We start from the raw sequence: 144,179 nt of genomic DNA, 5'->3' as shown, positions 1-144,179 counted from the left end.
TGGGGCTCAACACCTCACTGTGCAACTGGCTGTTGGATTTCCTCACCGGAAGACCTCAAGCAGTACGGGTCGGCAGTAATACATCCAGCACCATCATTTTAAACACGGGGGCCCCGCAGGGATGTGTGCTGAGCCCCCTCCTCTTCACTCTGCTGACCCATGACTGCACTCCATCACACAGCTCCAACCTCTTCATCAAGTTTGCGGACGACACAACGGTGGTGGGTCTCATTAGCAACAGGGATGAGACCGACTACAGAAGTGAGGTGAGACGCCTGGCCACGTGGTGTGCTGACAACAATCTCTCTCTGAATGTGGAGAAGACGAAGGAGATTGTTGTGGACTTCAGGAGAATGCACACCCAACATGCTCCTCTGACCATTGACGGAGCGTCTGTGGAGAGAGTGAGCAGCACCAAGTTCTTGGGTGTGCACATCACAGAGGATCTCTCCTGGACGTACAACACCACAGCACTGGCCAAGAAATCACAGCAGCGTCTCTTCTTTCTCCGCAAACTGAGAAGAGCAGGAGCTCCAGCCCCCATCATGTACACTTTCTACAGAGGCACCATCGAGAGCATCCTGTCGAGCTGCATCACTGTGTGGTTTGGAGCCTGCAATGCGTCCTGCCATAGAACCCTCCAACGCATAGTGAGAGCTGCAGAGAGGATCATTGGTGTCTCTCTCCCCTCCCTCCAGGACATTTACAGCACCCGTCTCACTAAAAAAGCCCTTTGCATAGCGGCTGATCCCACGCACCGAATGCAAAGCTTCTTCAAGCTGCTGCCGTCAGGGAGGAGACTGCGGAGTCTCCAGGCCAGGACCAGCAGACTGAAGGACAGCTTCATCCATCAGGCTGTCAGGAAGCTAAACTCCCTCCCGATTCTGCCCCCCTCTCCCCTCTTCTCCACCACGGTCTCACTGAACTCTGTCACACACACACACACACACTCACTCTCTGACGCACTCACTGGCCTGCTCCAGTCACTTTGTGGAGCATTGGACTGCTTAAGCATTGGACCTCATAAGCCTTTGTTGTTACACTATCTCTTACCGTACACTACTAAATCCCCATTTGCACTATTTGCCTATTTTGCACCACTATGCCTTCTTACTTGAATATTGTATATTGTATATTGCATAGCTTTTTTTTGTTATACGTAAAATTGTATTGTATTTATTTAAATTTATTTAAATTTTTACTTTTTAATTATTTTATTTGCATTTTTCTAATCACTAGGGTTTGAGAGTAACGCAATTTCTATTCTGTGTATGTCCTGTACATGTGGCAGAATTGACAAATAAAGTTGACTTGACTTGACTTGACTTGACTTGGTCTAGTAAACCCCATCTTGTGCTTAGCGCTTGTTCCTGTGCTGCCATGATTACTGCCTCTGTGCTTTCAGTCCAACTTTGTCCAGCCATTGGAGGATTTTTCAATATCAGCCACTTCTTTTATCTCCCAGTTGTACCTGCCGGCAGTCCACAATGGTTCCTGTTCTTGCTCCTCTTCTTTATTGGGTTTCTGCTGCCGAGGGTATTCACTAAGTACACAGCCAGTTGTGGCCATCTTCCTGATGTACCCATGGATATTTGTTCTGACACTCACACTCACTGGTACTTGGCCTCCTCCCTTATGCTTAGCATGTAGTCTCAGCGTGCTGTATTTGGGGAGAAACCCCTTTATGTATGTTAAGGAGCTTTCTTGTCTTGATGTCAATGGCTTCTATTTCCTCCTTTTGTCAGCTTATTATTGCAGCAAGGTATCTGATGACTGGCAGGGAGTAGGTGCTGATTGCCTGTGTCTTGTTCTTCCAGTACAGCTGACTCCTCAAGACTTGCCTTATTCTCTGCAGGTATTTCTTGACATTCCCTTTTGATTTAGTATCTAATGATTTCACCGTATTTATTTCTAAATCTGTAATGGTTGTTAGTTCTAAATGAAGAAGAATTAACGTATATGGCAATTAGACAAAGATTACCTGTCAAGACAGAATGTGATCTCAGCAGTGATAGGATTTAGGACAGGAACCACTGGATTCTAGATTTTGATAAGATAAGATAAGATAAGATAGAACTTTATTAATCCCTCGGGTGGGTTCCTCTGGGAAATTCGACTTCCAAAAAAAAGCACAGCAACGACCGAAGTTACAGTTACAGAATTGTTATATATATATATATATATATATATACACACACACACACACACACACACACACACACACACACACACACACACACACACACATATATAAATACAGAGACAAATATAAATAAAATATACAAAGGGGATAAATAGAATAAATAGGAATAAAAAATAAAAATACAAGTGAATTGCACATTTCAAGTATTGAGTCTATTGCACTGTTGACTATTTACAAAAAGTATTGCACAAGGTATTGTACAGTGAGGTGAAGAGGCACTACAGCTTAGTTGTTCCCCCCTCCTTTGTCCTCCTGTTTCCTGTTTCCCCTCCCTCTCCCCTCCAGAGAGGAGTTAAACAGTCTGATGGCGTGTGGGACAAAGGAGTTTTTAAGTCTGTTAGTTCTTGTCTTGGGGAGAAGCAACCTGTCACCGAACAGACTCTTCTGATTGTTTATGGCCGTGTGCAGAGGATGCCCAGCATTGTTCATAATGTCCAGCAGTTTCTTTAATGTCCTTTTCTCTGCCACTGTCACCACAGTGTCCAGCTTCATGCCGACCACAGAGCCAGCCTTCCTGATCAGTTTCTCCAGCCTGCATGAGTCCTTCTTTGCTGTGCTGCTCCCCCAGCACACCACAGCATAGAAAAGTACTCCAGCAACCACCGACTGGTAAAACATCCTCAGGAGCTTCCTGCAGATGTTAAAAGACCTCAGCCTCCTGAGGAAGTACAGTCGGCTTTGGGCTTTTTTATACAGGTGCTCTGTGTTGCATGACCAGTCCAGTTTATTGTCCACCCACAGCCCGAGGTACTTGTACTTGTTGACCACCTCCACCTCCTCCCCCTCTATCTGAACCGGCAGTGGACCTTCTCTGGACCTCCCGAAGTCCACAACCAGTTCCTTAGTCTTTGAGGTGTTGAGTTGCAGGTGGTTTGTGTGACTCCATGCGACAAAGTTCCTCACCAGACTTCTGTACTCCTCTTCCTGATCATCCCAGATACACCCCATGATGGCCGTGTCATCTGCAAACTTCTGAATGTGGCATAATTCAGAGTTGTAGCAGAAGTCAGAGGTGTACAGGGTGAAGAGAAGAGGGGACAGCACAGTTCCCTGTGGTGCTCCTGTGCTGCTGACCACAGTGTCAGACGTGATGGTGGTGAAGATAATGCAGAGGCTGATTGGCTCAAAAAAGGCAGGCGAGAAGATGATTGGACTAGAGTAATGATGTCAGTATTGACACTGAGCGTGTGAGAAAACGGCAGTCACGCAAAGAACAGGAAAGCAGCTGAACATCCGGGAAAGCAGGCAGAGGGATGATTACAGATTTTCCATACTGAACTTACCCATAAGCTTAATTTAATTATATTCTGCTTGGAAAATTATAAATAGGTTAATCAAGTTATAGAAATCAATATTTGGTGTGACTGCAGCACAGTCTGAATTCTCCTCAGCAAGTTCTTCAATTAGTTTTCTGTGATTGTTCTCAAGGCTTCTTGAAGCACTCTTCTTTGAAGCCCTTCTTTGACATATGCTTTTATGAAACAGGTGTTTATTGATGATGTGACTAGTGATAGAACCATCAATCACAGTGAATTGTGAGATGCATAGGTGTCAGACTGCAGCAAAGGCATTTACTGCAGCTACACACCTGTATGTGTGTAATTTCATTGTTTACAAATGATAAGAATGACACGAATATAATGAAGATAACCTTTATAACATCCTATGGTTTAATTTTCATAAAGCTTAAAGTTAATTATGAACTTAAATTTGAATGAATGAAGAGGTTGACAGGTGTTTTTTAACAGGCCAGTGTGAGCTTCTTTTTGCCCCACACCTTTAGAGCCACCCCTGTGGTTTTTGCAAGTTGCTCTGTCAGCATCAAGCAACAGCCACAGACAGGCGAGAGTAAAACACTGTACTGGTCTGATAAGCTGCTCAGAAAAATGTAAGCTGCAGTCTGAGGCCTTTCATTATGCTCACATGCACTCTGTTGTAAATGGTTAGGTCTATCTTCAGATTTCAGTCCCTCATACAGGAAAGCTCCATGGATTAAAGTAATCTTCGATCCAGCAGGTTATGCTGACCTGCCTTGGTTGTAGATGAGGAAAGCTTTCTGTAGTCATGACAATATAAGCTGAGCCAATGACTAAACTGAAATACTATCATGTGCTCCAATATTAAAGTAAGGAAAGGCATTAGTGAACTTTACAAACGATTTACTTCTGGCCTCTGAGAGTGAACTCATCTCTGTGCTTGTCCTGCTAGACCTCAATGCAGCACTCTGTACTGTTGACCATAATATTTTTTGCAGTAATTAGAGTTATGCTATAGCAGGGGTGCCCAATCCCAGTCCTCGAGAGCTACCGTCCTGCAGCTTTTAGACGCATCCTTCTTCTGACACACCTGAATCAACTGAATGGCTTGTTATCAGGCCTTTGCCAAACTTGATGGCATGCTGAAGAGGTAATCACACCATTTGATTCAGCTGTGTTGGAGTAGGGATGCATCTAAAAGCTGCAGGATAGTAGATCTCGAGGACTGGGATTGGGCACCCCTGTGCTATAGGTATTAAAAGTTACTGCGTTGAGTGGTTTGATCTATCTATCTAATAGCCTGCAATTTGTTTGTGTAAATCTTGAATTTCTACCAGAAGTTCTACCAGATTCGGTGCTGGTAACATTTCTGTTTCCATTATACATAAATGGATGGCATTACCCTCGCCTCCAGTAATACTGTGAGGTTTGTTTTTGACCAGGATATTTCCTTTGGTTTGTACAGTAAAGAAATATGTAGGAGCCTTTTCTTCAAATATCTCTAAAATTAGAAATATCCTGTCTCAGAGTGACACTGGAAAAATAGTTCAGCATTTATTACTTCTAGGCCAGAGTAATTCATTATCAGCATGTCCTAAAAACTCCCCGAAAAGCCTTCAGTTGATCCAAAACGCTACAGTTAGAAGACTAACAGGGACTAGAAAGCGAGCATATTTTGCACATACAGGCTTCTTTTCTTTGGCTCCCTGTTAAATACAGAATTGAAATGAAAATCCTTCTCTTAACATGCAAGGTCTTGAATAATCAGGGCGCATCTGTTTGTACTCCACTCTGCTTTAATCATTAGTTGTTATTAATCTTTGGCTCTCTGCCACAGCATGTCTTTGTTCTGTGGTCCTCCCCTCACCCCCAACTGCTCATGGAAGATGGCCACCGTTACCTGAGCCTGGCTCTGCCGGAGGTTTCTTCCTGTCAGAAGGGAATTTTTCCTTCTCACTGTCACCATAGCACTTGCTCATATGGGGTCATCTAAATGTTGGGTTTTCTCTGCTTTCTTTAAATCATTGTAGGGTCTTTACAGTGTAAAGTGCTTTAAGGCAAGTGTTGTGATTTTGTGCTATTTTAATAAAATTGACTTGAACCGAACTGCTGTTCTGCATAGGCCTGAAACCCGTCAGCAAGATCATTAACAAGACTGGCTACAGATACCGACTATGGAATGGAGCAATCGTTTCTCACTTCCTTTACATGGATTGCAAGAATTTACAAGGATCTACAGCAACGACATCTTAAAGCAAAATGCCATTCAGACAGGAGAAGTGTATCGAGTGGTAACAAAGAGAGGGAAGGTAGTCAGAACTGAGGAGATTGTGCTCCCAGAAGCCAAGATTGTAGACACTAAGAGTAGATACAAGTACCTTGGCATCTCACAGGAAAATTGACACCATGAAGAGACCATAAGGAAAGCTGCAACTAGCAAATAAACATTTCATTTCAAATGCCATTTTCTATAGGTGCTGGTTCAGCCAGGGATGAGGGTGGTGGGTGCCTAAACAAGGCTGAAGAAAGATGGTAAATGGGAGAAATAGATGTTTGCATCACTGACATTTATATCTTGTACCGCTATTATGCCCACTTGGTCCATTAAAAAATCTTTCACTGACATCCTCATTAATTCACAATCCTCAGTAATCATGGTGATGAATGGCAATGGTGAATATATCTACACACACACACACACACACACACACATATATATATATATATATATATATATACATACATAGTTTATCCTGCAGAGTAAAATAAGAGGGGACTGTTTAATCATTTTTTTCATCTTTCAGTGCACATAGTTCCAATCCATTTGTTTTTGATGACTTGCAACTTAATGATAGACTTCTAACATCTTTAAATTGCCATTAACCCTATCATTTATTTTTTTCGAACATGGTTGTGTTCAGAAGTTTCTGCACTTCTGCAGCCCAGTGCTAAAACTCCATGGGTCATTGAACAGAATCCCCACTGTGACATTTAAGTGAGTTCAGCTGTGTTGCTTTTTTGTGCGTGTCTGACGCAGGGTGCATCAAATCTATACATATGAAATCAGATTATTGATATGTCTGTAGTAAAATGTCTATGGTGTGTCAGAGTAATCTCTGTTTTAGGTTCAGGCTTTCCTAATTTAGAATCACTCAAATTATCAACAGTATCTTAAAGAATGGATGCCATGAGTTCTAATTTTATTAAAGTAGATGGAAAGATTGTAAAAAGACTGGTATGACTGGCACTTTTCTAATCCTACTCACTACTCTAAGTACTTCATAGTAGCTTCATAGAATGGTTTGTTCTATACTCTTTGAAGCACTGTCTTTGGAGTTCAGTATCTTACCCAAGAACATATGGAGACCGGGTGAGCAAACCATCAATCCTCAGCCCATGATTCACACTTTCTCCTGAGCCACAGCTGCCCCAAAGACATAAAAAATGTATGTGGCAGAAGGCACAGAGAGGAAATCATTAAAACTACTAACAAATAAAAAACATGTAAAACATGGAGGATGGCACAACAAGAAATATTTATGTCAAAGGTCAAAAACCGAATAAAAAAAAATACACTGGTTAATGTTTAACAATAATATATGCAGTAAGTTTTACATTAAAAACTTGCATACCATATTTTTCGGGCCATAAGGCGCACTGCATTATAAGGCGCATTAAGAAACAAAATGGTCATATAAGTCAAACTTTACTCAACTCATTCTTCTTACTTCCTCCACTTCCTTACCATTGATCCATTGATGACGAATTCTCTCGCAGCTGCTCTATTCCCATGTTGTTGCAGTATATTAATAACTAACCTCGTATTGTGGATGGATTATCTCAGTTGTTCTCCTGACTGAAGTTTGGTCAGTTTCCACATCCTGCCATGCGATTGCATTTGTCCCTAACCATCGGGAACCCTCACGTTAACTTTTATCAAGGGGAAAAAAGTTAGCGTTCATCCTCCAGCTTCACTATGTTTATGTTATGCTAACATAGCTGTGTCGCTAGCGATCACGTAGCACATCATTATATACCAACTACCCGAACTTCAGTAACCCCACAAAAGTCACTGCTGTTAGTTTTCTGTCTTCATTTATGTTGGAAGGGATAGCAGAGGTGTACGTTTCAATTTTTTCAGAAATCACTCAGAACATGGTATATTATGTTTAGGTGGAATGTAGCAAGCTAACTTCCTGCTAACTAAAAACCTAAATTAATTAATTCTAAAATTTATTAAATTTAACAACTTCTATTTTCATGGATGCCTGGATGTTAAACTTAATTGTTAAACCTGGTAAAGCATAAATGCTGATCATTTTATTAAAGATGAAAGAATTTAGACAGTTCTTAACTCTCAGTGATGCCACAGTGTTTGTTTGGCTTTCGGACCTGAAGGAGACGGAGTTTTGGACCCAGATCACTCCGCGAGGCTCCTGACTATGGCAGCCGTAATGCTCCGACAATCCATCGGCTTTGCAGCTTAGAAAAGTTGTACTAAAACATTTTTAGACAGATTTTTGAGCGCCGTGTACCACATAAAATCGGTTCGAGGTCAGTAAGCACAACCAGAATTCATACATAAGGTGCACCGGATTTCAAGGCATGCTGTCGATTTTTGAGAAAATTAAAGAATTAGAAGTGCGCCTTATTGTGCAAAAATACAGTACATGCATCTACCATTTATTTTATTTTATGTATCAAACTTATCAGATACACCACTTAAAAAATATTAAAACATATATAATAAATATACACATGAAAAAGGTTTAAATCAACAACAAAAATATAATACAAGATATTACAAGGCCCAAATGACAAAAAACAAGTAACAGCAGATCGTTCATGATGACCGATTCCTCTTAAAACTGTTTGTTTGAGATTAAAATGATCAGTCTCTTCACGATGGACTCATAGACTGATTTTCCCCCACTTTTCTGTCTCATATATGTGTCAGCCTCGAGCTGCTAACTGAATCATACAAAAATATTACATTGGAAACCAAGCCTATAATATTACCAAAACTCATAATTATGATGATGCATGGTCCTTAGTTATTGGTGCACACACCCAGGTGCACTGGGAGACTACTTTTCCCTTTCGCATTTCTCTGCATGAGATTTTGTGAATATTTTAAATTCACTTATTTTTATCACTATCATTCTATCATTATCACACTGACTGTAAAATGATGAGTTTTAGTGATCTAATCTGTACCATCATACATAACCGATTAAAATTATTTTGTTCCCAAATTGTTGCAGTAAAACACAATTTAATTTCTGTTTCTCATTTCTTTCTATTGATTATTATTCCTTAAAATGCTCCAAATGTCCCTCCCCCCTCCTACAACAAGTTTGACAGAAATTTTAAACATAAACTCCAAGTTTCCTGTTCCAGAAAATTGTAGTTAGTTCACTAAAAATTTGTATGTGTGAATGTGGATAATGGAGGAAAGAAAGAAAGTCATCAAAATGGAGCTTTGACACAAGGATTCACCATGGTAACAGGTAACGAGCAAAGCCTCTATGTCTATTCAGCAGTGAAAGAAATATAAATGCAATTCAACATGCACCAAAAAAACACCCATGACCCATGTCATCATTCAGCTAGACTGAATTTTCCTTAAAAGCTAAAGCTAGAATCTCGTTAGACTTTATAAATGAATTATTTGGTTGTAAACTGAATAGAAAATTATGAATCCAATGGATAAGATACAGTTTAGTTTTGGGCTTGAGATATTATTAAAATCCAGTAAATGATTTTGGGGTGATATACTTCATAGTATGGCTCATCAGCTTTATCCTACTGTAGTTACAACAGTTCTGTAAATTAACATTAGTCTTCTTCATTCCTCAGGTGTCCCCTTACTCTGCAAAATTGTGTTAAAGTCTAGTCAAAAGATCCACCGCACTTTGCACATCCTTTTCAGCTCAATCTGTCTGCCTAGCAAGTCAATCAATCAATCAATATAAAAGCTAGTATAAGCCTTTTCATTTGCCACTTTTCTCTGTTTTATGGCCATCTGGAAACTCTTTCTTGCCACCCAAAGCCTGCTTCCTCTATGTATCATTTTTTCCTCTTCAACTTCCACCATTTGATCATGTCTCTGCTTTAACTCACTTCGTCTTCTTAATGTCCAAAACCATCAGACTACCGTCTGAAGCTGCCTATCTACATGTCCCCCTGCCACCTACTTAAGTCTCCTGTCTTTGAGATTACACCTTCTGCATAAGATGTAGTGCACCTTCCTAAACTCTTATGTAACTATACATTTCTCCCTCTTAAATTATGTGTTCAGCACAGCCATTTCCATCCTTTTTGTGGAAAAATCTCCCTTGGGGACACTACTATTTTATCCAGCTTATTCCACAATTCCTCTTTCACTTCTGATATCAAAATCTAGGGCATGTCAGGGCATAGGCAATGACAACATTTAGCACCATGCCTTTTTGTTATAACCCAAGGTCATGTGGGTTATATGTGTGTGTGTTTATGTGTGTGACTCCTCTCACCAGATGACGGTTGTAGGTTTTTTCTCTCTTTTCTCTCTCATAGGTGTGGGCATGGGCGTGTCTTGATGGAGACCAGTGCCTGCTGAGTGGTTGGATTGACTTCATTCCTGGTCCAGGATTGGATAATTGGTTAACCAGCAAGTTTGTAACCACTAGACAACAGCCACATTGCCCCTGTGGCCTCCACCACCCAACAAACAGACTGTACCTCTGATCATTGCTTTGAGTGTGATTCTCTGAAAATCTTTGCAGAATAATGTGTTAGTAAGTATAAGTTGATTTGTGTGTCTGGCACAAAAATATTATTATTATTATTTGTGAATTGGGTAACTTGTAGCCTTTTCACTGTATATATTGTCCACTGCAGCAGCCTCGTAATAGTGAGAAGTCCTGTTGAAATCAGTTTCCTCCTGTTTTTCAAAATAGAAGTTTAGGTAAGCAAATTGTTTTTTGGTTTACTTTGTTTGATAGGGGACCTTTAGAGATTTTTTTCTTGGTTATTTTGGCATTGCTTACGCTCTGAGTCAAGAAAAAATGCTTGCATAGCATTAAGAAATTGCTCAGTTTTGGCTCTTTCTTGGATGGTGTTGGAGCCGGGGGGTCACATTTGTTACATTCAATTTACTTCTAGGCCAAGAACGTAACACTTTGATTTCCTACTTCAAATTCACAACTCTGCCTGATACTCTCTTCACTTCTATAACACTATTCATATATGCTTCCTTCAAGATTATCTCTACAGGGTGGGCCATTTATATGGATACACCGTAATAAAATGGGAATGGTTGGTGATATTAAAGTCCTGTTTGTGGCACATTAGTATATGTGAGGGGGCAAACTCCTCAAGATGGGTGGTGACCATGGTGGCCATTTAGAAGTCGGCCATCTTGGATACAACTTTTGTTTTTTCAATAGTTTTTCCTCTTCTTGCCACAAACAGGACATTAATATCACCAACCATTCCCATTTTATTATGGTGTATCCATATAAATGGCCCACCCTGTACTTGGTTTTACTTCCTATCTTTGTATTGGTAAAGCAGCTTAAATCCAACTCCAATGCCGGGCCTTACTTCCCTTTTATCTGGTCTACTGCACACACATTATATCTAACTTTAACTTTCTTCCTTTACCATAGTCCCTACATTTAAAGGCCCTATTCTCACCTCCACGCTGCTTGGATTCCTTTTTTTTTTCTCTGCCTTCTAACACACCTTCCCCCTTTTTTCTTCATCTTTGCCCAACAGTAGCATAGTTTCCACCAGCACCCTGGAGTGTCATTTGTTTCAGCATTTTATTTCGGGTGAAAAAACAAAAATCTGATATGGGAGTAGTGTAAAACCAAACAAATTTAATTTTGTTTTAGAATTTTAAGTGCAAATTCATAAGTTGACAAATTAAAAAATTAGAATGTAAAATTTAGCTAACAAAAAAAATATGTACAAATTTAAAATTATGTGCAAATAAAGTTATGTACAACAAATTACATTAAAATACAGAAAAAACACTGTATTTCTTGTAACTATTTACAAAAATGACCATTGCAGCTGTAATTTACAGTATTTAAGGGTAAATCTACTTACCAAACATGACAGAACATATAAGACCTCAAAATAAGACACATAGAACATCATAAAAACATAAAACCTAGTACAAAATAACCACATTATGTTTTCAATATAAATGGAAGTGTAACAAAAGGAAAAAATCCTGGCTATACAAATCAAAGAGGCAGCGAGGTAAGAGTGGGGCAATATTGTTGGTGTCCATGTGGCTGATCAATAAAGACCTCACTGACTCTGTCACTTTTGCTTCTTGTTTATGTTATTTTCATACATGTAATATAATACATGCACTGCATTATACATTTAATAGATTGTTTATTCAAAGGTCTCTGCCTGAAAAGTCTTATACATCTATTCAACCTCGGCACTGGCTGTCCTGATTATTCTATTAAACCATCAAATAAGACAACTCAATGGATCCCTTATAAAGACAAAGACAAATGAGATAGCAGTTAATAAATGCAGTGAGTCTAGTTTGCCTCATTATGTTTCACTTTGCTATGATCAAATTCAAACAAGCTTGCGTTTGTGATTTTTGTGGTGGTAGGATAACTGTGTGTGTGTGTGTGTGTGTGTGTGTGTGTGTACACGTGTGTACATGTGTGTGTGAGTCAAATGGTTTAACGGTAAACTAATGGGAGAGCAGCAAACAAGGAAGCTGCCAGGTACTCTACTTTCAGTATACTGACTTTAGTTTGTTTGCATTTTGTGTAGATGGCATTAGCAAATAAATGAGCTTCAGTGATTTATCATCGTAATTGTCATGATCCTGGTTCTGTAACCCAGGGTTTTTAGTTTGGGGAACGTTTAGTTTTCAAGTTTGTTATTCTTATATTATTTGTTGCTGTTCAGCTTTTTTGTTATTATATAGTTTATGATTTTCAGGTCTTTGTTTTGTTATCTAGGCTTTAGGCTACTGTTATCATGCCTCCTCTGTGTTCCACATCACATGTTTAGTCTGTCTTGTTTTCATGTGTTTCTCTCCGGTCCCTGTGTCAAGCTCACACGTCTGACTCTCAGTTTGTGTTACTTCTTGTTTTACTTTGATAGCCTCCTACCTCGTACGCATCATCTCCACTTTTGCTTCCCTTGACTCATTAACCTGGATTTGTGTCAGCTGTGTTTCCACCTGTGGCCTGTTCCTATGTTATCCTATATTGTCTGAGTTTCCCTTGAGCTGAGTTAGTGACCAAGTTCAATTGTGTTTAGTATTTTGTACTTTTGGAAAAGCTCAAAAATAAAGCTGTTTTTGGACTTACCTCTGTGTAGTCATGGCAAAATTAAGCCTCATGAATCCTTGAATTTTTCCGTCCATTTGGTTCAAAAAATTGTTCATTTCCTTAAGGGTTCATGTGCACACAAACTACCAAAATCTTATGGTTCTTGTTCTTATTGTCCTGAACAGTTTGCCAGACGGCAGCGGTTAAAAACAGTCAATGACCGGAGTGTGTACTGTCCTTATTGATGTTGTCTGCCTTCTTCTTCATTTTGAATAGTCCTATAGGAGTTTACCAGCAGTTACTGTGGAGGTTTAGCCTGTTTTAACCGTTCTGAGAAAGAAAAATGTCTGTTGTGCCTTTTTACCAGCTGGAAAGTATAAGTGACCATGTCAGCTATGGGGAGAGGGTGCTCCCAGTTACTTAAGGCAGCGGTCCCCACCACGAACAGGTTTATGTCCGACAATATTTTCACAGACTGGTGTTGTGGATGATTACAACAAAATAAAACCAGTACCGGTACCAAAATAAAGTTTAACATTTATTCGTAACACAGAGACCCAGAGAAACTGAGTTAACGATTAAAAAAAAAATAATGCTAAAGACCGATAAAAACCCTGAAAACCATGAATTTCAAACCCGAGCCTCAACTCAGCAGGTGGATGTTTACTAGAATGGGAGGCGAGGCCCACGTGAGTCCATGAGGGAGTTGGTCCTGATGGTGTGACAGGGAGGCAGGCAGGTGGAAGACAGTGGCGAATCTGTACCTGAGCTGTGGTGGAATTGACTGCTGGAGCGACCAGACGGAGGTTGACTGCAGACAGACTGAGAATGTGATCCGTGGACTTGTCTGGAGCCAGAGAAACAAGGTTAGTACGAATATTAGCAAGAGCAATAAACATGAGTGCCCAACACTAACCGGGGTTTGCTGACGCTCTGGGAAGGGGCAGTTGTGATTGCTGGTCTTAAGTACTGCCGTGATCATCAGCCTCAGGTGCGGCTCCCGTGAGGAACGAATAATCTCCGCTCATCAGAGGAGGAGACATGAAGCACAGCAAGAAAACACATTGCCACTCACATTGTGAAAAGTGCACTGCTGTCTCATAATGGGTCACCATGTTTCTTACTGACATCTTAGTACAAACAGTGCACATACTCGGAGGGCTGTGAAGGGCAGGTTACTATAGTTGATAAAAAAAGTCCAGTGACCTCTCCTTATGTCATGCAGTTATACATCTCTCTGCATGACATTTCTGAAGTGTTGTCCAGTTAAAACTGGACAATGGTTTTAACTGCTAACATGTTAGCAGCTAGCAGTTATGTTAGCAGTTACTGCTAGCTGCTAACCCCCTGGGCGCCTCCTGGGTGAGGTGTTCCAGGCATGTCCCACCGGGAGGAGGCCCTGGGGCAGACCCAGGACACGCTGGAGAGATTATATCTCTCGGCTGGCCTGGGAACGCCTTGGTATTCCCCCGGATAAGCTGGAGGAGGTGGCTGGGGAGAGGGAGGTCTGGGCCTCTTTGCTTAGGCTGTTGCCCCCGCGACCCGGCCCCGGATAAAGCGGATGAAGATGGATGGATGGATGGATGTTAGCAGCTAAAAAGTTAAAATTGGACAACTGGAGATTTTGCATACCAGTAGGAAAGGAAAACATTTCCTTATTCATTTTCTTGAGGCCTGAGAATACCACAGTGGGCTCCTCATAGGCTCATCGATCCAACAACAAAATATGTTACTATTGGAACAATTCAGAAACTCTGACTGCTCTGCTTGAAATTCTGAGAGGAAATTTCCTCTTGCCATCTTGACAGAGAGTAGCAGTCAAAGTTGATCTTTTTGAGCTGCCAGGTGTCAAAGACATAGAACAAGCTCTTTTTGAATTAGAAACTAGTATTTCAAAGGTAACAATGATAAATGTTTTTTGGAGAAGTACAAGCTGTGGTTAGGAGAGTAGGTTTGTATAGTTGGTAGGTTTGTATAGAGTTTTCTTGAAGAAATTGATGGTTTGATAATGAGTTGTTGACATGGTTAACTGTAACTTTTTAGGATCATGGATTGCAGAAAAACTTCTTATGCAAAAAAATAATGCAAAGGCTCTCTCTCTCTGGGTAAGTGCAAATGGTTGTCTGTCTCTCTGTGTTAGCCCTGCATCACTATGGGGACCTGTCCAGGGTGTAGCCCCGCCTCTCGTCCTATGGTAGCTGGGATAGGCTCCAGTCCCTGTGACCCTGATAAGAATAAGTGGAAGAGGATGGGTGGTCATCCAGATGGAGGATTTAGAAAGCTTCTTACAGGTGTACAGAATGAAACTGTGAATAAGATAAAAATTGAAATGATTAAAAACTTCCTGTTGGGCAAGATGTTTACACCTTACATAGAGCCACTATAATATCTGTCCCCAGAAACAGGTTTTTTGTTTTTGTCTGTTATCCTGAGGTCCACCCGATTTTGGCTATGACCAACAGGGGATCCTTGGATTTTTTCATGCCTGGTAACACTATTTGGACTTGAATGACACTTTGAGTTTAAGGTTTAAAAAAAACAATGGTAAAGGTTCTGATCTGGCCATTGACGCTCCTGTAGCTGTTATCAGTTATCCCCTTGATACAATTTTTGCACAGTTTGCCACCACTCTAAGTGGCGGATTAATACACAGGCTAGCACAAATAATTCCTATAGAGCCATTATCGAGCCTACATTGACCAGGTCTTTCAAATGCCACAGCAGCTGGAAGGTAGCTGTGAAGGGGACAGTCTAGCCTCCAGATTTGCATATCGAGCTGTTCCATCTTTTACCAATTTTCACCATCGGTGCAATCACGCAACAACGGACATAGAGATTTTGCTTGCTTCTTTTCTCTACTAATGAAGAGCTACAGCAGCTCTACAGCCTCTGTAGATCGATAATTTATCTCCCACAGAGTGGTAATCATGTTCGGGTACACTGAAAAATAGAAGTGCCAGGTTTGCCCCTTGGTACATTTGCACATTATCATAACTGATCTGAAAAAATGATTTTATATGGTGTACATAGCTGAAAAACTATGTGAATAACATGAGTATTTGCAATTTTTATTTACACAGTGGAATGAAACCTTTATGTATTGTTTTTTCGGTGTACAAAACCATCCAAACAACAAAAAGGTAACTTTAATTCAATAAGGAGAGATCATTTGAATGAACTGGACATAGACAAGTAATGTCTTGTTGCATGCTCAATCATCCAGGTAAGGAAATCCTAAAAAAGACTGGAGAAGTCACTTGGATGAGTGACGAAACGTTTCTCCCACTGAAAACGCTGCATCCAGATCAACAGAATCAATTTTTTGGGATAGAGAAGTAATTTATCTGATGGTCCATCGTGGTAGGATGAAGAGTAAGGCTCGGTTGGGTCCAGCTAACATGTCTCTGAGGTGGAGATGAGGAGGAGTTTGTTTTTTTTTGCACTAATGCGATTCTGAGAGGAGAATAACAGAGACCACAGATTTAAACCATGCAGAGTGGTGGCTGATTGGCTTAAAATGGCAGGCAAGAAGGTGATTGGACTAGAGTAATGATGACAGCATGGCAAACAGTGAAGTAGAAAATAGACTAGCAGCCGAACAACCAGGAAAACCTCCAACCGGATTGAGCAGTGGAGCCGCCAAGGGAAAGCACACATTAAAAACTGTATAATTAAAATATAATTTATTATATTTAAATAGTTAAAAATGTAAAATGAATTAAAACAACCTTGGCCAAGGGGTAACACAATAAAAATCAATAAAACACAACATTAAAAGTCCAGTGGCCTGCGCCACGACCTAAAAGTCCCAGGGAGCTAAGAAATCCGGCGAAGTAGTATAAAAAGGGAAACCCAGCGGAGTCCTCTCCTTCCTTTCCGCATTCGCGTCCCGATATGCTGGAGAAAGGGAGGAGCGGCAGTCACTATTCTTCTAGACAGTTTTATTTCAATGAAAGGGATAAGTCAGAGACTTACCCCGGGTGGGCAGAGCTCTCAACTCCGCCCGCCGCTTCTTTAAAACTGCAAATCGGCACAGCCGTCTCGTGCCTTCCGCTGGTGCTGTCTCCACTCTCCCCGCTGGTGTTGTCACTCCCCGCTGGCGATGTGCGCGCTAGCCCTCTGTGCACTGGCACTCTGTGCGCTGGTCCTCTTCGCGCTGGTGCCCTTCCCGGTCTCATCCGTCTCGAGCCTCCAGCCTGAAGCCGAGGCCCTCAGCCTCTAGCCTTCAAGCGCAGCCGTCAATCACAGCTCTACAGCCCAAGCCTTCTCTCCATATCTCTGGCTCGGCTTCTCAGTCACTCCGGTCACTCTCTTTCGTCCCTTCCGCTTCGAGCCTCCAGCCCGAAGCCAAGGCGCTCAGCCTCTAGCCTTCAAGCGCAGCCGTCAATCACAGCTCTACAGCCCAAGCCTTCTCTCCATATCTCTGGCTCGGCTTCTCAGTCACTCCGGTCACTCTCTTTCGTCCCTTCCGCTTCGAGCCTCCAGCCCGAAGCCGAGGCGCTCAGCCTCTAGCCTTCAAGCGCAGCCGTCAATCACAGCTCTACAGCCCAAGCCTTCTCTCCATATCTCTGGCTCGGCTTCTCAGTCACTCCGGTCACTCTCTTTCGTCCCTTCCGCTTCGAGCCTCCAGCCCGAAGCCGAGGCGCTCAGCCTCTAGCCTTCGAGCGCAACTCCTCAAAGCCAAGCTTTCCTTCCTCACTCGTCCTCAAAAAGCGCTCCTTTCTGTCGTCTACCCAGCCCTCTTATTGGCCTCTCTGGTACCTCTCAGGTGAAATCAAGTTAGTAATCAGATAGGGGTGGAGTCTTTACAGGACAGTTGTTCAATTAAATAAGATAAAAACATGCAATAGAACTCATACAAACAAACCCGATATACAATATTAAAATATTAAACAGATAAAACATCGCAAAACATGCACAGTAAAAACTCCAAATAACTTGTCCCGTTTCACCCCGTGACATGTTGCCAGAGTGTTTAAGATCCATAATGTCCTGACCAGTGGCCACGTTACTCATTTTGGAAAGTGGAATTTTTAAATCCGATAGGGTTTTCAAAAATCATCTCCATCCTGTAGGTCTCAGGCTTTCTTTAGACTTGTGAGGGCTTGCTAAAAACTTGGATATGGCTACCTGACAGAGTAAACTAGGGGCGATCGTGGCTCAAAGAGTTGGCAGTTTGTCTTGTAACCGGAAGGTTGCCGGTTCGGCTATTAGACCTGGTCAGGTCCCAGACAGGTTTTCTTTAAATCCATCAAAAGTGATGTGAAGTAAGAGCAAATCTGCCCCAACCTGAAGGCCTGATCTGGCAGTTCTGTTGTATGAGCAGAAACCCTCTCATTCAATCATCTAAGCTGTACAATGCCTAGTTATATTCAATTCAATTTTATTTATACAGCACCATATCACAACTGGTATGTTGGGGTTTCCCTTCACCTTCAGGTCAGGGAACGGGTCCTGACTGTCATCTGTGCTTTTGCACCGAGTGGCAGTTCAGAGTGCAACGACACTGAGACCTGGAAGGGCGTGACTTCCAGGTCTGAACCCGAGAGGTGTTTTTTTTTTTTTATTGGACTTCTGTGCAAACCGCAGTTTGGCCATAACGAACACCATGTTCGAACATAAGAGTGTCCATAAGTGCATGTGACACCAGGACACTCTAGGCCACAGGTCAATGATCGATTTTGTAATCGTATCACCAGACCTGAGGCCATATGTTTTGGACACTCGGGTAAAGAGAGGGGCTGAGCTGTCAACTGGTGAGTTGGATCAGGTGGTGAGGGAGGACGCTGGACAGAACTGGCACGCTCAAACGTACAGTGAGAGTGTGCTGGGAACGTCTAGCAGAGGCCCTGGTCCGCGAGATCTTCAATTCACACCTCCGGCAGAGCTTCAACAGCATTCCGAGGGAGACTGGGGACATTGAGGCTACGTCCACACGTACCCGGGTATTTTTGAAAACGCTGATTTTTCTATGCGTTTGCACCTTTCGTCCACACGTAAACAGTGTTTTTGGTCACTGAAAACAGAGATTTTTAAAAACTCCAGCCAGGGTGGATATTTTTGAAAACTCTGTTTTTGCGTTTATGTGTGGACGAGAAAAACAGAGAAAACGCAGTGTCAAAGGTGTGCACATTTTTTGACGTCACACTGTGCGCCACGTTATTGTGTCGGTGAAATTAATTTCTACAATACTCCATCCATCCATCCATCCATCTTCATCCGCTTTGTCCGGGGCCGGGTCGCGGGGGCAGCAGCCTAAGCAAAGAGGCCCAGACCTCCCTCTCCCCAGCCACCTCCTCCAGCTTATCCGGGGGAATACCAAGGCGTTCCCAGGCCAGCCGAGAGATATAATCTCTCCAGCATGTCCTGGGTCTGCCCCGGGGCCTCCTCCCGGTGGGACATGCCTGGAACACCTCACCCAGGAGGCGCCCAGGGGGCATCCTTGTCAGATGCCCGAACCACCTCAGCTGGCTCCTTTCGATGTGGAGCAGCAGCTGCTCTACTCTGAGCCCCTCCCGGATGGCCGAACTTCTCACCCTATCTCTAAGGGAGAGGCCAGCCACCCTTCTGCCGCTTGTATCCGCGATCTCGTTCTTTCGGTCACTACCCACAGCTCGTGGCCATAGGTGAGGGTAGGGACTATTACTATTACAATACTATTACTGTTAATTCTACTCTCTGCAGTGTTTAAATGCTTACATATACACACACAGTTACTGTCCCTCCACACATACGACTCGGTTCTGCTTCAATGCCCCAGCTTTGTTTACTTTTTCCCACCGAGGCTTCTAGACTTCTGATTGGCCAACATTTCTGCACGGTTAGGAATATATCGCCACCTGTTGCTTTGGTATGTTCCTAGCAGCGTTTTCCTTCATTTCTGCCTTTACGTGTGGACAGGATTATACCCGTGTACGTGTGGACGTAGCCTGAGTCCGAATGGACCATGTTCAGCACCTCCGTTGCCGAAGCCACTGCACTGAGCTGCAGTCGCAAGGTACTTGGTGCCTGTCCTGGTGGTAATCCCCGAACCAAATGGTGGACACCAGAGGTGAGGGGAGCCACCAAGCTGAAGGAGTCCTACCGGGCTTGGTTAGCCTGTGGGACTCCAGAGGCAGCTGATAGGTACTGACAGACCATGTGGAATGCGGTGCGGGCAGTGGCGGAAGCAAAAACTCGGGTGTGGGAGGAGTTGGAGAGGCCATGGAAAAAGACTTTCGGATTGCGTCGAAGAGATTCTGGCAAACCGTCAGGTGACTCAGGAGGGGAAAGCGGTGTTCTACCTTCACTGTGTATAGTGCGGGTGGTGTGCTGTTGACTTTGACTGAGAAAATTGTCAGGCAGTGGAAGGAATACTTCAAGGATCTCCTCAGTCCCACTGGCATGTCTTCCGTGGCAGAAGCAGAGTCTGGGGGCGAAGGGGATGAACCGCCAATCTCTGGGGGCGAGGTCACTGAGGCAGTTAAACAACTCCGTGGTGGCAGAGCCCCTTGGGTGGACAAGGTCCGCCCCGAGTTCTGGATGTTGTAGGGCTATCTTGGTTGACACGTCTGCAATGTTGCATGGAGATCAGGGGCAATACCCCTGGACTGGCAGACCGGGGTGGTGGTCCCCATCTTTAAGAAAGGGGACTAGAAGGTGTCTTCCAACTACAGGGGAACCACACTCCTCAGCCTCCCTGGGAAAGTCTATGCCAGGGTGCTGGAGAGGAGAGTCCGTCCATTAGTCGAACCTCGGATACAGGAGGAACAATGCGGTTTTCGTCCTGGTCGTGGAACACTGGACCAGCTCTTTATCCTCTCGAGGATACTTGAGGGTGCATGGGAGTTTGCCCAACCAGTCTACATGGGCTTTGTGGACTTGGAGAAAGCATTCGACCGTGTCCCTCAGGGCGTCCTGTGGGGAGTGCTCCGGGAGTATGTGGTGTCTGGCCCATTGCTACGGGCCATTTAGTCCTTGTACGACCATTGCAAGACCTTGTTCTGCATAGCCAGCAATAAGTCTGACTTGTTCCTGGTGGGTGATGGGCTCCGCCAGGGCAGCCCTTTGTCACCGAGAGAGAGCTGAGTGTAAAAGCGAAGCTCTCAGTTTACCGGTCGATCTACGCCCCTACCCTCACCTATGGTCACAAGCTGTGGGTAGTGACCGAAAGAACGAGATGACTGTAACCTTATGGAGTCACTGCTTTTGACTTTACCTTAAAAATAAGAGAAACACTTTGACCTCTTTTGGTATGACTGAAATAAATGACTGAAGTTTTTTTTTTTTCTCATTTTCACATATTATGAAAAGATATTGGCAAAACAAACGAAAAAATAGCAAAAAACAAACAAAAAAGAAACCCACACAAAACAAATCCAAGTAGGAAACAAAAATTTACCTTCTTCGACCAATTTCCTTACATTACTGTATGATTTTGATTGGCTGACATAGTGGATTCTTTGGATTCTTCTACCTATAGAAATAAGGGTGGCTTATACTTGCAGAAACCTTCTGCTTGCAAGTATTGCTAATACCAAAACTTATACCGATACTTTTAACCTATAAAGGGAGCTTATGTAGGGCAGAACAGTGTATCATGATTTATGAGCTGAATCATAATACACTTGCCAAATTCTGAATATATATTAATGAGTGCCAACTCAAAGGTGTTGTGAGTTTAACTACTCACAATAATCAGTTAACACACTTTAGTTAACACAGTATTCTTATATATCCATACTTTATTCTTTTAGAGACCTGGAATGTAAATGTGTCTGTCTCTGAAGGACTTTGAGTCAGCTTCAGTTGTTTAAATGTGCTATAGGCTATAAAGAATTGACGTAATGATATTTTTTCATTAAAAACAGATTTTAAAATGTATTTAACACAGTTCAGTGGGATACAGAGGGGTTAGGTTAGTTTGTGATTCTAAATTGCCCATAGGTGTGAATGTGATTGTAAATTATTGTCCATCTCTCTACATTAGCCCTGTGACAGACTGGTGACTTGTCCAGGGTGGTTACCCTAAGACAGCTGGGATAGGCTCCAGCCTAGAGGAGAGGATTATGTTCCATCCCAGTGATCCTTTGTTTTTAGGCTTAGTGAAGAAAGAGCAGCCATCAATGACCCTGAAGTTATGTTTCCTTTGCCTACAACAAATGTTGTCCTGCTGCCCATAGTTTCTCCCATAGCATAGCGATCTCTGCTTGAAATTTTTCTTATGCTTGCATCAGCCAAAAGTGATCTGCCGTTTTTTTCCTCCCTCTGATGTTTAAACGAAGGTGAGTGAGTTATCGTCCCCTCTCTGTATTTTCTTTTTTGCCTGGCACGGCTGCTACTTTAAACACTAGTTTGCGCCTAAATTGACCTTCCCTGATAAGCGCAGTGACTTGTTATCTCGCAGTTGCCTCTCGAGTGGCGGTACTATTCTCGGCATTTGCTTGTTATTACAGCTTGTGCATTGCTTCTCCACAGATCCAGTCAGACTGGCTGTGTGACAATATTCACATTCAGAAGCATATCCTTTTTAACTAGATCCTCTGGTCTTCTCTGTTCCTCTCTGTATTGAGTACTTTGTCAGGGTGATTGATGTTGGACCTTTTTGATGGGCATACTTCCTCCTTGGAGAGGCAACTCTCTTCCTTCTCTGCTCCTCACCATGAACAGCATGTAAACTCACTTGACTTCTTCACACTTCTCTCCTCCAGCCTTTGTCGCATCAAAGAGAATGCGTTTATGTAGATGTGTTTGTGCTCAAGACACCCGACAGTCCCAGTGAAGGACTTGCTTTGATGTTGGTTATAAAGTTATGTTCAGAGCCTGACAGGCACTTAACAAACAAAAAAAGAAAGAAAAAAAGATGCTTAGAAGCCAATTATCCAACCTCCACCTGATTAAAACCACGGTGAAGCCTACAGCAGATGGGTCTTAAAAGGGTGCATTTTTTTAGTTCTGTTTTTGTGTGCAAGAGAAAAAATCCACTGGGGTTACAGCTCAACCATTTCATTTACAGAGCTGCAAACATATCAACAGCACCCATCATCAGCCACTTCCTAATACCAAATATTTGTCACGGTCTGGGTGGCAGACCGTGGGGGATGTTGGAGAAAAGGACCCAAATGCTGGACTTAGTGCAATGAACAGTGCATTTATTTACAGTGGGGGTAAATGTACACCACGCAATAAGTCTCCAGAGTGCTCCCTCAACTCCTGTGTTGTGCCTTCTCCCAAGTGCTGGTATTCCGTGCTCTCTGCCCCTGTGCCTACGCACACCCTGTGCGTCCTGCAGTCCCGTGTTCCGCTCTCCTGAGGAAAAAACAACAGACGCAGCCGTTATGGCACCAACTCCAGCAGGCATACACTTAACAGTACTTGAGACACTGACATGGAGTCTAACTCAACGATCCTGCGCCGGAGGAAGCTCCATCGCTCTGTTAAGTAGCTCCCCCGACGAGCCCGATCAGAAGCAGGTGTGTGAGAACCTAGGCGTGACCGGCAGCCCGCAGGGCCACGCCCATCAGGCCTGCAGGTGGCTGTCCTTCATCCTTCAGTCACACCCGCAGACACCCACACCCACACACCAGCATGGAACACAAGAGCACAGTGCAGCAAACATACATCCAATACACTAATAACAATAATAATAACAATAACAACAATAACAATAATGGTCCATACTGTTCACGAACCCCGAGTCCCCGGAACCGGGTCTGTGACAATATTCTTCAATGTTATTTACTTAAGCACACATTCTGGTGACTCAGTATACATTTACTGACTGGGTTGGGTCTCTCATTCCCTGTTGAGTAAAATCAAAGAAAACAGACTCAAATTACAATCAAATGAGCTTCTATGCTTTTCAGCAGCAGAAATGTGGCGGCCTGGAGAGTTCTTCAGATTTAAGAGCTAAGATTATACTATTCATTGTGGCCATTTTTATTGGAAGTTAATTTACCGGCAAGGTAAGTGATAAATGTATCAATCATTTTCCATTAATGCCTAAGTGGTTCTCATGTGCTACTAAGTTTTATAAAATATCTAGATTTAGAGAAATAAGGATACTGCACTAAGATATTTAAATTCCCAATGAAGTCCTAACCTAACAAATACTGTAGATTAGAACTTGTTTGATACCATGTTTGGTTTCAAAGATGATACTGTGCATTTTGGCCAAAAATCTCCACTTTGGTCTTGCCTGTCAAAAGGACATTGGACTCTGTTTATAAAAGTGCGTGCCCACAAATCCATCTTAATTCAAATTTGTCTTTAACAATTTGTGTGTGTAAAATTTTTACTTTGGAGAGTGCGATTGTTATTAATGTTGTGTACTTTTCAATTGTTGGAAGATCCCTCAACTTAAATTCAGCTGATCAGTATGTAGACTATGTATTTTGAATAGGTTTTGATGGATGATTGTATTGAATTAAACTACTAATTTTGAAATTGAAGCAGCAGAAAATGACAAAGTTGACCCTACTTAATCTAACTTAACTTTGTCCATTTACATTTTATTCTTGGTTGAACGAGATAGAGCTCCATGTAATCACTGATGACCAAATGGAGAAGTTGGTTCTTCCATCAGGGATCCCACCAACAGTAGAGGAGCTGCAAAGTGTTGTGAAGGATACCTTTGGGATTTCAAACGACCTAAGTCTTCGGTATTTTAAACCAAAATTTCAGGACTACTTCACTATTCGCAGAAGTGACCAGATAAAAGACAAAGACATTGTGAAGGTTGTTGGCATCACCCTGGTCATCCTGCCAGTTTTCGGCAGCCCCTCTGATCAACTGTCAACTGACTATGACTCATTATCCAATCCAGTTGTATCCAATGCAGACTCTGCTGAAACCACATCTTCTCAGGACACCATTATTCTCAAAAGGCAGAAGTTCACAGAACGTTGTGAGCCCTGGCCAAAGCTGTTCCCCATTCCACAGTCTGCACATGAAACTGAAATGTAACTGGAAAGAGCCACCGAGGAGTATAAAAAGAATGGAAATCTTCTGCCCACCTCCAAAGTAAAGACTGACATTCTCGAGAAGTTGGCTGAAACTGTATTTTCAATTATGGCCTATTCTTCCTATTATTTTGGGCCAAGCACTAGTGAAGAATTTCAGTGCATACAATCTAAATTAATCAGAAAAATGTTATATTATAAATTTTGTATATGTTTTATATTCCACAATAAAAACAATTACTGTTTGAATGTTGTCTTTGTGAAATTGATTCATTTTACTCAGAAAAGAAGTTAAATTAATTTGATTTTCTCTTACTATTCAGTCATTAATTATAAAGTTTAATTGGAAAATTAGTGAATCCAATTTGAGTTTTAATTAAAAACAAAAAGTTTACATTTTTTTGTAATGGATATTTTAGTCATTTTTACTAAACCTTTGCCAGATCGTTAGTAAATTCAAAGTAATTTTTCTCAGAGATTCATTTCAAATTAACTAATTTTTTGTTGCAATTAGGCAATTTTAACCTTCAATTTGAGATTTTGTCCCTAAATTCAACACATATTTACAAGCCAATGTCAATAATATCTATTATTGTTTTTTGTTGAAATTAAATTAACATTTTATCTAAATTTTACATAAATCACTTGAAATTAAAATCTACTTAAGTAAATTAAGTGTCACTTTGTTGCCATAGGTTTTTTTAAGTAACCTCTAGTCACAGTTTTTACAGTGTACAGACACTTCATATACAAATCCATGGTTTATTAGCATTCTTGTGCCCGAATGTGTTCGTACTTGAAGAAATGTAGAAGTCTCTGACCATACTAATGAACAAAAGGTGGCCTTGCTTTCTTGTGAAATTTAAACACAGGTTTAAATAAATACAAGTTATAACTGCCCTCATTAAAAATAAAAAAATAAAAGAATAACTGCTAAAACATTAGATGTATGTACTTTATAAATGAATTTGCATTAAAGTATTTAAACTCTCAAAAGTGAGTATCTCATCGAAATAAAAAATGTTTTCTTTCCAAATCCAGTTTGCCGTACTACAGAATTACACATTAAACAGTGGACAGCTGGTTCATTAGTAGAAATTGAACAGACATTCCGACTACTTAGTGTTAAGCAGGTAATGAAATGGCAGATTTAGCATTGCTTGAATGTGTTGCCATCTTCAGAGACAGAGTTAATATGTTCTAACCTCCTAAGACCCGAACTCTTCCATCGCATGCATTTTTAATTTCTCTCTGATATTTGGGCTGATTGGCACCTGATAAATGTAAAAACAAAGAATTATCAGATTTTTTTTTTTACCTAATTTTTGTTTCTGAGAAAAATGAGATCCAGATATGAGCATATTTGTTTAAAATTTCAATAGAACAGTGGCAGTATGATGTCCTCGTAAGTGGATATCAGGCCCTTGTAGAGCAAAATGTAGTATTTTGGTCTAGACAACCCAAAATGTGATGTCCACATTTGTGGACGCCAGGTCCTAGGAGGTTAAAGAGAGTGATGAATGGCTTATCAGTTGTTTCTGAGTGTCAAGAGATGAATGGAAGGCCAAACACTATTGAAGCAATAGTCAGATACTCAACATTGTGGCTCAGTTGCCAGGAGTTAGCCACCAACCCATTTTAAATAGCACAGTAAGAATATGTTTAGACGCAGGAGCAGTGAGAATAGGATGGTTTGGTGGCGGTCCTTCTGTATATGCAAGTTATTAAATTGAAACACTTGGTTTCATTTGTGCTGATACTGAAGAGAAGATCTAAAACGTGGCTGATGACCCCATCTCTCTTGAAGAGGTGCGCTACAACTACATGCATGTGTACACATACTGAAGATGCACAACCAATCACGGAACCTCCTGAGGGTGGCCGCTATTTAGGCTCAGCAGGGCTTAATTCTGTGTCTCTAATGATGGGTAGTTCAGTACCTAATGTGAAAATGTCAAAGTTGATTTGTTAGAAAGTCTCATGTTGTACATTACAATTATTCTCTTTAATACCCCTGATGCATACAAGTACCAAATACTCTACAGTGGTATGCAAAAGTGTGGGCACCTCTGATAATTTTCATGATTTTCCTTCATTAATCATTGGTTGTTTGGATCAGCAATTTCATTTCATCATATAGCAGATGAACACCATGATATCTGAGAAGTGAAATTAAGTTTATAGGATTTACAGAAAGTGTGCAATAGTTACTTAAACTAAATTAGGCAGGGCAGCAAGTGTTTTTCTTGGAATGCTGTTGTTTCCGCCATGCATACCACCTCTTGTTATGTCCAAATAATTCAATTTTAGTTTTAATCAGTCCACAGCACCTTATTCCAAAATGAAGCTGGCTTGTCCAAATGTGCTGTAGCATACCTTAAGCGACTCTGTTTGTGGCAAGTACACAGAAAACTGTCAGGGTCCCTGTGCCTACCCGGTCGGCTCAGTATGGCTACATATGTTTTTATTTTCTTTTTTTGTTCCTGCTCTCTCCCCTGTGTTACCTGAGTGATTGGAGTGTGAAGAGGAGCATGAGGAGTGGACGGAGTGTGTGTGTGACTTTCGGTGTCTTTCCCGTTCATGTGTGGACCCCCGGAGCCCGGCTTTTCTCTCACCTTTGTAAATAGATCACCTGGTGTATTGTAATACAGACTCTTGTGCTTTCAAGACCTAGAGCCTGCGCGTGAGTCCATTCAGTCCCATTGTGACAAAAAGACTTCTTCTGCATTACTGTCCCATACAGCATCTTCCTTGTGCAAAATGCGCTGAATAGTTGAACGATGCACAGTGACATCATCTACAGCAAGATAATGTTGCAGGTCTTTGGAGCTGGTCTGTGGCTACTATGGCCACGTTCACACTGCAGGTCTTAATGCTCAATTCTGATTTTTTGATCAAAGCCGATTTTTTTTGTCTGCCTGTTCACACTACAAATAAAATGTGACAGCAAATGCGTTCGCATGCGCAAAAGAAGACGTCACACACAACGCACTGTCAATGCACTCAAACACAACCCGGTTACGATACGACCGTTCAAGTTTAGCTTGAATAAAATTGTCTCCCCATATGCTAATCAAGTCCAAAACCTCAGTTTCTGTCCATTGAGTCGCTCTGTCTCCAGTTTCCGCCGCCATGCTTTCTCGTTTGGCTTCTCCGGCGCTGATAATTAGCGTCTGCCTTGTGTCAGTGACGTAAAAGACGGATTTAATGCAACATGACCATTCAAACTGCAGTCGCTTTCTAAAACATCAGATATGTATTGAAATCAGTACCACATACGAAAGTGAGCTAGGTCGGATTTGAAAATATCAGATCTGTGCTGTTCGAACTGTCATACCATGATTGGATATGGGTCGCATAGGGTCAGAAAAGTTGGATTTGATGCAGTTTCGCCTGCAGTGTGAACGTAGCATAAGACTGTTCTCACCATCCTTCTCCTCTGCTTATCTAAGATTTTTCTTGACCTTACACTTCGGGCCTTAACTAGAACTGCGCCTGTGGTCTTCCATTTCCTCTCTATATTCCTCACAGTGGAAACTGACAGCTGAAATCTCTGAGATAGCTTTTTGTATTCTTCCCCTAAACCATGATGTTGAAAAATCTTTGTTTTCAGGTCATTTGAGAGTTGTTTTTGTTGTTGACAGTTTTTTGTTTCCAACTGTGATACAAAAACAACATTTCAATGGAAGCAAGTAGAGGAATCTACAGTGACAGTTTTTGTTTTAATGCATTTCAACAGTTTAAATAATTTGATGTATTTTAAAAGCTGACAAACTGAAAATCGAGTAACAATGAGTAACTTCTTATTTCTTCGAAAGGTGTCAACACACCCATTTACAACACAGCTGTGAAGATCTGCTGGCATCTTGTAGGCTACAGGGCTCAGGTAAGACCCAGAGCCATCCAAACAAAAACTGACATAAAATATCAGGTAATATATGAGGACCTGAGTGTGCTGGTGATTGTCTCCTTTTATTTTGATGATGGCGCGCCTTAGACAAAACAAAATCCTATCACACATCGCTGCTTAAGATCTGAGAGATTTTTTGGTGGAGAAGAGCACAGAGACACTCAGAGAGCAGTGATTTACTGTGACACCTACAGACTATCACACCTGAGAGTGTTAGTGAAGAAGTGTAAATGCTGAGAGAAAAACCTCTGTTTTGGTTTCTTTTGAGGGCTTTGGGAGTTTGAATTGGAGGATTTTTAAGAAAAAAACCCAAACCTCTTCTAAAACTGGTAAGACTAGAAAACTCACAAGTGTTTTATAACATCAGGTTCACATAACATTGAAACAAAAATGCATTGTAAATGTGTTTTCTGTTTCAGGTGTAGGCATTTCCAGAGGCCATACGTCCTAAATTTCAGTCGGTCACACATGGCATACATTTATTAGTAGTCCAGCTACAGTGTTTCAATATTTCTGTGATGTTTTAAATATATATAAAATAGGGCTGAACGATATATCGCATTTGCGATAATATCGCGACATGATCAAGTGCAATTTTCTAACCGCAAAGGCTGCGATTATACTCTGGACATGTCCAAATTCATGGGCTGCATCCTCCTGAGGCCGCATTTGTAGACCGATTACGTCACAGCGACGCGCCGAAGGCTGTCCAAATTACTACCATATCCCAGAATTCATAGCGCGGCCCAGCCAAACTCCAGTTTCCAGCAATGGCGGCCGCTACTGAGTTTTAAAATTACTCATACTAATCTTTCTGGGTCACAAAATAAACTTTTAACATATTTTCAGGCGAGAAAGTAGTTGTGTAAACATCAAATATCTGCTCGGTTTATCAAGATATCCCATATTTGCAAAAGTGCTTCGACGTTTTCAGAGGCATCAACAACTTTAATTTACTGGGGAAGCAAGATGGCGCCAGCAGTATGCACGGCGACACGTCCGCTAACCCTGCTAACTTTGCTTTGGCTTTGGCTAGCCTTATCCTTCTCCTTTCTATCCCAAAATGCTCTCGCTCTGCGTGTGTATAATCGCCAGTTACTCCTTGAAATCAAAGCTTCATATGACCTCGCTCTTAAACAATCGGTGGTAGGAAATGCTTATGGGCCTCCTCCACCACTCCTAGAGCCCTGTATCCCGGCCTACTTGTGTCAACACACCTTCACAACGTCCTGGAAAAAGCGTCCGAGGAAACGAGGAAAGCGGGCTGGTACACTCATCAAACTCCGAGCTGTTCTCCGCGCTTCTCGCGGAACTACTGGACCAGCAGAGTGCATCTCGAGATGGATCCTGCCTATTGTCCCTGGAACTTCCACGTCACTTGATCCCTCGTCCTCAGCTTTTTATTTTCCTAAGCGGCCTCGGACCCGTGGATGCGGTGTGGACCACAGAAATCTTCGCACACTTAACCGAGCTGGAGCGTCCGATGCTAGGATCTACACATTCCAAATGGCTTTGCTAAATGTAAGATCATTAGCAAACAAGACGTTTGTATTAAACGACTTCATAAAGTCACAACAGTTGGACTTTCTATTTCTGACGGAAACATGGCTCCAACCCGGTGAGTCTGTAGCGTTTTCGGAACTGGTTCCTCCCAATTTCTCATTCTTCAGCCTCCCTCGGTCCTCTGGCAGGGGGGGAGGCCTAGCCACTGTGTTCAATCCTCGATTTCATTGCCATCAAATATTACAGCATGACTCATTTTCTAGTTTTGAACTCCAGCTGTTTGAGTTACACCTTAATCCTGCTGCGCCTCTGCTGTGTGCCCTTATATATCGCCCTCCCAAGTTTAATAAGGATTTTATCAAAGAGTTTTCTGATTTTATGGCTGGAATCGCTCTTAAATACGACAGCTTTTTGATCCTTGGCGATTTTAATATTCATGTCTGTTGTGATTCGAAATTTTTGGTCAAGGACTTTTTAAATATTATTGATTCCTTTAACTTGACCCAGTGGGTTTCTGGTCCCACGCACGAAAAAGGTCACACACTGGACTTGGTGCTTTCCCACGGGTTGGAAGTGTGCATTACGGATATATCCGAATTACGCATTTCCGATCATCTTCCTGTGTTGTTCACTCTAACACTGCGCTGCTCGATGGACAAGTCGAACGCAAAAAGCGAGCGCTTAATGTACTAACAGCACCTGCCTTTTCTGCTGCCTTTATGGACTCTGGAATATTGAACTCCAATTGTAAAAATGTTGAGGACCTTTCGGCTATTCTTCATTCTACTTGCACTTATATCTTGGACTCTATTGCACCATTCAGAACTGTGCGCGCTAAGAATTCATCAGAACCGTGGTTGAACGATTACACCCGCTCCCTCAGACGCGACTACAGACGCGCTGAAAGGAGATGGAAAAAGGACAGATTGTATGTTTCCTTACAGATTTTAAGGACTTGTCTCTCTGCTTATCAAGAAGCTGTAAAAACTGCAAAAACACAATTTGTCTCAAACTTAGTATCAGCAAACGGTCATAGGCCTCAGGTACTTTTTAACATTCTTAATCGCTTTTTTAGTTTATGTGATAATCCTGGAATTACTTCTTCACCAAGTATGTGCGATGATTTTTTAGCATTTTTCAATAACAAGATCTTATCAATTAGGGCCCTTGTTTCGTTGTCTGTTGTCTCAGTTCAAAGCCCTCCACCTGTGTGTTCAGCTGTCTTAGAGCAGTTTGATCCCGTCTCCCTTAAGGACCTGACCGCGATAGTTAGTGGCCTAAGATCATCACACTGCCCCTCTGATTCTCTTCCCCCGAGTCTGCTCAAAAACACTTTTAATATTGTTGGCCCTTTTATTCTGAAATTGATTAATACGTCCCTTACTACAGGCTGCGTCCCACTATGCTTCAAACAAGCTGTAGTTCAGCCTCTTCTTAAAAAACAAAACCTGGACCCAACTGTTCTGTCCAATTACAGGCCCATCTCTAAGCTTCCTTTTCTATCTAAAGTTTTGGAGAAAGTGGTCTATCTACAGTTGCAGGCACACCTCGATTTTAATATGATCTCAGAAAAATTTCAATCTGGTTTTAAATCATTACATAGCACTGAGACAGCACTTTTAAGGATTTTTAACGATATTCTCTTAACTATGGATTCTGGCAGCCCTGCTGCCCTTTTACTGTTGGACTTGTCAGCAGCTTTTGACACAGTTGACCACGACATCCTGTTATCACGGCTAGAATCGCATGCTGGCCTAAAAGGATCTGCCCTTCAGTGGTTTCGCTCCTACTTGACAGAAAGGTTCTTTTATGTCAATATGGGCCCCCACAACTCCAAATTAGCTCCTCTTAAATACGGCGTTCCTCAAGGCTCTATTTTGGGTCCCGCCCTCTTCGCACTCTATTTGCTGCCATTGGGCTCCATCTTCTCGCGGTACAGCATTTCATTTCATTGCTTTGCGGATGATCTACAGATTTATCTACCTTTAAAATCAGGATCAGATCAACCGCAGCTCTTATTACGCTGCCTTGACGACGTTAAACAGTGGTTATCATTAAATTTTTTACAGCTAAACGAAAACAAAACTGAGGTTGTCATTTTTGGCAATTTCAATCATATCGACAGCACGTTGGGTACCCTCTCCTCGTATTGTAAAACACATGTAAAAAACCTCGGAGTTTACATTGATGGTTCTTTTAAATTGAATAAGCAGGTGAGTGCAGTAGTTCAGTCTTGTTTTTTTCAGCTAAGACAGCTAGCCAGGATAAAGCCATACCTTCCGGCTGACGTCTTCGAGCGTATCATCCACCTTTTTCTTACTTGCAGATTGGACTACTGCAATTCATTGTACTGCAATTCATTGTATTATGGCCTAGATCATGCCACCATCCATCGCCTTCAGATGGTTCAAAATGCTGCTGCTCGCCTGCTAACTGGTACCAAACGGAGAGAGCATATAACCCCAATTTTAGCCTCTTTACACTGGCTCCCTGTCCCCTACAGGATCCAATTTAAACTCTTACTTTTTGTTTTTAAGTCACTCAACGCCCGAGCCCCCCCCTACCTGTCAGAGCTCCTCTCTGCCTATGCTCCAGGAAAACCCACGAGATCTAGTTCAAAACTATTGTTGTCCATTCCACGGACTAACCTCAAATCTCGTGGTGATAGATCCTTCTCTGTGGCAGGTCCCAGACTTTGGAATAGTCTCCCCTTTAATATTAGATCTGCTCAAACTCTTGAGCAATTTAAATCTTTACTAAAGACACACTTTTACGCTCTGGCTTTTAACACATTATGACCCAAGCATTTTGGATTTATCTGAATTAGTTAGTATTGTTTTAATTCTTCTATTTTATTGTTTCTATTGTTATTATTGTATTACACTGTAGTTTTTAATTTTATTGTTATTGTTAAGCACTTTGTGCAGCATCGGCTGTTGGAAATGTGCTATATAAATAAATCTGACCTTGACCTTGACCCACCAGCTCGACAGCTAGCCGGGAGCTCGAGGGTTACTGATGCGGCCGAGAACGGCACAACTCCCGGCACATCATTTTCAGATCACCGCGGAGTTTCGCTGCTCGGGTTAAACGTAATATATAAGTCACTTAGACAACCTAAAAATGTTATTGTTGGGCTTTTTTCAGTGTTTTGTTTGTTCGTGAGTAAATCGGTTTGGCTGAGATTAAAGTTATTAGATTAGATAAAATAAAACTTTATTAATCCCCCGGGTGGGTTCCTCCTTGGTTTTCACACAGCTGACTAAACGTCAAACAGAAAACTTATTAAACAGAAGTATGAGACAGTCGAGAATTTACACCAGTGTCTGGTTATATTTTAGATAGCAAGAAGCAGACGGCCGAGTTTATTAAAACTCCACCGAGACAGCGGTGACGCTAATCAGAAGGCTAGACCGTCCAATTTCACGCCTTTAAATTTTAAAGGCGTGTTTGTGTGTGTGTTTATACAATTGCTATTATGTTTGCACTTTATGTGTAATGTTACTGACTGCAGAGATCAGTAAGATGTGTGTATTTTTTATTTATTAGTTTTATTTATTTAATATTATTTTTTAATTTAATGACTGTCTAGTAGTTCACAGATGTCGAAAAACTGAGTGTGGTAAAGCCACTGATTTTTTTTTATGTATATTTCTGCAATCTGCACATTGTACTGACTTTCATTTTAATGTTTACACCAGGGTTCCTTGTCAGCACTTTATGCTCAGATGTTTGTAAGCTAAAAATAAACTATTGTGTATGTTCAAATATACTGTTGTGATTGAAGAAGTTAAATAAAAATGTCAGTCATCAATTCATGCATCACCTCATGTCATCATAACAGAGGTCTGTCTTCCAGGAAAGAACAGTTTAAAATTAATGTAATATAGTATTGGCCATACTATATGATGTATTGCTTGTCTTTGTTTAATAATACAGAAGACAAAGACCTTAAAAAATAATCGCATATCGCATCGCAATCGCAATATTGGGGCAAAAAAAATCGCAATTAGATTATTTTCCATAATCGTTCAGCCCTAATATAAAATATCATTCTTCTAACTTTATTACAGAACACCTTAACTCCTCAGCATAGTGAGAAATTATGTTCAGATCCTTAAAGAGAAGCAGCAGGTAGAGCATAGCTCCAAACTGCTCAGGAAGTGGTGATAGAGGTAGTTCCCTGCATCCTGCAGGGCTTCTGGGAGCTTCCTCCTCACCCTCTCTTGAACATGGCCTCCCAAAGTCTGATACTCTCCACCAGTGCCACAAAGGCCACTTTGGGTTCTGTCACCAAAGCTCTTATAGCAGTGGCCATCTTCTCCCTCTATATCAAAGATAACATGGTCCAGACCATCCTGAGGGAGATCAGAGAGAAATATCCACCAGAAATTCGTCTCACCAACATTGGAAACTTTGCACCAGTGCTGCTCACTACAATTGCTGATGTAGCAAAGAACCACATAACCAAGCTTTTCAAGCCCTCTTTTGAAACTCCACCAATGTCTGATGTTCTTCCCAATGAAGAACCTCCTTTTGAGAGTCTGCCAATGGCCGTTACGTCAGTTGAAGAAAATCCTTTGGAAATTCTGCCAAAGTCTGATGTTCTTCCCAGTGAAGATCCTCCTTCTGAAAGTCCTCCAGTATCTGATGTTCCTCTGGTTAAAGAACCTCTTTCTGAAAGCCTGCCAGTGTCAGATGTTCTTCTCAAACTCCATCCATGTCTGAGCCAGCTGAAGGCCATATAATCAGAAAGAAAAAGAATAAAGAAAAGGGCTTCTTCAAAAAAAAACTGTGGTGTTGTCGTGTCAGACCCAGAGAAACTGACTGACTTTGAGACTCCCATCTGTTTGTTCTCACTCTACAAAATCAAAATAAAAAACTCATCAATATTTCTGCATGAGTCTGCATCTATGTTTAAAAAAATATTTTTATTGTCTATAAGAGTCTCTTAGGGTTCTCAAAATAAATCCACAAGTCCAGTAACTGTTGTTAACATAACATAACATAGCACATTAGTGTTATTATTTTTAAGAAAACTTCTCATTCTTACAGGTAACATATTAACAACAGTAACTGAAACTGGTATATAAAACTACAGAATGCATCTCCTCGAGAAAATACAGTGTAAATGCTGGTAGCTAAATGGTTTGAGTTGACTTTTTATAATTGCTGAATCTTTGGTAAAAAAAAAACAAAAACAAATTGTTGAATAAGCTGAAATACAATGAATCATTCACACGAAAGCCAAAGTGCAGAACTGTTGAAAGCTGAAGTTCAAGTGGGAAAAACCAGAATATTTGAAGAATATCTTCTGTGTATGTCTGTGAGTACCAGCGAGTAGTGACATACGGAGAAAGAAGGGAACTGGCATCAAATGAACAGGTAAATTAGTTTTTAATCTTGAACTGTTTTACTTGGTTTCATTTTAACACACACTGTGTCCAAGCCTGTGATAACTGTGATAAGCCATGTTTTTAAGAAAGGCGAGTTCAATATTTCAACCCAGGCCTGATTACTAAGAATCACTTAAATAGAACCTGTTTTAAAAAGTAAAGTAGAATAAAGAAAAATCTGAAAAAGCAACACATCGTGGCACGTTTCAAAGTAACAGCTGAGAAACAACTTGACATTGTCAGTCTGAAAAGGGTTATGAAGCCAAGGCTTCTAAGGCTTTACTGAAGCAAACCATGGTGAGAGCCACAACTTTGAAAACAGTGGTGAACCACCTAGGAGGTGTCTGCCTACCAACTTCAAGAGTGTATTTATGACTCATCCAGGAGGTCACAAAGAAATCAGAACAACATCTAAAGAACTGAAGCCCTCAATTGTCTTAGTTAAGGTTGTTTTTCATGATTCAACAATCGGAAAGTAACTGGGACTAAATAGAACCAATGGGAGAGTTCCAAGGTGAAAACCACTGCTAACAAAAAAGATCAAATTCTCATCTCTTATTTGCCTCAAAAACATCTTTTTTTTCTGAATGAACTTGTTGTGCCAAATGCATTTTGCAAGATCAGCTCTATAAATTCTCTATACGCTCCTCTTGTTCAAGTGTTTCTTTTCAGTTTATTTCTTCATTTCATGTTGTGTTATTCCAGTTATCACATTATATGTGCTATACAGTATGACAATATCTGAGGCCAGGACAGGCATGTGTATGTGTGTGTCTGAGAGGGAGAGAGAGAGAATCCACTGTGAGTATGTATGTGTCTGTCAAGAAATGTAACTGAAAATTGGGGTGGGAAGCTGCAATAAGACCCCAGGAGCCAGAGGTAGACAGAGATGGATCCAGGAGAACTGGGTCATCCGCAGCCCCCAAGAGTACCAACTACAGAAACGTCTTGATATCCTGATACTGCAGGCAGACAAAACAAAAGCAGAAGTTTTTACTTTTACTCTTTTACTCTTACTAAGGTTTGCATACCGTTACATCTGGTGTAAAACTAAGAGCATTTCTTCATAAGATCATCATCCCAACAATCAAACATTGTAGTGCAGGTGTGATGGTCTGGGGCTGCTTTAGGAAGTGGATGATTTGCCATAATTGATGAAGCCATGAATTTACTCTCTACCAGAAAATCCTTGAGGACAATATCTAGACATCATGTATGCCCTGAAGATCAAGCGGACTTGGGTTACACAGCAGTGGATTTGCTGGTGTTTTTCACCAGCAAATCCACCTTTGAATTGCTCAGAAAAACGAAACGCAGGCTTTGAGTGGCCAGACGTAAATCTGAGATTCTTTGGCATGACCTTAAACATACATTTACAAAAAATAAAATACAGTCAGGGCCAAAATTCCTCCACATCCATGTGAAAGACTCCAGGTATTGCCAATGCTTGATTGCAGTTGTTGCTGGCTGTAATGGTGGTGCTACAAGTTGTTAGTTTTTGGTGTGGACACAGAGGACAGAGACAGAGTTTGGATTACTGGACCAATGAAGTCCAATAATCCAAACAGTGGTGCAGGGGGAAAAAAACAGCACAGAGCTAAGGAAAACTGAGGGCTTAAATCAGAGGCGGAGGCAGACATTTGAAACACCCGGGGCTTAGCCCTAAAGGGTAGTATGAATGTGGGATTTTTTTTTTTTTTTTTGGGGGGGGGGGGGGGGGGGGGGGGTAGAAATGACTGAAAGATTAATTGGCTCCGTTTTGAGTTTTGTTCAAAAAAGAATGACTTCATATAGGGAAAAATATATATCACATATGCAGGACACCTTAAACTAGTTTTTTAATTAAGCAGCAAGGCAGAACAAAGTCGGGGCTGTATCAAGACACAGGGACTAAACCCCAATTCAACCAGACCCAGAACTGATCTTGAATTAAAACAGGACTACAACAGTTCAATATCAGGACTACTTGGGATTTAACCAAGACAGAACCACAATCAGAACTAGATAATAGTAGCACTAAAAATCATCATAGACCTGCACTACACTTGTTTTTTTTTATTCTACCAAAGTACAATATTTAGATTGAGAAAAGTTTATATAATTATTTAGCCTTGTTGTGCAAACAAGCCTGCAAAACTTAATAAATGTAGAATATGAAAAATAGCAACCCTAAAAAGAAACACTAGGTATGAGATACATGAGGACCTACACTCTTAGAAGGGATGTGTTAAAATTGACACATCATGTGTTAAATTTTAACACATGTGCTGCATCAGATTAGGGACAACACATGATGTGTCAGTTTTAACACAATTAATGTGTCTGCTCCTTTAACACATCTTCTGTGTTAAAAAATGTAAACACAAAGATGTGTTATTTTGACACAAAGATGTGTTAAAATGTGTACATTTCAATTTTTTTTAAAAAAGGAGAAAAAAGATGGGTATATATTATACATTTATTGAATTCCATTTTTTATTTGGCATATTATAAATCATTACAAAATGAATGAACAACAGCTGTCAGAATCTTTTCAATTAAAATGCTTTAAATTCAATTTTAGCCAAAGCTATATCACAATTTTTACTTTACAAAATCAAACAAAATTCATATCTGACTAGCTTTCTATCTCTCTAGATCATTAAAATGTCAAAAAAATTTGAATAAAGGGCAATCATATATATGATTGCCCTTTTTTCAATTTTTCAATTTTTTCAATATATATATATAATGTTCTGATATAATCCAGACAATACATGAATTAAAATTTTTAAAGGTAACAATTGTCATCTTCAACAAATTGTCAACATTTAACAAATGTGCAGTTGCATGCAAACAGAAAAACATACATTTTGGCGAATATAGCATCCAGGTTATACAATTTTGTACCTTGGGTTTAAATACGAAAATCAAAAATTTCAGCCAATCAGTTCATATTGTCTGACCTTTCCACTGCATAGGCATAAAAATGGTCAGTCCTGATAAGCAGTGTATTTGACAAAGATGCCAAATGAGGTTTCTCACCTCTGTGAACAGAGACTCTCTACATTTTGGACAGGTGAACATTTTACTTGCATCCTTTAATCTGTGCAATCAGCTCCAGTACTTTGGTTTTCCTTTGGGTGGACAGCGGCAGGTCATAGACAAACTCAAAGAAGGTGAAGACGGAGCCAAGTGGTGCTGGATAGGACAAGTTACATACCCAGTACAGTTTGAAAAGCTTATCCACAGCACACGTCAGGCCATCATTCAGAGAAATGGTTACTCTGTCATTCTTAGCAACAATGATGTACTGCCTGGTTGCCCTCTTTAGATCACCGATGCATATCAGCTGGGGTTGGTGTGTTGTGGATGATGCTTCAGGATCACTGCAAAGCGATGCAATACTTGTTCCAGGCTTGGAGATGGGGAAGATAAAGATAGTATTCAGTGAGGTGTAGACAAATGCTTTCCTCAGGTAAATACCGTGAGAACTTTACTGAATACATACCAGTGCAAAAAAGGCTGCAACGACTGGCACCAACTGGTGGGAGTAGGTGTGTTAACACATGGCGGGGGGGGTTCTTGTTTCCAGGGCAGCTACTGATTTGAGCTTCGGAATGATACTGGCTTCCCATTTTCGCAAAAAGAGGTCCACCTTTCCTCCTGTAAGATTGCCAAACTCCAAGTCCAGACTACGGAAATAAAAGAAGTGTTTAAGTTTAAAATGAAGCATTAAATACATTAAATCAAAAGTACATTCTGTCCATTTGGTAGCTGTATGGCTAAAATCAAACTTTACAGTATCACATTTCTGTTACCCATTCCACATCAAGCTTACCTACAGAGTGAAACAACAATTTACTTGGAGTGGTATTTGAATACAAGTCCATTATTCCTTAATTTTAGCTATGATTTGGGTCCCATCAGACCCTGAGAAAAAATTAGGACTTTTTAGCTGATGTTCAACTTTCTAGCAGACAATTTCTTATGTTGTCTGTCTGCGGTTTGTCCTGTAGAGCTTTTTTGTTGAAAATAGTGCTGCTGAAAGCAGAGTTTCATACAGATTTAGGTGATTTTTTGTAGGGTTTTCACTTCCACGAGCAGCACTTTCTGCATTGTCATTTGATGTCCCTACTATTAGATAGTCATTTGGTGGTACGACTAAGATTTTGGACCATGTGAAAAGTGATGCTCATTGTAATCAGTGCGCAGGGAGTAATGATCAAACTCTGAAGTTATAAAACTTTCAAAATATTCACTAGGAGCTCATAAACATACCTCCAATGTATCGACTCCTGTTACATACTTTGTATGCAAAACACAACTGAGTGGAGAAGGAGTACATAAACCATTACCAGAGAACCAAGCAACTTACCAGACTTGGCATGTCCAAAAACCGTGGGTACTCTCAGAATATTCCAGGCTCTGAGACTGGTGTATGTTTCCTCCATGCCTGACATGATAATTGGAAGGTTCTCAGCTGAGGGCCGCAATAACTTGGGTGACCCACTCATCTGTGCTGCTGGTATTCCCATCCTCTCGCCTGAGCTTCTTGTCTTCACCACAGTCATCTGTCACTTTTCGCTTCTTATAATGTCTCTGCCCCTGGTCGAGATTCCGTCTAAGGTTGCGCAGTTTAGTCTCTAGGAATCCACAATGAGAGACTGGATCATAATAATGCTCCTGAGGAAGAAAGGACAGAGGTATATGGGTAACAGCTGAGCAATTTTAACTGAGAAAAAAAGCTCTAATAAATAATTAGATAAAGGTTAAACGATACACAGTAAGTGGGAACAAGTGCAATTTACAGTATGTAGTGGAATTTACATTATTAAAATGCTAAATTTACTTACAAATCCTTCCCCCTGTCCTGCCACTTAAGGGTGGAAAAGTGGTGAGGATGCTTTTTGCTACAGTTAGCTTCTCTGCACTAAGAGGGTAACTGGAAAACAAAGGTAAACTTTTTTACTTCTGTGCACTTCAACATTTTTAAAGGAAAACATTCAATGCAAAATTTTAACAAAGTACAGTAAAGTGCTATACTTACTAACCACACCTCTCCACCAAATCCCCAATGCAAGTCTTCACAAGGAGCCTCCTCGATGGCACCGACAGGTTTCATACTCCTTAAGAATCTGTGGGGCTTTCCTGAGTGACTTCAGGGGTTGACTTTGTTCTTCTGTGGTAATGGTAGACTGTGTAAAGGCAACACCAGACACTTTACCTCTCTGCAATAATCTTCAAAGTCATGACAGCAAATTTCCACAGAGCATAAAAGCACGAGTTTACTCAAAAAGCTGCAGCAGAAGAAGGCGGTTTCTTAACTACGTGATTATAACGCAATGACTAAAAGAAATTCTGAATAATAAATAAATTGATTTTATCTTCTAGTTGCTACTTGGTGAATAAATCTGATCCTGACTAATAGTGATGTCTGATGTCTGTGGCACTGCTGACAATAAGAATTTTTTTTTTTTTACAAATTTCTTTCTCATCTATAAAAGTGGTTACAAGGACTTTGACAGATTCTAAGTTGTCATATGTGTGCTGAAAAAATGAAACACATGGCTAAATAAGTAAGATAATTTGCATGGTCAAGTTGCTGTTGTTTGCTTTTTTAAATAACACTGACTATTACTTCCTCAGAAGTTCTGCATAAAAAAGAAACTATATCAGAGCATGTTTCCAGCAATAAGCCTTAAAAAAGAATGTGCACATACTTTAGTTAATCATACTAGATGCAAAAACTGCTTTAACTGCTTGAAAAAATAATCATCTCTGTCAATATGAGGTATATTTCATGTTAAAGTTACTCAGTCTTTATTCCTATTCTCTGCTAGTAAACGAATGGTCGCGGTGATAACTACATTTGCTATATTCAGAGCTAAGGACAATATTGTCATTTTACTCAACACTGCTACGGTTAGGTGCTGACTCTGGCGTTGCTCATAGACAACATAATGCCTGTCGGAGCCGCTAGCCAACTACCACACTGGTTCTAAGAGCAATTTCTGAATACTCTAATACATAAATAAAGTAAATAGATAAATACATGAATAAAGTAATACATAAAAATACTACCAAAACACATTAACTCTAATGGAGTATGGCACGAAATCCAAGAACTAATAATAAAATTAAGAGTAGGATATGTTAGCAAGACTGTTACATTAAGGTTAGCTAGGTATAGTTAAGCAGTAATTAACTTAAACTCTAAACTCCTACATAACTCCTATATTTTATATAAATTCACATTCTTCCAGAAACCCGGCATATTTTCAGTACATTAAGATAAACTGGTAAATGATACTTACTGTAAGGTCTGACAACATACTAGGCGACGTAACCTCCATCTTTGTCTCCTTTGTCTCAGTGGCGCGAAAGATAGCGCCCCCTTCCCGCCGCCGGTATGTCATGTTGCTGGGCAGAATTTGTTTCAATTTTAAGCATGTGTGTTCTTACTCATTTCATTTTCTACTTTTGCTTCAATTATATTCACATGTTACGGTCAAAATTAAGCCTGTTCTTTGTGGATACTTATGCTTATCCGGTTGTTCAGTCTGACGTCACTAGCCGTGTCTGGGTCTAAACTCCGCTGCAGGTCCATATATCAAACGATCACTATGGGATTACTGAGAGTTGAAAAACTGTCTAAAGTCTTTCATCTTTAATAAAATGATCAGCGTTCTGCTCTACCAGGTGTAACAATTGAGTTTAACATCCAGGCATCCATGAAAACGGAATTTATGACATTTAACGGAGTTAGAAGTTAGCAGGGAGTTAGCTCGCTAGCTTCTATCTAAATACAATATAGCATGTCCTGACTGCGGGGTTTTGGAAACAAATTAAAACGTACAGCTCTGCTATCACTTCCAGCATAAATGAAGACAGAAAACTAAACAGCAGTGACGTTTGTAGGGTTACTGAAGTTGGGCTAGCTGGTATATAATGATGTGCTACGTGACCGCTAGCGACACAGCTATGTTAGCATAATATAAACAAGCTAACTTTTTTTCCACTCGATAAGTTAATGTGAGTGTTCTCGGTGGTCAGGAACAAATGTAATCGCATGGCAGGATGCTGTAAAAGGACCAAACTTCAGCCAGGAGAACAACTGAGATAATCCATCCACAATACGAGGTTAGTCATTCATATACTGCTGCATGGGCTGGGCTGTAGTTACATCGTAAGGTTTTAAAAACTGAGCTTAAATAAATGATTAGCGGTAATAAAAGCCGAGGGAGGTCAACAGTGGTCGCTGACTGTTTTAGGAGCTTTTTGAGATCAAATAGAAGAAAATACATAACATTAAACATGTTAACAACACAAAAGCCATATTAAACGCAGACTACTTTAGACCCGGAAGTAGGATTCGTCGCGTCATCACTGAACAACCGGATTGTATAGCCATGGCCATTAATTGGTATGCCATACATATTGAGAAATAAAAAATTAATCCTCTTTCAGAATTTTAGTACACCATACACACCTTGGTCCACATTACATTATAAAATGTTTTATTTGTTGAAAGTAATGAGGAAAGGATTAAGGAAAACAAACAATAACTAAACATTTTATTTATTCAGTTAATATAGTTATAATACATTGTTAATCTACAATTTATTTCACTAAACACAGGGCTAGCATCAAATTACTGAGCTGCTAATTTTAGGTCCTGTTGTTAGATTCTGAAAATAACACACAAAATGTGTTAAACTGTGCAACACATCAAGTGTGTTAAGCGTTTTACACATTTTTTCAATGTTTACACATTTTCTTACACATGTTATGTTAAAATTTACACAAAATGTGTTAATAGTGTAACAACACATTTTTTGTGTCATTTTTTAACACATCCTTTCTAAGAGTGTATGATACGGTGATACTTTTGGTAAACGACCATTTGACTAACATGTGTGTCTCACCTGCTCTTGTTCATCTCTGTTCTGTCCTCATTCTCCTCTCTCTCCCTCTTTGTGCTGACAATCATCAAATATACAGTTGAAACCACATATTTATGTACTCTTCAGATCAAAACACAAACACTTTTTTAATTGTAACATCAAATCCGACTAAATATTTTTTTTAGATTGATAAATGTAAAAAACACATTTGTTAACTTTAAGAGTAAAGAGAGAAACTATCTGTATTTCTTAATTGTAAATGGCACCAAATTGTATTCAAAACTGAGCCACACTTATGGAGCTCCACAGTTCTTTTCCTGGTGTTTTGGTTGACATCTCTTAATTTTCTCATGTCAAAGAAACAGGCTCTGTGTTTTGCCTTATATGCATCCACAGGTGTGCCACCAATTTACTCACATGGACTCTACTAACCTATCAGAAGCTTCTTCAGCTCAGAATGGAATCGTCTGGAGTTTTCTTATTAATTAACAATAAACTTAGTGTACATGTACTCCTAAATTTGATGAAAGTGATAAAAATAGACAGATCCCTCTCTCTTTATTCTGACATTGAACTAATTCAAAAGATATTTCAATATTTATCTAAAACAAAAGTTTACTCTAAATTGATGTTGTACAGTAAAAATGTTTTATGTTTTCTCCCTAAAGTGTATGTAAATATCTGGTTACAAATGTGAATATCCTGCTGTGTACTGAAACCCCTCTTGTTTTGCATAGAAATATACTGAACAACATACAAAGCATAATATATAAAATAACATTTACCTGAGTTTTTTCTTTGAAAGAAGCCTCTAATGTCCATTCTTATATTTCAGTACATAACTGAAACCGATTTAGTCGGGGAGGGTAAGAACTGAAAATATGAAATAAACACACGTAAGCTAAGACTCTAAAAAAAAATAGCATTTGTTCGGCTTTTCATTTCGCCATTTGTTGATTCACTTGAAGAGCAAGTAACGTAATATTGGTCAAGTGATCAGTTTCATATCAATCTTTCGTGATGCACCGTCATATTTACATTATTTGTACGCTACGAATGATTTGCTTTGGTACCTGGTCAAACTTAAGCTCTCCTTAGTATGGCTGGCTCCGTTTCTCCAACAGCGCAATCACAGGCAGCAGCTGCCCCGCCCCCTCGCTCAGTTGCTTAGTGCCTGAGCTCGGATCATACCAATATCAGGGGGGATTCACGCACAGTCGTAAATTCCCACAGTGTGCACTATGTGCTTCGAATATTGTGTGTACTTTTTGTTTTATACAGTTGTCAGCCAGGCATCTAACTATGAAAAAATTACACTCCAAAAGACCCCGGGCTTCTGACAAAACAACCGGGGCTTAAGTCCAGTAAGCCACCCCCACGCTCCGCCCCTGGCTTAAATACACACAAGGAGCAATTAGGCCGAGACGACGCAACTATGGAAAAACAAGACACAGGTGAACAGAATCTAATTAATGAGACAAGGAGAAAACAGAACAGAACACAGGGGATGCGTCATAACTGAAACAAGGAAAAGTGTCATAGTTTGCTGTGCGGCAGGCAAGTAGTGATAACTGACACTGAAGACCAGAGGCCCGTGTCAAGTAAAGGGTCCGTGTCCGAACAAAGCTCGTGTCACGGCTTCAGAGTTCTTCAGAGTATCATGTGACTTTTCTCTGAAATGATTTGACTGCCTCGTTTTTTGTATTTGAGCTGTTGAAAAGATGCAGGAATTCGTTTTTTGAGTGAACTGGATGTCAGGTGATTCTAAGGTTTATCACCAGCTTGCAAGGAGATTGTAAGCACATTATAGAGCCACCAAAAAGGCAAAAAAGTAGTATGTTAAAATGCTCCCTATCGCCCAATAAAAACATAAGTCCTAAATCAATCACAGAGAGGATTGTTAGTTAGGGGTGTGTGTGTGTGTGTGTGTGTGTGTGTGTGTGTGTGTGTGTGTGCATACATTTATATTATACAGTGGTACCCCGACTTACGAATACCCCATTTAATGAAAAATTCAAGTTACGAACTCACTTAACGGCAATATTTCTGCCGGTGTTATGGCAAAATGCCCGGGTAACGAAATCCCCTGACTCTGGCTGAGCCCAGAATGCCTACAATGCCCACAATGCCTTCCGAATCATGTGGCAACCCCCTTGGCTTTCGTACTTGTGCTTCGCTGTTCCGCTTGAACGACGTATTGTTGTTGCCGTTAGCAATTAGCCTACAGCCTATCGTTCACTCAAAAGGCGCGATGGGTGCTTCGACTTACGAAAGACCCTCGGGAATGAATTAATTTCGTAAGTCGGGGTTCCACTGTACCGGACCTCATATGGGTATTCTGCAAATGATACATCATTATGTTTATATGTTTATATATCGACTGTTATGTAGCCCACCTGTATTATCACAGCAGGACATGCTGTACATTGTCCAGCAGGTGTCAGTACTTTCAAATACTGTCGAACAGGGCTTCGTGTGATCTTCCTTTTGAAGCAATTGGCTGGAAAGATTCTACACATTCACAGGGCTGGGACTGGGGATAAACAGACATGTTGACCTGAAGGGATAAAACAGTCAGAGCGGTACATGACAGACCAAATAACAAAACACTAGGACTAATAAAAGCCAGAAACTAGAAATATACTCAATTGCATGAGAGAAAGCTAAACTATACAGAGCTAGCACTTAAACATCTATTTAATGCATTAGAAAGAATCATGAGTCCAAAACAAACTCAAAACACTGGGTCAGAGACCCAGAGCAGAATAGAATACACTGTGAACAAAACCCACATAACTACAACTGAGAGAATGTCAACATGTTTCTAAAAGGTTTAAAAAATTATAACAAACTACAGTCCCAGTAGCGTGACATTATCCTAGTGTAATATTTAAATCCGTTTGATTATCAGAAACATTGGTACAATGAACTATCCAGTCCATAGAAAATGTCTAGTTTTGGAATGCTGATATTTTGGATTAGTTGCCAGAAATATCACATGTCAGTGCAGTGTGTAAGGTGATGGCTTTATTCCCTCTGACTAAAGAAAATGTTGTATTACTAACAAGCATTCACATAAATAGTGTTCTTACTAACTGAAAGCCTAGCCATCTCCTAGTATTACCAAATCCTTTTAGCGTCTGGTCATTGCAGGTAAATTACGTGAGGATGCTGAGAGCTGGCAGGTGAATTCAAGATTACTTCATGGGTAATTTGCTTTGCTGCTTTTAAGATGTGAGTGATATAAAAGGCAAATAGATGTAGATGAAGAAGATATATGTTTTTAGCTGCAATTTACAGAACAGAGACAGAAATAATGACAATAAGTGGGTTACATCACCTGGCAACTTTAAATGTCTAAACCAAACTCGTGTTGTGAAATCAGTGAAATATTCATATTTGTTAAGCATGTTACCCACCTGTGTCCAGGGAGAAATTGCTCTCTGTAAAGCTAGACAATTACAGTAGCACAGACTAAGAATACAAACATTTTCCCTGAAATACTAATAATGAAGATGAATAAAGTGCACAATCACAGATGTTGTATGGTACCAAGCGAACTCCTCCATGCTCCTGAGACGATGCTGGAACACACAGCAGACCGTAAACCTTCTGACAATAGCACGTATTGATGTTCCATCCCTCTCATAGGGTCCAGGTATCGCCTCATGCTATCAGCATGACACTGACCCTAATGAAACAACAATTACATGGTGTTACTTTGAATAAGCTGATACAGATTAGGAACCCCCTCTGCTACTTAACTGACTAGATGAATATTCCAGATATTGACTTGATGCTATACTCTGAGTAAAAGGTTTTCCTTGAATTATTAAGTCCCAGCCCATTAAGATATTGTAGTGTCATAACAATAAAATTTAAAGATTACAGACCGCCAGCACTGAGAATGGTTATTAGTAGCTGGACGGGGCCATAGCAAGGCAACTAACCAGCAGCAGGGCCAGTATCTGCTTCTTTGTGCAAAGCTGATCAGGAGTAGCACTACCAGAACCCCACAAAAGGACTTCACACAGGCTGCTCATGTGCATGTATATGACCAGGCTGTCAGAGCCAGACTTCGTGAGTGTCGTGGCTATCATTATTTTTCATGGTGCTTGATTTATCTTGTGTCATGGTCCTGGGTCGTGCGACCCAGTGTTTTGTGTTTTAGCCTATTTTGATGTTTATTCTTTGTTTAGGGTCACTAAGGCAGTCCAGCCATTTGTACATACTACCCGTGTATTAAGTCTCCCTTGCCCTTCGTGTGGTTATGTCATCTCCCCTGTACTACGTCTCCCCGGTTCATGTGTCTTGTCTAATCTCCATGTTTCCTGTTTTACTTTGAAAGTCTGTATTCACGGTCAGTGTATTCAGTTTCACTCCTTCTGTCCTGTCGTTAAGTTCATGTGTGTCAGCTGTGTTCCCATGTGTGGCCACTTCCCCTGATCATCCCTCATGTGTATTTAGTCTCTGTGTTTCATACAGTCTGTCTCGCGTCGTCTGTGTTATCTCCCCTACCCCTTGTCATAGTATCCCAGCCATAGTTTGTATTTTGCAGTCTAAATCTCATTAGAGTCATAGTTTCCCAGTCTATGTTCAGGTTTTCCCTCAGTTACTTTGTTGTTCTTTTCCATGAGTTTTCAGCCATAATAAAAGGCTCGTTTTGGTTGGAATCCACTCCTGCATCCTCGTTTGTGTTCGCACCTGGGTCCACCACACACCTTTCCGCACGGTCTGCCTCCGCAGACCTTGACATAACTGTCACTTGTGTCACTGAGCCACCTTGCTTCTGGTCTGAAATATTGTTTGAATCGTGCTCCAAGACAGAAGGAGTGTTTAGCTCCCCAAGAAGGGCAACTAAGGACAATTCGGGCTGTGTTAAGGACTTAGAGACATCAAGGTCCTTGTCTGTCGTTGCTCCTCTGCTTACTTCTGCCAAGGACAGTGTCCGGAGCTTCGTGCTCAATCCCAGGGTGGCTGTGGCGTTACCTGACCTCTCACCTGCGTCTGATCTCCAGGTAGAGGCAGTGGACACCCAGCCAGCACCTGAGCTAGCTCCCACCACCAGGGTCAGGGCAGCCGGAGGTCAGCCATATCCTGCGTTTACACCCCAGGCGGGAATGGCTGCCGTCCGGTTTGTTCCTACACCCAGGTGGGTTCCCAAGGTTATGCCAGTCAGTACACAGCTGAGCTCCGCACCCAGCCTCGGCGCTCAGGTGGGAGCGGTTGTCGCTCTGCAGGCGCCTGCACCGGCTCCTGTTTCCATTGGAGGCTCAAGAGAGTCATCGCCACCACGACAGCCTCCTGCTCTGCTCCCTGTCCAGGTGGCAGCCCTGCTCCCGGTCCAGCCGGGGGCCTCCTTAACTGTTCACCCTGCGCCTGCTGCTGGATGCCCGGGTGTGCCTATCCGGCATCCTGCAGCATCCACACCACTTCACGTCATGCCAGCTGGAGGGCCCGAGGAGCCCCTCCGGCCTCATGTCTCGTCAGCTGGAGGGTCCGAGGGGCCCGTTCAGCCTCATGTCTCCGCTGGAGGGTCCGAGGGGCCCGTTCAGCCTCATGTCTCAGCTGGAGGGCCCGAGGGGCCCGTCCAGCAACCTGCCACGTCTGCTGGAGGGCCCGAGGAGCCCGTCCAGCACCATGCCACGTCTGCTGGGGGGCCCGAGGAGCCCGTCCAGCACCATGCCACGTCGGCTGGGGGGCCCGAGCCGCCCATCCAGCCACCTTCTGCGTCGTCTGCTCCGGCCTCGGAGTCGTCGTCTGCTGCGGCCTCGGAGTCGTCGTCGGCTGCAGCCTCGGAGTCGTCGTCGGCTGCAGCCTCGGAGTCGTCGTCTGGTCCGGCCTCATCGGAGTCGTCTGGTCCGGCCTCATCGGAGTCGTCTGCCTCGTCTGGTCCAGCCTCATCGGAGTCTTCAGCCTCGTCTGGTCCTGTGTCCACCGGGCCTCGGCCAGTGCGCCTGACACTGCTCCGTCGCCGCTGCCTTCCGCGCGGCCGGCCCCCTGAACTGCTCCGTCGTCGCCTTCGTCGCCGCCGCTGCCTTCCGCGCGGCCGGCCTCCTGAACTGCTCCGTCGCCTTCGTCGCCGCCGCTGCCTTCTGCGCGGCCGGCCTCCGGACCGGCTCTGTCACCTGTGCCGCCCGCCTGGTCGGCCCCCCGACCATGTGACCCGTGTACTCTTGTGCCTGTGGGCTCTGGGTCGGCCCCCTGAACTTTGTTTTGACTTTGGTCTTGTGCTCCTGTGTGTTCTGTTGTTCGTTTTGTTTCCTGTTCTGGTCCCTCCGTCCTGGTCCCCCGCCTCCCGCCCTGGGTGGGGTTTTTCTGTTTTTGTTTGGTTTCTCGGTTTTGGGCTGTCGGGAGCCAGCCCTTGAGGGGGGGGTATTGTCATGGTCCTGGGTCGTGCGACCCAGTGTTTTGTGTTTTAGCCTATTTTGATGTTTATTCTTTGTTTAGGGTCACTAAGGCAGTCCAGCCATTTGTACATACTACCCGTGTATTAAGTCTCCCTTGCCCTTCGTGTGGTTATGTCATCTCCCCTGTACTACGTCTCCCCGGTTCATGTGTCTTGTCTAATCTCCATGTTTCCTGTTTTACTTTGAAAGTCTGTATTCACGGTCAGTGTATTCAGTTTCACTCCTTCTGTCCTGTCGTTAAGTTCATGTGTGTCAGCTGTGTTCCCATGTGTGGCCACTTCCCCTGATCATCCCTCATGTGTATTTAGTCTCTGTGTTTCATACAGTCTGTCTCGCGTCGTCTGTGTTATCTCCCCTACCCCTTGTCATAGTATCCCAGCCATAGTTTGTATTTTGCAGTCTAAATCTCATTAGAGTCATAGTTTCCCAGTCTATGTTCAGGTTTTCCCTCAGTTACTTTGTTGTTCTTTTCCATGAGTTTTCAGCCATAATAAAAGGCTCGTTTTGGTTGGAATCCACTCCTGCATCCTCGTTTGTGTTCGCACCTGGGTCCACCACACACCTTTCCGCACGGTCTGCCTCCGCAGACCTTGACATCTTGTACTTAAAATAAACACACACTAGAGACAGGGAAGCCATCAGACTGGCAGGTCTGCAACAGGGTGCCCCATTCCCTTCACAGATAATGTTGCAGACAGCATAACCTCATCATCTCTGGAGTGGTTCACATCTGTCAGATGTGCTCAGTGTGAACCTGCTCTCATTTATGAAGAGAATGGGCATTAGTGGCTGCTCTGCCACTTCTAGTGCTCTCTTACAAATTGAGCTGCATGGCACTGGTCTGTGAGGACAGGTCCCACTGAAGGACATCAGAACCTCATGCCACCCTCAGGGAGTCTGAATCTGCGTAAACCAGGCTAGCAAGATAGCAGGCTAACTCTGCTATCGTGTTATACGGTGGTCTGTTAAAAGAATTTAGATGGCACTCAAGCTCAAGACCCTCGATTTTAGGACATTAAGTATGTTGACAAAGATTCCAGCAGGAATTGTTTGACTCACAGAGCAAACCAGGAGAATTCCAGCAGTCTGGAACAAATACGCAAACACCTACATCACTGCTACCTTGAATATTTGTGTTTTCACTTCAAGCCAAAGCTCTATTTCTTTTTATCACAAAGCTGTCGTATTTCAGCGAGCAAAGGAAACCCCACGTGTCAGTCACAAGATAGTCTGTGATTCAGCAATAAGTGAGTTCAGCATATTATGTGTTTACTTCCTGTGGGGACCCTGAGGACAGAGAATTCAACAAAGCTTTGCTAATTTGTCTAGATTGCTCAGCATGGACCAGCAGTCCTCTAATTACACCACAGTTACTGTCACGCCTGTTTGAGCACTTCCTCCCTGAAGCTCCCCAGGAATTTTAAAAAGGACAGGAGGACGCTAAAATGTAAGCAGTTAAACACACAAGAAAAAAAAGCCATGAAGAACTTCTCACAAAATAGCCAGCTGCTTTGTGAAAAGCATGGCTGGAATGAAGGAGGCTTCCTGCATTTTGCAAAATATATTCAATTTTTGCAGCAGGGTAACAGAGTGTTCCCTGCTTAATGCAATATCTAATACATTGCCATTGGAAATCCATTTTGCTTAGAAGTAGTCAGGCCTTATGGGGAAAGGGTCTATATAAACACACAAGCTTGAACCCATATTTTTCTACTTCCTTACTTTCTCATACTATTTTCACTCTTTCTGACTCCAGTGCTATGCTCTCGCTGTCTTTCTGAGCAGTTCCCATTCTTTCTGTTACACTCATTTTTTCTTTTTTTTCCCACAAGGGCTCTCAGTCCAAAAGGCTCCCATTCAGTCTTATGTGCTGAAGTTTCCAGCAGCCAGATGAAAGCTCAGGCAAATGGAAGGCTCACAATAGAGATCTGGAACACCTTGTGTGATATACACTTTGGTTTCAGTCTGGCTGGATAGATAAGAAAAAGCTTTCAGCACTGTCAGATTTGATTATGTGCCTCTCTTTTATGAAAAGGATATTTCTAAGGATCGGCCTAATTCCCGCCGTGCAATGTGGCGTGAATGAACAAGAGTCAATTACATGAGTTGATGAATAACAATGCAACTGCTGCCGTCTTTCCCTGAGCCTCTTCCTGACAAAGGTCTTCCTGTTGATCGGGAGTTCTTCTTTTCTGCCGTTGCAAATTTCTCACTCACAAGGAACCATCGGACTTTTGGGCTTTTCTCTCTATGATTGGAGGTTCTTTATTTTATAATACAAAGCCTCTCAAGGTAACTTTTGTTGTGAACTGGTGCTTTATTGTCACAATGGTTTATTTTGTTTGTTTGTTTGTTTTTAAGTGCAATGCATTTTTTTCTTTAGTGTGGCCCTAATACCCTTTTGTACTTTTGTATTCACCATGTACTTTCTAAATATTATCAGACAGAATGGATTGACATCTGATAATACAACGAGATATAACTTTGTAGGGTGTAGAGTGGGGTCGTGTTAACAATCAATTAAATTTTGCTTTATATCCAGCATGGTCTTCAAGGTCAACTTTGTTTATAGAGTGAGTGGGAGGTGTATGAGGATGTGTGCGAAAATGAGTCTGCACAAACTGGAACTCATATATGTCATTAGGAAGTTTATTTCATGTCTGCAGCACACATGTTTTCCACAGTGGGGACGTGCCACTGAAGTAGCAGCCACTTAAAGGCAAATCCTGAGTGCCTAAACCTGACCAGGTAAAACATTCTGAATTGATAATAAATTTAAAAACATACATTATTGATGTATGTGTATCTGTAAACTTGGGTCTCTGGTGAGAGTTGGGAAATTATACCCTCCACCATAAATCCCCTGTCAACCTCCAAATCTTTCACCTTTTAACAGAAGGAAATATTTATTGTCTATAAGCATGTAAGAGGTGAAATATCAAGTTTATGGATACAAAAATAATGGGAAGGTGTGAGTCAAGAAACACAAATCAAAAATGTAGAGGTTGTAAGCACGTTGCTTTTATCTACAACCCACCCCATTCACTGCTCCTAACAACAGATGGGTGAGTTTGCACTTCAGTGGTATCATGTGTCCAGATTTCTGGCTAAGGTACAAATTTGACCTTTGAAAAAACAGATAACACCAGCATTGGCACGCAAGGGTTTGAAACAAGAAAGGGGTTTGATCAACTCTTGCCCCTTTGCGTTGTTTTTAAGGTGGTTTAAGGTGGTAACAATCATCTGTTGAGTTTCTTGCTCCCACTTTGCACAGATCAGCACTGGACTTGAGAACATCATCAGAAAACAGTGTGGTCAGACAACCTTGGAGGTTGTAAAAGTGCATCCTGGTCAGAACTGCATAGTCTACCTGCGAGACACCAAGAGCATGTTTTACAGAAATGTGTTGCTGTTCAGCCTCAATGTTCCACCTCATGATACCACAGAACACATTTTCCCAATGATCCATGTCCATGAGCACTGTGAGCTGACTGGTGACTGAGAGTGGCACGAGGCTTTGTTAATTTTCATAAAATGTAATTATTACCTCCCATCAGCTTCTCAGCAGCCTTACTGTCATTTGAGCAATGTCCTCATTTTATGATTTGTCAGCTGCAGCAACACAAGGTGATCAGGATGGAGCCCTTTGCTGACAGAACCTGGGATTTGGTAGCTAGAAGCCTCCATCTGGGGCATAAAAGAAAAATAATCTCTTTCATCTTTAAGATCCCAAATCCCGTACTGAAAACTAATTCCAACCAGATGACATTGATGCACTAGGACTGTGGTTAGATTATGACTTGTCCCTTCGTCTAAATGTTGCTGCTTGCCAAAATAACTCCGTGCCTCGACTGGTCCCCAGGAAGACAAACTGGACATCTAATTTTCATAGTCCCTGCAGCAGCCATGTTTAGCATCATCCAGGAGGAGGACAGGTTCAGCTCATTCTCCCTCCAAGTCTAGATGAACGCATCACAACTCAGCAATAAACAGTTGCCAGCACTCCAGCTAATTATGTATTCACTGTTTTCTGAAAAACAAAGCAGAGTTTGTCTCCCTTCATAGATAGGTAGACAATAAAGGCTATCCAGTCTAATATATGGAAAATGCTTTACACCAGTTTCAGGTAGAATTGTCATAATCATCATAATATAAAGATTGAAAACAAACCTTCTCATTTAAAATGTAATGTTATTTATTCAGAAATACAGCAGCTGCAAGATACATTATTTTTGCTTCCTACAGTTTTCTCCATTTACAGTGATTATGTATATTTATAAATAAATATGTAAATAAAGAAATAATATATAAATAAAACCCATTTTCTCACTTTATTATTTTCTATAGGGAAAGTGGAGTCAGTTATAATAGACTCTGATAAGCAAAATAGATGTCATTAAATATTCATACTTACTAAATGGTAAATATAACTTTTCTGTAGCTCTGGGTTTCCAAAATGCTGTGTCAGCCAATAGTGTGTCATTGGACTGTACTATTATTATTACTTTATTATTAATATTAGTGCCACATACAACTGGACAAGATTGGCTTGAATTATGATAATGACATGTCAAAGCCAACCACAGCATTGGCATTATGACTGGGTAGCATTAGTTGTTTATAACCAACAGCCTGTGTTGTTTATGTTTTTTGAATAAAATTTTCAAGCAAAGACATAACTTTTTCCTTCATTTTGAGTACAGTGAAGATTTGAGATTGGCTGTGCTTTGGGGAACATCAGTGCTTCATAGACGAGTCATTGCCATCCCATGAAGCTAGAAAACAGATAATGGCTGTATAAAAAAAAACAACAACAACAGTATACTGCTGTGGTTCTTCTCTGACCTCTGGCCAAGATGTCAGCAGATTAATTAGTCCTATGCATGCACACTCTATTTGCCATGGCGTCAAAGTGTGCACAAAGGTTGACGTTGTGGTAACTAGCTAAGCAATTTACTGATGACAGCGTATTGATAAGGACCCACACGCTCAAGGCTAATGTCTTTAGAGGATTTATTGAAGTCCTCCTGCAAAGGACTGCAGACTCCTTATCAAACCCACAGGGTGACTCGTTGTCCCCGTGCTATGACATATTCTGATCTGTGTCAAAGCACACAGAGGCACTTACTAACTGATAAAGAACTTTCAGCTCTATCTTGTGCGGTGTTCATCGAACCAGCTGCCTCTAAAATGAAAAAGAATGCTTTGAGTTAGCAGGTGATCAAACTGTTTGTTTTATCAAATTCTTATGTGCACAGAAATTTTACCTATAAGTGCTCCACAATGTTCTCAACAGCTAGTCTTTAACTCTTTCAGTGTGCTGTTTGCCGGCTCGGTGTAGAATGACATTCTGGAACTTTTTTGTCTGTAAATTGTTGCTCTGGGAATAAAAATAAATAAATGCTGTGGCAGTGTTGAGAGTGGAACAGTAAACTGAACCTGAAGATTTTTAGCTACTGCTGATTAAAGGTTAGCCTTCCCTCACAAAAGCAAGACATTGCTACTAGCCAGGGTGTGAGACTCAGTGGCAGCATCACTCTCTGTGGCAGTGACAGCAAATACAAACTCAACGTAATACCAAATCAGCAAATGACAATTACATTTTTGTGCTGAGTGATCAAATCATAGAGCAGCAGCACTGGTATCCAACAGCTAATACAAGTTGAATGCCTTAACACCAACACGACACAGTTTACTACGGCCACCAGGGGGCGATAGCTATGGTTTCATAGGGCCGTATGTGAAAGATATATTGAAATGATTGGTTATGTCTGGCCTGAGTCTTCTGTCAGCAAATCAAGAACTCAGTTAACTGCAACTTTAACTATTCAGGCATACTGAATATTGTATACATTAAATGACTTTGCACTTTCAATCCCAATTCTGTGCAGTCATGATCAAAGAATGTGTGACAATAATGTGGTTTTCTGGAAGAAAGATTTTTTTTCTTTTAACTTATAACAACAGTAACATCATCTTCTGCTGAGAAGATAACTCAATATGGAATAAGTATGTTTCTCTTTTTGAAAGGGACTGAAAATAGAGGGCATGTTCCTCCCATATTGGCTTCTCTTCATTTGCTCCCTGTTAAATTAAAATCATTCTCCTCACAGACAAAGTCTTGAATAATCAGCCCTCATCTTACCTTAAAGACCCCATAGTACTGTATCACCCCAATATGGGAGACAGACACACTCTCTACTTTTAAGATGTCTAAGCATATAGTTTGGGCTCGATCAGGTGACCCTGAATCATCCCTTAGTTATTTTGCAAAAAGGCCTAGGCTGCCCATGATGCAGCATGTTGAGTTTTTCTTCTTCACTCACCCTTTTTACTCCATGTGCTTATAAACTTCTCTGCATTTAGTCATTAGTTATTATTAATCTTTTCCACAGCATCTTTGTCCCGTCTTCCTCGAATTACCTCCAACCAGTCATAGCATATGGCCGCCCCTCCCTGAGCCAGGTTCTGCTGGAGGTTTCTTCCTGTTAAAAGAGAGTTTTTCTTTCCCACTGTCGCCATGTGCTTTCTCATTGCGGACTGTCTGATCATTGGGGTTTATTTTATAGTATAATGTACCTTGATGTGATTGTTGCTGTGATTTCGCACGTTATAAATAAATAAAGAACTGAACTGAACTGAATGTTCACAAGAGGTCTCTGTAGACCTTGAATTGGCATCCACACCTCACAGCTTACAGGGTTGCTAATAGTATGGCATAAAGATTGCAAAACTAGCAACAGTTACAGAGCAAAAAGAAGTCAAAGATTAGTGCTTTGACTCATTTTTAATACATCTGGGTAGAATTATTGCAGAACAGTATGTGTGCTGCAATTAAACTAATACTTAAACATGATCTTACTAATATAATATCAGGGTTACAGTAAATATTCTTTCTTAATGAGAGATATATTCTCAACATTTGAAGCTACTTGTGACCATGATCATGCTAATTAAACTTGCAAAGGAAATAACACCTACAGACTGATTATGGGATAACTCAGTCACAAGAAACTGCATTACATCTGAGACGCTCTGCAATCGCTTTGTTAGGAATACCAACAGCGTGTGCTGAGCGCATGGCCAGTGATGCAGAGGTCCTTTGGGTCTGCTTGATTATTGTGTTTATACCTCCCAAGTCAGAGCATGGACATTTGTGCACTATAGTCACACTAGGCAAAATAATGTGACTGTGTGGTGGAGCACTAGAGGGCTCCACTCACACCCAGTGTTGAGGAAGTGTGTTGCTGAGTTTTGTGGCACGAAGTGTTCAGTTGATGTGAAAAAAGAAATAAAGCTGAAGTGAGAACTAAGAGCTCCATGTCGTCTGTGCTTACCTCCACAACCGCAGCATAACCAAAATTATCACATCTGTCTGCAATGAATCTGCAGTTTCCCTGCCTTTGAAAAGGTTGCATTGAAAAAGGCAACCAGGTTGGTAACTGCTCACAGTCAGTTCCTGTCATCAAAGCAACTTTGGTGTGTCAAGAAGGTGTGAAAATGACTTTAAGTTTGAATCATTCTGCTATGAATTTGCAGCTGAATAGGGTCAAGATGGCAGTTAATGCAATGTGTTTGTGATGATAGAGTGATTAACTCATGTGGCAGTTTTTCTGCAGTAAAGTAGAAAGCAATTATTTGCAAACTTTTGCCAGTCTGTCTGTGATTAACTGCAGACAGTCCAAGTTGGTCTGTGATTGTCTAAAGACAGATTGCTTCCCACCAGGTGAACAGTGCAATTACCTCACAAGCTGAAAGCGATAGCCCAAGGGTTGCAATGTGGTCACCAAAAGCAGTAACAGAAAAATTCAGTGCAATCACCAATTTCTCTTAGTTACAAGTAGGTTGCTATCTTTATTTTATTCCAGAGTAATAAGACTTTCAGTCTTATGGAAGTGTGAGAACAGCCCTCGACTTTGACCTCAGTCCTGATGGGTTCAGTCATTTCAGGTCAGATCGAATAAAACATCATCCATTTTATAAATTTTGTTATTGTAAGTGTCAGAAAGGTGGATTATCCAGGGTGTTTGTTGACAAATGACTTGTGATTCGATTAATCATTTGCCAGGGAGCCTGCAATAAGATGCTTCTATGTTACACCCGGTTTCGAAACACCAAGATGGGGACAGAGAAAATGCTGAGCTTGAGCCGTCAGATCAACATTTCACCAACCAATGGGTGGCTGCGTTCCTTGTTTTATATGATCTGTGGTCCAAATATGATAATATTGCTCATATTGTGTCGAGTTATTTGGTACTGATGTGTTCAATGTTTAGCAAAATGTTGTATTACAAGCATTCAAATTTCTGTACTTTTTGACAAGGTTAGAAGATCCATAGAAAGAATCACCTGTCCAATATTGTGTCGCTGCCCCTTTTGCTGTTTAAACACCCCTGACCTGTCAAGGCATGGACTCCACTAGACCCATGAAGGAGTGCTGAATGGGTGCTGTGATATCTAGCAACAGATCCTTAAAGCCCAGTAATTTGAAGTGTGGGACCTCCATGGATCAGCCTTGTTTGTCCAGTTCATCCTCAGGGCTTTACTGGGTTGAGCTTTTGGGGTCTAAGTCAGCACCTCAGACTCACTGTTGTGTTCCTCAAACCATTCCTGAATCATTCTTGCTCTGTGGCAGGGTGCATTATCCTGCTGAAGGGAATACCGTTTCCATGAGGGTGTACATGGTCTGCAACAATACCCAAGTAGGTGGTACATATCAAAGCAACATCAACACTGTAGACAGTATAGTTTACTATGGCCACCAGGGGGGGATAGCTATGGTTTCATAGGGCCGTATGTGAAAGATATATTGAAATGATTGGTTATGTCTGGCCTGAGTCTTCTGTCAGAGACAGTTCAGCAAATCAAGAACTCAGTTAACTGCAACTTTAACTATTCAGGCATACTGAATATTGTATACATTAAATGACTTTGCACTTTCAATCCCAATTCTGTGCAGTCATGATCAAAGAATGTGTGACAATAATGTGGTTTTCTGGAAGAAAGATTTTTTTTCTTTTAACTTATAACAACAGTAACATCATCTTCTGCTGAGAAGATAACTCAATATGGAATAAGTATGTTTCTCTTTTTGAAAGGGACTGAAAATAGAGGGCATGTTCCTCCCATATTGGCTTCTCTTCATTTGCTCCCTGTTAAATTAAAATCATTCTCCTCACAGACAAAGTCTTGAATAATCAGCCCTCATCTTACCTTAAAGACCTCATAATACTGTATCACCTATATCAAAGCAACATCAACATGGATGGCAGGATCCCAGCAGAACATTGCTGAAAGCATCACACTGCCACTGTTGGCTTGCCTTCTTCCCATAGTGTATCCTGGTGCCAGGTTTTCCATTGATAAGGGATACACATGGACCTGGCCATCCACTTACAAGAAAACATGATTAATCAGACCAGGGCACCTTCTTCCATTGCTCCATGGTCCAGTTCTGATGTAAACATGCCCAATGTCGGTGCTTTCGGTGTTGAAAGGTCTGCAGCTCCATACACAATAAACTGTGATGTCACACAACTTGGCCCATGTCAAACTCGCCAAAATCCTTACGCCCGCTCATGTTTCCTGCACGTCACTTCCTCCCTAATATATCCCACCCACTAACGGGTGCCATGATGAAGAGAAAATCAGTGTAATTCACTTCACCTGCCATAATGTTATGTCTGATCAGTGTATCCTGTGTACATGAAAACATTTTACTGTTAAGTAGGATATACTGCTGTTTTTGTTGGAAACGAGATTTTTACTGTCAGTTCACTCTGACAATCACTCAGTATTTCTACTGTAGAATAGAGCCGCTACTGTGACTGTCCATTTACTACAAACTGCTATCACAGGTGTTATCACGGGTTAGAGAGACAAATAATTGTGTTTTGTCAAAGAGACATCAGCTGCACTTTTCTAAAGACAGATCCACTACATGGAGGGAAGAAAATATTCTAATCATGGCTTAACTGTCTGTTGTCTTTAGGCTCAGATGGTGGTGACTTATTTATATAGCACATCTTTATAACACTGCCCTCATCTGGTCATTTTAAAAGGCTATATCCCTCCCATTCACACATTTCTGCTTTATTTGCATCCATGTCATCAGCAGACAGAGGCATGAAGAGACTTAAATAATCTCACTGGACTGCATGACAAATCACATTTTATTTTCTGAGCGGATTGTACAGTTATTCAGTGTTGTTGGAAAACAGTTTAATGGTCTCTGTATCAAAAAAAAAAAAAAAAAAGTACCATTACTACTAGGAGATAATATCTGAGAAATACTTTAGAATTAAAACATGTCAGTGTTGCATGTCAGTAGTTTACAATACAAAGTAAATCAAATCTACACGATTGATCTATACAATAGCAGCCACCTATGGCATATACAAAGTACCATAAAACAGCCAGGAAAATAAAAATATGTACATTTTCATGCTGTGAATAATTCAGTTATAGACATAGTTTAATTAGAGGTTCAAAAACTTTATAGTTTTCGATATACCTGATTAAGGAACATAAGGAGCCTTATTAAAAAATGATCTAGGGATATGTCCCATGAGAATCAACTACATGATCAGCAAAGTACAGTAAAATGCACACATTAGGATATTATGTGTCACTGTCAGTAAGTATCAATATGTTGTTGATTCAAACAAAGTGACGACTCAGTTGTAAATAAGTCTTTCACATTTTGTCTGAGCCTTTCATTATTTTAGGTCTTCGATGATTTCAGTAGTAAGGCAGGTGCTGTGTGGCACCTTTGGGTACACTCAAATAAACAGTTTTTAAACTAGTCAGTTTAGTGGTACCATCAACAGTGCTAATATGAACCGCTTTGTGTGCACAGTCTTTCTGTTCTGGAAGAAAGGGAGAATATATTCATGAAGGCATCGGGAAGAGATTTACCCCCTTCAAGGTCAGTGTCTGAGTCCCCAATACAACGGGGATGTTCGCACGTGGCGCTCGCCCTTTTTAGTGTTGGCACCGTGCGCCTCCAACATGGATGCACCGACAAACTCCTCCTTTCCTGAATTCCACAGTGTCAGATCTGCCTTAGACCTCACTGTGGGTGAACAGATGTGTGGCTCCTTAAGTCCTTGTTCCATTTAGTGACGCCGTCTTCAGCAGGTTAGCAGGCATGGATTTTAAAAAAAGATATATATATATATATATATATATATATATATACATAAAATGGACCAAAGGGGACCACATATTCAGTTTGTACCGCCTCGTTCCCCCCAGTTTAAGTGCTATACTGGTCGGCACGGAGAACTAAGGCCGATGAAACCTGGAGGAAAGAGAGGAAAAGTCAAGAGGTCAGTCTAGACGCTACACTCAAAAATAGCAAATAGTACAGAAAGAATTGATGTGCTGAATAAAGCTGAAAAACAGCTGGGATGAATGTTTAATGAGAGCTATATGTGAGCCTGACCGGGTATAGATCCTGCTCTCTTCGTGGACCTCCATCTCTGAACTCTTGAATTCGTTGAGCTCCTTGCGGATAGCAGCCTGAGAAGAGGAGGAGACATGAAAGAGAGAGCGCTTCAGTGGGAACGGCTTTTATCCGTTTACAGTAGAGCACAGGAGAAGAAAGGCAGCAACGGATCAAAGCTTCATGTATTTTGATGATTCCTCAACTCTTAATGCTCCACAAACAAGAGACACACACACACACACACACACACACACACACACACACACACACACTTTTCGAACAAACTCAATCTGTATTTGATATCATGCCATATTCCAGTTTCCCCTCTCTCCCTAACACGCTTCACTTGGCTCGGTAATTCACCTGGTAAGTCTAAACCCAGCCATTATGCAGTACCTGTGCTGCATTCCAGGGATCCTTCTTTGTTACCAAATCTGCTTGGAATGCAAATCCTCAGAGTGGTAAAATACTTGCAATGTTTAAGCTACCCACTGCTGAGAAGCTCCAAACCACAGGAGGCCTGTCACGATAAAGAGATGCGTTAGAAGGTGAAGTCTCTCACCTTATCAGCAGGTGTTAGCTTCGTCCACGGCTTGTCTGCTCTGCGATCGTAGTCCTCAGCGTGGGTGCTTTCGACGTACTCATGGAAACGCAGGATCTTCCTGGCTTGAAGCTCGGCCACTGTGGGTCTCTGAGACAGCTGATGGTAGAATGGACAAGGCTGCTGTCAGTTTCTTGTTCACAACAACAGCAGCAACAGAAACAAGCTCTCACATTAAAGATAAAGTCACTTTATTGTATCCTAACCTTTCTGGTGAGCCTCCGCTTGATCTCGCTTCTCTCCAGCCGTCGGTCCACTTCGTTCTTGGCTGTGGGGAGGAGAGCACATTCCATGAGATAGGGAAACACTACAGATAGATTTCACCTGAGCTGCTGTCAGCACACTGCCCTCACTGGAATCTTTAATCACTGCCTGGCTCTGCACAAGGCACTGCATTGTTTTTAGCACGCTGAGGAGCATCAGTTCTGTAGAGTCATCTGAGGACAAGTGAGCTGCAGCGGGGCAGAATGAATCCTTGCAAACTTGCTGACAGATTCTGAGAAGTATTAAACCTGGAATCGCACTCAGCATCACAGTGATGCTGCATCAGTGATCTACCACAGATAATCTGCTCCTCATAGTTTTGAACTTTCCGTTCTTGTGTTTTAACATGTAAGCAATGGTTTCTTATTTCAGAAACCTGGGTTATATATTTGTTAATTCAGGCAAAAAATATAGAAGTGTTGAAATACTTGAGGCAGTTTGTCCATCGGAGGGCACTCACTCTACAACATCCCTGTTGGGAACAACCACCACAGGTTTGGGCCTGTACTGAGTTCACTAGGCTCCGGGCATCGTTCCACTCTCTGGGTTCATTTAAGCTAACAGTGGCGATCAGGACAAGCAGTCACACAGAGGTTAACCCAGGGTTTCCCCTACACGTTCGCATGAAGCCGTGGTGATGGTAGCATCTGACCAATCTTTCACGGATCCTATAGCTCGTCTTCCACAGGACAGGACTCCTGTGAGTGCTGCAGCTCGCCAACATAAGAGTGAATCTAGATAACAAAAAGATACCCTAGGAATACTGACGTTGCTTCACAGTACAGGCCTCTGATCCGAGCAGAGTGGAAACAAGTATTTACTTGTAAACTTGTGACAATAAGAGCAGATTATTTTAAACTGCAGTATCATCTTATCGTAGTTAAGGACTCATAAATATCTCAGTTTGTTTCGTTTGTCTGAAATTTTTTTTTTTTTTTTTTTTTTTTTAAATCAACAAATACCAGTATGTATGCTGGTTACAGAACATTGGTTTTCCAGCACCAGCAGTTGAAAGTCCATCACTTTGATTTCAGGTTAATGGTTAAAAGGAATAACACACTGTGTACAGCTTCTGGAATTGTGCTGTGCAGCTATACTGCACACGTTTCAGCGGCAGCAACCCGAGGTCCTTAATAAGTTCAGTGTCTGCTGTGAGGCCTGAATTTGAATACCTCCGACAGTCTCTTAACTAAAGCAGAGCAGCAGCACTGACAGAGCTGCCTGGTGACTGACCACGAGACAGATGGACTTGATATAGTAAATGTAGTGGCTGTGACTCATTAATCGCACGTGTTTGCTGCCATGTCTGGAAGGCAATGAGTAATTTAGACTCAACATCAATATGGACAACAAGCAGACGTGCCGAGTTGAAGAGCCTAAAGGAACATTGGATAAATAACTGATTCAGGCTCTCTAACGTGCACTGGTGTATTTATTCAAGTCACACACAAACTTGTAATGAAGTGCTCTCAGACCCAATAATGTCCAGACTGCTGTGTGTTTAGTGACACCCGTGGTTGCCTGAGGCAAAAAGGAAAAACATTTTACAGATGAGTGAATGACTAATGCTCTCTATTGATTTCAAAGATGAGAAAATAGAAAGTGGGCTTCTTAACATTACAGCGCAGACGAATGAGATGCGAGTAAACACACAGCTGAATGGAGACGTGAAGGATGGAGAGAGCAAGAAATGGAGGAAGAGGCTCACCTGGAAGGATGTTCCTCTGCTCCAGCTCTTTTGCTGTGGGTCTCTGACTCAGCCGCCTGAGGGAAGACAATATTTCAGACGGAGCATATTTTTCTTTGGCTTCATTAGATAAATAGTGAAGAGTAGACAGGAAAGTGAGAGAGGGTGTGTTTTGAAGAAGAAAGTGAAGTGCTGCAGATATCGATCTCACTCTACTTTTTTGAGTTTGCTGCATGTTAATGTGAAGCCAACTAAAAAATAAAACTATTCAGGCCCCATTTTTTCCCCAAAACTGTCTTAACTTTACTCTCGGTGCCTAAAAAAAAAACTTTACCGTGTCAGTGTGGTCCCGATCTTGTTCCTCAGTTCCTCCCACTGCTCCTTATTGTTCCAGCTCATGCCATCATTGTTATCCTGAGTCTCCTTCTCTCGCTCTTGTCGCTCCAGTTTCAGCGCCAGCGTGTCCTTCCTCTTCACTCGACTCGCCAGCCCACCTGTTACACACAAGAGGCATGTTTATACATCCAACAACATGCCTACACCTGCATCATCTTTACACAGCTGAACATGGACATTTCAAAGAAGCTAATAAAGACCAAGTGCTTAAAGCTATAGTTAGTAAGAGCTCAGAGCCAGTATCCTCGGTGTGAGAAGCAAAAGGATCAAAGCAGTTTCAAGGAAAATTATGGAGACCAGTTTCCTCAAAAAGATAAAAGGATTCATTTCCAATTACCTGGTGAATTTATGAACATGCTGGAAATCTCTGCAAGCAACAGATGATTTTTTTCAGTTTTTACAATTAATCATATTTTTTATTGTCTCATATATATATATATATATATATATATATATATATATATATATATATATATATATATATATATATATATATATATATATATATATATATATATATATATATATATATATATATATTTATTTATTTATTTATTTATTTATTTATTTATTTATTTTTTTTTTTACATTCTGTCAGTCAAAGTTCTTAGAAAGAAAATCTGAATCGACAAAACTATGATTTTCCCCCAAAAAAAGAAAGAAAAGAAATCTGAGGAATCTGAATCAGTGAAGAAAACTGTTATTGGTCCATCTGTTATTGGTAAGACATGAAGAAAAATCCAGTAACTTCTTCATGTTTCCTCAAATACAGTCAAGGTTGAAGCTGTCTTTAGAGGAAAAGCAAAAGCAGCAGAGACACCTCAGGACATCTGACAACTACAAATATGGACTAATGAGTAAGAATGCGGGAATTCTGGTTATAGTTGTAGCTTTTTTTTTTTAAGAGGAAAAAAAAAAATAACTGGATGGTAACCGTGTGTGGTTAACACAGTGGATAGATGGAGAAGCCGTGGAAAATTTATTCAGAATTCAAGGAAACATCTAACCACATTTAATAGCTGGTTTGACCTTAATGAGATCATCATTATTTTTAAAGCAGGAAACTGTGCTGGTGTGGTGAGTTAGAGTGAAAGCAAAGCAGCCAATCACAGCTCCGTGTATGTAAAAAGTCCTTGAAGACCACTAGAATAAACTGTGTGCAAAGCAAAGCATTCAGAAGAGAATATTAAAGGAAAAAAAGACAGAGACTTTGCTTCATGTACACTTTCTTCTTATGATTTTTCAAAGTCTTGATGTCTTTAGAATTGTTGTTGCCCGTAGAAAGTAAAAATAATGAACTGCCCTTTAGGCCTCTGGCAGGTGGTGTCCAGAAAAATCTACAAAGTGAGACAATTTTTTCCCAAAGAACAGAGCATCATGAGGAAAGAAACTGGCAGATCGGTTATTGACAGTCTTATGTAAATTAGGAGACCCACAGTCTTCCATCACTTTGAATTAGAGCTGGGCGATAGAACGATAACGATATGTATCGCGATATAACTTTTACTCGATAGAGAAATTAAGCTATCGCGATAGACCTCGCCGCTCTTGTCCTCTTAAAAAAAAAAAAAAAAAAAAAAAAAAAAGGTCAGCCAATCCAAATTAAGTAGCGCAGAGCCGAACCAATCACAGCCGCAGCGTCACGTCGCGTGACTTGTTACGTACAGCACAAGTGCCAAGCCGCACGTGTGTTTGTTTGGGAAGCAGCCAGCGGGTAATGGAGGAAATGAGTGTGCCGACTAGAAAAATCAACCGAGCGTGACCGAAGAGAAAACAGATGATGGTTCCAATGCCGGAGAGATTGTCGAACGGAAGAGCCAAAGAAGTTCCATAGTGTGAAGGTATTTCGGCTATTTCAAGTCTGACAAAAAACAGAGTAGCGTGCACTGTAAATTGTGCCGAAAGCAAGTCTGGAAATACAATAAACTGGTGCATGCGTCACACTGTGCGCCACGTTATTGTTTCGGTGAAATGAATTTCTACAATACTGTTACTGTTAATTCTACTCTCTGCAGTGTTTAAATGCTTACATATACACACAGTTACTGTCCCTCCACACATACGACTCGGTTCTGCTTCTATGCCCCAGCTTTGTTTACTTTTTCCCACCGAGGCTTCTAGACTTCTGATTGGCCAACATTTCTGCACGGTTAGGAATCTAGCGCCACCTGCTGCTTTGGCATGTTCATAGCAGCGTTTTCCTTCATTTCTCCCTTTATGTGTGGACGGGATTATTTTTTAAAACGAAAACGGAAAATCTCCGTTTTCAAAAATACCCGTGTACGTGTGGACGTAGCCTCAGTCTCTGACTGGAAGCGCTAATTCGTCATTCGGCTTTTGTCAGACTAAAGTAACCGTTAAAACTGTTTGAAAAGCTCAGCTATACAACAAGGAGAGATTGAGAATTTCCTTTTAGTTCTCAGTTTATTTGATATTGACAAAAGTTAGTCAGTTTTGTCTGTTATTCTGTAAAACAAACTAAGATTTATTTTTAGAATTAATATTTTGTTTCTAAGTGGAATTGACAATTTAGTCTGTTTTGTTTGTTCTATTTTGAAACTTAAACGCTTTAGCGGCTGCCTTTTGTGTAGTTTGCAATATTTGTCTTTATTTATCTGAAAAAGTCTCATGTTCCTTAAGTACATCTACCCTGTTGAACTTATTATGGGAAATAAATATTTAAATAAAAACAAGCTGCTGATTATTTCACATTTTACTTGTGAGCAACGGCACATTTAAATCTTACAAATATAGTTATTTGGCTTATATCGTGATAGATATCGTTATCGCCTGAAATGAAAAAAACATATCGTGATATGAAAAAATCTCATATCGCCCAGCTCTACTTTGAATGTTTTCAGTTATTATGCTTGAGGAACATTGAAACCATAAACCTGACAGCTTTAAGATGTCAGTGCTTTAGGAAGTATTTCCCATTACACTGATATTTTAAGTATTACATATCACATCCTTTACTTTTATTGAAAACAATTTCCTGAAATGAGAGACACTAATTTGGCTGTGAGCTGAGGTCAATGGCGTGTCCAGCGGGGTGGCCTGGGGGGGCACAGGCCACCCCCCAAACCAGACTGGCCACCCCAGGTGCCACCCCAAAGGCAAAACAATAAAATTCAATCAAATATCAAATGTCCGATTATGTTTTCACGGTGACGCTCAGATATCCGAGTGTAAGTGAATGCAGCATCGCTTCTGCGCTATGCGCATCACGTTAGCAAAGGTAGGAGAGCCAAGCGCGAAAGATGGCACTGCAGGAAACAATTTTTCGGTGAAAGAAAATGAGGACAGAATAAATGTCCCGGTAAGTAATATCAAGTTTGTTGAGTTTAGTAAACTTCGGTGAAATTAGAATACCAAGGAAAAAAATAACACTTAAAGAATTATTGCAGCCGTGGAATATTTCAGACAGTATGCTACTGAGGGCAGCTAACATAAGAGTTATAAGATGTAATCTAAGTCGTAACATTGCTGTATGGAGCTGCAGATTTGGTTGCAGGTTAACATAGCTGGACTGGCCATCGGGCATACCGGGCATATCCCCAGTGACTTATTTTTTATTTTTTTTGTAATGGCATGAACAATGAGAGGTGGTGGATTGGCCAGATGCAGGTCGATGTGTAGAAATAACTCCGTTGTTTGGTGGTGGCTATGACGGGGCTTCCACAGAGGCAACAGGTGGATGAGGGAAGGGGAGGCAGGAGGAGAGACCCGAAGCAGCCGCCAGTCCGAGTGTCAGGTGAACTGAACTTCAGGTAAGAAGTTATGACCTGCAGTCTATCTGGGTCAGATATAAACCAAGTTTAGGTGGAGTTTATTTTCATGTTGCTGACTTTTTACCCTCAGCTGCAATAACTCATACTGCGTTCTAGCCAGTTTGACGGAGTTTTTATACAGCTGGGTGGGTGCTATGATGTTACTGATAGTGAACTTTATTTTATTCATAAGGTTAGTAGAGTTGCCAACGGCTCCTTAAAAAATGGAATGGTCCCTCATTCAGAGAAAATATTACACGTTTCGTATTGAGCTGAGAAGAGACGCAGTTTGTCCCGGACTTTCGCTATAATGAAAAAAAGACACAAAGCTGGAGTTATTCTGTCGTTACGCTGCACAGCTGCCTCTTCTCTCATTCTCTCCCCCTCCCTCTCCTGTTGCTACTTCAATCATGAAACTGATCAATGATCAGCTGATCGGCTTTTCTCTCTTGTTTATCGCCCACTTTGGGCCAGAAAGAGGAAACCAGCAGATGTCGCGCTAAACAACAGCAGCACGTTTAAGCTTGATCAGCTGTTGTTAGAATTTATTTAATATTAATTTCTAGTATCAGCTGATGTTTGCTGGAGCCACAGCTGTAAAGCTGCTGGTCATGATGTCTGTTTAGATATGTGGTGAGAGGGAAACATGAAGATGAAACCAGGAGATGTCCTTACTGAACCATCAGAGCTGAACAGGTGATGGAGAAACAGGTTTACCTTTTAGGTGACATGAATGAGTTGAAGGGAAGTTATGAACTGTTTCTGAGAGACAAATAACACCAGGATCCTTTTTTATGTAGCTGACAGCTGGTAACTGTGCAGGGGCGGGTCTAGCAAAGTTTTGCCAGGGGGCCAGGTAGGGCATTAACAGGGAAAGGTGGGCACAAAGAAATACTTTTCTTTCTTATTCTCATTTAAAATACCTAGTTTTTATTAAATAATTATCTAAATCTTACAACCAAAGTTTTTATCTGACGTAAAATGTATAGAAATCATACATATACCAACAAGACTGTACATCACTGTCACAACAGGGTTTGTTTTCAGTCAAAGTCTACCTGGTGGGTCGGTCTGTAGTAAAAATGCCCAATTTTTTTGTCCCAGTCCAGCCCTGCAGGTTAATACTGGCAGTGTCACCATGCCAGCTGACTGTATTTTATCATCAGCCAGTGTTGTTCTTTATCAATATTACCAAAGTTTACCATAAGGCAGCATAGAAAGTATTTACTTGCTTTCAGGTTTCATTCAAATGTTAGTCTTTTCAGTTGTTTCCCCACTTTTTTCCTGTTTCAAAATCAAACACCAGTTTGTGAGAAGATTATCTTCTTTTTTTAACAGGCAGATAAAGTTTTGCATTGGCATTGGCTAATTTGTCAATTGTTTGTTACAAATGTTCGTATTTTAATTTTCAAAAATGTTTTTGCCCAAAACATATGTGCACTATATGTCAGTAAAAATACTATGCAAATATTGCTGTCCTTGAATGCTGAGTAAACACTGACAAAGCACTGATTGTATCTCTTGTACTTTATCAACGCAGTATCTAAAAACTTTGCACAGTAGTGGTTAAAATCTCATTCTAATAAGAGTTAAAAGTGCATTTGGTTATTAGGTTTATAGGATTATTGAATTATGGTTAAGGGTTGGTAGAATTTTTTTTTAAAACATTATCTGCCAATTAAATCTGCCACCCTTCTCCAAATCTGTGCCCCTACCTGGCCCCCCCAACAAAAATTTTCTAGACACGCCACTGGCTGAGGTGAAAACTATTTTCTATTCATCTTAATGTACTTAAAGATAAGTGGGATTTTTAAATGTCACTTTACAAGTGGAACTTACTTGGAGGGCCTTCCTCGTCTTCATCACTTTCTTCGTCTTCTCTGTACAGGATGGGGCCATCTGAGTCCGACTCCTCCTCGCTGTCTCCAGGGCCTCCACCCTCAGGGATGACGGACACTCTGGGGTCTCCAATCAAACCTCTCCTGCTGCGGGGCTCCAGCTCCGGCTGGTTGGACGGCTTAGGGGTAAGTTTGCGCATCTCCTCTTCAATGTCAAAGTCATCGTCTTCTGGCCTGTGAAGGAACACAGCAGCTGTTAAAGAGCAATAAGCCCACCCTGTCACAAACCCGCACATTGCATTTGGGAGCAATTGGGTGGGGTGCTATTATAAAATATTTGCTGTGAATTTGAAAACTACTTCTGCTTGAAATGCCCATCCCTGGTGCGCAGCTGAGGCAATAAAACAGAGGTCGTTTGCCTCCATCAAACAACATCTGTTTGTACCGATTTGTATAGAAGACTCAAAGGCGTTTAATTTTGATATAACAGTTTAGCCACACACTATGTTTGCAGCAGCTCATTCAAACTTTGAACAGTTTTATTATTATGATGTGGTTTAAGCACATTAACCCACATCAAACTATTCTGTCATGAAGCTACGTTTCCAAAATAAAGCCAAATGTGCCTCTTGATTTGTTATGCATCTGCATATTCCAAACATAAATAAAAATAAAACCTGTGCCTACCCAGTGTTGGTCACTATATAATGAGTGCATAATGTGAAGCATATGGAGCACTTACAGCCTAAGTGGTTCGATGGTGATGGGGAGAGAGTGCCGTGAGTTAAGCCCCACTTCTGTGGGGATCGCTGGTGGTACCTCAAACAGCAGTGAGTGGGCTCTATGGGAACCGTCTGGGTTTGGCTGAGGTGCACCGGGACTGGCCAGAGCCCTAGAGATGCGAACATGTAGAGGGAGGAGTGGAGGCTGGCTGGGTGGCTCGGTGGTTGGGCTCGGCGGGTTAATTTGCGTCGTGGGGATGGGACCTGTGGAGGGGATGCTGGGTGGCTGGAGCGACTGAACCCTGGGGGGAGATGGAGGTATGTGGGTGGGCGGTAAAAGCAGAGGCTCAGTGGAGGTCTCAGGAACTGCTCCATTTGTCTTCTCTGTGGTATTTCCTTTCAGGACAGCAGGGGGCACCAGAACAGGGGCAGGGGAGGGCTCACGGGTGGCAGACTCTGGGGTCTGACTGGGAGGAGAAGGATCCACAGAAAGGTGCTTGATGACAGGGGTTGTCCTCTTTGGTGGGGTTGGCGGAGAGCGTTTGGTTGGTACCGGGACAACACCTACACCAGAGCCAGCCTGTGAAAGCTCTGCTGTTAAAAAGAGAATCAACAACAAGTCAGTACCTGTTATAAAGCATGATGACAACATATACAACCTATCATGAGCAGGTTTAGACGCACATTCAATCTGTAAATGAGTATGGTTAGTTTTATTAACAAAAATGAACAAAAAGCAAATCTGTCATTTTTAGTGAGGGAGAGATGTTCCTGTTAATTCAGAGCTGGCTGCTGAGTCAGTGGAGGGTAACGCAGGTATTAGCTGTATCAGCAGGCTTTTAATGAACATTCCAGTGTGATGAGCACGCTTGGAGCATTTTGAGAATTAAATGCCCACCACATTTCCATGCAGAGCTTTTTTGCCATACATTAGCTGAGCTAAAAAACAGCTACAACCACAAAACACATGCGATGGAGGTCTGGGGTTAAATGAAGGTGAGGTATTCCCTGTTGTATGAAGTTTGTGGCTCTATTCCACCTCTCCAGGCTTTACTACAACAGACCGGAATTGTGGCGCCCCTCTGGGTACCTGAGCAGCACTGGCCAGCCCTGTGATGCAGGTACAAGGGTAGAGAAAAGTAGAGGCCGAGCTCACTCTGGCGTCTCCAGCTGGTCCAGTAACAAGGCTGTCTGACCTTAGAGCCCCTGTTCAATGTGGAAGCTGGCAAAAATGAGTGGAGATGTCAGGGATAGGGCTGGGTTTACATTCCAAGTTGGGAGATGAATATGAGAGGGAGGGGGTTCAGATAATGGTTTCTTGGCTTTACTTTGCCAGAAGCAGAGTGTACATCCATCATTACACAGTAAACAACTTCTGTGGAAAAATATCTCAGAGCAAAAGATAAGCACTTTCCTCATTGCATTTAAAAAAAAAAAAAAAAAAACCCACTAAAGTGTGGTGTGGTAAACATTCTTGACAGTTCAGGGAATTAAATCACAGGGAAATTATGTTTCTTCTCATTTTGGCTGGCCCATCAGCAGCAGCTACAATCACATATACATATCAGCTGGACTCATTATTATTATTATTATTATTATTATTATTATCATTATTATCATCATCATCATCATCATCATCAGCCTTTTTATTGCAGGTCTAAATTAAAACCCTAAATGTAAATATCAGTCTCAAATGCACAATACTGGTCATTAAATGATTTACACATCACACAGCATAGTTTTTAATATAACACAGCCTTAAAAAGTAGGAACAAAGCATCACAGAGGGAACAGAAATGAAAACTGAAAACAGAAGATGAGACCTTTTCTTTATCACAATCATATACTGCAGTAACGTGCAACGCTTGACAAAAGGCAGTGGAATGTGTCACTGCCACAGAGAATCAGCAGGTTTCAGATACAGTGCTGTAAACAGGAGCAGCTGTGGCATGCTGGGACAAAGAGATAAATACTAAAAGCCAATCCTTTTTTTTTTTCCATAAATCTGCCTTGCGGTGCAATACTACTAATGCTGCATAAGAGGAGCAAGCTCGTGCGTGTCTCCTCGACTGAGAGGGGCGGAAACACCGAAACTTCACAACTGGTGACATACTGGAAAGCACACACATCAGTGACATCCGTGAACAAGTACGGATATTCTGTATATCAGGATTACATCATGTTCAAATGGTGAAGTAAAAGCAGCACATTTACAACTTCAAATCCACTAAAGAGCAATTCTACTACTGTGAGCTTTTAATACTTTTAATGAGGTCTGAAACACCTGTATCTAAGTCACAATTTATTTTTAATTGCATATATCACTACATGAACTATCTTAATTGCCCCTTGGGGACAAATGAAGTCTTTCTGATTCTGAACTATGTGAGCCCTTTGGCCAATAACAAAAGCTGACTGTAGTAAGGGTTTAGCAAACATGGAGGTTTGGGTTAGAGCATGCCTCACCAAAGAGAGAAATTAGCTGGAAAAGGTTGAAGTCATCAGTCTACATTCAGTCCATTGAAAATGTCTATAAATGGAGACAACTTAGTTCTGTGGTCATTCTCTTATAAGTGGGATGAAGCACAAAGCTGATCTGTGACCTCAGACAAGCAGCTCAGAACAACAACTAAAGATGTAAAGGAAGTTAACTAACATGTCTGTTCATGACTGTATGCAGATCACTGATCAGGCATTGTTTTGTGTTTGTGTGATCCTGAATGTCAAAGTCAAGCTGGTAACAAGAATGACCTTGACAAACAACAGTCAGTGTTTGGATGAGCATGTGATTACTATGAGACAGTTTTCCTTATTTGTAGCTCTCTGTTGCAGCAAGATGTTTGGTTCTAGGCTGGCCTGGCTAAGTGCTTAGCTAACCTTTTCTGTAAGGACCAAAACAGAAAGAAAGAAGGACAAGGGGGAAAAAAGCACTTCTATCTACTTATATGGACTATTTTTACTTGCACATTACTTTTCTCAGTTTATACATATATTAAAAAAACACCTATACTTTAATCTTAATAACTGTACAGTACTCTGTTATTGTAACTATTTTCCATGATGTAAATATTTTCTCCTGTAAACGTTGTGTATGTTTCTGTTCTGTTTATATATGTGCTTTTATTCTGCTGCTGTTACAACCAAATTTCTCCTTGTGGGACAATTAAAGGATTATTCTATTCAATTCTTTCAGATAGAATCACAATGTCTTTGAATTCGCTAATAGTCAAACCTGCAAGATCTAAATATGAAACGAAGTCATAATCACACTGTTATTCATATACAAGTCACTGAACAAGGCCTTTTTCACAGCATCTATTTTAACGTGAACTACAGTTGTAATAATGACTTTAATGACAGATCGGTTCTATGAAGGCAGAGCCTTTACTATGGTAAATAGTATTTACCTAATGTTCCATGTAAATATGATGAATTAAACAAAGACTTTGCAAACATATCCTTTCTAACAGCAAAAAAAAACCCCAGACTTGGGCCCTGTCTATTCCAAGTAGCTAAAAGTGTCCAGCACCATGTATTTGCTGAAGTCTGTAGAAAGACTTATCTGGTCATGTATAACATACCTTTCCCATAAACAACGGGGGAAAAACTCTGAAACACTCACTGATCTCCAGAGTTTGACCTGTGACCTAAGGAACAATGTCCACCATGCACCTGCTTTTCTATTAGAATATTTTTCCATTATTCTATTTTTCCACCAGAAGTACCACTACTACAGTCAGCGACACTTTAAACCCAGCATTGAAATGTCATTTAATAGCCTCTTTTTCTAAAAACCAAAACATCTTCCCTCTGTCGTCTTTGTACTTGCTCCTAAAAAGGCCATTTTGGGATTTCGTTTGATGAATCCTGTAAAAACAAACAATGTAAAACAGCAGAAGCAGGCAACAAACTCACCAAGCAGTGCAGGGTTGCTGTTGCGGTTGGTGGGTTTGGGTGGGGGGACAGGAGGTTGTTTGGCATGGGGAGGAACGGGGGGCGGTGTGTCAGAGTCAGTTGAGGAAGCAGCAATGAGGGAAGGTCGGGAAGCGTCATCTATAATTAGGGACACCGTCCTTGGGGGTTTGGCTATAGATACAGCAGCAGAGGAGGAGGAAGACGAAGACGAAGAGGATGAAGACGAGGAGGGGGTCGGACTCCTGGTGGACTCATAGATAGGACTAGCGAGGAACTTGGGGGGGAGCAAAGCTTGTTTGGGTGGGAGAGGCAATTGCTGTGAGTCCTGTGTTGGAGGAGTGTCAGGGGTGAAGCGGACACCAGCAGACTCTACAGAGGGGGTAGACACACACACAAACACACACGCGCACACACACATTAAAGACAAGGTCACAATAAGGTGCTGCATAAACACAAAATGCTGCTGCATAAACAGGAAACATGAAAGGGAACGCTGAAGGAGAAGCTGATGCCCGAGTCAGGCTTATAAAATAATAGAGCTTAACCAGAGGGAGGGCAACTCGGATCAAGGTTCTGCAATTATTAGAGGATGAGAGGCAACGTGAATCACATGATGTAAAAATCACACACAGCAGACAAGGAGGAGGATCAAAGATGCACGGAGGGGTCTTAATGATTTGTTTTCCCGCTTTTCGTGTTCACCTAGATTCATGTATCTAAGCTCAGCATTTACCGGTTCATCTTCATTAGCCCATCAAAATAAGGGTTTAGTCATTTACTAAAAATGCCTTTGCAACACCATCAGGACACTGATTAGCAGCGGTTTCATCATAGCTAAGCATCCACTGATTAAGAAAACAGGCACAGACACAAGAAATTACATCGCAGATTCAAATTGGTTTCATCAACTAAACAGGTAAACAACAGATACGACAGCAAATTTGAATTGTCATCGTATCTGTTGGTTGATAACAAAATATCAACCAACAGATAATTTAACTTGCAGACAAAAATGCTTAGATTATAATAAACTGCCTTGGTAGTAGTCCACTTGAAACATTTAAGTCACTACAAGCTTAGTAAGTAACTCCTTTTCCCTACATGAAATGCAGATACAGTGGCTCTGGAAGTGCCACTACACTGATGCAGAAGCAAAAGTTGTTTAAGATGAAATAAGGCAAAATCATTGTTCTTACACAATTTGGGAAACTTGCAGCTTGTGAAATCCAGACATGTGCTACACACACTACTGGCTCCTAACAACTACTCACTCACAGGCCTACAGGAGTTATTCAATTTAAAAAAATTAATTTAAAAAAATCAGTTCCTACAACGTGAATCAGCTGTCTTTTGTACAATAACTTAAAAAAAAAAAAAAAAAAAAGGCAGGCAAGACTTCATCAGAAAGCTGAGCACCTGTACTGCAAAACTGCACAATTTCAGGATGTATTTTTGATAATTCACTGCAGACAACTTCAAAAGGTGCATTGTGGGTAAACCTTTCATGATCAGATCACTGTGTGCTGGTTCATGTCCAGAGTGACTGCTCTTTACTTGACACAGAAAGCTCAAGCCCATCAGTGCAGTCACATTTTCATGAAATCGCAATTATCAAAGATGGCCATGTTGCTCATAACATGACAAAAGGTTGAAATTAAACCTGCAAACCACACCTTAGTATATTTTGTGTTGAATTGTGGTTTTCATTCCTTGAGCAAGTAGAAGGTCAAATTAACATTTGGTGAGTATGTAAGAAATATATTTTGACACAAAAGGAAGCTGAAAGATGAGACTGGTATCAAAAAGTAAGTTAAAAGGAAACCATCCGTTTACTGTAAGATGTTCTGGCCAGCCACCTAAACCAAACGGTGATATAGACGAACTTTCAGTTTGTCCAAAATGCACTTTTTCAAGTTTCCTTCAGTGAGTTATCAAAAAGCAGATCAAACAACTTGGGTATCACTAAAGGCTTCTGAGAGAGAGACCTCACCTGATCGTTCTCTGAACTCTGCAGGGGCTACGTATCTGGGCAGGGTGCTCCTTCGGTCAGACTCTGACGCAGGGCGAACTTTCTTGCTTTCCTCTGAGGAGCTCTTCTGGAGAGGAGGCCTCAAGTCAATCTCAGAGGCAGGCCTGATGATAGGCTGAAAGTTGTCCACAGACCGCTGGGGCCCTGGCCTCTCTCTCTCATTTCTTTTGGCCCAGTTATCCCGTTTGTCCTCCCTCTCTACTCGAGCATCTTTCCTCTCGTGGTTTTCTCTGTCCCTGTCATCTTTGTTCTCTCGCCAGTCTCTCTCGGGACGCCGATCCCTCTCTTCTCTCCTGTCTCTGTCATCCCTTTTTTCTCTTTCATCACGCTTCCTATTTTCTCTGTCCTCCCGCTCGCGGCGTTCTCTTTCATCCCTGTCTCTCCTTTCCCTGTCGTCCCTATCCCTCTTGTCCCTCTCATCCCGCTCTCGTCGTTCTCTTTCATCTCTGTCTTTCCTGTCCTTCTCTTCGCGGACTCGACGCTCCCTCTCATCCCGATCCCTCCTTTCAAGGTCCTCCCGGTCCCGCCTCTTGTCCTCGTCGCGGTCCCGCCTCTTGTCCTCGTCGCGGTCCCGCCTCTTGTCCTCGTCGCGGTCCCGCCTCTTGTCCTCGTCGCGGTCCCGCCTCTCACGCTCGTCCCGGTCCCGCCTCTCACGCTCGTCCCGGTCCCGCCTCTCACGCTCGTCCCGGTCCCGCCGTTCTCTGTCTCTATCTGTCCTTTCATCCCTCCATTCTCGCCTTTCTCTGTAGTCTCTATCTTCTCTCCGGTCAACTCCACCATCCCTTTCTCTTTCCTCTCGCCTATCCCTTTCTTCCCTGTCCTTCTTTTCATCTCTGCCGTCTCTTCTCTCATCTCTACGGTATCTATCATCTTGTTGAGACCCTCGAGGTAGAGTTCCTCCTTTCTTATCAATATCTGATGGCAGACGGCTTCGTTTGTCTACATCAACAGCAAGCCGTGCATGAGTGTCCACATCCAGCGGTGCCCGGTTACTTCGAGAAGCGTCAGACGGCACTCGGTTACGACGTTCATCTAGTTGGGGTAGCCTGGAATTCACCTTAATGTCCGACTCCCCTCGAGACACTCGCACCCCCGCTTCTGAGAATCTGTCCACATCCATTGGCACAGGGTGACCATTTTTAACTGGTGGAGCTTTGGAGTGGTTCACTTCATTACTCTCTGTCAAAACAGTGAAACGAGTGTCATTAAAGTTGGATCCAGTTCAGCCACAGAATGCGTATTACAGGTCTACCTACCGTTCTCTGGGTCGTCCTTTAGAACGCCTTTTGCTATTAACTCTTGGCGGCTTTTCCTAACTGAAATCTTCCTCTCCAAAACTAAAACAAAAAGTAAAAACACATACATTAAGCACGATGTAATGATTTACACAACATGCAAACGCGACAAAATCCTGTAGTAACCATACCTATGGATGTTTCTGTGAACTTGTCACTTGGCTTCTTCTTCCTCCATTTCCAGGGCTTGAAGATATTTCCCATTTTGGAAAACTTGCCTTTACGTTTAGCTGGAGGCGTTCCTCCACCAGAGCTGCCTTCCTCACCTCCTTTTGTGCTCTGTTGTAGGTCAACCTCATCATCTGCATGAACAGGACACAGAAAAACAATTTCAACTCATGACAACACCCTCACACATTAATCCAGTGTCACACTTATCCCTTATTTTGAGAACATACAACCGTCTAATGTAAAAACTAAACAGCCTTTACAGGCTGCACCAGTGCAGGGCTGCCTTATTAACCGCCATAATGAAAACACTAACCTCTAAACAAGTCCAGTCCAAATTCCACTCCTCCACCTCCTACTATTTACAGGGTGGTGTGAATTAATGTGTGTGTGTGTGTGTGTGGGGTGGGGGGGGGTTGCCACTAAGGTGACAGTGGGGATTCAAGACCATGTGGTATTCTCCTCCATTTGTCACACCACCACTATCAAACTGAAAACCTGAAATATTCTTGGCTTTAAGGGGGAAAGTACATATCTGAGTTAGAATTGGTAAATGGACTGATTCTAAAATAGCGCTTTTCTACTCTCACTGAGCACTCAAAGCGCTTTATACAACTTGCGCATTCACCCAATCATAACCATTCACACAAGCACTTGATCTAAGGTTTTTAGTGCTTCTATCTAGCATTCACTCGCATTCTCACTCCAATGGATGCATTGGAGGGCAACATGGGGTTAGTATTTTGCCCAAGGATATTTGGCATGTAGACTGGAGGAGCCTGGAATCAAACCACCAACCTTCCTGTGAGTAGGTGACCGCTCTACCACCTGAGCTACAGCCACCCCCATTCTAGAACAGGAGCATTCCAGAGGAGGTGTTTTGAAAATCCCGAGAAAGCCATAAGTGGGTGTGAATCTACCATTATAATTCTTAGGCGGTGAGTCGGCAGCAGTTATAACTGTTACACAATACTGCACTGGAGCATGGCAGACAGTGACAGGAAGTCCTGTGGCATTTCAACGTTTAATGTCCCTGAAAGGAATATTAAAATGTGCTTATTTAGCTGTAGCGGTTAGACTACACATTTTATGCATCCCTCTCTACTATAAATGAGTTCATTTTATATTTTGGCAGTCAATGACATACCCAACAAGTTCCTTCAGGAACAGGTCCAGAGAGAATTTCTTAAAAATGCTATACACAGCATTTCGGTTACATTTCACACTCAGCCAGACCGGGCAAAGGTCAAACTAACAGATCGGCAAACTAGTCATTAGTCACCAATTCAAAATTCTTATAATTTTCTTATCTCAATATGCCTCACAGTGAGAAACTGAGCTGTGACCGGTGTGGCACAGGGTTTAGATAAATGTGGCCATTGGTCAGAGTCCTCAGAACATTGTGCTCCACCCCCGAGGGGAATAAAAGACAAAAAGTCTGAAAATCTGGATAAAATCCTGGAGGGATAATGCAGAAAAATCAGTATTGAATGTCCATGATCTTTGGGCACGAAGGCCCACAGCGTTAATAACAGAAATGATTCTGTGATGATAATCACTGCAACAGCTCAGGAAATCACTCTGTCTAACCACAGTTTGCCATGCCATCCACAATTTGAAGCACTGTCATGGAAAGAAGAAGCCATATGATCCAGAATCGCCAAAGTATTCTTGAGGCCGAAACTCATTTAAAATGGACCGAGGCAATGTGGAAAAAACTGCTCTGTCATAAGACCAATGAAAAATTTTAAATGGTTTGGGAACACATTGATGCTTCTTGTTATTAACAGTCTATTTGTGTCTATAAAACTGGCAGATCTGGAAAGGCACCTTCAATGGTAAAAAGCACACACACAGGTTTTTGAGCACCGTATGATGCATCGAGACAATGTCATTGTTTGTCAATAACATTGTTTCATAGGAGGGAAGTCCAGGCACAGTACTGGATGGGTTTATACTATGATTAGCAGAGACAGCTACCTTGACAAACTATTAACTTTTTTTAAATTACTTTTTTTTTAATAATTAAAGTGTTGTATTGGTTAGAGCAGGGCGATATGACCAAAAATATTTATCACGATATACATTTGAAAAATTGCAAAAACAATATAACTGACGATATAATTGACACTAGACAAAATACTTTACAACTCCACAACTTTATTAGTGCTAAAGAAAAAAAAAAAATAAATGTATTTTCACTTAAACAAGCAGCTGGTTTTTTTGGGTTTTTTTTTTTTTTTTTTTTATATGTGCATTAAAGTTATATAAAAATTTAACAGTGAAAATGCAAATTCCTTGCTGACAGTTTAACCAAAAGGCATTTCCAGTGGAAATTGGCCGACATATCCTCAGCATGACCATGTATAATGTCCACGAAACTTAAAGAGGTTATACACACACAATACGGTAATATTATGTTGAAGCACAGTACGTATCACTCTGCGAGGCGCCTGCCTACGATAGCTGTAATGCTCCGACAATCCATCAAGCGGTGCGGGTTCGTAGCTTAGCAAAGTCGTACTAAAACATTTGACAGATTTTCGAGCGCCGTGTACGACATAAAATCGTTTTGAGGTCAGTAAACACAACCAGAATTCATACATAAGGCACACGGGATTATAAGGGGTGCTGACGATTTTCAGAAAAATCAAAGGATTGATTTTAAGCATGCTCTACCAAAAATAGTGCTTTGTTGTGTATCTGACGGACGAAAGCTAAACCAGTTCCACACCACTGAAGTTGCAGCATTTTTACAAACAAATTCTGGTTCATCCGTTTCATTCAACGATCCGCTTTCGCCCTTCTCATTCTCCGTCGCCGCCATGCTTTTTCCACCATGTGCATATGAAAACAAAGGCGCGTTTTACCCATATTCTATTGCGATATTTCATTGTCTTATTGTTGCCCAACGTTATACCGGTATTACCGTGAACAGTATGATATGGCCCAGCCCTAGTGTTGGTGTTAACCACAAGCTATCAAAAAATACTGATCCACCACAGCCACACTAACAGGGCTGCCTCTGACACAGATCTGTATGCATTTAATTTATAACGACCTGATGAAATATTTGCAGCAGGGTCATCCATCAAACTGTTAACTGACAGAATATTTCAAAATGGCATTTAATGACCAACCCCCCACCATTTGTCTCTGAAATCCTCGGGGGGGGTCATCCATGGCTCAAGCCCGGATGTTTTTTGAATGATCTCATGAAAGAATTGTTTATTAAGGGCAGGCGTGTTCAGGCATCAGTGTGTCACTGTTGATCAAAGGCCAAGTCACATCTGAAACTCTCCCATCTCTGACCACCCAACAATCTCACAGGAGACACACTCTCCGGCAGCTCCAACCCAACTGCCTGTGTTGATTGATGGGGGATTGACAAACAGCATTCAATGAAAAATATCTGGGATTCCACCAGCTTTGTTGCAAAGCAGGTTGACCTAGTGACTAATTATGCTAAGGGGCATTAACCCTTTACAGCCGATCGGAGCGGGCACGCTCCATTTTGCGTAACTATTTTTAAATCCCGGTAGCTCTGCAACCACGTAAGCTAGCGCAATAATTTTTTTTGCATATGAAACCGGAGGAGTTGTACTTACATCTTATGCCATCAGCTTGTCCTAGGTCACAGTTTCCTTCCACATATAGCTTTGCAAAAACTGCATAAAAATCACTTGCAGCAACAAAAACATGATATTCCAGAAACACGCTTCGCCGATCCGATCAGCTGTTTGTAACACTTCCTACGTCCATCAGCGCGAACTATCACATGACCGCATGACCTGCCCGAAACCGGAAGTGACGTCATTTTGCGGAAATGTAGTTTTTTTACGATCGGGGCCTTATGAGCCTATACTTGTGTTTTAAAAAGTTATGAGTTTATGACTTTCTGTGTCGTTTCTGGGATGCTTAGGACTCATATTGCACTGCTGGAAATAGTTTATTTTGATGCATATGCTGTTATTTTGCAAATTTGCACTATAATATTTATTTTCGTTTTCAATTTTCAATTTTTTTGTAGTTTATTGCACTTTTTTGCAATTTATGTAATTACTATGCACCTAATGCAGACATATTATTAAAGTTTGGGCTATAATGGTTGTATTGATGTATAGCAACTTGAAATGCTCCCAAAAATGGCTCCACAGCATGTAAAAATATAATATAAGCTCTGGCGGACTTGGTTCTATGGTAGGTCTTAAAGGGTTAAAATGCAACACTGCCCCAAATATGATCAATAGGATTCATAATGGGAAGTAGGGAGGCCAGCCTATAACACCCTTAGTTATCAGTTCAGCTAAAGCCTTTTCACAAAAGAAAAAAAAAAAGAAAAAAAAAAAAAGAGAAAGGCACAGAGGAGACCAGAACAGGCAGAGAAGTTGCAGCAGAGACCGCTTCTAAATTCTGATAAAACCGAGTCATTCTTGACCATGATATGTCCTTCAATGCACATATTACAGAACTATGTATGACTGCTTTCTTCCATTTGCACAATATCTCTAAAATTACAAAAACATCCCATCTCAGAGTGATGCTAAAAAACTAGTTTATTACTTCTAGGCTGGACTACTGTAATTTTTTTTTTTTTATTATTATTATCAGAATGTCCTAAAAAACCTTCAGTCAATCCAAAACCCGACACTACAGTGGTGGGTCTTATCACCAACAGTGATGAGACAGCTTACAGGGAGGAGGTCAGCGCCCTGACCCACTGGTGTCAAGACAACCATCTCACCCTCAACGTCGCAAAGACAAAGGAGTTGATAGTGGACTTCCGGAGGTGCAGAGAAGTACACACCCCCATCACCATCAACGGCGCTGCTGTGGAGAGAGTGAGCAGCTTCCGGTTCCTTGGTGTACACCTGGCTGAGGATCTTACGTGGTCAGTACACACAAACAAAACAGTGAAGAAGGCGCAGTCACCCCAGCCATAAACTGTTCAGACTACTTCCATCAGGAAGGAGGTTCTGCAGCATCTGGTCCCGTACCAGCAGACTGAGAGACAGCTTTTTCCATCAGGCCATCAGACTGCTGAACACTTCATAGACACCTCAGCTTCACTACTGGAACTTTAACATTATGCACTCCATACTATACAGTAATGCCACTGTTTTGCACATGTCTCAACTCTGTATATTTTATTTTATACATTTTATTTATTGTTTACTCTATTTAAATTGTAAAATATGTGTACACACACACACACACACACACACACACACACACACGTAGAAAAATATTTAGTATACACATCCAGAAATGCATATATTATATATTGTACATATATTTATTAGTTTCAGATGTAGCCATTCTTGTATTTTGCTTGTTTACATTATTGTATTTTGCACAACTCTGTTGCTTGTGAAGCTCGCACACAAGAATTTCACTCACATGTGCTGTACCAATGTACCTGCACATTAGGGCTGCCACGATTAGTCGACTAGTCACGATTACGTCGACTATCAAAATCGTCGACGACTGATTTAATAGTCGACGCGTCGTTTGAAGCTTTGTAAGATCACAAAAGACGCAGGAATACCGGTAAGCAGTAGGATTTAAGAGTGTAATAACGGCCTGACACAGAAGATGGCAGCACTGCATGTACAAGGATGCCAGCTGCCATTAACCCCGAAGAAGAAGAAGAAGCTGTGTCCCAGAATTCATAGCGCAGCCCAGCTCAGTTTCCAACAATGGCGGCAGCTAGTTAGTTTTAATATTACTCTTATTATTCTTTCTGGGTCACAAAATAAACGTTTAACATATTTTCATGCGAGAATGTAGCTGTGTAAACCTCAAATATCTGCTCAGTTTATCAAGACACCACATATTTTCAAAAGCGCTCCGACGTTTTCGGAGACGTCTGTTACCCACTAGCTCGATAGTTAGCCGGGGCAAGGCTCACCCAAATCGTTTTCAAACCCACTGCCGTCTGTCGCTACTCAGGTTAAATATATATAAGTCACTTAGATAACTTAAAAATGTTATTGTTTGGCTTTTTTAATATTTTATTTGTTCCTGAGTAAATCGGTTTGGCTGAGATTAAAGTTATAGTTTTTACACAGCTGAATAAACAACTGGTTATCAGAAGTGTGAGATGCTCGAGAATATACTCCGGTGTCCCGTTATATTTTAGATAGCAAGGAGTTTATTAAACTTCACCGAAAGAATCTGCAAATTTCATTAAAATTTAATAAACTATCATCTTGTCTTTATTTTTAGTTAGCACATACCGTAAACACTTATAGCTGTAAGCTAATGATAGTTATATAAGAGCAGATGCTGCTGGTGCAATAAGCTGTACGTTTTACGTCCAATGGATGCATGATCTGATTAGTCGACTAATCGCAAAAATAATCGGTGACTAGTCGACTATCAAAATAATCGTTTGTGGCAGCCCTACTGCACATGTGATGTGACAATAAAAGTGATTTGATTTGATTTGAGAATCTGAAGCAACAGTACTGACCAGGACTAGAAAGAGAGAGCACATTTTTCTTATATTGGCTTCTTTTCATTGGCTACCTGTTAAATCCAGATTTAAATTTAAAATCCTTCTCCTCACAAACAAGGCCTTGAATAATCAAGCCCCATCACATCTTAATGACCCCATCAGGTTGGCAAATTTGAATCTGCCGCTGCTTTTAAAATGTTCATCTCTGATGCACTGAGCCACAGATTCACATATTTACCACATAATTTTCCCATATAGACCAGAAAAAAATGTAAATAAAAATCATTACTTAAAACAAAGTTATTCTGATGACCACAGTGAAAAATAACATTGTAGACATGAAATCATGCATACTGCTTAGAGTAATGTCAGGCTTAGACAACAGTGTCTCACTCTCCTCAGAGACTGTGGCATATATGCATGACTGTGGTATGTGTAACAATGAGTAACCACAACAACATGGGGATGCACCGTGTCTGTCATCCTGAAACTCTCATAGTTCCCAATAAAAGCTCAGGTTATTTTTCCATGCAAATCAAATTGCACTTCAATGCTAAAACTTCGTATGCTGTATATTCACATAGAATATATTATGTTATCATAACACTGACATTTACCATTTACAAAGTCAATGACTCCACTCTAAAGGAAAAATTGTGTCTACTCTGCCACAGTGATATTTTAGAAGAAAAAATTAACACATTATTTGAGAGCATTTTGTGTAACTTTTATAAATAACGCATTAATTAATTTGCATTAGTAATTATTGTGTCATTCTGTATCTTGTAGAGGGCCTCATTCTCACTAGGTGAATGCATGAGCGCACTCTTTGCGGAAGAGTCCTACCATCCTTTTTGGCTGCTTGTTTGACCATCAGAATAACGATGGTGTGTGTGCCATGGGCAGCTACAATTTGAGCCAATAGTTTGACACACTGAGTAAATTTTCCATATCTCATCTCTTGGCTTTGAGTCAAGAGGGAGCATATTTTGGTCTACTACAGTTCTTTTTACTCATAAAACGAAACCCAACTCAATGTTCCAAGTACTTCCCATGCTCAGTCCCATCTATCCTGCTTTTGACTATCAAAAAGCTCATCAGGCTGAGCACGCGCGAAGGTTTTCTGGCAATTCATGGGACACAATTCGAATTTAAATTCAAAATAGACATTTATTTCGTGAAATAACAGTCCCAACCAACAGTGTGAAAGTAGGGCCATCACAGGTTTTACATTTCTGATACAAGTTAAAATCTGCATATTCACAGAGCAGCCTATTAATTCTCCATTATGTGATTAGACTACATAAGATAAAATCATGGATCAATGTTTGTTGACAGCAAGTGGTGCATATATACAGCAATTACTCAAGTGGCTCATTTCCAGCATCAGTGACATTACCAGTTTTAGATTAATCATTGTAATACTGAGCAACTTCTACATTGATATATATACAACTATGCATGCAATTTGTCACCAATCGCAACATTAATTCAATGCTACATATTCCCACACTACACTGTGTCGTCCATCACAAGGCAGGAAAGCATTCCACCGTGTCCCCTTTTCAAGAAGCATTTTCTTCTCACACTTCGCGTCACAGAGCCAACTCAAATTTAGTTGTACAGTAATATTAACAAGCATTCTTTAAGTCACATCGGTGACACCGTGTGGCTCTGCATTTGTTGCATGTAAGGAAATCATAGTAAGACAGCAACCATTTCATTTGGCCGATACCAGTGCAGTTTTATTTATTCTTCATTGTGTCCATTATCCATTTTTTTTTTAAAATTTGTGACACAGCAGCTAAAGACATAGTGATGTCATCAGCTAGTTATCTTATTTGCACAAGTTATTCAACAGGACCAATATGGAACATCCAGCTGATAATCTGGATAATATTGATATTCTTTTTCCTTTTAGACTATTTTCTTTTTGACTTTCTTAAAAAATAGAATTCAGACTGTTGGTCAGACAAAACAAGACATTTGAAGTTAAAATGTCAGCAGTCATTACAGTCACCACAGCTGAAATTATCGAAAATATAAGTGAATACATTTGTTTCTTTTGATATATTTCGATAAGTATGTTGTGACCAGGCTGTTGGATGCATGTGTGGAATCCTATCCTATGTGCTCTCTGCACTCATCACTTGCTCTCACAGCTATTCCTGACACTTGGAGTTCAATGGGAGGGGCAGGGTGGCAGTAGACTAGGAGATCACTGAAGTGGTCAGAAATATGGCATGGTGACCTTGTGTTACAGCAAACCAATTGGACAAGGCAGCTTCTCACTGAGTGAGCAAAGACCTAAAGGCAGTGACCTCTGAGAGCCACAGTCAAGAGGGAAAAAAATGGCATGCTACTAATGCTCCCTGAGCGAGCAGTCAGAATCTGTCCAAGCTACCGATTTGCTTTAATAAACCAGCTATGAACAGAAAAGCTTTTCCCAGTCACCTGAAAGAGTTATAAAAGCCTTAAACCTATACTAACTAGCTGGTAATACCCTGTAGTCCTCTAGTCAAGCTATCCATATGAGTCATGCCAGTCATGACACACTAATAGCAACTCCACAGAACAGCACACCAGAGACAAAAATGGAGAGCAAATATGTAGCAAAGAAGATGTTCTCGTGTTACTTGTTTTGCAGAGGAACGAGTGTTACAAAATGTTTAAAGGGAAACTATCCAGCAGAATACCACATCACATCAGACCAGGACTGACACACTGCTTTGAGATATTGTTCAAAAGAAAGGAAACACTCCAGTGGTATACAGATGCTCGATTTAAAATAAAAAAAAATTTTAAAAATGATGAGCTGCATTGTTAGTAAGAATTGTGTGAGTCCAGATGCAGACTTTCCTACTAACAGCAAAAAACAGTTCTCAGTGTTTGATCTGCTGTTTGCTTAACCAAAGACACTGAGACTTATGGTTTCCTGTAGACTTGTGAATTATAGGAAGGCTCGAGGAGTCAAGTCGTTTGAGTTAAAACATGCAGCGAGCTGGAGTCAGCTGGTGCCTTGTACCCCCAAATCTCGGTTTTCAGATAAGGTTCCACTCGGAGATGAGTGCAGACAGAGAGAGTTTTGTGTGGCTTGCACATTTCACAATCGCCACATTCCATCTGCATGCATACTTCTACACCTGTCTGTGCCTGCTGCCTTTTAGTTTCTCTCTGCTTTGAAGACACCTGTTTCTGTATACTCCATCCAACATGATATCCTCTGGCTGCCAGATTTGTTCCTCAGTTAAAACTAGTCAAAGGTATGTTCATGACAGCTGTTAAGTGCTGAGCGTCTGGCCTTGGACTCACCCGTGTTGTGTTGGGCTTGTTGCTGGGCCACAGTTTCGCTGCTAGCACTGTGTCCCATACTATGGCTTCTGTCCCTCCTGGGCTGCCAGGCGCTGCCTCTCCTGAGGCCAGCGGCAGCAGAAGTAAGACTAAAGCCACCTCGCTCTCCTCCAAACAGACAGAGCTCCTGTAACTCAACACTGTCTTGACTGCTCACTTGCGTCGTTCAGGCTCTACAGTCTTTGCCCTCCCTTCAGCTTATGTTATTTCTCTCTCACACCCTCCCTCCCTCCTTCTCTCTCACTTTAAAACACAAACACACTCACTCAGTTCTTTGGTCCCTCCCTTCTTGGAGCACTGACTTCATAAATAAGGTACACCAATAAGATAATCCAGCAGTCTGGAGTGCCTTTCATTCCTTAGAACTGATTTTTTGAGGGCAAAGTTCGAAGCAGGAGATCTCTGAAGCTTGGCCGGATCAGACATCAAGGATAGAGGGATTTCAAACGCAATGGGACCACCCACTTCTACCAATTTACAGAGTGACAAAACATTACTGCCTTAAGGGCAAGGGGGCGGGATCTGCAGGGTGAGGTAACTTGAGAAGTGGAAGGTGAGCTGAGCCAAGGTGGAGCTCAGTGGCAGAGCAGAGGAAATGGCACAGTGCAGGTGTCCAGTAACTCCCTGTGGATTGTCCGTTAAAGCAATGATGTGAAACTCCGCTTCACACCAATAGCTCCCTAGTGCAAATGTTTTTGTTTCAAATTAATCAAAGCTGGTTACAGGGGAAAAAAAACAGCCCAATGTAGAGTTCGCACTTGCTTCTTACTTAATATGCTACACCTCTTATTAAAATCCAGTAAATGCTGTCTAAGGACATTACTCTCACATCTGTCCTCATAAGTGCCAGATGGGGAAGCATGACTGAATTACACATTGTGTGAGAGTTAGTAGAGTTCCCTCTTTCAAGCCGACAGATAAACATTACAAAAAAAGCATGTTCATTTTTTCTACTGTGACTCAGAAACAGTTTAGTTGGCAGAAGTCGTTCGAAGTCTACTCAAAGAACAGAGGAGTCTACTGTAACAACATGTTCATGATTTTAAAAACCCAAACATAATGTTAAAGGATTGAGGATAGGGAGATAAGAAAAGTTAAAACAGCACTGGAATAATAGCATGCTACTTCCATTGTACTGTATATAGCAAGCTTAAACTTGAGGTTTTTCAAGAAATATTTAAAGTGAAGAGGAGCGAGAGAACAATCCGTATGTTTAAAGGACATAAAAACTCCAAAAGAAGCTGACTTCAAAATGTGGCCCACACGGTAGCGCCCTCTACAGTCAAAATGCAGCAACACAACTCTGACGCAGGAATGCGTGGAATGCACAAACACAAGTGGGCTTATTGGTACAAGGACAGTAGTTAGCACAACAATCCTTGAAATCCTAACAAAACAAACAGGATGATAACACCTTTGGCAATTACTGTAGAGTACTATCATGGTACTTAAATACTTCCCACTCTTTCAGAAGCACAGTGGCAGATGGAGACAAGCACTTTGGGTTTTCAAGCAGCTTGAAAATTGTGAAAATATTAACTCAATTACTCAAAAGAAAAACCCACACTGCTGTCACAATGACAACCCCAAAACACAAACATGTAGAATGATTCATCATGATGAAAGAGCTCTGCGATCGAAACATAAAAACATGTGAGCCTGTCAGTTTCTCAATAGCATCACTTTTAGAGCAGACCTGAGGAGGAAGTGCAGTTTATTTTTACTGCTTGGCCACAGTGCCAGGCAGGGATGAGTAGATCGAGCTTCCTTAATCTTCTCCACCATGGCCCAGTTATCTGGGCCATACATACAGCTATGCTCTGCCCTATTGTGGCACTTCAATGAATTAAAGTAATATGAGATTAATTCTTAGAATATGGCCACAAATGTTCTAAAACTTAAACACAAGATATACTGAAAGTACAGAAAACACATTCTTGTTTGAAGGAAGGTAAACAGCGTTTACCATCAACGTGATAGACAAAAAAAGTTTACTCACAACTATATTCAGACTGCACAGCCATCCCAGCTATGTTTTCACAGATGAATAACGATTCAGTCTAGAACAAAAGATCCTCAGGGCTAAATGAATGGGATGGTGATACTAAGACGTCTACAGGGTGAAACGATCAGTAGTGAAAATAGACACAAGGCCACACTGCAGTGAGTGAAACCAGCAGCTCGACTCACCTACGGGTGTGTCTTCTGGGTATGAGCCAATCAGATAGCTGTACTGATAAATGGAGCTATGCGTCACAAGGACAGTCCCTATATGGGCATCCTCATATTATCAGATGGCATTTCTGTTAAACTACAGAAGCTTCTCTTTGTGTTTGTTGTAAACCTTTTCCACACAAATTAATCTAGTCAAACAAATAAAATATTTAATCGTAACATAAAATTTGGTTTTCTTACCATGATTTTCCATCACTGTGCAAACTCAGCAGTCAGCAGCTCCTGAAACAAGTATTAAGCATTTAATATTCATTTTAAACAAGTATAACAGATTTATTTGTTATAAGATGTTCCAGTTACTTCTTTCACAAACATTAAAAATATGTTAGACTTTATAACTTTTATTTCTTGTTTAAAATGTTTTAAGAGATTCAGAAAAAAACTAAAATGAAACAATATCCTATTTGTTGAAATATCAATCCCCAAAACAAATAAAACCATTGTTTAGTGGGGGGGTGGGCAAACAGACAAAAAAAAAACAAAAAAAAACAAAAAACAAAAACCAAAACACCAAGGTGAGAGCAGTCAGTGAAACCGCCACATGTTTGCTCGTATAGATTAGATCAGGGGTAGGCAACTCCAGGCCTCAAGTGCCGGTGTCCTGCAGGTTTTAGACATCACCCTGTGTCAACACACCTGAATCAAATCATTAGTTAATTCCCAGGCCTCTGGAGAACTTCAAGATATGTTGAGGAGGTAATTTAGCCATTTGAGTCGGCTGTGTTGTGATCAAGGACACATCTAAAACCTGCAGGACACCGGCACTCGAGGGCTGGAGTTGCCTACCCCTGGATTAGATGTTCTCTGCAGCTAATGGGGAGAACACTGAAGCTAAACAAAAGCTCTCCTTTTAGCCAAGACAACATAGGGCATTAATTAGCTCAAACACTGACTTCAGATCAATTCTAAAAGCCTAAAAGGCACAAAAAAAGTCACCATTAAGAGAGTATCAGGCAGTTGTAGTGTTGCAGAGAAAGGGAGTGCACACTCTCCCAGGAACTAAGGCACATATATAAAAAATTAAAATGCTCACTAAATAGTCTTTGACATAAAATGCTTTTCTTTCTCCGTTGCTGAGAAGTTATCTGGAATTCTTTACTTCACATAAGCACTTTGAGATAACCAAGCAAAAACTGTTACTGTGTGACAGAGTGAGACACTGAGTTCATAATCTCAAGTATAATTTAACCCTTTAAGACCTACCATAGAACCAAGTCCGCCAGAGCTTATATTATATTTTTACATGCTGTGGAGCCATTTTTGAGAGCATTTCAAGTTGCTATACATCAATACAACCATTATAGCCCAAATTTTAATGGTATGTCTGCATTAAGTGCATAGTAATTACATAAATTGCAAAAAAGTGCAATAAACTACAAAAAAATTGAAAATCGTTTTTGCTGAATAAGTTCTAAAAAATAAATATATTTTAAATGTAAATAAAGTTTAAAAAGCTGAATATATTTTTAATGCTCTCTAAAGTATAATAGCTACAAAATAAATCAGAATAAAAATAGCTTGCTAAATGTAGCCGAAAGCTAAATGTGTAGTTAATCCGTATCAGTGTTTGTTCTGACAGCAAATTTTGATTTTGTTTTAGTGGCAGTCTTTTGACTAAAACGTCATTTTGTGTTAGTCCTATTTTAGGCATTGTAACCCTTTTAGATTGAGCCCCGTTTTAATTTGGCTAAAAATCATAACATTATCACAGTTGAGTAAAATATAAAGTGTTTGTCGTGTTTTTACCGGTAAAAGTTGTGCCACATGGCTTATAAAGTGTCTTATTTTCCTTGATATCAAATGTGAATGTGTCCATATGTCCACTCTTCTCTTCCTGTTTTCTTATGAAGACAGAGAGCATGGGAGCTTCTCCCCCCTCCCATCCTGTTTTTGTCACAGACACGTCAAATTGCAAGCCTAACCTTGTTGCACAAGGAGGTTAATTCTGATTGGCTCACTTCCAAACCTGGCCCGCCTCTCTACACAACTTAAATCCAATTGGAGCTTGTTTCACTAGAACATTTTCCTCTTGAATTTATTTAGTCATCGTCTTGCTTTCTTCAGAAAAGAAAGGGATGTTGACGAAAACTATGCCTATATACAGACCTATATACAGTTCACTTGTTAAGCTGGCCTGTCGGGTGAAGCATGTTATGCCAATATGCATTTTCACAAAAATCTTCCGGAGGTTTATTTAAACCCTGTATGAGTTACCACAAAAATGTATCTGTGCAAAAAATGTGAACAAGCTCTACTTAAATCTCATTAACACCAAACTATCAAACAGCCGACTAAATATTATAGGATTATTGTTCAGACTCACACTGAACATTAAGTCTTAAAAAAATATGTATAAATATCTTCTGTTTTTTTGACATTTCTCGTTAATGTTCAAACATGGCTGACACATCATAATTCAAAATCAAAAAGTAATTAAACTGCTTTCAAGGGACTAATGGCAGCATCGTCGTCCCCAGGCTAGCAAATCACTGTTCTTAATGTCATGTTGCTTTAAGACCAAGCAGCTGGGTGGATTGGTGACTGATCATAGTTAAGTTCCAGATGACAAGGTCAAACAAGCAGCTGACATTGACAAACTGACAGTGTGTGTTTTCTCTCCCAGGGAGCATCACAGGAGCTATTCACAGCATTGCTCCGCTTGCCAGTTGGTCAGAAACAGTGGGTGCGGCTACATGGTGACATCAACAGAGGTGGGTCCTAACAGCAGTATCATGCTGCACTTTGGAATGTCAAAAGTCTCCTGCGAACAAACTGGTATAACCCCGCCCGTGTGACTGAACAATGTGTACATTACAAAATAAAAGAGTGAGTGTAGGTAGGCGAGAATTAGACCTTTTCTTTACTTTTCTTTTGATGAAGCACAGGATGTTCTATGTGAATTCAGCTGCAGTCATGATGAAGAAAATGCACAATAAGCCAATAATTGTTATCTGTATGAGATTTGTATTTTAAAATGCCATTATGAGTCAACTTACTTTGACTGAAGGTCATTGATTATCAATAAAATGCTCCCCCAGAAACAGCGACCTTGAAGTTTTTCCTTTTCTGACTTCTGGTTCCAATGGGGAAAACCTCAGCAGCAAAATGATCCTGTCAAGTATACAAACATTCAGGAACATAAGGCAAGACACAAAAAGTGAACTTCCTTGTAGATGAGCTGCTTTGAAAACCTGCTGAGTAAGCAGTTTATGAGATACAGTTTTAGTTTGTGCCATTTCCTTGGACTGTAGCAGAGATCCCCCCCCAAACACCACTGATGAAAAAAGGAAAACAAGTTGCTCATTTACGATAAAACACTCATTACCTCACACTGAAACAAGAGCACCAACTCCGCTTTTGAACTTTGAGTTTGAGTTCACCAACTGTCCAACCCCTCTGCCTCAACCATTTTGGTTCAGTCCAACTGGTTTGACAAGTCTTGGCCTACATGCTCAACAGCTGTAGCTGCGCTGTACTTCACTTCAGCTATTCCACTTCTCTTAAGCATATGTTTACTTAAAAATGTAACTCCTAGGTATTCCCCAAAATGCCAAACATCCGCAACAGTGCACTAACTCAAAACACTGACATCCACTATATAAATAGATGCACACTGTTAATAGTAAGAATGCGTGCAAATGGCATGTAAAAATAGGTCCTGCTTGCCTAATGATAATATTTTTATAATTACTAATAAATCTGTTCAATCTGACCCAATACCGATGCATAGTTTTATTACTTTCTTCCTGATAAGCAATAATAAATAGATAAAGGCTTATTTCCAACTGATGAGTAAAGAAAGAAACTGATACACAGTTACACTCACAAATAATTCACTAGATCAAGTTCAGCACTAGGGCTGAACGATATATCGCATTTGCGATAATATCGCGACATGATCAAGTGCAATTTTCTAACCGCAAAGGCTGCGATTATACTCTGGACATGTCCAAATTCATGGGCTGCATCCTCCTGAGGCCGCATTTGTAGACCGATTACGTCACAGCGACGTGCCGAAGGCTGTCCAAATTACTACCATATCCCAGAATTCATAGCGCGGCCCAGCCAAACTCCAGTTTCCAGCAATGGCGGCCGCTACTAAGTTTTAAAATTACTCATACTAATCTTTCTGGGTCACAAAATAAACTTTTAACATATTTTCAGGCGAGAAAGTAGTTGTGTAAACATCAAATATCTGCTCGGTTTATCAAGATATCCCATATTTGCAAAAGTGCTTCGACGTTTTCAGAGGCGTCTGCTACCCACCAGCTCGACAGCTAGCCGGGAGCTCGAGGGTTACTGATGCGGCCGAGAACGGCACAACTCCCGGCACATCATTTTCAGATCACCGCGGAGTTTCGCTGCTCGGGTTAAACGTAATATATAAGTCACTTAGACAACCTAAAAATGTTATTGTTGGGCTTTTTTCAGTGTTTTGTTTGTTCGTGAGTAAATCGGTTTGGCTGAGATTAAAGTTATTAGATTAGATAAAATAAAACTTTATTAATCCCCCGGGTGGGTTCCTCCTTGGTTTTCACACAGCTGACTAAACGTCAAACAGAAAACTTATTAAACAGAAGTATGAGACAGTCGAGAATTTACACCAGTGTCTGGTTATATTTTAGATAGCAAGAAGCAGACGGCCGAGTTTATTAAACTCCACCGAGACAGCGGTGACGCTAATCAGAACTAGACCGTCCAATTTCACGCCTTTAAATTTTAAAGGCGTGTTTGTGTGTGTGTTTATACAATTGCTATTATGTTTGCACTTTATGTGTAATGTTACTGACTGCAGAGATCAGTAAGATGTGTGTATTTTTTATTTATTAGTTTTATTTATTTAATATTATTTTTTAATTGAATGACTGTCTAGTAGTTCACAGATGTCGAAAAACTGAGTGTGGTAAAGCCACTGATTTTTTTTATGTATATTTCTGCAATCTGCACATTGTACTGACTTTCATTTTAATGTTTACACCAGGGTTCCTTGTCAGCACTTTATGCTCAGATGTTTGTAAGCTAAAAATAAACTATTGTGTATGTTCAAATATACTGTTGTGATTGAAGAAGTTAAATAAAAATGTCAGTCATCAATTCATGCATCACCTCATGTCATCATAACAGAGGTCTGTCTTCCAGGAAAGAACAGTTTAAAATTAATGTAATATAGTATTGGCCATACTATATGATGTATTGCTTGTCTTTGTTTAATAATACAGAAGACAAATACCTTAAAAAATAATCGCATATCGCATCGCAATCGCAATATTGGGGCAAAAAAAAATCGCAATTAGATTATTTTCCATAATCGTTCAGCCCTATTCAGCACCATTGCAACCCAATTCTGCTCTCAAATATCCTCTGAGCACTGGTGCCGGCTGGCAGCACAGCAAACACAGAGGTGAGTTAATGTGCACCAGTTTATGTGCATGTACAAGAGTGTGAAAACCAGAACAGCTGAGCCAGTGGACTGAGGCCTTGGGACACCACGTGAACATGTGCAAACACACGCACACAATCCTGTCACTGCTTTACAGAACAACCAAAGGTTGAATAGGTGATAGCCCAGCCTCTGATTTACCTTGGTTTTCAGTTAGTGCTTCCATGTTAGCTCTGTGACTTAAACCCACATCACACAACTTAAACAGCAGCTAGATTTTCAGGTCTGGTAATAGGAACAAAGTTATGTCCTCACATTTCTGTGAAAAGCAGATTTTTTCTGAAGCATGGTATTCAAAAAATCTTGTATTTAAATCTGGGGGATAATGCCACAAAAGTATTATAGTCGCATGACTTTCAGGGGGAGAAAAAAAGCGTTTTGAAACTATTTTTGTGGAAAAGTCAGCAGACTTTAAAATCAGGTTTCATTGAAAAACATTTTTACTGGTGATTCTGTATATGCAGTTTTTATATTCCAGTGACCAGTGAAGTTAATTTAGATAATACTGTGTACAGCCCTTACCAAGATAGTTAGTGTTAAGTGGTATGCTAGAGCTACCTAATCTCAAGTGCGATATGAATTTTTTTGAAACATTTTAATCGAGGATAAAGTAAAGAGAGCAGAAACAACAAAACAACATGTGACCAAAACCAGAGCTGTGACGTGGCGACATGGCTCAGGCCTCTCCAGGTAATGATAACATGTTAATTAAGGCTAACAATTATTTTTACCTGAGAACAGAAACATTTGTGGAACAAAACCTGAAAGGAGTTTATTTTAAAGCCATACTTCACTGCTACTCTGTGGAAACATTACAACTACCAAAAAGTGGCAGTTCAACTAAGGAAAAGAAAAATATGCAGATTGTTAAATACTTCATCTACAATATTTAGCCCAAATATTACACTCTGTTAATAGATCCTAAGAGTAGATAATTTACTTATAAATAATAAAGTTTAAGTAGAAAAGTAAGTGTACTTTTTATTTGCAGTAGCAATTCATTAGCATGGCATTTATTTAGCAACACAGACATTTTGCTAATGCCAGGTGCCAATGAAAATGTAATTATACAAAAAAAAAATCCATGTGAAGCAAAAATGTAACTTTTAGGGTTCTGAGTTTGTTTGTTTTTAAACATATTTATTTTGGAGCAAATTTGTAGAACTTTCACAGTTTTCCATCAGATGTGACTACACAAGTAATTTTATGGAGCTTCTTTGTGCCAATTAGTCATAAATTTTGAAGGACTTTTCCTTCATAACAGACGTTTCAAGCATCCTCCAAAGACATGCCGGACAGACCCATTTGAAAATTTCTTTGGAAACAAGCTTCAAAATAACTGCAGAAAACAATGACCTGAAGGCCTCACAAAGATGGTTGCTGAGTGGAAAAGTTTGATTCTGGAAGGATTGTGTTTATACTTTGAAGGAACCATTGAAATATATCATATCAAATGTATCGTAACAAAATATTATTGTCCTCTTGTTTACTGTAGTTTTTAGTCTCCAAACACCTGAAATGATCTCAAATTCAGCAAAATTTTCCACTTTTGTCTTTTTGGGTTTTTTTTGTTTTTTTTAATGTGTTTTAGGCAAGAGCATGACCTTTTTTCAATGTGTCAATTATCCTTCTTCAACAAAAAAAGATTACTCCTTGAGCCACTTAGACTTTTATCTAATTTGGTTGTCACTTTTCATAAAATGCACATCATGAGACTCTCACAGCTCCACACACCCAATCCACAGTGATTACTCTCATGAATTTAAACCAGGTCCAAGAATTTTCCTTAAAAATAAAGTTAGCACTTCAAGCTGTCAACATACTTTGTTAAATGTCGACCTGACTCTGATTTAATGGAACTAAAGCAATGTTTAATGATGGCAGATTATGTTAAAAACTTGCAAACCATTGCATAATGAAATATGTTTTTTTGAATCATTTCTTTTAAATGTCATTTCATGTTTTTGTTAGCACTTTTAGTAATGCGAGATTCCTTCGAAAAGTCTGTCTTTAGCTGAAATGCTGCGGTTGTACTGCACTGGCAGTTCGTAAAGTTTTATTTTTTATTTTTCCCCCTCACACAATCGTGTTTGTTCACTGTAAGCTCCCAATTAGCTCACTCTCAGCTCATGGAAAAAGGGTCAGGGTTGTGCAGAGCTGAGAGGCGCACAATCAGCCATTGTGCTGCCTTTATTGTGCAGGCCTGGCGATCACTAAATGAAGCTATGAGTAACTGCGTAGCTCTCAGTGAAACACTTTCATCATGGTGCCACATGCATTCGAATTTAAGTCCCACAGCTCCACAACATTAAAATAATCACATTTGAGCTATTTATATCCCACTAACCCTTATGTGCAACTGTTTACAAAACTAGCCTGTTTTACACTTGCACGCAATTTTTTAAGGCTCGACAATATCTCTCACAGCATGAGAAAAAAATATATAAAGCTTTTTTATATATATTTTCATATATATATTCTCTAGCTTTTTCTTGCTCTGCATTAATTACAAGAAGGTGGGGAGAGGGCAAAATTAAAAAGGGATTACAGTTCTATAAAGCCAACTTTTAAAATTTAGTGACAAATTCAACTGTGACAAAACTGATAGTTGATTATCTGCCAAAAGATCAATCATGGCAAACAATTCGGTGGTTATCCCTTTTCCCACCATTTGAAAAATATGTACCTTCAAAAAGTCCTATCCTATAAAGTCTCTCAACGTCACTTCATAGCGTTACATACCTTTAGGTAGTCTGACTTTTATGGAATTTTTCTCGTATGCTTGTTCAGTGAGTGTGGTCCTGGTCAAATGCAAAAAACCACAACATCCATCTGAATGCATATCCCTACAACAGGACAATGCCTGTCTAGCACAAAAACAAACTGTGGCTCCTACAGGGCGTATTACTGTTTTCAAACAGGTCTAAAGGCACCGGGTGCCTGTCAAGGCATGTAGACCGATATGTGAATGGAATGCACTTCTCTGGAAATCAAATGGCCTAGACCAACAGGGCCCATTTCGACATTAGTATAATGCGATGTAATAACTCAGAACGCTTGATCTTCTTTCTTAAGATCTCTTTTAAGTTATTCAAAAGTAAGGCAAAAAAAAAAAAAATACAAAAAACACAGGATATGCTAATTGTGTAGTAGTTGCTGTCTGCACTGAGAACGACATGTAAGAAGCATTGAAAGAAACTATTAGAAGGTTATTTTCAGCTATTTGGCATCGCCCTAGCCAACGTTACGTGTACAGTAAAGGCCAGGCAGGTACAGGAAACTACATAACAGAAGCTAATTGGGGGAAAGGTCCTGTGAAACTATTTCGATACACATTCCTTTACGTTGTTTTCTGTCTTCCATTTCATTTTCTCTTTCCACCCTGAGCAACCAAAAGTTGGGTATGTTCCCATGAAACAGAAACGTATCACAGCAGCACCTGTACAAAAGCTAATCCCTGGCTGCTGCTAACTAAAGTTAAGTAAGAGCCAGCAACAGGTGGTTACTGTCCTCCTACTGTAGCATTAGCTTTGCTAGCTAATGTAAATTAGCTTACAGTTGTTGCTCAAGCCCCTAAAGACCGATACAATGTGTTGTACAACGGTGACTCACCTTTTCCCGTACTCGGTCAGCCTAGGTGGTATTTATCCAAAAGGCTGGTGATTTTTCCGTTTTTGTTCTGTTTGATTGAACCCTTCTTACTTTTGACACTTGTCGCTGTTGTCCATCACAGGGGAGAGAGCAAGGCGGAACTAGCTCCAGTAAGTACCTTTGCAACCAACCCGAGCCCCAAAACTAATTTTCGCTCCAAAACACATGCGGCAAGAAAGCATCGCCTGAATTTAACTCCAAGTGCTAAGATATGCCGAATAATACTTTTGAAAGTTCTTTGCTAAGACTTTGCTGCCAAAAGGTGTTGAACGTAAACTCGCAAGGGAGATTAAATACTGTCGCGCATGCGCAATTCTTCAAAGGGTGCTCGCTCCCCCACAGAGAGAAAAAAAAGCCAGACGCAAACCTCAGAAACCACGTGATTTTTCGGGGCTGGTTTGGTCAGTTTTGTGGAGAAAGTTGAAAAAGTGTGGTTCAGGTTTAGGAACTGAAACGCTTTCACTACAAAATAACCCCATAGATAAGAAAACATATATATATATATATATGTTTTCTAATAATTAAAGAATAAATAATACAATACAAGAATAACGGTAGTTTTTATTTATATAACTGCCTTGAATATGCGTAATTTTAAAATCCTTAAATACTTGCCTGTGAATTATTGAAATTGGTGAAACTGAAAATTAAGCATATGTTATATTTTCTGGACACCCTTTAAATACCTGGGATCAAAAGTATTTGCACACCTAGCCACTATATATTTATTTACCTTCTATATCAGAATATTTCATATGTTGTTTTAACATTAGGTTAATCATAATGTCCACACGTGGCTCAGAGTTGATTGAGAAGTGAAGAGGCACTCAAAAAGTATTAAAGAAGATAATAATACTCAAAAAAGCACAACTCTTATGAGAGACATACCAGAGTTGGCTGGTTTGCTCAGATTAGCAAGTGGGTTTAGTTAAATAAAAATGTAAGAAGGTTAAGTCATGATTATTGATATACAGCATGGCCCAGCTACTCCTTTACCGAGTCCCCTGGTATTAATCTGACTGAAACTGCTGAAAAACAAACAGGCACTGGGTGCCTATTACAAGCAAGAGCTGAAGCTAGCAGTGGTAGCAGTGTCTCTGGGAGAACAACAAGGGGAAGGTAAGTTATGCAGTGCTGTGCAAAAGTCTTGAGCTACACCTCATTTCTTTGCATTCTTTCAAGACAATGGGAAATGGGTGCATCAATCTACTGAAACATGTGCAAACATAAATGTATAGACACAACAATGAAATGAAAATGAGTTAAAGGACTAAACTTATGAGTGAAAGAGCATCCAGTGTCCAAAGAAAATCTGTGAAAGGCTTTTTGAAAGCCTTTATATCTATTGCTCAAGACCACTTAAAAACAGTTTGGCTCCTTGAAAACAAAAGAAAAAAAGAAATGTACATTTACAACTATCTAATGATAATTTTGCTGTAACAACATGTATATTACTGATTACTTTGTGAATCACTTAACTTCTGTGCCACATACAGTAAGTTAAGATTGCACATTTTTCAATACTAGCAATTTTTCCAGTTGCTTTGATACAATACAGATGAAGCAAAGATCAAATTTTCATTGAACAGCTTTTACTGTAGAGGTTAGAATGCACCACAGGTATTAAAGGTACTGTGCTGCAGTGGTTTGAATCATATCTTTTAATCTATCTACCAATATATTCATGCAAATGGGGAGTCTACTTTACACACTAAAATTAATTATGGAGTTTCACAGGGTTCTGTGCTGGGACCCATTCTATTGACATTATACATACTTCCCTTTGGCAATATTATATATTTTTATTCGTTTGCAGATCATACCCAGCTTTATTTTTCTATGAAGCCAGATCACAACCACCAATTAGTTGCACTTAAGTTAAAGACATAAAGGTCTGGATGACCACCAATGATAAAAAAAAAAACAACAACAACAAAAAACTATCTTTAACTTTTTAGTATTACTTTTTATGTTTTTTTGTAAAAAAAAAAAACAAACAAACAAAAAAAAACTTCTAGGCTGTATTATTATTATTCAGTATTATCAGGTTGTTCTAAAATCTCCCTTATAGATCAGCCTTCAGCTGATCTATAATTCTCATAAGACACACATTATTCAGTAAGATGATGAATAGAATAGACTCTGCCCTTTGATCTTTTAGGAACCAAATCTGCATATCAGTATCATGCATATTTCGTTTGAAAAAGTGCATTAAAAAAACACTGACTGTGGGATTCCCGGTCTGAAGAGCTCAGGCAAGTAAACTCTCTCAGCTCTTTTAAATCTCTTTTTACACTTCTACAACCACTCTGACTCTAGTTTTAGAACTGGATGTCATTTTTCAAAAGTCTAGACACAAAACCTGTTCATTGTTCTAAAATTGCATTTTGTAGTCGTATTTTTAAGGAACACTTACAGAATCACTGAGACAATTCTTTAGATCACCTACACAAAAGGTAACAATAGCTTTTAGTTGTCCAGTTTTACAGCTGGTACTACAACCATTAAATATTGTAGTACCGTATGTGCGTTTCATCATGGTACTACTTGTAATGTCACTGTATTTCACAGATGTGGTGGACTCATGGAACAAATCTGATCTTCAGTGATGACCCCTGATATTCCCGTGACCACCAGGTCTTCCTCGTCCTGCTTGACAACCTGCATGCCTCCTGTTAGAGTATTGTTGTGTCACTCTGGAGATCCTTTATTTATTCCTGTATCACAAGGTCAAATCAACAACATCATCCAAAAGAAATTTGTATCAGTGGATCTCATTATCCAAAAAATGTGATGATTTGAACATAGAATATTATTCCTAAGTTTCCAACAAAGTACGCTATAGGAATGAAACAGTTACTTATGATTTTGAGAAATTGAAAGATCACTTTAAAGAAATGAACAGTCCATTTAAAAAAAAAAAAAAAAAAAAGGTCTGCTCACAGAACTGCTGTGTGAACACGAGCAGGAGCTGATGTTCGCCAGAAGGTGCAGGAGTGAAAAGTTTGAAGACTGTGATCTCTTCTGGTCATTTGCTGAACTACACAACATAAAGTGTATTTCTCTTGACTATAGACAACACACCAGTGGCAAATATTGTCTGCCCCCTACTGGCCTGCAAAAACCACTGTTACTTAAATGAAATTACTGCTTAACTTATATTAAAAAAAATACATATATATAAATTTGTTTCTAATGCCAAAAAAGAGGAAGGAAAAATACTGAAAAACTCACTTATCTAATTCCAGAACAGAGTTGGATATTCTTCACTTCACACACAAAAAGTTTCTTAAACAAGCAGAAAAGAAATATTTCCCTCATTCTGGAGGAAATGACTGTTTTCTCTCTTGTAATGATTACAGTAATCCAAGAACAAGGCAATGATGCCAAAGCTGATAGTGAAACAGTTCACTTCATGTATCTGATAAAATGTATGTGCCCTTTGTTTTCCTGTTGTTAGGAAGTAAACACCGCACACAGTGTTGCTGCCTGCTGTGAGAATAAGAGCTGCAGACATTCCCAGTCTGAAGCTGTTTTTCTCTTTTTTTTATTACTCTGCTGAACAGCTCGCTGTGTGAGGAGTTGCTGGTTTTGAAGGAAAACTCAGACAAAAGCAAGCCCTCCAGTGACCTTTGCATGGACCCATTCTCGTCTCAGTGCACCAGACAGACCCTCCCAACCGTCCTATTGCATTTAATTATAGCACACTTTTAAGTTTTGATCCCAAAGTGTTTTTGCTGGGTCACTGCTCAACGTCTGTCAGTATTTATAGTCACGCTGTTATTTTTAAGTTCTGGGATGTTAAGATTCAAGGGAAATAGGAAGCATAGGACTTTGCTGTTAACAGCAACTTACTGAAAGCATGCAATGTGCTTTAGCGTGAAACTTAAAGCAACTAATTTTATCCTAAATACAACATAACCACTGATATCTGTGCACATTATTTGTTTTAGACCGTACTCACATAGCCTTTCAATTGTATTGGTGTCATTCTCACAATCACAAAATTCAAAAAGCCATCCATTTATTACCTTTGCTTGACAGTATGTCTATGACAGGAATAAATGAACAAACATATACATACAGTTTATATATCCTAAATGATTGAAAAACCAAAACATGTAATTATATTTAAGTGTTGAAATGTATTTATGACACGTTCATTATATGTAATGGACTAACATTAAGTTTTTGACACTGTCTGGTCCAGACGCACTGAAATGCATCTGCTACATGAACTCTAGCTCAGTGTACTAATTCTGAGGTTGGTTACTCTGATCCCTTCAACTGAGGTACTCTTGGTCTTCTTTTTCCCTTTTTCTAATAGGATTTAATTAGATATAATGTATTTATCTCAAATTTGAGAATTGTTACATTAATTAATACTAAGTTACGATGCCTTACAGCAAAGGACAATGCGCACACACTGGACAGGTCGCCAGTGCATCACAATCTTACACAGCTAAGGGTTGCACGGCATATCAATCTTGCCTGATAAATAAATAATATAAAAGATGAATGCCTATATATAGATAAACTAATAAATCCCCCTGACAGCTATTTAGGAAGCAATAGATTTCAGTGAAGCGACATATATATACTAATCAGTTAGGAACCATGCTTAGATTCTGGGGCCTTCATCCTATTTTTTATGCTTTGGCACCAAGTTACTTACTCACTGGTCTGTATAAAGTCATGTTGCAACTCTTGATTGGTCTATAAAAAGGCAGTGTAAACATTAACCAAAGCAGAACCACAGACCAGATCAACTAGCCCACACAAGTGAAACCCACATTACACCTAGTGTGTCAACAATACTCAAGGGTGTAGCCACAATTTCATCTTCCTTCTAGTTTGGCAGCAACCACTATGATGTGCAGGTGCAAATGTTTTGTGGATGACACAGAAAGTCATATAGTCACATTTCCAGTGATCTAAATTTTTTTTATCATTTGTCCAGGTAACCTTATTTTGTTCTTATAGTTTTCATAAATTAAATGTTTCCTTATTGACGGAAAAGACTGAGTGGGCGGGTCTTTCTGTGAAACTGCACCCTCATTGGCAAATGACGTGATTGGCAGCCAGTTTGTCAAATAGTGTGATTTGAAACTACAGAAAATTCTTCATTTAGAAAGTGAAATTACCAAAAATGACCAAGATTTTACAAAACAGACTTAATTTTTCCAGGCCTGGTCTTTTTGCAACTGCAGCTATTGCCATCTGGTGGCCTTCAGATATAACGCCAGCTTTTAAGTGCTTTCACATTGGCTTCATTTTTACATCCATGTTTTATATCTATAGCCTGATGTCAGAAACTAAGCAGGGTTGTGCCTGGTTACTGTTCAGATGGAATAGTGTGTGGTAATATAAATGTTTCCTTTTTTAAACTTAGTCCTATGATAGAAAAACTTGACTATTTATTAAGTAGTTTAGATAACTAGAATGTTATATAAAATAAAATAAAATATAAAATAAAGTGACTGAAAGACAGTGAAATAAGCATAAATTTAAATAAAATATCAAGTAATAATTTATATGTAACGTAAAATATTTAAAAACTGCAAAAGAAAAATCAGACTTTAAAAGTTTGTAAATGGTTAAAATGTATCTAAACAAAAATGTCGAAGCACAACAGAACCTACTGTTACACTGTGGGAGATGTGGAATGTTATTGGTGAGGTTTTTTGTTTTTTTTACAGTATTATGACAGTTTGTGTGGTTTTATAATTGTAATTCCAGAACTTGTGCACACACCACACCACATGAGCACAAAAGCACTAACACTGCTAATGTAACTTACATAAACCTTAGCATTCACAGAAGTGTCTTTGCACGCTCTGTTGGAAAACTGTCCCTACTCCAAGTGATTTCTCCCCTCTGGGTCATTACAGCATACCCTGCTTACATTTAAATGATATAAATAAAACCTAAACCCAGTCATTTTTTTCCCACAGTAATAGTGTAACTGTAGAACCACCAATGTCAAAACCTGCTATAGGGCTGTACCACTTTGATCTGGAATTGAGAAAGTTTGCTCTGTAACACTAGCTATTGGCACACACTCAGCTGAAGCGCTAACGTGATAATTTGTCACATCACGGGAGTGTTTTTCCACAAGGTGGATCGACTTTCATGTTGCATAATATCCATTCTTGTGTACATTTTGTCCCGAAAGAATCATTTTCCAATCAACGTTGTGATCTTGCATGGACCTCCCTTATATTATACTTAGAACCAGCAAACAAACAGAGGAAACCAGCTTCTTTGAACCCTGAAAAGATGAACTATAAATATGCTAGATAGTCTGACTGTTTTACATGGTGAATAGAACCTGCACAATGCATACTGTTTGATTAGTTACACCCATGTCTTCGAATCTATTATTAGACAGCAGGATTTTATTTCAGCTATTGTGCTTCTTTTTAAATGTTCATTTCCTGTGACAAATTTGAACAAACCCACCATAACTTCCCCTGACAAATGAGAGGGAAAAGCTCACTCACCTACCTGTCAGCTTTCTGAATACTGCAGATTTATAGATGTCTGATAAAACCCCTTTTTTCTTCTGTCCTCCACTGAGACTGGTTTATCAAATGTAGAAGCTCTTTGATAGACAAAATATGTCTATGTCTCACTGTTCATGATAAAAGTGAAGTTAAATAAAGCCTATTTTAAAAAGATTAGATATCCAATAATAAATTTGTCTGGTCATTTTTTGGCTTGTTTAAATAGAGTGGACTTAAATAGTCCTAAGAAGGAAAAAAGGGGAAATGAAACTTGTTTGGGTTGTATCAGGGAGCAGAGGTTAAACATGATAATAGACCTGCCTACGCTTTCCTTATGTAGCCCAGCAGGAAACACACAGGAAAACAATAAGGCCATCTTTGTGGACACAGAGGCTGATTACACAGTTCAGTGTCACAGTTTCACTCAAACATTAGATAAGCCAGCAATGCAAACCAATGCTGAAAAACAGATTATGCATGACTCACAGTTATGAACCTCAGTAAGCACCTTTACAAAATCAGCCCTTGATGAACTGCAATTACACGGAGCACCATTTCCCTGTCAGTTACTGCAAGCTCATTATGGGGTCTGTAAAAACAACTGACTGCATTCTAAATTTAGACTACAATAAGCTCTTGGTGTTAGTGTCCACATGGTTAAACACTAAAAAAGCAACAGTGTGGTTATTTAAAACCTCATAAGAGTGGAAAAGCAATAATCTATAGCAGGGGTGTCCAACTCCAGTCCTCAAGAGCTACTGTCCTGAAGCTTTTACATGCATCCCTATTTCAACACAGCTGAATAAATGATTGAATTACCTCTTCAGCATGCCATCAAGTTTGGCAAAGGCCTGGTAACAAGCCATTCATTTGATTCAGGTGTGTCGGAACAAGGATGCATTTAAAAGCTGCAGTGCAGTAGCTCTCAAGGACTGGAGTTGGAAACCCCTGATATATAGTGTGTTGATCCACCAAAGCACGGGTGTCAAACTCCAGGCCTCGAGGGCCGGTGTCCTGCAGGTTTTAGATGTGTCCTGATCCAACACAGCTGATTCAAATGGCTAAGTTACCTCCTCAACATGTCTTGAAGTTCTCCAGATGCCTGGTAATGAACTCATCATTTCATTCAGGTGTGTTGATCCAGGTTGACCATCACTAACTTTGTCAGGTCATGTTTTGGAGGCCATGAGATTTGATCTGCACCTTTTAGATTCTTTGATTGGTCTCTTCTGATTTCTATATTTTCTTTAAATCACAGGATTCTTAACGGTTTTTCTCCTGTCTATTATTTCCACTGTTTGTTTGTTTTTGTTTCATTTAATTCCACGTTTGCACGTAAAGCACTTTGAATTTCTTGGCTGTGAAAAGTGCCATATAAATAAAAAATAAAAAAAACTTTTTAGCCACAGCTTGTTGGCTGGCTCACTTTTATCAAAAGGATTACACCCTGCAAAAATAATACGCCCAAGCAGAGAAAGATGTGTTAGTTTTATTAAAATATAAGCAGTGCATCCAAAAAAAAGAGAAAGAAATTAGGAAAAGTGAGGATAAATTTGTTATTTAGGTATATAATATCTGGCACTTAAAACTTTAGCATCAGGTTAAAAAATATCACTTGAGAGAATAGAAACAAAGTATTAAATCTGGTTTCTGTGAGTTTTGCTCTCGGAAGATGTATTTTATTAGACTTTATATTGACATGATTTGACAAAAAGTAACTAGCAACTGATTAAATCATGTAATGCAAAAACGTTTAGGAGACAGAGCTGGCTGCCTACCAACAATATCCATGGGTGTGTAGATGAACTGACTTTCTTTTGATTGGAAAGGTCTTGTATTAATAGACAAACAGACTAAAGTCCAGAGAATGAACTTTGAATGCTCTGGAAGTGTTTTTAAATACCAGACTCTATAAATAGCAGTCTATTTACCTAAAGTTCAGCTTGTAAAAAAGGTTAAGAAAGCTACAGAAGCCCTTTATATGGATAAGCTTAAAACAAAAATGAAAAGGTTGTTGGTCATGACACATCATCTGTTCATGAACTTAGAGACACAAGACGCAGCAATGGCACACTTTATGATGGCTAGACATAAGGGTTAGTGTGCCACCGCAACATTATTTATCTTGGGCATTACTGTAGCTCAGTCTAGTCTTAACATTAACGTAGACTTGATGAAGTTCGCATCAGGGAGTGACAGCATGTTCTTAGAACTGACCAGGTATTCAGTGACTCATTATCTTCCCTCTTCTTGTCCCTGTCTAGGTTTATGGGAGGTGTAAGATAAACAACTGTAGTGTAAGATCAACTGTAGTGATTTCCAGTCCAGGCTAAATCTGCTACAACTGTTATAAACAGTTACACTGTAGTAAAAGACAGTGTATAAGATATAGTGAAGGATTCAGTATCACCACAAGCATTCAGTACCTTTAGAACCACCTTTAGCGGCAATAACACGAAGTAATTGTTTTCTATATGACTTTGTCTCTTTCATCATTGTGCAAGAATTTTGTTTCACTTTTCTTTACAGTGTTGTCTCTGGTTTATGCACAGTTATCTTAAAGTCCTGTAAAAGCATTTTGGAATGAGCTCTGGACTTTGACGAGGCTTCGAACTTTAGCATTTAAGATGCTCACTGAGGTCTATAGAGTCTGAGATGTGGCTGTTGACGTTTTAGCAACTATCTGACCCTGGGGTGAGTTTGCTGGGATGTCCACTCCTGGTACAATTTGCACACTTGAATAGCAGCAAATTGCCTGAACTTCTAGTTTTACAGAGATTTGTCACATTTGCTGATGATCAGTTCATCAGCTGAGTTTGATTAGCAACAACTTGCTGCTACTTAGCCTCTTACCTCTTGTGGAAGCAGTAAGGGTGTACATATTTTTACACCCGACTGCACAGAATGCTGTGAAAACTTTCTATTTCCTGATTGTAAGCATGACAGCCGAGCCAAATGTTCTCTGCCAGTTGCTGCTGGCACATGGCAGTGAGCAAAATGTGTGAAATGAAAATGAAAGTGAAATATTTTTGATGGAAGAAATTTGCCTTTTGAAAGGGCACATTTCATCCTAAACCATGATCTATCCTAACCCTTCCCAAGTCACATTGTAATAACCTAACCAAACAGTCAGAGAAATGAAGTGTCAAAACCAAAAGTACAACAAAAGCTTAAAAATAACACCCTCACGTAGAAAGCAAACTATCCTTTGTTTGAAGTCTTGTGATTTATGTGCTGCAAGTGCTTAACGTGCTTTACAAAATGGAACTTCTAGGAAGCATTCCAGGTATTTCAGGAGTGCTGGGAGCAGCAAGCCAAGTTTAAACGAAGTGCAGTTTCTGCTCTTTATAGACACAGACAAAGAACTTTTTGATTGCACGTCATTTTCCAAAACTGGGAGCAAACAGACAACAGGAAGACACAGCATCCATTCTAAGAATCCAAACATTGAATTATATAAGAATATATAAAGAAGAAATACACGGAAAACCTTATGATCACACAGATACACAGTCGTGTTACTTGAGATATCAGACACTGATGGACTTGTCCAAGAAAAACATGACTGTTAGAAGCTGCACAGTTCATTGTTTTTAAGAACAGTCGGTGCTGTAGGCTCCAGAAGAGGATTAGAGCCTCTGGAAGAAGAAATATGTGAGGATGTCTTTTTTTTTCTGAGAAAAAAATCCTCTTCTGTAGTAGGCAATCATCCTCAATCACACAGCACTTCCTTTTTCCAACTGCCTCAGCAACACCAAATAGATTACCTCGCCGTGACACTGAAGCTTTTAAGACAATGGATGCTGCCACTCCACATGTCAGATTTAATAGACTATTAAATTGTTGGATTTTATATTGGTGGGTTTGTTTGTTTTTTTGCATAGATGTATAAAATAGAACTGGATACCCTAATATGGTGCCTAATATTTTCCAGTGAAAGTGTCTCCATTTTCCAGTCCTGTATGAGGTCCTACCTGTTCAGCACGCTTTCATTAGCATCTCTATCAGCTGCCTGCACAGCTAACATATGTCTCTTTAAGTCAAAGACAATAACTTCTTGTTGTTTGTTGACCGCATTCAGAAACAACTCCCCAAAAAATACAAGAATTAAGTGTTTGTGTTCTTGAAACAAATGTTTAACAAAGATTCTGTTTCACAAAAACGACTTTGTGTTGTGATCGTACCTCAAACTGTGATAGGGTTGTTGTGTTGTACATCACAGAATCCACCCTTCCTACTACCACCCTCTCCTGTCTTCACAAATAAAGCCCATCATTCTGGGCGTCCCCGCTGATAAACCTAAGCGCACCCAGAGCTGAAGCACCATGGAAACTTGATAAAAAAAGGGGTGTTTGTAACAGTTGTGTTTGTTTTAAAGGGAGATTCCTGCCACTATAATTAGTTACCCAAACATCTGCAGAATGTCAGATATATTTAGTTTAAAAAAATAAAACAAAGGTGTCTGAAGTTATGGAATTTGTGAGCGTGCCGCTTGATAAGATCCAAGTTCAGGCCAGTGTCTCTACTGTTTATAAGAGCATAAACATTGTCAGTGGGACACTAAATCAGGTTCCCTCATGGTATGCTCACTGATGCTAGTGTCTAGGACTGAGATGGAATGTACCCATCGGAATTCACATTCCTTTGAGCACAATGTTATTGTAATAGTTTTACCGGAAATATTTTTAAATTGGCTACATGATTAACGTGGAAAAATTGTACTTTCTATAAAAAGAAGAAAAATTTAGAGAAACGAATGAAACTTGCTAAAATGAAAGAGGAAATTCTGAGACTTTAGCTGTATTACGATCAAAGTCCTCCCGAAAACACTGTTAATTTTTTGAAGATTAGCTGCTTAGCTGTTTTTATTATAGTTTGAATAAACAGAACAAATGGGTGTCATTGCCATGTAAACTGACCCCATTCTGTGAGTGTTAGCTTCAAGATGAACACAGAGTGTGAGGCTGTGGGACAGACTGAGATGGGCCCTCTGGTGGCTGCTGGCATAAGATCACAATTTGTCCTTCAAATTGCTTTAACTTATCCTAACTTACATAAGGTGAAATGTGAGGTTAGCCTTGGACAGGCAGCCAGGCCATTACAGTGCTATCACAGAGAAAGAGAGAACCACACATTCTTGCGGAAATCTACGCAGGTACAGGAAGAACGTGCAAACTGCAAACACAAAATATCATGAGGTTTTAAACCCAGGAACATTTTGCTGTGAGGCAATGGTACTGGAGCGCCGTCTGATTCAGGCTAGCTTATTAAAAGTTACTGGCCAAAGTTTGGCTTGGTTTTAACAACAATCTGAAGGTGTAACAATGACTTTATGAATTGAAAAACTGACATATTAATTTATCTTGCAAACCACAGGAAAAACTGATATTTCAAACACTCATGAATGATCAACTTGACTAGCAACAACTTAAGAAGCAGGAAAAAATGGAGGAAAGCACATGACTGATGAGATACATGATGCTGCGATTGATGCGGTATGCACGCCATGCAACATTCAGTGTCTTCAAAAAAGTCACCTCTGTCCAAAAATACTATTTAAATCCTAAACGACAAAACATTTGCCAAAAAGAGACAAAAATCTTAACAAATACAATACATTATGGATTTGATTGTTAGCATTATTGTTCTTTTATTTCCACATTTTTGCACAATGCATAAACTTAAAAACATCCACCAGGTGACTGGTTATGCCTCAGCAACACAGGGGCAGAGTCTGAGTGCCCAACAACAACACGAGAGCCTTCAGCTTTCAGGTCCCTCTCCTGTGGAACCAGCTCCCACTTTGGATTCAAATCACAGACACTCTGCTTTTAAGATTAGACTGAAAACTTTCCTTTTTGGTAAAACTTATTGTTAGGACTGGATCATGTGATCCTAAACCCTCCAGTTATTCTGCAATAGGCCAAGGTTGTTGGGGCTTCCCATGATGGACTGGGCGTTTCTTCTTCACTCACCTCTTTTCACTCTCTATATGTTTAAACACCACTCTGTTCATCATTTAATTCAATCATTAGTTATTATTAATCTCTGGCTCTGTTCTACAGTGTGTCTTTTGAACATCCATCCATCCATTTTCTTCCGTTTATCCGGGGCCAGGTCGCGGAGGCAGCAGCCCAAGCAGACCTCCTCCATCCACCTCCTCCAGCTTATCCAGGGGAACACCAAGGTGTTCCCAGGCCAGCTGAGAGATATAATCTCTCCAGCGTGTCCTGGATCTGCCCCAGGGCCTCCTCCCAGTGGGACATGCCCGGAAAACATCGCCCAGGAGGCGCCCAGGGGGCATCTTTGTCAGACCACCCAACTGGCTCCTTTCGATGTGGAGGAGCAGCAGCTCTACTCTGAGCCCCTCCCGAATCGCCGAACTTCTCACCCTATCTCTAAGGGAGAGGCCAGCCACCCTTCAGAGGAAGCCCATTTCCGCCGCTTGTATTCGCAATCTCGTTCTTTTGGTCACTACCCACAGCTCGTGACCATAGGTGAGGGTAGGGGCGTCGATCGACCGGTAAATTGAGAGCTTCACTTTTACACTCAGCTCTCTCTTCACCACAACAGACCGGTACAGCGTCCGCAATCCGTCTGTCGATCTCCTGCTCCCTTCACTCCTGAACAAGACCCCGAGATACTTAAATTCCTAAACTTCTTTTGAACACTTTTTTTAAATGATATTTTTTGTTATTATCTTTTATTATTGCAAATGGAAGGCATATCTGAGAGGCATGATATTGGAAAATCAGTATGTCCTTCAACAAAAGGATCTTGAAAACAGCTGACTCAGAGCGCTGCAGACATCCAGTCTCAATAAACATGCTCATCAATGCCTCATCAGGCAAGATTTTCAGCAAACTTATCAATACCAAAAGTAATATTTCCTCTATATTTGTATTATATTTTAGTTAAATTCCTAAGTTAAAAAATAATTTTAGTTTATTTTAAGTCTATAGTTTTTAATGTAATTATTTTGTTTTTTCAAATTCAGTTTAGTTTTAGTTTACTATAATAACCTTGTTAGATTTTGATTATTATCCAATAGCATGAATAAGGAACAGCGCCACTTGTCAAACATGGTGGCAGGGGCACTTATGGCTGCCAGTGGAACTGGGTCACTGGTCCTTATTGATGATGGGAATGAAAGCCACCAAAGACCGCTGACCTCAGAACCTCAAAGACTGCCCTCAACCCTAATGAGTAAAAATTTAACAGATTTCCTGTTCAGAACATGGGGAAAAGAGACAAACAGAAAAGCTCAGCAGAAGAACGTGTAAACGAAGGGCCTATGGCAGCGGCATCGCCATCTCGACATGAAGTCAATACTAGGGCCAATATGGATGAAGGCTCGGGCTTGACCATGATACTGGAAGAATTACGGGACTTTCGAAGAGAGTTCCAAGAATTTAAATCCGACTTGGTCAGAGCCAATAACAGGATAACCGAAGCAGAAACCCGCATTGCAAAGCTGGAAGACCGGGTCCAAAACGCGGAACAGGTGATGCTAAAGATGTTAAAAATTATCAACGAGCAAGAAAACAAAATTGTGGATCAGGAAAGCCGGGCCCGGCGAAAGAATCTGAGGCTGTATAATGTCCCTGAAGGAGTGGAGGGGTCTTCGATGACAGTTTTTGTGGAAAAAGTATTGACGGAATGCCTCGACCTCCCCCAGGGCACAGAGCTTGGTATTGAGAGATCACACCGGGTCCCGGGAGCAGTGAGGAACCGAGAGGGAACCCCACGTTCGATATTGATTTGTTTTGCACGTTACAACACCAAGGAAGAAGTTTTGCGTAAAGCGTGGGCCAAGAGGACTGTTCTGTTGAACGGTCAGAAAATATATTTCGATCAGGATTATGCACCAGCTATTCTGCGAAAACGTAAAGGCTACGCTGAAGCTAAAAGAGCTCTGAAACAACAGAACATAAGGTTCCAGACTCCTTATCCTGCTAAATTAAGGGTCTTCTATCAAGAGGGAACCATGCTTTATGCGACGGCGGAGGAAGCAACCGCGGACATGCGGACAAGGGGATTTCAGATTGATAAAGTTGCCCAGAAGCAGACCTTAACGGAACAGCTGTCAAATTTGACGTGGGCGAAGATTGGAAAGTCGCAGCGGTGTGACTCGGAGGGACATAGAGAAAGTCCCAATAGTGAGCAGCTTCAGCTATCTAGAAGGTGCTCTCCCTCTACGACAGGAGACTAATGGAGATATACTGTGCGGCCGCAATGGGTGAGATAACAAATACTTTTCCCTTATTAGATGATTAAGATTGCAGAGAGACTGTGGAGAAATGCACCTTAAAGGAGCTAGCAGGGGCCCTTGCCCTCCAGTCAGGGGAGGTTTCCCCCTGTCTATGGGATATACGTGCCAGGGTCTGTTAGGACTGACCCCAACCTTGGAATCACATATTATTTTTGTTTTTTTGTCTTGTTTTGTTTTTTCTTTGTCCGATTCTGGACGATTGTGGTTGTTTATTATTTGGGTTGTAAAAGGGAGTTTACCAGTTGATAAATTAATTAAGTCTGGATATTTTATTTCGGATAAATGACTACTAGAGGAATTAAGGTTATATCTTTTAATGTGAATGGGCTCACGAATCCCATTAAACGAAGTCGAATCTTGAATAAAATGAAGAAAGATCGAGCGCAGATAGTATATTTACAAGAGACACACTTGAATAATAATGAACATGAAAAACTCAGGAGGATGGGTTTTACAAATATGTTCTCCTCAGCGTATGAATCAGGCCGCAGACGGGGCGTGGTAATCTTGATTTCCAGGGCACTGAACTTTGAAAAGTCATTTGAACTTAAAGATAAGGATGGGAGATTTATACTGGTACGGGGAACAGTTGATGGTAATCAGGTTACTCTAATGAATGTGTACGCCCCACCAGGAAGTGACCTAAGTTTTTTTAAGTACATTGTTAACATAATGGTGACAGAAACTCAAGGCCCTTTAATTTGCGGCGGTGATCTGAATATACGCCTACAACCGGACCTAGATAGCTCTAAAAGAAAGAAGCCGGGATCGAGTACATTATATAAAAGAATCTCAGCACTGTTCGATGAGGTGGGTTTAATTGATGTATGGAGAAATCGCTTTCCTACAAGGAGGGATTACTCTCATTTTTCAGCCCCACACTCACTTTACACGAGGATAGATTATTTTTTAATGTTTGGAAGAGATAGGGATAAAATCTTAACATGCGAGATGGGCTTGATAGATATAAGTGATCACGCACCGCTGTACCTAACGATTGATATGAATGTACACCCAAAAGTTTCAATTTGGAGATTGAATTCATCCCTGCTTAAAGATGTAGAATTTAGGAAAGTAATAAAGGCAGAGCTCAAAGATTACCTTGAAATTAATGATAATGGGGAGGTTTTACCCCCGATACTATGGGACGCATTAAAAGCTGTTATGAGGGGGAAGATTATAGCATTTGCCTCCTTCCAAAAAAAAGCAAGAGAGAAAAAAATGGAAGATTTACAAGCGATTCAAAAACAATTAGAAAGTGAGCACAAACATAAGCCTTCAGCGGGCACCTTGCAGAAACTAACAATGATTAGAAATGAAATAAATACGCAGAGTATACAGACGATAAAGAGAAAATTGTTATATTTGAAACAGAAACATTATGATGGAGGATCGCAATCAATGAAAATTTTAGCATGGAAACTTAAGAAGAAGATAGCGGAGAATACTGTAACTAAAATCAAACACCCAGAGACGGGGAATATAATGACTCATCCTTGCAAGATACAAAACGCCTTTGAGTCATTTTATAAAACATTATATGCGGGAGTCCCAGGGGGGGCTGAACAGGAAATGGACAACTTCCTGAACTCTTTATGCCTACCAAGCTTTAACGAGGAACAAAATAAAACGATGATAGCGGAGGTGACGGAAGCTGAACTTATGAATGCCATCAATAGGCTGAAATCAAATAAGTCACCAGGCTCCGATGGTTACACCGCGGAGTGGTATCGGGAATTCAAACAGGACTTGATCCCTACACTACTTACTACTTTTAACTGTGTGTTAAAAACAGCGCAAATTCCACCGAGTTGGAAGGAGGCAATTATTTCGGCTATTCCGAAAGAAGGGAAAGACAAAATGGAGTGTGGCTCATATAGACCTATTTCTGTCCTTAACATAGATTATAGATTGTTTACTTCGATAATGGCCAGGAGAATGGAAGAATTTTTACCTGACTTAATTAGCAATGATCAAACGGGGTTTATAAGATGACGACAGACCCAGGATAATATACGTAGAACTCTTCATGTAATACATCAGATACAGACATCTAAGAGTACAGCCATGCTTATGAGTATTGATGCAGAAAAAGCCTTTGATTCTGTAAATTGGGACTTTCTATATAAAGTCCTGGATAAATTCGGCTTACATAAGGGAATTGTTGATACGGTGAGGGCACTATACACTAACCCCACCGCAAGAATTAAAGTTAATGGTTCTCTCTCAAATAGCTTCGTTCTGCAGAGAGGAAATAAACAAGGCTGTGCTTGGTCCCCGCTCCTGTTTGCATTGTACTTAGAACCCTTGGCACAATCAATTAGACAAAATAAAGACATTAAGGGGATCACTATTGCAGGACAGGAACACAAGCTCGCTTGTTATGCGGATGACATATTGATCTATTTAGATCAGCCCACTAACTCCTTGCCTTCGCTGATGAATCTGTGTCAAAAATTTGGGAAACTCTCTGGATATAAAATTAATATGTCTAAAACTCAAATTCTCAGCTATAACTACAACCCCCCAGCTCACATGGTTGTTCAATATCCAATGAATTGGCAAGCACAATCATTGAAATATCTAGGAGTTGTTATTCCCAAGGATTTAACTAAACTATCTGAGGAGAATTTTGGTTCTCTACAAAGGAGAATAGTGGGTGATATTAGGCGATGGAACATGATCCCCTTTCTTTCTTTACACTCACGAGTTGAATCTATTAAAATGAACATCTTGCCAAGAATATTATATTTATTCCAAACACTACCAATATCCATTGATCCAAGTCGTTTCAATGAATGGGATAAAATAATATCGCGGTTTATATGGGGGGGGGGGAAGCGGCCGAGGGTTTGTTTTAAAACTTTACAATTACATAAGAAGGTGGGAGGATGGGGGTTGCCATCACTAAAAAATTATTATCGGGCTGCTCAGTTGAAAACGGTGGTTAATTGGTGTGATACAAGCTACCAAGCACACTGGAAGACTATAGAGGAGAATATGTTTTCCTCCCCAATACAAGCTGTCCTGATGGACTCGAATATTCGAAAATATATTGACAAGATTCATAACCCCTGGGTGTCGTGCACACTTAATATATGGAGAAAAGTCGTGAAAGAATTCAAACTTGAACAGGATTTGGCTTTATTCAAATGGTATGCATATGATTCTGACTTTGCCCCGAATAAATTGGACTCACGTTTTAAAAGCTGGCCTGCTAAAGGGTTATCTACATATGATAGTTTGATAAAGGATGGGAACCTTATTAGTTTTGACACGCTGAAACAGAGACACAATCTAGAAAAACAGGATTTTTTTCGATACTTGCAAATAAGACACTATATAAAGACAACAATCGGTCAGATGTCAAATACTAACGTGGAATTGGTAACTTTATTTAGACAGGCGTACAGTGGGGATGTTGACACAAGACTCATTTTTTTTTGGTACAATTTTTTTATGAATAAGCTTCCACACTCAACTGATTATGTGAAGATGTTATGGGAAAAGGAGGGAGGGATGTGTATTTCTAGGGAAGAATGGACTCAGATGTGGGAATGGCAATGGAGGAGTACTTCCTCCAAAAGCTGGAGGGAGTTCGGATGGAAAACTCTGATAAGGTTCTTTATCACTCCATGTCAAAAGGCTCACTATGATGGGAATCCTCCCGTGTGCTGGCGAAACTGTGGATACCAAGGAGCCCATCACACCCATATTATGTGGGACTGTCCTGTGCTACGGACTTACTGGAAAGACATTCATGGTATATTACAAGGCATTTTTAACTGTACATTCCCTCAGGATATGAAGACAATTTTTTTTGGCTGTATACCGCAGAACTGGTCCAAAAATGACATATGTCTGTTAAGAGCTTTATTGGTTGCAAGTAAGAAATGTATAACAAAGAAATGGTCCTCGCAAGACATACCGACTTTGTCATTATGGTGGGAAATTACGTTAGAGATATATAGGATGGAGGAAGTAACAGCTCATGTTAATGACAGGATGGCCTGGTTCCATCTGTGCTGGGATAAGTGGGTCCAATACGTTAATACCTATAAACCGAATTTTCTCTTTAAAGCTTGAAACCACCAATTTAGTTAATTGTTTACTCCCGACAGAGCTTTCTCCTTTTATTTTATATATATATAATTTTTTTTCCTTTTTTTTTTCTTTCTCTTTCTCTCTATCTGTCTTTCTTTCTTCTCGTTTTGTTTCGTTTTTCTCTTGTAAACTGTGTTAATTAATGCCTGTAATCATCTTTATGAGGTAATATTGTAGAAATAAAGAATATAAAAAAAAAAAAAAAAAAAAAAAAAAAAGACTGCCCTCAACCCTAATGAGTAAAAATTTAACAGATTTCCTGTTCAGATCCTTCCTTCATTCATCTGCTCTTGCAGTTTCGTAGAAATACCAATTCAACACAACAGGTTTACTGCCTTTTTTCCATTTTATCCTTAAAAACAAGCTTAGAAAAAGACTTGCACTGACTAGTTTGAAGTGAAAGCAAAAAAAATAAAATAAAAATGAAGTGAAGTGAAAGCAAAACTCGTGGAATGTACCTTATGTCACACCCTCTTCTCGTCATGTTATCTTTTTGGTTAAGTGCATTGATATGAAACTGTTCCCAGAAGTACCATCAAAAACACTGACCGTTTTACCTGGGGTAACATTCTCATACAAAAATGCAGCTGTTTAAAGTGTAGTAAAGTGTCACAACAGCTTCTTCTTGTGATCATGAACCACATATGCAAAAAGGAAATTGGTTTTACTTTGTAATTTTCTTCAGTTTTCTGTGATATCATAGTGGGCAGATGTGATAGCAAAGCTGCGGTGGACCTACTACACTAATGATGGCTGCATTCCATTCAGGTGAACCAGTAGACAGAAGTGCTGCTGTACATGCTGGCTTGGTATTGGTTTACTGGGACACTGGGGAAGGGAAATGAGTCTAAATTCTCATTCACAGCAAAATATGCGGTCAATAATACAATTCAATGGAACCAGGCAGGTGCAGAAAGGCCTTGAGCCCTTGTCCCTTTCCTTGTCCCTCAACAATAAAATTTTTGCTAAATTAAAGGATCTGGCTTGCATCAGTCACATGATGAGCATTAACCAATGCTCGCCCTTGACAGCTGGTTATGAGCCGGGAACAAGCTCGCAAAGAGGAAGCGTAGTTTTTGCTGGCTGGGTGGTGCAGAGCTATTAGATATTAGATTCTTGATGAATCTGGGTTGTTGCTCTTCAGCCTGGTTCTATGTGCCTCTTTTTAACTTTGAGAACCTGTCACTTCCAACATCTCTGCATGGCCCTGCAGGAAACTCCCTTCCAACTATATATAATCTATCTATCTATCTATCTATCTATCTATCTATCTATCTATCTATCTATCTATCTATCTATCTATCTATCTATCTATCTATCTATCTATCTATCTATCTATCTATCTATCTATCTATCTATCTATCTATCTATCTATCTATTAGGGGTGCAACGATACTCGTATCGATATTGAACCGTTCGATACAGTGCTTTCGGTTCGGTACGCATACGTATCGAACAATACAACATTTTTAATTTATTTTATCAACTTTCCTTCTGATGATGCTGTCCGTGTTGAGCGCTCAGTGGATCTGTGCTCGACAGTGCAGCCTAGGCGGAGTAGTCGAACCCAGATTCACTGAGCGCAGGGCAAGCTAGCGAGATAGAAGTTAAGCTCTCCTTGCAACATGGCAAATTGAACCTCCCCCACCCTCATTCAGATCTGGCCTTTGAAACTATTTTGGTTTTCATGTGACGCATGACTCTGAAGGTAAGCGCGTCATGGACTAAAGTAAAACAGTATGTTGGATGTGCCATGCAATGCTCAATTACATGGGTGGGAACTAGTGTGTTAGCGCAGTTAGCTCGTTAACGTGTTGGCCGTCTAGCCCCATGCACGGGGCGATCGGCGGTAGCTCGTTAACGGAGATTTGCCGTGTTGTGGCATTAACGTCATTTCAGATTAACGCTGACAGCACTAGTGGGAACACAACGAATATGACTGCACATTTACGCCGACATCATCCTAGTGCAAAGACAAAAACAGCAAGCATGCTACAAACTTTAGCCGAGTCATTTAGACAGCTGTTAGCACATGATTCTCCTTATGCTGCTGAGAATATAGCCCAGAAGAAGCGGATAGTATAGCTTTTATTTTGGAAAGAGACATTTCTCTGTAATAAACTCTCTTTTCCAAAGATGAGTGATTCCTCAGTCAGATACAGGTCTCGCAATATCGCTAGCCCGACGTCCCGGGGCTAGCGATTTTTTCAGTCGGGCTACCAAAATCTATCTCTGCCCTGCCTGTCGGCCTATCGTAGGAAGGAAAAATATATGTCAATGCTTTTGCATTCTTTCAGAAATGTAGCTGGGTAATTATGTCATTGGCATCGGTGAGCCACTGTCAATATGTGACATATTGAAATCGCATTTGAATTTGCGCTTGTTTTTTTGCTTTCACTTTGCAATCGCGCGAACTGTGTATAGAGAGTGACAGCACTGATCTGTGAGTGATGATAATTTGTGCACCAATTCCTCTGACATCGTCTTATCAATCGTTAGCTTACTACGCAAACATGACAAGTGAAATCTCCGGCAGCTTAAACATGTGAGAGGTTGATCGCGCAGAGAATCGCTGAGCGTTATGTGAGTGAGTGTGTAAAAGCAGCAGGATTTATATCTTAGTTCTGCTGAGCCAAATAAGACAGGTCAGGGTGAAGAAGTGACAGCCAAAGAAAAGCTTACCACAAAACGGAAAAGTTATGACAAATCAGACTATAAGGCAAAAAGAAAGTGCAGCTTTGTGGTTTCATGGACAAAATAATTTCTGTGGCTGCAATATGACGAGCTAAATAACCAGGGCTGCACATAAGTGGTCTGCAGCTGCGCATTCGCTGTCAAAATAAAAAACACAAGATAAGAAGTTGCAATGCGTGTTTGCGTACATAAGATTTTCAGGAGGAGGACAGACATTTGTTTAGAACTCTTAAAGATGTCGAAGAAGCTCCTTTAAGCAATTACTGTGATGTTCCTCCACCTCCAAAGAAATGTCAGAAGGAGTCCGAACCACAAAAGAAGCACGTATTCTCTGAAAAGTAATTGCAGGAGGTGAGCTGGCTTCAAACAAATGATGAACGCACAGAGATGTGGTGCAGAATGTGCCGTGAAAATTTAATAAATGACAAATTAAAAAGGCATGAACATTTTTTTGTATCGAAAAAATATCGAACCGTGACACCAAAGTATCGAACCGAACCGAACTGTGAATTTTCCGTATCGTTGCACCCCTACTATCTATCTATCTATCTATCTATCTATCTATCTATCTATCTATCTATCTATCTATCTATCTATCTATCTATCTATCTCATTTTATTGTTTTTACAAAAACCATTAGCCATTTTATTAATTTCCTGTAGCACTTCATTTGGTGCCTATTATTTCTTACTTAGCTAACCAATTAAAAGTATAAGAATAAGAAATGCTTTTTTAAATTCCTTTTATCCCCTTTTTTAAATCTATCTTCGATCCATCAGTAAAGCTGAATCACTCTGTTAAAGAACACTTATATCCTGTCCAGTAAGTGTTGGAGAAGGTGATGATTATCAATAATGGAGAACAGTTTGTTCAGTCACCTCCTCTCCATCACATGACCTTGGTGTCAGTGCTGCTTCCCAGCAGATGCTCACTACAACAGACTGATAGAAAACAATGTGCGACACATCTGAAAGCCTGCTTAACATTTTCCTGTCCACAGTCTCTGTGTTGATCTTCTAGTTCAGCCTACTGTCCCAGGATAGACACGGGTCACATAGCTATAATCAAATCACTTTTTTTTTTATTGTCACATCACATGTGCAGGCACACTGGCACAGCACATGCGAGTGAAATTCTTGTGTGCGAGCCCCACAAGCAACAGAGATGTGCAAACACAACAACACAAACGAGCAAAATACAAGAATGGCCAACCTGAAACTAATAAATATATGTACAATATATAATAGTGTATGCATTTCTGGATGTGTATACTAAATATTTTCCTACGTGTGTGTGTGTGTGTGTGTGTGTGTGTGTGTGTGTGTGTGTGTGTGTGTGTGTGTATACACATTTTTACAAATTAAATAGTAAAAAAAAAAAAAAAAAAAAAAAATAATAATAATAATAATAATAATAAAATATATAAAATATATAATCTTCCTCCTGACAGTGCTACAAAATGATTCTCCTCCTCCCATCCATTCACTGAGTATTTTTGTAGGTGCAATGATCAAGAGTTGTACTGAAAGTCTGAAGTGTACCAGGTGAACAGGAATGAAGACAGCACAGTTCCCGTATGGCACATCATCAAAACAGACCCAGCACTGCCCAGTCTCACATTCTGCGGCCTGTCTGTCTGTGAAACATGAGACAGCGGACATATTTTTCAAAGTGCAGCTTTGAATGGGGAAGTGTTGATTCTAACCACCACCTATTTCCAAACTTAACCAGTTAGTTTTCCTGGGTAACTCACATCAAACATCAGTTGAAAAATAAAATAAAGATGATATTAATCCCTTAACGGCAGTGCCCTGATTGACAGCTCTGCAATTTACACAACTATCACACGTCTTGCCTCTTTTATTGTTACTCTTTTTTTTTAATTATTATTTTTTATTACTTTGTTTTTTTAAAGGAGGGTTTGTTGTTGGTTGGAAACGACAGCACTACCACCAAATATTTAAATCCACCAAATATGAACACATGAAAATAGTTCCCCTGTTAAAGTAACTTTTTCAAATGCTATAAACACCCTCTGCATTACAAAAAAAAAAAATTTTAAATTAATGACACTGCCATTTTCAAAGCTACTTATATCTTCACCAGGCAGCAGTGAGCAGCTGCTACCTGGAGTAACTCATCACCTTTCACGTGATTTCTCACAGATAGTTCTGTTGCCGTCAGTTAAAAACAGCTACGGCAAACACAGAAAAAGCATGACAGATAGTGCCAGTGAAGTGGCATGAATCAATATGCAAAACAATCTATCTTGGTCTAAAAGAATTCTTGTGAAACCATCAAAGACCAGCACCTTTTTTTTTGCCTGCCTGTCTGCTTTTTGACCTTCAAACAAAAAATGAGTTAGTGTACTTAAGACAAGCAGCACATTTATAGAAAACTACAAGGAAATAAAATGACGGGGCAGACACACACAAACACACACACAGACACACACAAACACACACATATACACACAGACACACACACACACACACACACACACACAAACACACACACACAGGGCGTTCTTAGAGGAGGTCTGAATCAACATCAAAGTCCTGCAGGTGTAGGCTTGGCTGCTGCTTATTTCATCTGGATTAATGGACAGACACACTACATTATATTGATTAAAGGTTTGCTCTGTCTCCTTCTAACAGAAGATTTATGACCAGCACAATGGCTGGAATAACTGAGGAAGGACTTTAACACAATTGCTCAAAATTCTTAACGTGTGACATTCACATCCACATCGGCAGGTCCTCCTTTCCTTTTTTGGAGATTATACGCGTGGATGATAGTAACAGTGACCAGCACATGAATCATGCAGTGTCCCATTGTTTTGAATGCCTGAAACAAATGCAAAATGTCACTTGTGGAATATTAAACATTAACTGAGCCTCTACACATTAATTCAGCCTAGCAGGCTTGCAGCTAGTCTTGTGTTGGCAGTAAAGTTTCATCACTGTTAGGAAGAAGAGAGTGTAAAAAATAAAGCCCTTAGAAATTGTGACCATTGTGATCTTGAAATGAATTTCTTTTTTTTTTTTTTTCTTTGAACAGTGATAGAGTGGAAAACCAATCATCTCTATTCAGTTTTGGGGACACAAACTGTTTTTACTGCCAGAAAACATCAATTTCATGAAATCAAATACATTGATCTATGTGCTTTGGATAACAGACCTTCGTCATGAGTAAAAGGGAAACATCCACGTTGTGAGCACTGCATAGAAAACAAGTTTTTGGTGGCGATCAGCTGCCAAAAAGAACCTCTGTGAATTTCGCAAAAGAAGGCCTTTTCAGAAACAGTAGACAGAAGATAGTGAATTTAATTTACACTAGATCAATACTCTCTTTGTTCGGTTTCAGCACATTAAGACTACAGCAGATTAAGAGAGCATCACTGCTTTCCAGTGTATTCACCGAGGAAGCTGAACCAGCAATATTCCAGCAGCTTCATATTTCAGCACAGTGTGCAGCATTTAGAAAGACCACAGTACCTCTATATAACCGCTTTTCAAATTAAAAACACTGAGAGCAGCTTGAGCTGGTAGCTCAGGGCTCAAATAAATTAAGCTGTCAGTGGTCACTTTGAGTGACTCCCAGGTTTACAGGCAGTTTTTCTGCAGTAACAGATGCTGCTTCTCTGTCAGAGCTCTCTGGAAGCACATGACAAGTGAAGAAAACCTTGGGGTAAACACAGCGTTCTCACAGCTAGCGCAGAGTATGATGAAAGGACATGATGGAGTCATGAATGCTCCCCGAGGTGGCTGCAGTTTTCCACTTAATGATGATATTATAGCAGTTGGCTGTAATGCCTTGGTACAGACTTCAGAATCCACAGCAGATCAAACCAAACTCACATTGTTTTTAGCTGCAACATAAGCAGCTATAATGAATATCTTAAAGAAAAACAAACAAATATATGATCCAATGACGGTGTAAAAATGCTTGCTTGCAGTTAAAAAGCTAGAGGGAAATATTCAAATCTGCTACTTTCACAATGATTTTCTTCCCATAACTTTCTTGCTCATATTCCATCATTTTTAGAAGTGGCAGATCATCACTAAGTACACGGATTTTAACATTTAAAAAGAATCTGTTATCCATCCATCTTTGAACATTTTTTTCAGTGTTGCCATGGGTCTGAAGCATGTCCTAGCTGTCACAGGCAGAGGTGTGGACTCGAGTCACATGACTTGGACTCGAGTCAGACTCGAGTCATTAATTTTATGACTTTAGACTTGACTTGAAAAAATGTTCTAAGACTTGTGACTTGACTTGGACTTTTACACCAATGACTTGGGACTTGAATTGGACTTGAACCGGTTTACTTGAAAAGACTTGATATTTTACCCCAAATATAAAATTTAACATGCATATTATATAGAGATTGAAAATGTGACGTCATTCACGGGTAGAACCGCAAAGGATTCTGGGAACTCGTGGCAAGCGGTACTAGCGCACGCAGGCTTTCAATTAAAATCAGTTATACAGCGATAAAAAGAAACACAAAAATGTCAAGAAGCTGTTGTATTATTAACTACAATAGCCGGTCGCATGACAGCCACGGGAAGCCGACGGGTAAAGAGATCGGTTGTTATCGGATTAAGTCGTTGAAGAGAAATTGTTCGAGCCATGTTTCCGAAGTAACAAAGACGCGACGGGTGGCCTGGATTGCAGCCATTCAAAGATCAAATATAACGTCCCAGAACACTCCAGCTCACAGGTTAGTCTGCTCCAAGCATTTACACGAAGGTCAGTGTTTTTTAGTAGTTAATGCGTCATTTTTCTTAACATAATTGGTGATATAGGTTACAAGCAAGTCTGGCGCTGAACAGAAATTGTCGCGCTATGCTCCTTTATTTATTGTGCATAAATAGTGAATTATCCTGACACAATATTGCGTTTCGCTTCTGTTATTATGGTACATTGACAAAAACATATACTTTTATTCACAGGGTAAAACAGTTGTTTTGTATCACTAATTGTCCAGTACGATTACAGCATACAGTATTATTGTCACTGCTACATTTCTGTGATGGGTACCAGAAATTATTTCCACTACTAATTAATTACCGTTGAGCTCAAAGGTTATATTAATAAACGGTTAACGAATGTGTATTTATGACGACAATTTGTGAGACTGGTAAACTTATGATACGTACGATGGTCTTTCGTTCTACACGGTGCATTTCAAGGTCCTGTACCCATCCGTCGGTAAACTGTACCTGGGCTTGTTGCAGTGACCTGAAGTTACTAAACTTCATGAGTGTATGCACTCACTCCAAGAACCGTATGATTATAAATATGCATATAAATATGCTAAGATGAGATAGCTGACTTCATCTAACTAGCAAATGTTGTCCAGGCTACGTTGGTGATACAGTTTTTTTTAATGTGTATGATATTTTTGTCATGCGATTTTAAAGCTGGTCCTACAACCGCATCCAAGAATAACATGCAGCTTATCTCAGAACTGTCGGTGAAAATTATTCTTGGAGCTAGGTTTAATTGAGCTGCATTTTAAAGAGGTGCAATTTCACAATTTGTGTATATTTTCTAAGTTCACTATTTTGTCATGTGTTGAGAAAAACACAGATTTTAAAATTACATGGTCTAATATTTACATTTAGCATAACTGCAACATTATTTTTTCGTTTTTTTTTTTTTAAAGACTCGAAAGGACTTGAAATTCAAAGTTTCAGACTTGTGACTTGACTCGGACTTTTACACCAGTGACTTGAGACTCGACTCTGACTTGCCTGACATTACTTGAGACTTGACTTGAGACTTGAGGATAAAGACTTGAGACTTACTTGAGACTTGCAAAACAATGACTTGGTCCCACCTCTGGTCACAGGGCCAGGCAGGGTACACCCTGGATAGGTCGCCAGCCTATCGCAGATAGACAAAGACAACTATTCATGTTTACAATCACACTTGTGGCCAATTTGAAATTACCAGTTAACCTTATATTCATGTGTTTAAACTACCCAGAGAGAACAGAACAAACACTGTAGCACGGAAATGTGCTAGTTGTCCAAATCGACAAATGTAAAATACAGTTAATCTCACTTTAACCAAATATACTCCAATCTCACGTATCCAGCGCCTTTGAGACCTTCAATTTACTTCAAAGAATGAATGCAGTGAAAATACCGGAAGCTCACACAGACAGAGGGTTTAAGAACAGAACTGTCAGCTTGTAGTGGCGAACATACATTGTTGATCCTAATGAGCACACCTCACTAATGAAGGCATCAGCCCTGTTGTGTCTCCAGTGGCACACTGGGCAATGTTGCTCCTACTGCTGCAGATGCTTTTGTTTTCATCGTTTCATTTGACTTCTTTTTTTTTCTTTTTTTTTTTTTTTAATAAATAGGACAGGGGGAATGAATGAGAGAAAGAGGGGGAGAGAAAGAAAGAAAACCAAAGGGGAGAAGAGACGGTGAGAAGGGGGGGGAAGAGAGAGAAAAAAAAAAAAAGAACTCCTGGGTCACCTGTATGGAGAAAAAAAAAAAAAAAAAAAAAAAAAACAAACAGAGGAGACAGCAAACAACAAAGAGCAACATAATAATAGAGAAAACAAAGCACCATCACAATAAACTAGCTAGTCATAGATATCAATATTTACTAAATAATAAACGATATTGTGCAGCACGCAAGATAGACAGCGCACAGTGTGCTTTGAGGCACCAGCCAAGAAAGCTTTAGTCCGCGTCTGTGAATACCCATGTGTGCATACCTGTGTGGATCAGCATGCTTGCATTCCAAAGGTTTCTCCATGTAATGATCTGCTAGGGAGTGTGGGGGGGCCACAGCCCCGTCCTCCAGGGTGTGAAGCGGGTATGGAGGAGATCAAAACTCCAGACATCCAGAGGCCCCCAGAACACAAGAGACCATGGAAGACCAACAGAGGGGCAGCCGCGCCACTGTTCCAGTAAGAGCTGAGGAGAGTCCCAGATGAGGGCTCGCCCAGCAGCCGCGGAGCAGAAGTCAGGGGGAGTTGCAGTGACGCGCCCGTGAGCTCCGCCGGCCCCCAGCTGTGCCTGAGTGACCGAGCCCCAGGCCGAGAGGCCGGGGGCACCCCACCTCCAAAGGGGCCCGAAAGAAATGAATTTCAATAGTCCTTCAAAGAAAGTAATAGCGTTTGGACTTTTTTTTTTATACCCTCACTGACTTTATCACAAAAGCTGGGGAAGCTTCAAATTAGTGGGAGCTGTGATGGCTTTCTAAAACTCGCACACATTCAGTCTTGCATGGAGTGGGTGTTCAGCTTAGGTCATTGATATTCATTTCATTCAGCCAGCCCTGTTCTTGGCCCACATGACAGAAAATCTTAACATTTTCAACACTGCTGCAAAACACAAAGAAGGAGAAGAAAAAGAAGAAAACCAGACAGAATTTTATTCATAAATTTTTAACATTCACCTTCAAAAACAAATTGTGGCTGAGAAGCATGCCCGACCCCAGGCATGTGTGGCATGCTTGGTTTAAATTCATATCTCATGTGCACATGTCATCCCCCTCCGTCTCTCCAGGCTTCCCAACACTGTCTTCTCTCAACTCTCCAACACAGCTCTGCTTCCATTTCTTTTTTCCCAGCTGTCACTGAAACCTACCTCTGCCTTTTATTGTGACACAACAATGTCCATCAACACCACACAATTCATTTACACAAATTTTATACATAGATCCTTCACGGGTATTTACTGTTTCATAAGATTTCAGTCTGTTTCAAGTGGTTTCAATAAAGTTAAGTCAGTTGAGGCTGATGATGACATCATTGAAAACAGACGGTAGAGAGGCTGCTGGGATACTCAGGGTATAGTTCAAATTCATATGATAAAAAATAAATAAAAGGAAACGTTTAAAGGAAACAAATAGGACCCAGCAAAGCTCGCTCTGAGCTTGATTGTCGACTTTGAATACTTTCATGTCATGTTATGAACATATTTTAACATATTTATTCAAATTATTCAAGAAACATATTTTTTTTAACAATTTCAAAACTTTTATTTGTTATTGGACTTACAAATGAAACCAGTACATCGCAGGTCTTTTTAAAAACCAATGACTTCCTTATATATGTAACAGTGAATTTTTATCTCAGAGCCATTGCTCTCTGTTTCATACAGCTTTGTTACACAATTAGTATGCTCAAAGGAGTGCTACTCGCAATAGTGAGTGAGACTGAGAACCTTCACAGACATACTCGCAATAGTGGTTATCTAAATTAAGTACTCCTTTACTTAGTGAAAAGAAGTTGATTGTAAATCTGAATTTCTCATAATTAACAAAGTCATTATTACCTTTCCATTTTCATTTAAATGTGGCCAGGCTTTAGTTGATGTAAATCATTATGACACTTCATTTCTAACGTTTTTTTTTTTTGAGAAAATATCACTTGTTTCATTTTTTACTCAGAGAGAGACACAACGCACAATCTGTTGCTGACAGATCAACAATGTGATCCAAAGAACTTTCTTCTTCTGCAACTGAAAACCTTTTTTTACCAACTAAAAGAAAAAAATGTCTGTGTTACATTAATAAGTTATCATTATGCATGTACTGCATAGTAAATACACATTTCCATATTATGACAGTGAATATGCTAAGCACTGCATATTCTACTTTTATGTCTTGATGCATGCTCAGTAATCCAGGTTCAATTCAATTCAATTTTATTTATATCACAACGACAGTCACCTCGAGCCGCTTTATATTGTAAGGTAGACCCTACAATAATACATACAGAGAAAACCCAACTGTCATATGACCCTATATGATAGGGTGACCATATTTTGATTAAAAAAAAAAGAGGACACTTGGCCCAGTCGTGAAGAACTTTAATAATACTGCTTGCTTAAAGAAAACTTTAACATATTTGTGTCATGGTCCTGGGTCGTTCGACCCAGCGTTTTGTGTTTCATTTTTTGGTATCACCTTGTGTTTTGTGTTAATTCTGATTTTGCATTAGTTCTTAGGGTTGGTTCTGGTGTTTAGTGTTTTATCATCCCTACCTGTGTCTTTCCTCTGTGTTCTGTTCGTGTTCCCGAGTTTGTGTTGTAAAACAGTCTGTGTGTTTCCTGTTTTACTTTGAAGGTTTGTGTCTCATTGTGTCTAATTAGGTTCAGCTGTGTTCCCCTCTGGTGTGTCATTCCCTCGTTACCTTGTGTGTATTTATAGTATAAATGTGTTCCTGTGTTCCTCGTCGGTTTGTCTGTGTTACTCAGTTTTAATCTGTGTTATCCTGCGTCTTTTGGTCATCTCTATGTCTCTCTGCTCCACACTCTGAACTCCATTCCCAGCTCTTCATCCCCTGCGTACCTCCGTATGTTTTCCCCGCGTGTGACTTTGTGAGTTATGGTTTCATGTTTTGTTATTATTAGTTTCCCCAGTTTAGGTTTATGTTTAGTTCTGCCCTCACCTTTTGTTATTGAGCACTGTAAATAAACCTCACTCGCCTCTCCACTGCTGTCTGCAACTTGGGTCCTCATTCACTCCACCACACGACTGCTGCCCCAGCCGTGACAATTTAAGCTATGCCTTCTCTGTGCAGTTAATGAATGGTGAAATAAAAAATGTCATATAGGCTTTTACAAGTCAACAAGTGCAAAAAAAGAGGACAGTTGGTCACCCTACATAGGGTGCTGATATCCAAATGTACATGAATAACAATCTACATTTAGCTGTGTGTAATATTTACAGAGAATTGGAATAGTGGTGTAAGTGGAAAGCCGAGGGACTCATTTAAATAAAAAGAAAATGATGATTTAAGAACTGAGGAGGGGGCCTGTACTGATCATGATGCACTGTGTTATTGTAAGGTTGGGGAACCTCAAGCCAACTTAGACTGAAAAAGACAATTTTGATGAAATGATGAAACACTGAGTTACAAAAATTTTTATAGCAGCTTTCTGGGATTTAGTAAACCAATGTAGTTTATGTTTTGACTGTTTTCTGTATGGCTACAGTTAAGCATCACAAAGCTTCTCGCCTAATTAAGCATGACACAGAGACCCATTCAGTAGAACACGCCTGTCTACATGCTGGTACACAGTCTTCCAAAACACAGCTGTGACTCTAGATAGCATACACACCTCCTCCTATCATCTTTCTATACTTTTTAAGCTTGCCCGCCCTTCCTATTGCACGTGCACGTTACCATATCTCATGTGCACTCGGTGGCACCGCTCTGCTCCTCTCCATCACGTATTCACCTGTAAATATGCCTGCTGAGATAGTATATGGACATTGTCAGGTGTCTCAATACCAAATTAAGATTTCATTCAGATGGCGTCTCACAGGGGACAGTGGCTGTTTACAGAACTGCACAGATTGTTTATACTGTTGCAATGTGACACACAGATCCCCCGTACACGTACACCAGATACGGCGTACGTGTATTCAGACACAGAAGAAGATACGATGACAATCTAGATCATTCTAAGAATGGCACCCGGTACAGACGTGCCATGATGGTTGTAATAAGAAATAAAGATGCCTCCCGTCTGTGATGCAGCAGATGGAGGAATGTCTGGAGGTCTGGAGCCATTACTGGAAGAAAAATTACTGACAGCTCATTTCCCAAAGGAAACATTGGCCACTATACTGTATACGATTAAACACTTTTTGTCTTTGAGTAATTATACTGTTTCTGCTCAGTGAGGCTAACCTTAGAACCTCGCGAGGAAGTATCCAGGAATGCCTGCTATTCAAAACAGCCGTGTAACTGTTTATCCTCTTTACTGTGAGCTAATGGAAAGTTGCCTATGTATGCTGCGAAACTTCTTCTCCCCTCCTTGAGCAAACCTGCTTCCTTTCTGCTGGTCCCGGCTGTTTTCATGTTTTGGTACCAGCAGGCCGGTTTGGACCGGTGGTGCAGATAGGCCAGACTGTCCCCAGTCTGTCCCTCAGGCTGCTCGGGTCCCTGCAAACAAACCCAGGAAGAGGAGGAATGTACCAGCGCAGGCTTTTACTGTAATCAAAGGCCGTTTGGACTGAAACTGTGCAACATGTGAGAACACAAAAAAGAAGTCAATGTTGCAAAGAGTTTTAGTGTACAGGTAATGACATGATGCATTTTTAGAATGTATTATTATTATCATTTGCTTCACTGTTTGCTGCAACATTATTTCTAGTCAATGTGTTATTATCACATTTTTACAATTTCACTAAAGAATTGCACAGTTTTTGTTTGGCACATATTTTAGGGAACATTAATTATTAGCAAAGATCTTCAAGTTCATCCTTTTTGCACTTTTGCTACATTTGAACTTGGTTATATTGAACGACAATTAAAACAGTTATGCTGAGGTTTAAATAATATTTAACATTTTATTCATCATTGCCTTTGTTATCTAGTTACATAACAGCAGGGCTCCATAGATAATGAATGTCAGTTGGTCGATCTACCACTTATCTTTCATATAATATCTCAGCACCTTGTGGATAAACTGGTGTACAGATATTTATGATCCACAGAGGATGAAACTCTTGGGGTTCCACAGAACCATAAGGTTGTTTTCCAGTAAGTTTTTATCCAGAACCATTATCAGTTCAGATTCTTATCACTTACGTTGCAAAGCTGGCAAAGTTGGACTCCCTCCATCTATCCTCCCTCCTTACCTCTCTCTTAACCAGTTATCCAGGAGACAAAAAGTTAAACACAGTAGACATGTTGACTGAACATCAGCATGTTAGCATTATCCTAAAGCTAAATTACAGTGCATCTTTATTCAGCCATTATTATCACTTTTGCCATCGGCGTAACTTTGTGCTGAACATTGTCAAGATCTCTGTCTAAATAAATAAAGAAATCTGGGTAAATTCCCAGACGATTAAACACGCATTTTGCTGGTAATACCTGAAATGAGTAAAGAAAATCAACAGCCTACTTATGCAAGATAATTCATCATTTTATTGGGGGGGGGGGGGGGGGGGGGGGGTTTATATTGGCTGGGTCTGATTATTGGGGGGGGGGGGGGGGGGTCATAGCCCCCTAACCTACCTGGAAATTACGCCCCTGACTTTTGCAATGCTAAAGTGCTGGAATGAGTTAATGTATAGATATGTTAGAATGAAGCATCATCTAGTGATTTCTGAAACTTGTTTACACTCCCCAAACGACTGTATTTAACTGCTAAGTGCTAATTTGATAAGTGTGTATGCAATAACAAGAGGAAAGAGACCTGGGACCTGAGTCACACAATCATAATTTACCATCAGCCAGCATGTTGGATCAAGCAACAAAAAAACAATAACAAAAAAAAAAAAAAAACAGGCTGCATTGAATAAAACAAAGCAAAGCATTTAGTGTTATGGCAACAGAGTGATTAAGGTTACAATCTCAATCCCCACATCCAGCCCATATCAGTTCCCTAGACAAACAACAAGCGTGCTGCTGTTTTCCTTTGTTTCTTTTCCTCTCCTGGTTCGCTCTTGTGTTAAAGGAATTTGTGAAGAATGCAGAAAAAGCTTCCTGTTTTCATTCCGCACTCTTAGTCAGCTATTAACACTTTGTAGCACACCGGGGGGGTCTATGAGTTCTCGGTGACGTCAGAAAATAAGTAGAAATTGAGGCACAGGTTCATATTAATACTTAATGGCCTTGTTTGTTTTCCAGTCTTGAGATTCTTCCGCTCCTACACAACCACGGACGTGATGCCGTTTTGTTGCACGGTACGGAAACAAGAAAAACCACATCACGTTATTGTGTGATTGATTCTGAACAGAGCCAGTTCCTCACCTATTGTTACCGTGTCATTGCTTAAACACTTGACCTGTATCTCAGGACGTCCTGCAGATAATACAGAACATAAAGTCACGAGCATCCTCTTTAATAAACAATTTCTGAGCTCACGTCTCTCTCGGGGAGTAGTTTATCTTAACAAAACATCAGTTTATGGCGCAACGGGAGCACAGATTCCCTACCACAGCGAGATAACCACCACACATTGCGCTGTGGACAAAAGAAATCCTGTGTGCTGTAACCACATGCTTCTATTTATTTTGCTCTGGCCCTCATCAGGCTGACTGCGGGCCTGCTTTGTGGTTAATTGTTAAGCACAGTCGCAGCTAGACACATCAAGTGAAGTGAAGGCTGGGATAGGTTTAGGGTCTGCTGTCAGCTACTGAAGCTTTAAACATATGGGTGGGTTCTACAAAGAGCTTCACTCCCTACTTTCAGAAAGGCGCTTTTCTCAAATTCAAAAGACTAAAGTCAGGTTTCTCTCCCAGTCATTTTTATGTTTTATACCGACCTTTTCAACACTCAGTCTTTTCCATCGTTAAGGAAACATTTAATTTATGAAAACTATAAGAACAAAATAAGGTTACCTGGACAAATAATAAAAATTTAGATCACTGGAAATGTGACTATATGACTTTCTGTGTCATCCACAAAACATTTGCACCTGCACATCATAGTGGTTGCTGCCAAACTAGAAGGAAGATGAAAATGTGGCTACACCCTTGAGTATTGTTGACACACTAGGTGAAATGTGGGTTTCACTTGTGTGGGCTAGTTGATCTGGTCTGTGGTTCTGCTTTGGTTAATGTTCACACTGACTTTTTATAGACCAATCAAGAGTTGCAACATGACTTTATACAGACCAGTGAGTAAGTAACTTGGTGCCAAAGCATAAAAAATAGGATGAAGGCCCCAGAATCTAACCATGGTTCCTAACTGATTAGTACATATGTCACTTCACTGAAATCTGTTGCTTCCTAAATAGCTATCAGGGGGATTTATTAGTTTATCTACTGAATTCACACAGACGCCGCATACCGTGAAGCTGTTGGTCCGTGTCACAAATGAGAAACATCAAACGTTTTCGTGTGAAAAAGCTATTCCCCATAAATAGCATTTTGGCCACCTGTCAGACAAAGCAGCCATACCCTGATAAAGAAAAAACAACCTATCAGTCACTGTACAGTTGCTATGATGGGGCAAACTGTGTATATCATTGTTGTAGCCCTCTGGAAGTTGTCCACTCCTGATTGTGGATTTGGGCTGAAATACCTTTGCTAAGTCGTCAGGGCGATATGTCCCCTCTGAGGGGTCTTCAGAACAGAAGTGGGACAAGCATGAAACAGTGGCCTACCTTAAAAGTTATGCTGACAGTATCAAAAACTGGATTTCTAACTATGTACACCTACAAATGCACTGACTTTTTTAAAAAACAATTTCATCAATGAAACCAGATTAGAACTAAACAAGCACACACAGTTTGGGAGGCTGTGGCTCCCGAAGTAAACAGGAGGAAGTCAGGGTTCAATGCTAAACTCCAACAGTCAGCATGTCCTTGAACTAAATAACTGAACCCCAATGCAACCATGCTGAGAAAAGAAAAAGAGCTGTACGAATGTGTGTGGCTGGGTGAATGAGGCTTGCAGTAAAAAGCACTTTGAGTGCTCAGTCAGAATAAAAAAGTTCTATCTAAGCAGTACAAGTCCATTTATAGTTTGTTATCTAATGGCTGGAAGTGGATCTGGTAAAATATAACCAGTATATAACCAGTATACAGGAAACACCATAACTAGAATGTCAAGTTGCAAACTGTGTGGTAAAAATATTCAGATTGACACCTGAAGTCAGGAGACTGAAAGCAACTTGTCAAGCTTTTTTCAAGGGTGCTGCAACATAATCCACCTGCGAGCACCTCTGCACCTCACCAATTATCTTCTGCATCTTCTGTTTTTCAACCAAACCAGTTTTGCTATAATTTTCTCCTCTCCAGAGTTTTCTCTGTCCTTGGGAGTAGATGAAGTTGTGCTGGAAACTTCTCTTCTGTTCCTCGGGTGAAGCTGTGGGCATTTTCAAACGTTTTATTTGACAGAACAGTGAAAGGAGTGGACAGTAAAACAGGGAGAGAGTTGGGGGAAGGACATGCGTTTGGCATGTGGGTCACCCACTCGTCCAGGTGAGAAGGGGGAAGCTGTTAACCAGCTGAAAATCTATGAAATTTGTTTATATTTTCCATTAACACCGAAGATTATAGGACTCAATCATCAGCCTTATATTGTTATATCTGAATTTACTACAATAGGTAGACAAATGTATTGGGGGAAAAACTCTTGTGGAAGTTCTACACCAGTGGCAATGGCTGTTTTCAGTCCCACTGCCACAGGTACAAAATCAGTCTGCTTTTAAAAACATTTATGAAAGAATTAGTCGTTGAAAATAACTTTCTGAATTCAGTTGTATCTGTTGTATCTGAATTTTGGTGATGTGTGTGTCTTTCTGCACAATGCTTTGTTAGTCTGTGTTCCACTCATTATATGTATAGGCAGGGTGTGGGTGTGTACATGTGTGGCTGGAGGATGGAGAACAGCCACATGCAGGCCTGATGGGTGTGGCCACACCTGAAGTTCCTGCCACACACCTGTTGGTGATCAGGGCTTGTCGGGGGAGCTACTTAGGAGAGTGTTGAAGCTCCCACCGGTGTGGGATCATTGAGTTGTCTACCCAAGTTAGTGTGTGTCAGCGTACGATGGTGCAGTTTGTGTATGCCCGCCGGGGTTGGTATTGATGGTTGTTTTTGTGGTTTTCCCCCCAGGTGGAAGAGTGGACCAGAACGGCAGCACGCACAGGGTGTGCGAGAACACAACAGCGGGGAGCACAAGCACACAGGATTCAGGGGGGCAACGGGGAGTTATTGTGTTTACAGCCTTCACTGTAAATAAAGTGCACCGTTTGCATCGCAGAACCATGCGTTTTGGGTCCTCATTCCCCCATATCCCCACGGTCTGCCAGCCTGACCGTGACAACAACACGACAGTTTAGGATATGTCTTCCCTCCTACATTTTCCACCATCAACTTTACATGGTACAGTCCAAATCTCTTCTTTCATTCACATCAGCACAAAAACTGTGCACTGGGAGCTTCATCAAATGGGTTTAAAGCAGCTCCTTTAGGTGCAATATGTAGGTGACTCAGTACTTTTGTCTATATGGTGTAACTGGTTAAGTTTGCAGGTCTTTAATCAGCACATTTACTCACTGCACTCTGTCTGCAGGAGCCCATGACAACATTAGGCCTTAAAAAAACATCCAATCTCTGAAAAGCTTAAACAACTATCTCATCCTTTTGTTTAAGTCTTCAGTCATCTGATTTAGAACAACCAAACCCTGCACATCACCTTTATGTGACTAAACTGACATAAACAACGGGATTATTTTAAGTAAACAGAACAGTGAGTACCTACTTAATGTTCATGGAACTGGTTCATGACCATTTTTCTTCCCAGAGCTGCTAAAAGCAAAACTGATCATGAACCAAACATGAACTTGTGAGGATATTTTCAACATCGCAATGTTTTCATGCTTGTGTAAGAGAGAGAGAGGCCAAACTCCACAGACAGCTGGGTTTTAGTTTGAAACGGGTTATTTACAGTTGAAAGTTGATCAGGAAAGACATAAAAATGAAGCAAGATTCTTCATAAAAATACTTTGATGCAGTTTTATTTTCTCATACAAAATTCAGCACATCATAGAAATATAAATACATCCTTGAATAAATTAGAAAATAAATAAAGTTTTCTATTCAGAATTATTGCTATCATTTTCATATCAGCATGAAACCTAAAGCTGGTCAACTTTTCACCATAAACAGCAGTGAGATATTTGAGGATAAATGCTTTCTGAGGCTCCACGCGTCCGCCACTTCCTGTGGATTCAGACCAAGCAGATAGAGTGAATGGCTTTATTGCACAGAAAAGAATAGAGACCAGAGGTGTTAGCGCAATGTTTGCAAGTGCATTGACTTAAGAGTTGTAGTTTCTTGCTTGCTAATTGCAGATAAGTTGGGGGAACATTTGTCACAGGAGAAAAACAATGGCTGCATTTTTTTTTTTTTTTTTTTTTGGCAAGCTGCACATCATTGAAATCTCCTGGCTTATCTTCAATCAAAAGATTAAATAGGACCTATGCAGTAAATACTTGAGCCAAGACAATAGATCTGCTGTGCTGCTGCTGTTATGCAAACACAATGTGTACTGCATATGTGTGTGCGGAGGAGCTGACAATGGACCTCGTATAAAGCTAATTGTTTCTTAGATAAATCCCAAAGATATGACCTTCATTTCACAGCGGCAATGTGCGCTGAAAGTGAAGAAGCTGCCATTTTCAAGTACTCCCTAATCATTTAAAAAAAAGCTATGCCCTAAGCAGGACAGCAGATTCCAGCTCTGATACAGAGGAATATTGAACCAAATCAAAGAACTACACAAAAAAAAAATCATTTCAGTGCCATCTGAAAAACTAAACATGGAGCTGATATGACTGTGGAATAACTATCCCATGTTCTTCTGTAGGCGAGTTGTAGATTTCAAATTGTTCATACAGACATTCACAATCAAATTCCTGGTCGAAAGTTGGTAATCGTAAGCTTTCTTCACGTCACTGTCTTCTAGTCTATGAGCAATGACTTTCCTCCTCCACCCAGCAGCTCCGGTTCTTGCTGCAGGACTGTCTTGGGGAGCTGCCAGTCTTTGCTGCACTGTTGATCAAATGCTTGGTCCACTGTTCGTTCTGTCTTTCGTTCTTCCGCCTTTCCATGACACATTTTGAAAGCTGTGTGCTTGAATTGAAGGCAGGAGTTTGTCGTCCTTGCAGGCTGACCAGCTCCTGCTTTTCCTTCAGCGCTCTACCTCCCTGTTCTACTCTTTAATTTGCTGACTCCAGAACAGATGAAACTTCTTTAGCCTTTGCTGTGTTAGTCTTGATAATATCTCTGTGGGAAAAACCAAAGAAACCAGGTTAGACATGTTTCATGTATCTCAGAAATGGAGAAACCCAACTTTACAACTTGATCCTTGAATTAAGTCTTCATTTACCTTAAAGACGCCAGTAATTTGTTGCTTTTCATGCTTCCAGATTCAACAAGGGGCTCTGCGACATGAGTCCTGAGATCCTCTGAGCTGTGGAAAGATGGACAATCGACATTAAAACAAGGAAGGAAATTGGAACTTTACAAACTGGGAAGTTATATAGTATTTGAAGCACAGTTAGTTCAGGATTATCCTTGCTCTTCCCTGGGATTTAAAACCAATATATTTCAGATGCCTTAAGAATGCAGGGTGCGGCTTACAAAATACCTCTGCGGATAACATCTAGCAGAGGTGACAAATTCATACTGGCGCTTACATGGCCAAAACAACTCAAAGGACGTCAATCATTCCCTTGCACAAAAGCAGAAATGTAAACTTTCCAAAAATAGCAGCCCTGCTAATAAACCTTTGTGATTTCTTTCAAGGCCTTCAGCAGGTATGCGGGCCTTTCTTATTGCTACGACTGCTACCCTCATATTGCACTGCCACTATCATTTCTCTGTGACTCACCCTCCCCATCGACATATTTTCAGGCTCATCACAAAGATCTGATACAGACTGAAAGGAGACACATAAGCTACTTTGATACAATCTAGGAGGCAAATGAGGGTACGTGAGGGGAAATGCCAGCTTTGCTTCAGGTGTAGGTAGAAGGAGGAAGAAAAGCTAGAAAGGAAGGAGTTTTCACCTTTTATGGCAGAAACCGTGGCAGGTTTTATCGGCTGCACTGAGGCATTCACAACGGTCTGTTGACCGGCGACGGCGAGACAGGGAACTACCCAGGCCGTAAGGAAGGAGTTTACTGTAAATGAAAAATGATATCATTTAATGAAGGCATCTTGGATTAGGTTAAAAAGCACACCTGAGTTCTTCCCCTTGGGTTGGGGTAAGGGTTTGTGATGCTAACAAATGTAGCTCACTGAAGTATTCTGCAGCCTCACCTTGGTGTGTTTACCCAGATGATATCAAGGTGGCAGAAGTAGATGCATTCTTTATCGTCCCAGTTGTTACAGGAGCAGCGCTTGGTCCTGATATGGTGCAGATGTGGAGCCTGAGCAGGCTGCTCTGATAAGGGGAGTCCACAACCTAGCAAAACACAAATATGTTTTTTTTTTTAAATCCTCCAACCAAATCTTGCATTGTGGTTAGTGATTATCACATGTAAATATAGACAAAACACACTCCAACAAGGTAAAAAAAATGCAGTGGTGATTGTTATTAGGGCATGTTTATCATTATTATACATCATGTCAAAGTCAAACAATCCCACATGTTCTCTAGAAGTGCAGTGGTTAGGAAGCGATTACACTTGAGTCAAAGGAGTGGTTGCTTATTAAAGGAAAGTCTGCTTTGATTAACAGCAAACACAGCACTGTATTTACACTTTCTCTGGTGACTAACTCAAAGAGGGTCAAAGACTCTTTTTCTTATTTTAGTCAACTTCAAAACTTAACTCCTAACATGTCATTTACATATCCCTCAATTCTAGAATAAACTGATAATATAGTGAGTGAAGAGCTGTTGTAATTCATTTATTGTACTTTGCCATCAGATCTACAAAAGTTGCCATAATATTTTAAAAGAAAATTGAAGAAACAGTTTCTCACCTTCTTGCAGAGCCACACAGATGATGAACAAAGTCAGTATCTTGCATGTGAAAGAAGCCATCATTCTCATTGAGTGTGAGTAAAGTTGCAGACCCAGATGTGTGCGCACAGGTCCTGTGTTTAGAGGCTGAAGAGCAGCAGCAGGTGCTTTATGCTCCAAGCCCCAGCCAACATCTACTTATACCCCGTGGCCACTCCTCCCCTCGTCTTTCTCACTTAGGCTCCACCTGCACTCCCGCCAACTCTGATCCTAGAAAACATGTTCACATTCCTGCATGGTCCTTCACAGTCGCAACAACAGCAGGAAAAACATGTAAGGAAGTTCTGAGTAATCCACGTTTCCCTTTGTCATTCCTGCTCGGCTGGAGACACAGAGACTGTTTTCCACAGTGTCTGCAGATGCACTGGAATTCAACCAAAAGTGAACATTTGAGTGTTTTACGCGTCAGACTCAGAATAATAAATAGCACCCAAACGACAGCAGGACAAAGCAGGAGTGAGCTGTACCCTGTACGGTGCACAGGGTGGATTTTTAGTAGCCTACGTGAGAATTCGGCTGAGATTAAGATAAACAGTTGTTCTGTCTTAATCTCAATTGAGAGTGAGATTATAAGACGCGACAAGCAGGTGTGTGTTTCATTCAGACTTTTTGTGTCAACATATATAAGAACAAAGAGTATGAGGATGTGGGTTGTTGGGTGTAGATACAGATGTAGGCAGCGGTTGGTTTGCGTGTGCCGCGGCTGATGTGCGCCTGAAAGGATCACGGAGAGCTGTCAGGAAAGCGAGCACATGGCACACCGTACCGCCGCACAGCATCGATACCTCTGTGCGCAGCAAACGCTGACCCTCGATACACAGACGCCTGCCACATCAGCTGTCTGCAACCCACGCACACGCCACCGTGCGTACACTGCAGGTCCACTGATACACACATCTCAAGCTTGACCGCATCCTGGCCGCCCACGCGGTGAACTGTAAAAGCACGTCATGCAGAGACCCTCGGGTATTTTTCCCTCTTATTACCTATAGAATGGATTCTGTCCTTCATGTTTAGAAAGATGTACCGGCAGTATGTGATCAGACTGGACTGCTCGGTGGGAGAGAGGGAATGCGATTAACTTGGAAGGAGACCCTTCAGATAGAGTCGTTCAGTCGAGTGCATGATGCTTTTGCCAGTCAGTACATTAAAAAACAAACAAACAAAACATGATTGTAACCGCACAGCATTTTGTTAGCTTCATTACCACAAAATCTTATCTTTGCCGTGCAGGAGCCATGTTTGGGAAGAAATGAGGTTATCATTCAATCCATGTAATTTAATATTGCACCAGTTTGCTAAAACACTCACCTCTCTGAAGCTTTGCATTCCAAATTAAACTTCCATAATTCTAAATGTTCAGCCATTTCCAGCTGGTCTGGTTTGCTCTATAGTTCAAAAGTTTCCTGAATCTTTTTTTCAAGCTACAAATGCCCCTAAATAAGGAGTTAAAAATGATGAGACAAACTTTTTATGTTGTACAATAATAATAATATAATACCTGAGACAGACTGCCAGGTCTTCATCTATTGCAGAAACCCTGCAAACTCCTGTTTGTACCAGGATCTGGACTCAGACACAGGATGCTGAGATCAAAGTTGAGCAGTCTTATAACAAAGTTCAGATTGAAAATGTACCGATAGTGTTTGTGGGGCTTTTTCCCCAGAGAGCTAGTCCAAGTCCAGTTTCCTCCACAGATATCTCCACAGGTAGTTAGCACAACAGAAAAATCCACACAACGTGCTAACACAAAGAATAAACAACGCACTGGAACTGGAGCAACACTTCCACTGAATGGGTGGAAAAAATCTTTCAGCCCCTGCCATAAGTAACTGTGACACAGGTTTGCAGGCGAGTGACTACATGATATTTTCCAGGTTTGCTGACAGGAAGATGAAATCTGGAGGAAGCTCCACCTCTGTAAAGCAGAGACAGGTGTGTATGTGTCAGCACAGAGGTGTGGGGACCAGTGTTGGTCAAGTTACTTGAAAAAAGTAATCAGTAACTAATTACTGATTACTTCCCCAAAAAGTGATCCCGTTACTTTACTGATTACTTATTTTCAAAAGTAATTAGTTACTTAGTTACTTAGTTACTTTTTAAAAACACGATTTACAACCTGAAGAGGTGATAAAGCGATAGATCTTTCAGCCCAGTTCTACTTTTTCTGCATAATCCATCATACAAAATGTAATCAAATGGAAAAGTCTCTTTTTTTTAAACTTGTTTTATTAGTTTTAATCTTTTAACTTTATGCATCAAGCAAAATTTTAATTATATGCAACATTCTCTGACTGGAAGAAATTAGTTTAACATTTAAAGCTATTTTCTGCACATTCCAGCACATAAAATATTTTTTGTGTTTACACTCACTCTTTCAAATAGATGCAAGTAAAACACAGCAGAAAATAAATAAAATCAAAGACTAGCGGTCCTGTTGCTCTATTTTCACCTGTAAAGCAGGAGTAGGGCAGGCGGAGGTTTACCCTGGTGCAGGTGTGCCGCGGTCAGTTGAAGAATCCGCGACTTTCTCTGTGAGTTTCCCATTACGTCGTAGCGCACTCGGTGCTTGCTTGGAAGTTTAGGGGTTTTTTCGCTGTAAAAAGAAGTTTTCTTCCCACGCACGATGGACGCTAATGTTTTTGTCACTTTTTATGGAATCAAACTCAAAGTAAGGTCAGTACTTCCACGCTTTAAACGCTGCACGCTCATACTCTCTCCCACAATCGATATGTGATCCATTGTTGATCTGCACACAGCTGTTGTCACTAACGGCGCACTCGCTTACGTCACTGTTGTGAGACATTCTCGCAAAAAATCACGGTTTTAGTAACGCAGTAACGCAGCGTTCCTACGGGAAAGTAACGGTAATCTAATTACCGTTTTTGCAATAGTAATCCCTTACTTTACTCGTTACTTGAAAAAAGTAATCAGATTACAGTAACGCGTTACTGCCCATCTCTGGTGGGGACAGATGGAGCAGATAGGGGAGGAAAATAAAGAAGGTAAGTCAGCAGTGGAGGAAAAGTGTGTCGAGGACAAATAAATGTTATGTTTCAGGATTATTTCATTTGGTGTGAGTTTATCATTTTTATCATTTTCTCAAAAGCCTAACACAATGGTTATAAAATCAAATAATATATTCACTGCAGTGAAGTCAGTACCATAATAAACCCGTGTCCTCACACGTGGAAAATGAGCACACTGAGCACAGGTGACCGTGAGGACAGACAGGATGATATCGGCACGGTTCATGTCAGAGAGGATCGTTTCTAAAAGGGACGAAACAAAAGCCGGCAGCATCAAGGCTGTGACACACGACATGTAGCTCTCCGTCTCTGTACTTAACTTTTCCCTGTTGTTTTTCCATCCTGAGCAAATAGACCAAATCAAATTATGTCATAAAAAACACACAAAAAATCCAACCACAAAAAAGAGCAAACAACACTGAAACCGCAGTGAAGTGATCTGTGCTGCTCCACTGAATGGGACAACAGAATCAAATCACAAGCTTCATGTTTTTAGGGGGAAAGTGTTTCATTACAGTATCTCACTTATATGTTGGGTGGTGATTGTGTTTCTTTTGGTACAGAAAACTACAGGGTGGGCCATTTATATGGATACACCGTAGAGCTGGGCGATAGAACGATAACGATATGTATCGCGATATAACTTTTACTCGATAAGAGAAATTGCTGCTTTGGCATGTTCATAGCAGCGTTTTCCTTCATTTCTCCCTTTATGTGTGGACGGGATTATTTTTTAAAACGAAAACGGAAAATCTCAGTTTTCAAAAATACCCGTGTACGTGTGGACGTAGCCTCAGTCTCTGACTGGAAGCGCTAATTCGTCATTCGGCTTTTGTCAGACTAAAGTAACTGTTAAAACTGTTTGAAAAGCTCACCTATACAACAAGGAGAGATTGAAAATTTCCTTTTAGTTCTCAGTTTATTTGATATTGACAAAAGTTAGTCAGTTTTGTCTGTTCTTCTGTAAAACAAACTAAGATTTATTTTTAGAATTAATATTTTGTTTCTAAGTGGAATTG

General features: G+C 40.5%; 2 protein-coding genes and 1 long non-coding RNA gene across 13 annotated transcripts; all 3 read right to left on the bottom strand.

Annotated features, from left to right (window-relative positions):
• Positions 1-39,909: 39,909 nt before the first annotated feature.
• LOC147304401 (uncharacterized) lies at positions 39,910-41,860 on the bottom strand. The gene is made up of 4 exons (XR_015126846.1): positions 41,803-41,860; positions 40,536-40,683; positions 40,342-40,430; positions 39,910-40,171 (listed from the first exon to the last, which is right to left on the bottom strand). It is a non-coding gene; the product is annotated as an uncharacterized LOC147304401 (long non-coding RNA).
• Positions 41,861-59,956: 18,096 nt separating this feature from the next.
• phactr4a (phosphatase and actin regulator 4a) lies at positions 59,957-99,397 on the bottom strand. 11 transcript variants are annotated; one of them, XM_086279342.1, is made up of 16 exons: positions 99,035-99,397; positions 92,979-93,093; positions 90,163-90,204; positions 77,900-78,070; positions 77,730-77,810; positions 76,435-77,652; positions 74,445-74,813; positions 71,620-71,751; positions 70,550-71,123; positions 69,809-70,041; positions 64,138-64,297; positions 63,825-63,880; positions 62,059-62,120; positions 61,814-61,951; positions 61,249-61,325; positions 59,957-61,104 (listed from the first exon to the last, which is right to left on the bottom strand). In XM_086279342.1, the coding sequence occupies exons 3-16, from the start codon at positions 90,173-90,175 to the stop codon at positions 61,089-61,091; spliced, it is 3,300 nt and encodes a 1,099-aa protein (XP_086135468.1). In that variant the 5' UTR covers positions 90,176-90,204; positions 92,979-93,093; positions 99,035-99,397; the 3' UTR covers positions 59,957-61,088. The 11 variants fall into 11 exon arrangements, with proteins under 11 accessions (XP_086135468.1, XP_086135469.1, XP_086135470.1 ...); XM_086279343.1 differs by lacking the exon at positions 99,035-99,397 and adding an exon at positions 98,165-98,285; XM_086279344.1 differs by lacking the exons at positions 90,163-90,204; positions 92,979-93,093; positions 99,035-99,397 and adding an exon at positions 87,709-87,909 and having other exon boundaries at positions 76,435-77,120; positions 77,169-77,652.
• A 37,692-nt stretch (positions 99,398-137,089) lies between these two features.
• edn2 (endothelin 2) lies at positions 137,090-140,716 on the bottom strand. Its single transcript, XM_086280032.1, has 5 exons — positions 140,092-140,716; positions 139,426-139,570; positions 139,173-139,286; positions 138,491-138,574; positions 137,090-138,387 (listed from the first exon to the last, which is right to left on the bottom strand). The coding sequence occupies exons 1-5, from the start codon at positions 140,159-140,161 to the stop codon at positions 138,321-138,323; spliced, it is 480 nt and encodes a 159-aa protein (XP_086136158.1). The 5' UTR covers positions 140,162-140,716; the 3' UTR covers positions 137,090-138,320.
• Positions 140,717-144,179: the final 3,463 nt, after the last annotated feature.

The sequence above is a fragment of the Aulonocara sp. 'chitande type north' Nkhata Bay genome, linkage group LG22 (assembly GCF_057382095.1).
Source record: "Aulonocara sp. 'chitande type north' Nkhata Bay isolate Kocher_YH1m ecotype deep benthic linkage group LG22, A_spYH_male_GT1.1, whole genome shotgun sequence".
NCBI lineage: Eukaryota > Metazoa > Chordata > Actinopteri > Cichliformes > Cichlidae > Aulonocara > Aulonocara sp. 'chitande type north' Nkhata Bay.
The sequence above is the reverse complement of the archived record's forward strand: the minus strand, read 5'-3'. Positions and strand labels throughout refer to the sequence as shown.

What these genes read in the sequence shown, in the direction of transcription:
- edn2 (XM_086280032.1), bottom strand. Translation starts at nt 140,161, where the DNA reads ATGAGAATGATGGCTTCTTTCACATGCAAGATACTGACTTTGTTCATC. An exon ending in CTGTGTGGCTCTGCAAGAAG is followed by an intron (nt 139,571 to 140,091) that starts GTGAGAAACTGT and finishes GTGTTTTGCTAG; the next exon opens with GTTGTGGACTCCCCTTATCA. An exon ending in AAATTACTGGCGTCTTTAAG is followed by an intron (nt 138,388 to 138,490) that starts GTAAATGAAGAC and finishes TTTTTCCCACAG; the next exon opens with AGATATTATCAAGACTAACA.
- phactr4a (XM_086279339.1), bottom strand. Translation starts at nt 87,766, where the DNA reads ATGGGACACAGTGCTAGCAGCGAAACTGTGGCCCAGCAACAAGCCCAA. An exon ending in ACAAGCCCAACACAACACGG is followed by an intron (nt 78,071 to 87,708) that starts GTGAGTCCAAGG and finishes CTGTTCATGCAG; the next exon opens with ATGATGAGGTTGACCTACAA. An exon ending in AGACGAGGAAGGCCCTCCAA is followed by an intron (nt 64,298 to 69,808) that starts GTAAGTTCCACT and finishes TGTGTGTAACAG; the next exon opens with GTGGGCTGGCGAGTCGAGTG.